This window comes from Argentina silus (assembly GCF_951799395.1).
Source record: "Argentina silus genome assembly, chromosome: 19".
In the NCBI taxonomy this organism is placed as follows: Eukaryota; Metazoa; Chordata; class Actinopteri; order Argentiniformes; family Argentinidae; genus Argentina; species Argentina silus.
Genome location: NC_139673.1, coordinates 16,826,022 through 16,970,200, shown reverse-complemented (window position 1 = coordinate 16,970,200; position 144,179 = coordinate 16,826,022). Strand labels below are relative to the sequence as shown.

The following is a 144,179-nucleotide window of genomic DNA, read 5'->3' as shown; positions in this document are numbered from 1 at the left end:
CACAATCTCCTTCGTTTTGCTGACATTCAGCAGGAGGTTGTTGTCTCTGCACCACGTGGTCAGAAGGTTGACCTCCTTTCTATAGTGGGTCTCGTCGTTCTTGGAGATGAGACCCACCAGAGTTGTGTCGTCCGCAAACTTCACCATGTGATTGGTGCTGTGGGTTGATGTGCAGTCGTGAGTCAGCAGGGTGAAGAGCAGGGGACTGAGCACACAGCCTTGGGGGGCCCCTGTGCTGAGTGTGATGCTGCTCGAGGTGTTGTTGCCGACTCGTACTGCCTGTGGTCTCTCGCTGAGGAAGTCCAGCAGCCAGTTGCAGAGGGAGGTGTTGAGCCCCAGCTGGTCCAGTTTGCAGATCAGTTGTTGCGGGATTATGGTGTTAAATGCTGAGCTAAAGTCTATGAAAAGCATTCTCACATATGAGTCTGCTTTTTCCAGGTGGGTGAGGGCTGGGTGGAGAGCAGAGCAGATTGCGTCCTCTGTGGAACGTTTTGCTCGGTATGCAAACTGAAAGGGGTCCAGGGTGGGGGGGAGGATGGACTTAATGTGAGACATGACTAGCCGTTCAAAGCACTTCATGATGATGGGGGTCAGTGCTACCGGGCGATAGTCATTGAAGCAGGATGGAGCGGATTTCTTTGGCACAGGTATGATGATGGAGGTCTTGAAATGTGATGGGACAGCAGCTTGACGCAAAGAAGTGTTAAAGATGTCCGTGAAGACATCCTTAAGCTCCTCTGCGCAGTCCCTCAGCACACGGCCTGGGATGTTGTCTGGGCCTGTTGCTTTGCGGGGGTTGATGGTAGAGAGTGTCCTCTTCACACTGGCAGCAGACAGGCACAGGACCTGATCGTGGGGGGGGGGTGGAGTTTTCTGTGGGCTTGTAGTGTTTGTTGCTTCAAACCGTGCAAAGAAGCTGTTGAGGTTGTTGAGCAGAGAGATGTTGTTGTCGCAGGTCTGTGGCGCGGGCTTGTAGTCCGTTATGGTCTGAATGCCCTGCCACAGGCTCCGCGTGTCTCTGCTGTCCTTGAAGTGGCAGGTAATCTTATTTGTGTAGTCCAGTTTTGCTTTCTTGATGCCACGGGACAGGCTGGCTCTCGCTGTTCTTAGGCCATTTTCATCCCCGGCTCTGAAGGCTTTGTCTCTGGCCCTCAGCAGCCGATGGACAGCCCCTGTCAGCCATGGCTTCTGGTTAGCCCGAGTGATGATGGTCTTTTTGTGGGTCACATCATCAGAGCACTTACGGATGTAGGAGAGGACAGTGTCTGTAAGCTCCTCATTGTCCGTATGGTTGTTCTGTGTGGCTGCTTGCTTGAACATGTCCCAGTCTGTTGTTGCAAGACAGTCCTTGAGAGCAGACCTGGACCCCTCCGGCCACACAGTTATCTCTTTCCGGACCGGTTTTCCGACTTTCACTCTGGGCCTATATGCTGGCATTAGCATGACAGTGATGTGATCAGAGAGTCCGATGTGGGGGAGGGGGGAGGCCTTGTATGCTCCTTTGTGGGAAGTGTAGACCAAGTCCAAGGTGTTTTCCCCTCTTGTTGGGAAATTGACATGCTGATGGAGTTTTGGTAGGACAGTCTTAAGGTCAGCATGATTAAAATCTCCAGCGAGGATGGTAAATCCATCTGGGTGTGCTGTCTGTTGTTCACTGATGGCCTGGTACAGTTCACAAAGTGCCGCATTCCTGTCACTGTTGCTGGAGGTTGGAGGGATGTACACTGCGGCTAGCAAGACCGCAGTAAACTCCCTCGGCAGATAGAAAGGACGGCACTTTATGATCATAAACTCCGCCAGTGGTGAACAGTGTCTGCATACTACCACAGCGTCCCGGCACCACGCATCACGAATGTAAACACAAACTCCGCCGCCACGCTGTTTACCTCCGTTGACGAGGGCTCTGTCCGCTCGATAGCATGTCAGCTGCTCAAGTTGTACAGCGGAGTCGGGGATGTTGTCGTTAAGCCATGTTTCAGTGAAAACAAGTACACAGCAGTTACTCACTGTCCGATTAGCTGACCTCAGCAGTCGTATATGATCCATTTTGTTGTCCAAGGATCGTACGTTAGCCAGGATGATGGATGGTATGGCTGGGCGAGTTGGACTAGCCGCTAGCCTAGCCCGGATACCTCCGCGCTTGCCCCTCTTCTGCTTCCTCGCACACCGCTTCCGACCTCTCCTTTCCGGGGGAGTGGTGGCAGTCGAGTCGAGTCGGGTCGGGTCGAGTAGTCGCGGGCCGGCGAAGTAATCCGAGCTCTTCGAGTGTCTCTGTTGTGGTGTCCAAAACGTTGTAAATCTTGCTCTCGCAGATGTCTAGCAGAGCCTGTCGACTGTACTTGTATTTCGACGCAGACAGACGAGACGAACACGACAAAGGTGTCCGGTTACCTTGGAGAACTCCTTCAGCGGCCCAAAGACTGACATTTTCAGCAGTTGCAACACATAGGTGCAATGTGGTGGAAGGCAAAGAAGTATAAGCCCTTCCCTTTTAGCCGCCACAATCACCTCCAGGAGACTTTTCTGTGTGTCAAAGACCAGAAGGAGAGGGCTCTCCGTGACCACATGTTTCAAAATGCTGGAACCACTTCCTGAACATCTCCTTGTCGATGTACCCTGATGGTGACTTTCCATACAGGGCACTGGGGGGACCTCCCTGTGTGTAGGGGTCGCTGGCGAATTCTTTTGCAAATATTATAAATGGCGGAATGTCATCCCCAGCTGTGTTTAAGCAGGCCATGACAGAGATGTGGTCTCTGGTCCCCGGTGACTGGTGATAGGGATGTCTACAGCCCTCAGGGACCAGTACTCTGTGCCTGCTCCTGTCCAACTGAAACCCTGACTCATCGCAGTTATAGACTTGTCTGTGTTTCTCCCTCAAACCGCTCTCCTCCAAGGTCTTCTCCAAGAGCTGGAAGTAGGTGTCCACCATCGGCTGCGTGGTGTACTCTGCTCTCCACCTGATTAAGATATGCTGAGCCTGTCTTCATGCCCGCCTCATGCTGAGCCTGTCTTCATGCCTCTCCCTGAACATTTCCCACCACTTCTTCCTGAGTGGTGGGATTCTCTCCCCTGGGTGCCTCTTCTGGTGTATGGCTGTACAGCAGCCGGGCCTTGGTCAAGGAGAACCCATGGTGCGTGCAAATACTGCAACAGAGCTTCCTCATCCTCTGGTGCAAGTAATTTAGCAGGGCCACTGCAGCAACCATGAGTCACCCGGCCACTGATCCTGTCCAACAGGGTCTGCCGCGACACTCCATGGACCTATGCAGAAAACAGGAAATTAATAGTGTGCATATATATATATATATATATATATATATATATATATAAATTCTCTCTCTCTCTCTCTCTCTCTCTATATATATATATATATATATATATATATATATATATTATATATATATGAAATGTAATTTGTGGTATGTTAGTGTGATGACAATTTATCATTATGATAATTGGTTTCACAAACTGAAAGCAATACCCACCTTTCTATGATGAAATGTGATTTTTATCTGTAACAGAGGTTGACTAAATAGTAACTAAAAAAAGTTTTCGCAAATGTCACATTTTAAGATTCGCAGCAAGTCCCGCATTACTTTAAAACATGATATATTTTAAAACTCACAACTTAGCTAAATGTTAATGAATTGTTATGAGAGTTGGTAATCAGATACCTTGGGGTTATGCAGGAGAGAATTTACCATTATTTTTCTGGTCTTTTTCAAATGAATGTAAACAGTGAATGAAAACAGCTGATCGTGGGCATAACTGATAATAGGGGGTTAGCTAACTGCAGGTGCAGTTAGAGAGGAATAGAAAAAAAGCCATGCAACACTGCTTACCTGCACACTCTGAAGGTCTTGACCGAAACATCAGTGATTAAATGCAATGATTTTTTTAGTTTTTCTTTACAGTATGGATAGTGCCAACAGAGAGAATCCATGTGAGACTGACCAAACAAAAATTGGCCTGGTGGAATAGAGGAGTGGGCAGAGTATGATCATCCAGTCATGAGGTTAGGGGCAAGTGAGTATAAGTAGACTAATTAGACTAATACTATAATTAAACAGGCAATCCGGAATACAAACAACAACACAGTGGTCTTCCCACCACTTTTTTGGTAAAAAGCTGAGGGATGGGGTTCGAGAAAGGTAACCACTCTCAATTATATGGTAAATTTAAAGACAATTGCAGGGTTAGCAATCCCACACCCAGTGAAGAGATCAAAGGACAACAGATAGTCTTAAAATATTTGAAGAGTGCAATAAAAGAGGGGTCCTCGCACCTAGAGGGTGTGAATACAATGAATACAATAAGTACAATGGATTAGCAGCCAGGGATAGATGAATAATTAACACAGTTGTAAACAGCCAGGACAGATGGCTTGTGTAAACAGCCTGGGCCAATTGATCTTTCAACAGACTGACCGATGCCAGGTCAGGTGGGAGTAGCTCCCTGGATGACGAAATGTAGTTCTTGAATGTTATTGGTGTATGTAGACAGGAACGGGTGTTCAACTTTGCAAATCTGAACCGGCTTCTTTCTCTGTGAATAAAGTCTCTGAATGAATCAACAGCTCTGGTTAACGGTATTTTATTTCAAAATACTATTATTTAAATTCTACGACAATTACATAGACATATATGACAGCTATGGATGCAAGGACTGACCATCCATGAGATCAAAATGATAGTTTTAACCATGTTTTGAAGCTATACAGTTTTACAATTGCATTGTTTACATACAATGGAGTAAAACTAATTTATATTTTGGGTTCTGATGGGGTAAAATAGTTGAACTAAGGGTTAAGGTTAGGGTTAGGGTCATGAGTGATTTATACATTTCATCCCAGATTGCCCCTTTAAAAGTACACTATGGAAGGTTAATTGTTAAACGATTAACCTCAGACTTTGAGCCTTGGCTTTACGGTTATCATACTCCTATGATATAATACAAATAAATATATTGCCTCATTAAACCAGACAATCCTTCGTTTTAGGCTAAAAACTTTAGAAAGAAAGGCTGATGCTCATGGACATTGCAAGGTGTGGCCCTTTCGGTAAATATTTAGCTTGAAAACATTTTTAACCTTGGGGAGAAACATCCACCGTAAATTCAGGGTGATTCTACTAACAGAGTTAATTTGTGACCTGTAATATTTACATGGCAAACTTAACCTTGGGGGCAAAATACAAGTGAATGACGAAATACAGTATATAGCTTGAAAACGTTGTTATTCTTGTGGCGAAACAGTCCTCTTAGAATAGTAATAGACATGTTTACCATTAATTATTTATCAGTCCGGCCTGTCTCCAAAATGGACAAGAGTGTCTCCAGTTATGTTTACATTCTGCAGTTTATGACACTTGAATGATTTGATGACGAATTTGATACTACTACAGGGCGCTTGACCAAGATGGCGGCGCGCATGCATCGCGACGCTCAGTGTCTCTCCAGAGTTTGCGAACTAGTAGTTATTTGCTTGTTTATCTTAAGTATTCTCGCTAAAAACAGTTTAGCGTACATATCGTACAGCCGACAAGAACTACTGGACATCGGTTCCGGCACTCCAGTCATCTTTATCGACGATATACCCGAGATTAGCAAAACAGCGGGTCCAGCTAACTCCGCTACACCGACCGGAAGAGGCCCCAGACCGGCTCGGAAACGAAAACACAGGCGAGGGAGCCGAGGTGGGCTGAGAGCTAGGCTAAAGCTAACTCCACACCGACTCTCACTACCTAGCCTTTTCCTTGCAAATGTTCGTTCCCTGGCAAACAAGATGGATGAACTGCGGCTGCGGATCACCACCCACAAATGGATTATGGACTGTAACATCATGGTTTTCACTGAAACCTGGCTCAACAGCGAGGTTCCCGACAACGCTATCGAGCTAGCAGGGTGCTGCGTTCTCCGAGCAGACAGAACAGCAGGCGACTCCGGTAAGACCAGAGGTGGAGGTTTGTGCATTTATGTGAACAAGACGTGGTGCACGGACACTACCATCACCGAGAGTCACTGCTCAGCTAACCTGGAGTTTCTCATGGTTAAGTGTAGACCTTTCTATCTGCCCAGAGAGTTCACGTCTACTGTTATCACGGCAGCCTATATCCCCCCGGATGCTAATGCTAAGATTGCTATGAAAGTGAAATGCTATGAAAGTGAAATGAAACTGTATGCTGCCATTAGCAAACAACAGACTCTGCATCCCGAGGCAGCCTTCATTGTCGCGGGTGACTTCAATCACTCCAACTTAAAGACTGTACTGCCCAAATTCCACCGAAATGTCTCTTGCCCCACCAGAGGAGACAGGACATTGGACCAAGTATACACCAGCATGGCTGATGCGTACAAAGCCGTTCCCCTCCCCCACCTAGGTCAATCAGACCACCTCTCATTGTTCCTACTGCCCAAGTACTCAGCACTCATCAAACGAGTGAAACCTACAGTGAGGACAGTCAAGGTCTGGCCAGAGGGAGCTGACTCAGCGCTCCAGCAGCGTTTTGGAAACACTGACTGGGGTGTGTTTGCCACTCAGGCCACCCATGACTCCCACACGGACATTAATTAATATGCCTCATCTGTTTTGGACTACATCAATTCCAACATCAGCAGTGTCACCACACTCAAGCGGATCACCACTTTCCCTAATCAGAAGCCATGGATGAACAGTGAGGTCCGACTCCTGCTGAAGGCACGCGACATTGCCTTCAGATCAGGGGATGCTCGGGCCTATAGCTCATCCAGGGCTAAGCTGCAGAGGGGCATCAAAAAGGCCAAGCACAACCACAAGCTGAGGATAGAGGATCACTTCAGAAACAACTCTGACCCCCGACGCATGTGGCAGGGCATCCAGGCCATCACTGACTACAAACCATCTAACACCTCACCCCTCTCCGTTGACGCCTCCCTCCCTGATGAGCTGAACCACTTCTACGGCCGCTTTGACAGGGACAACAAGGAGGTGGCCATCAAGGCTGTGCTCCCTGCGGATCACCAGCCCCTCACTCTATCCCCCACCGACGTGTGTGCGGCACTGAGCAGGACTAACGCACGCAAGGCTGCTGGTCCTGATGGGATCCCCGGACGCGTCCTCAGGGCCTGCGCTGTGCAGCTGACTAAGGTTTGGACTGACATATTCAACCTGTCCCTAGCCCAAGCAGCTGTCCCCGCGTGCTTCAAGACCACCTCCATCGTGCCGGTGCCAAAACACTCCACTGCAACGAGCTTAAATGACTTCCGACCAGTGGCACTCACGCCCATCATCATGAAGTGCTTCGAGAGGCTGGTCTTAGCTCAACTCAAGACCTGCCTACCACCCACACTGGACCCCTTTCAATTCGCCTACCGGCAGAACAGGAGTACAGAGGATGCCATTTCAACGGCACTTCACTCCGCCCTGTCCCACCTCAACAAGACAAACTCTTATGTGAGAATGCTGTTTATTGACTTCAGCTCAGCATTCAACACCATCATCCCCTCCAAACTGATCTCCAAACTCAGGCAACTGGGCATCAACCCCTCCCTCTGCAACTGGATTCTAGACTTCCTGACCAACAGGCCGCAGTCTGTTAGGCTTCACAACCACACCTCCTCAACCCTCACCCTGAACACCGGCGTTCCACAAGGCTGTGTGCTGAGCCCCCTCCTTTACTCCCTCTTCACCTACGACTGCACACCTGTACATGGCTCAAACACCATTGTTAAGTTTGCAGACGACACAACGGTGATCGGTCTCATCAGCAACAACGATGAGTCGGCCTACAGGGAGGAGGTCCAGCACCTAACAGTGTGGTGCAACAACAATAACCTGGCTCTCAACACCAAGAAGACCAAAGAACTCATTGTGGACTTCAGGAAGTGAAGTCCACAATGAAGCTGGCGCACACACCCCCATCCTCATCAACGGGACTGAGGTGGAGCGAGTCACCAGCTTCAAGTTTCTGGGTGTCCACATCTCTGAGGACCTCTCCTGGACCCTCAACACCTCCACCCTGATAAAGAAGGCTCACCAGCGTCTCTTCTTCCTGAGGAGACTAAAGAAGGTCCATCTATCTCCTCAGATCCTGGTGAACTTCTACCGCTGCACCATCGAGAGTATCCTTACCAACTGTGTCACAGTATGGTATGGCAACTGCTCGGCATCGGACCGGAAAGCACTGCAGAGGGTGGTGAAAACTGCCCAACGCATCACCGGTTCCTCACTCCCCTCCATCGAGGCTGTCCAGGGCAAACGATGCTTGCGTAAGGCACGCAGCATCGTCAAGGACATTTCTCACCCCAACCATAGACTTTTCACCCCACTCCCCTCCGGGAGACGCTACAGGTCTCTCCGCACCCGAACCAGTAGGTTCAGAGGCAGCTTCTTCCCTGCGGCTGTCACCCTGCTGAACTTGAACACTACACCTACCTGACAACCTACTACCCCCGCAACCCCCACCCCCCCCCCCCCCCCCCACCCGGACAATTGCACTATTGCACTATCACTCCCCTCCCCTGCTCTTACTCAATACCACTGCTCTTCTGTACATACCTGTTCATACTGTTCATACTGTTCATAATGCACATAATGCACATATCCTATATTTTCTTAATACTACTGCACATACTGTACATACTTGTTTATACTGTTTATACGGCATTCCATATGTATATTTATTCTGCATCTACCTCATGTGTTAGTTACTGTTAATACATATATACTGCTAGACTGCATTACCCATACAGCTCATATGCTGCTACACTGCTCATACTGCAACTATTTATTCTGCTATAATGCTACTGCTACTCACATACTGCTATACTGCACTGCTATATTATACTGCTTATATTATACTATATTATACTGCACTACTACTGATCATATATTGCACTACCTGTAAATACTGTTCATTGCACTTTCTGCTATTTTGCACTTCTGGTTAGACGCTAACTGCATTTCGTTGTCTCTGTACTTGTACTCTGCACAATGACAATAAAGTTGAATCTAATCTAATCTAATCTAATCTGAATCTAATCTACTCCAGGAAGCAAATTTAGACTTTCTGTTAGGCGATCTATGAGGCTACCAGGTTGCCAGTTAGGGGGATGAGTTTGTTATTGTGTAATGACCTGGCTGGGATGCATGTTTGTGTGACTCCGAGGGTGAGAATCTGAGGCCGTGGAGAAGGAATATCTCTAGCCGATGTGGTTGCTCCCTCTCAGATGCCAGTCAAAGAGAGTCAGGAGAGGGTCAAGGAGATGGCAGTGGGGTCATACATACAGGAGGAGGTCAATTATGTGGTTAGCCCTCCAGGCCAAAGGCATGACCCTTTTGGCTGAAGAGCATTCTCAGTTGCAAAATCTTCCATAACATACTATCATGTGTTGAAACTTTCATACTCTTATGAAAGTTTATAATAAAATAAAAAGAAAGTTTATAAGTTTAAAATATAAAGTTTCAACACTTTAAAGTATTTGTACGTATGCGTTTGCTCAAAACCATTTTCTCAGTGCATGTTAATCATTTATCAGGGGGGAGTTTACATTCCATAATCTTTCACTGTCAGAATGTTGAAAGGCTCAGTGGCAAGTTCTCTCAGTGTGTCAGCCCCTGGATAGTCTTTTCGTGGGTGAGTTAACTCATTAATATGTCAAATTTCCTTCTTTGTGCCAATGAAGAGTATGTATTTAGATTCAAAGCCCTAACAGTTGCGTGGAGACTATTTGTTTTCAATTTAATCCCCTACTCTAAGGAGGTGTTTGACCAGTAAAATGTCTGAAGTGTTGAATTGTCTGTTGGACATGTGGTTTGTTGTGGGAACTGTAATAATCTGGATATGCCAGTGCATGAATATAGTTTTGGTTATTTAGTCTCTGAATAGTCTAGACTTGTTAATTGGGTTGATTATTAAGTGTTGTGTATTAAATTAAATATTTGAATTTAATTTTTTTCATACTTTTGTTTTGTTTGTATTTAAAGTTATCAGTATAATATTCTCTTCTCTATGCTCAGAAGTTGGATGTACTTTTTGAGTCATGAGTAAAGTTACTAGTGTAGTAAGTGTCTTACAAGGTGTGATTTTATTTTATTTATTGATTTGCGCACACACAATTACAAATGAACGACAAAATGAAAAGCCTCCTCTATAAAGTAGTAAAAAAAAGAAAAAAAAAATTTGAGGTGTGCACAAAGTACAGGCAAATGATAATTTTTAGATGTGATTTTATTTTTGGCCTTTTAATAATGAATACACTATGAATGGGATTTTCTTCGGTGAGACAATCACATACAAATCTGCATTTATAGACTCACTTTGCTGTACGTCTTGTGTTGATTTAATTTCCAGCCTTTTAGCCTGTGGCTTACCGCACAGCAGGGTTGCCAGGTCTGGCTAAAAGTTATTCCCCATTAAAAACCTCTAATGTTGCGAAATCGCTCCATACATATTTTTATAGTGTGTGTGAGTGTAATTGTGTTGTGTAATCATGGGCAGTACACAGCATTCCAGGACCATATACTATTATTTCTAAATCATAAAGCGCTTCTATTGTATGTTACGTAATGCTAATTGGTCACATGTATGCTATCTAAGGCTGGAACACCAGCAGTCAAACGCTGTTCAATGAAACCAGCACTGTAGGAAACCCACAGTGCAAAGAAATCCTGTCCATCCAAAACCACATGTTCATTTGGTCTTGGCAGTTTGCAGAGTGGAAAATGTTTCTTTCCATAGTGCAGGTTTGAATGAGTTTGCGGTTCCCAGTGCACATTTGATAGAAGTTTAATTCGATCATGGACCAGAGTAAGCAGTTGTCACATGCGTGATCATTTCAAATGACAACACACTCAATCTTTCATTCTAGCTGCATGTGCACGTATAATTATTCCCACTGAATAAGGGCTAACATTTCCAAACCATAACACACTCTTATTCTATGTTATTGGTCGTAGGGATATAAACATTTACACTGTTCAGTTTTCTTGGAGCATGACATTGAGAGAGGAATTGGCCATGCAGGCCACCAAAGCAAGTTGACTAATAGCTTGGTTAGTCACATAGTTGCCCCTGGCTACACTAACTGTCCCCTAAGCTAATAGATCTCATGCCTAATCTTCATTCATTTCTTTGTCAGGTTAGAACAATAAGGTAAAACATTATAGTAAAACATAGAAATAATACAAACAGTCATTCACCACACTCTATCCTGTCCATGGTGTAACAGATGGCTTAAGGTGGACCCAAGTGTAGAGAGACAGGACTCAAGAGTTACCAAACTCAAATGTAGCTTTACTTTAAACCGTCACAGGACGGACGGACGGACGGACACGTACAGGTACAGGTACAGGTACAGGTACAGGTACAGGTACAGGTACAGGTACAGGTACAGGTACAGGTACATCCATGGAACATTAGTTCACGACTGATCGACAGGTGAAGCAAAAAACCAGGCTTATAAGCTTGCAGAATAACAAGACACAGGTGAGGACAATTAACTAAAAGAGAAGAATAAGGAAAACAATGAGTAGGGGAAGCAGCAGGATGAGGAGGACTCCTCACACATGGACAATTACCTACATACCATCACATTACAATCACAATTTATGTGTTACACAATGATCTCAAACCATTGATTTTCTCATGGAATCCCTATAAAATGTGGCCTCTTCTTGTTGTTCCAATAACAATGTTTAATGGGTTGCAGTGTTCCGTTGTTGCATGGTAGATCAGAATTAATGGGCTTGCTTCAGCAAGTCAAACTATTGTTATTGCTCATACTTATTCTTATTATTATTAGTGGGCTTGCTTCATGGTTGGGCCTCTCCCTGGTAGAGAGCAAGCTGCCTTCGTCTTCAGTTGTGCAGAGCTGGTTACTGCTCTGTTGTTAAAATTGAGCAAAAACTCTTCATGCCTTTCTCCTGTCATCAGGAGGGTGGGTGTGTTTGAAATGTGTGCTGGTCCCAATGTAAGGCCTGTGCTGGCCATTTGGCACCTTCTGATGCCATTGTTTAGGGTCTATTGAGGGGTATGCTGACTGCCAAACATAGGACCTCAAAGACATATTCATCAGAGCTGTGGTTGTGTGCCAGGGTTTACAACACACACACACATCCTATAGATACCCCTAACACTTTCTATGAGACACACACATATAATGCATTATCATTTATTATAAAATAAATATATTTTAAAAGTACAGAGAGCATTAGTTTACCATTTTGTCATTGTACTGTGGTCGTCAGGTGATCAAATGACTCTAGTTACTATTACATATTATCAATAGCCATGCCACAATTTCCTAGACATTGCACTGTAGAATGCATTTGTGTATCTATCCCAAAAGTCAGAATTGTGTTTGCACAATAAATTAAATTAATTTATTGTAAATTAAATAATACATTAAAACCACACATATGGCAGACACATTAACAGTTCATATACTGACAATAGTGTTGCTTCACCATTAAAAGCTTCGATTCTATTTTCCATAGAACCAAAGTTCAACAGTCAGTGCAAGCTCTGCTTTTTGTGCCTTGTATTATACTACAGTTTGTGTTTCAATGACGAGGGGACTTATAGAAGTTAAACGTATTGGTCCTATAATAATATTACTACTCTTCTACTTAGAGTTTGCTGAGATTGTAAACTATCCTAGGTCTACAGCTGTCGCTCCTGTCTCTGGATGTGCTTGCCCAATGTAGTTTATCTTCAGAACAAATGGCAAAACAATTCTTCTTTAGGAGTTTAGGTGCACAATGTTTCTAGTATGCTTTTCAGATTTTGACCATGCATGCGTACCTGCATACTGCTTATGTGAACCCCTCTTAATTTGTAATATTTATACTATATTGTATTGATATTGCAGACCTAAATCATATTTTTTCACATTATAAAAAGTATCACATTAGCTTCAGTGATGACTTCTTTGCACTGGTGTTTTGTCTTGGAATATACTAGTATATATATAGTAGTTTGTATAGTGCTATTTTTTTACAATCTTGTACCTTTAACATTTTTATGATAAGATAATATCATTGTGTGCTGTCCTGTAACATGGATATGTCATTAACACGAGTCGTCAGAGGTCCACGGGGTAGTATGTCAGAGTTTAAAAGCTTCACGCGACGACTATTTACCATGTTTTATTTCAGGTAATTAACCTTGGCAAAACATCCACCAGGAGGCATCGTTGAGGAGGAATTTGAATGGATATGCTTACAGTGTGTTTTCGAGGCCTTTCTGTGTTTACAAACATTGCCGCCTGATGAATTATGTGAAGAGTAGCTTTTGAGTTATTGTTTCAATTTGGAAAAGGGCATATTATTGTCTGGTCGGAGAAATTATGTCCTTGGATAAACCTTAATTTTGAATAAATCAATCAACTCTTCATCAAATGTGAAGACATGAAATATATGTGGCAGTGTGTCTGCGAAATTGCATATTAATTAACTCATAGCGATATAATGTTTCTCAGTTGATTCCGCGCATTTCTATAGGCTATATGGACACAGCACGCTCACAAAGCAAAGAGCGCAGTTTGTGACATTAATTTTCCACTCTGGCACTGCAAGTTCACGTTGAACATATTTCACATGATTGAAATGAGAGCTTTTATGAATCAATCAAAAATGTTTACATGCCATTTACAATGATGAGAATAAATCTGAGAAGTCAAGGGATAATGTCGAACAGGCAGGTGAGGGACATTAAGCTGTCATGTTGACATGCTTTTATTCATATTATTCTGTAGGCTATAGCCTTATATATAAAACTCACAACTGTTAATCTGTTAACAAATTACATTCACTGTTTTACTGCCCATATCCAACAAGTCATTTGTAGTTGCCTACTGTCTGTATTTGGCTGTTCTTTTTCGACCCTGTCCATCATATCATGTATCATAATTGGCTACAAACTATGTGTGCTTCCTTGAGCTCCGTTTACAACAAGCTCAAATCGTTTCCCAAACAAAACAAATGTGTGACAATTTACCTAGCCACTAGACAGTCTTTGAGAGACACAATTTGAATGCTGAGTACAGTAATGTTCTTCATTTAACAAATTCTGTTAGTTCATAGAAGATTGACATGCAAACATTGATTTTACTGTAGGCAAAATTATGCATATTTTAGAAAACAGGTAATCAATTCCATTTTACATCACGGAAATAATAAAATGGTTGTGTTCATTTATGGATTTCAAATTATTTTTAGGTTACCCAGCTTGGAAGCATGGGTTTTAGGAGTAGTCTAACCAGTGTGATATCAAAGCGCAAGTTGCTATCGGTATATTAAGGAGTGAGCTAAGACAGAAAGACTTGTGTTCTCTATGACAACTGCATCGTAATATGGCAACAAACGTGGGCTAACATTAGACAGATCACAGAAGCATGACAAACATCTCTGCTGCCATAAGTGGGGCAATCAGGATGATGGGGGTTCTGTAATTTATACTGACAGAACAAACTGTCTTTTAAAATTTCGGTGATGGGCAGTGGATTACAAAATAGGGGGGGAAGGTGGAGTGGGGGAAGGTGAGCGAATTTGTCTGTTGGAAAATTCATACAGTCGCCATACGTTCGCAACAAAGTAATGTCTGCTAGTTGAGAGAGCCATCCGCTTGGCCAGCTCGCAAGTTTCTTTCCATGTAATGTTAGGTAGGCCTACTGCAATCCCTTACTGTTAGCTGGTTTAGGCAGCTAGCGGTGGTGCATCTCTCTGCTGTTTGACAGACGACTAGTCAAAAAGTATAAAAAATTAACTTGAACTGTCAATAGTGGATTTGTCAGTTATCAATGGCTGGTACATTTTTATTTAATATCCGCCAAATATTAAATCATGATGCCAGTTATGATAAATGTTTGAAATGTAGTATCTTTGAGTATTATGAAAAGCGCTATACAAAATAATTGCATTATTATTATTATTATTGTTATTGTTATTATTACATTGAGTGGACGAGAGAAGGCTGCCCTTGCTGAAAATTCACATAGTATTATGATGTTTTTAATGATAACAACTGTTTCAACAACAATTTTTCTATCCAGTCTCAATCCCACTGAAACCCAAAATCTTTACTCCTGTCTGGCATGAAAATCCCTAACTTCATTATTAACCCATTTGTGCCGGATGCTGCGCTACGCAGCATTGCATCTACCGCCAGATGCTGCGTTGCGCACATTTGAATTTACCGCCAGTTTCTGCGTAGCGCAGCATTTTTGATTTGTCGTAATTTTCATGAGTGCAGCATATAATGCACTGTCATTGGTTCAAATACACGCTCACGTGGTTTTAAAAAATCAACAAGACCCACCTCATGTGTATTTGAACCAATGACAGTGCATTATATGCTGCACTCATGAAAATTACGACAAATCAAAAATGGCGGTAGATTCAAATGCGGTAGATGTCGCGCGGCATTCGGCACAAATGGGTTAAAGTCGACTCAGGCTTATTCATGTCAGATTGCGCTAAAACTTGTCTGTGCTGAAAGAGAATGTGTGACAATGTTATGAGAGTGGATAGGAGTTTGTCCCATTGCTTGGTCCTCATTAAAATAACCTGATATTTTAACCATTTCGACTCTGTAATTCATGAGCTGCTAAAAAACATCCTTCAAAGCTCTTGTCACCACCTTGTGGTGGCTTTCGGCAGCACTTCAAACCTTGTGTCTCCTCCAGCAGCGGCATTGAGGTAGACCACCGCTGGGATAGTGGCGTGAACCGATTAACCACTGGCCCACTGTATAATGAAATAAGTCATTGTGAAACCCATGTCCCACTCCTTCCCTGACTTACCCTGTTTTTAACATAATACCGTTGTTACAATTTCAAAATGGTCCTTACAATGGCCAAAATGGCCCACCCAAAATGTGGTCCTCTGTGGCTCAGTTGGTAGAGCATGGTGCTAACAATGCTTAGGTTGTGGGTTTGTTTCCTGCTGGGACCATATATACTGAAATGTATGCACTCACTGCAATGTAAGTCGCTTTTGGATAAAAGCGTCAGCTAAATGGCACTGTTATGAACAGTGCCATTTAGTTTGGAACACTTTTGCATATAACTCAATTGCTTGTTATAACCAAGCAGAAAACATCAATATTTGTTTTGAATGTGGTTTGCATGGTGGAGTATAAGAGCTGCTGGATTTGTCTGTGGACAGACACATTTACGTAAAGGCGCATAGCCAATGAAAGAAGAAGCGATTTTGTGTCCACTTTAATTTTTTTCACTTTTTTTTACACTAGCAAATTGTACAAACCTTCTTGCACATGTCATTATTGCTTCAGATTTGTGTTCTGCTTTACTTGTTATCAAGTATTGGTGCTTCACATTTTACTGTGTTATTTGTACTGTACAGTTACACCAATTATATCTGTCGATAAGTTATATTCAATATGTAAGCTTTTATTTGCTCTTTAAAATACAAAATGTGGTATTCCAATGATTCTTAAGTGCTGACTAAACTACTGACTACTTTTGATCTGTCCCATGACCACCAGGAACAAGACAGATGAGTGCAGATGAGGTCGAGCTATCACCTCAACTCCAAACTAACCCTGAAATGCTTAGGCTCAATGGGATTCCTCTCAAGTAGACCTAATGTTAAAATAAAGCAAGGTTGATACTGAATTAAACAGGCTGAGCCATGGGCTACGAATATAGTAATGTCCCTCACACAAACAGTGCTCTCATCATGACTACCATATTACCCAAAACTGTGGGCAGATTTCAAATAATGCTATTAAAAAAGCAACGTTAAATCACTACATCCACACAAATCAAAGAATCAGTCATGTAAATCATCAAAGCTTTATAGGGCACGTAATGTGGGTTAACTGGACGCCAGACTCTGTAGGACAGATGACCAATAGCTCCTTCGGTTTACAAAAATAATATACATTGATTGATGCTTGAATACTATCCCTGGGCTCCTAATGAATCAAATAAACACAACAACATGGCCTTCAAGAGGCAACAACCCCTCGATAGCAAGAGACGGGATGGGACAGGAGAGAAAATCTTATTTTGGAAACAAAACTTTTCTGTAAGCACATTTTCCCCATGGCACTGAGTACTAGGCGTGATTCGAACAGTATAGGCAGACAGACAAACTATGCGCCTCTCATTCTCCCGTTTATCATGACTTCAAACTGGCTCCCAACCTACCCAAATATGTGGGCTTCATTTAAATAAGTATATACAATGCCCTCCATAAGTATTGGAAGGAGGAAGCATTTTGTCTTCTTTTAGCTCTATATTCCAGTTTTTATACAACAGTTTGGATTTTAAATCAAACAATTACTACTACTACGGTCAAAGTAGAGATTCTCAGCTTTAATTCAATTTAAACATAGTCCCCCTATTTCAGGGCTTCAAAAGTATTGGAAAAATCATATAATGTCCAATAAATATTCAATTGGATTTAAATCTGAAGATTTACTTGGCCAGTCAAGAACTTTCCGCTTTTTGGCCCTGAAGACCTCCCTATTTGCTATGGCAGTATGTTTGGGGTCATTGTCTTACTGTATGATGAAGTGCCATCCAATGAATTTTAGAGCCATTTGTTTGTACTCGAGCAGACAATATGTTTCTTTACACTTCAGAATACATTCTGCTGCTGTTGTAACACCATCAATTAAGACAAGTTAGCCAGTTCTTGTGGCAGCTATACATGCCCAAACCATAGCACCATGGCTCACAGATTAGGTGGTATGCTGAAAATCTTGCAATTGCTGAGCTCACCAGTGCTTTCATTCTTTGTTAATGAAGTTACAAACTGTTGATTATGGTAAGTCTAAGGTTTTGGCTATGTTTACAGATTTTTTCATTGACGTCTCTTTGGTCCTCATGTTGACAGACAGCAATAGCAGACTTCAAAGACAAATGCAAGCCGAGAATCAAGACTAGACATTGACAGCTCTCTTATGCCTGCACAAATTATGTGACGGAACACACCTGACTAACCAGAAACACCTGTCAAGCCAATTAATACTTTTGGTGCCCTGAAATAGGGGGACTATGCATAAAAGGGTTGTCATTTCTAAATGGTCAAACCAATCTTAAAAAATTAAACATTGAATTAATGTTTCAAATCCAAACTGTTGGAGTATAGAATACTAAAAGAAGACAAATGCTTCCTCTCTCCAATACTTATGGAGGGCACTGTATATATAAGTGTAGCGCCTCTTTGCTGGTCTGAGCAATTAATAGGGGTGGCTAACCTGAATTCTTTAAATAAAATGTTATCTCTAACTATTATTGTATTTTTACTTTGTCTGTTCACATTAACACAGTCCCACCAATTACATGTCTTTTGTTATTTTATTCAAATCAGTCTTCTTTCACTGATATTAAATCCCCAAAATAGATTGCATGAAATGAAATACAGTAACACTTAACGTGCACACACAAATATCCAAATGTAAATGGTAAACACTGTAAACCTCAATGAAAATAAATAAAACCTATTCTAAAGCCGGCAATGATAACTACGACAACAATACCAAAGTCCAGTGCGTTGCAGGCCTGGCGCGTGTAGCTTGCGTGCGTTGTAGCTCACCTAAAATGGCGGCTCCTTCACTCTCACGAGCTAGACGACAAAAACCAAACTCCCAGTTCCTTAAGCCGGCAGCCTCGCGAAGCTCCTCTCTCGGCAACCGGGGTAGTTTTCTCAAACGGCAGGAATCTTTGGTGCTACTGTCTCTCCCGGTGGCTATCGACGTTTTGAACTCCCGTGTTGGTCGAACACACAGCCCATAAGCCTCCGAAGAAAAACTAGCTCTCTCACTGTAGGCTAGGCTAAGCCAGGTGGTTGACCGTCGGAACGGTTACTCCTCTGCAGAGAAATTGTTCCAAAACAGGTCATACGCCGAACGTAATAACTTATAAGATGCACGGGTTGTGCACTCGCATTATTACCTTGTTCTAAACACAGAAATAAGTGGGCTACCTATTTCCACAATATTAACCTTACTCAGCACAGCAGCATATTCCATGCGTTCTCTTCGTTCGCCATCCCGAATCTAACTTCTCCTTCTCATCCACCTGACACCTGACCTTCATCTCACTTTTTCATTGGCTCATGAAAATAAACAAAATGCACAAACTTTACATTTGAATCTTTTCTCACAGAAATCAAAAATAAATTCCTTTACAATATTGCCAGCATTGTGAACACAGTATTTAAGAAAACAAAATACATTTTACATCAGGTAAATAATTCAATACATGAACTTAACCCATGAAACTCTATTCAATATCAAACATAGTAATAGTTTTACCCTTTTTAAGTCCTATGTATTCTATTAATGAACTTATTCTATTTATACTATTTATTAGTTCCTATTTATTAATCAAAGAACTTATATAGTTAGTTAGTTAGGCCTAATTTTCCATAGGGCTACAAATTGGAGACACGTGCTTACAGGGGCGTCGAACCGGCGGCTCCCCTTGATGGAGCAAAGTTGTTACATTGACAAAGACAAGCTCCGCGCTCATGGGCAATTTATAGGGGGCAACTGTGCTGCGAGTATCTAAGCAGTCGTATTGACTGGATGAAATGCAATGTTTCAAACAGATCTGATGAATTCACCTGCTTTGAAAAAGTGTGCGTCAGGGAGTGCTTTTGACACGAAGCAAAAATCTACAGTCAAGCGTCCTTCAGCAGACAGCCTTGTGTTCTTTAGTCATGAGACTTGTCAAAACGGCAGAAAAAAATGGTCACAAACGAAATATTGTTTCTACACTTAAAATGAACAAAGAAAAAATGAGCTAGCCTGATATAACTCATGTTCATGACGATGCAAATGTAAAGAGATTTCGAACTGTTCTGTTGCACACGTTGTGACTCATTTTATTTTTCTACAAGAATCATTTACCATGACGGGAATCGAACCCGGGCCGCCCTGCGTTAAAAGGCAGATTCCTATCCGCTAGACCAAGACGTGATATGTGCACCCTAAGATATCTAAGTGTCACTTCGATGAGGTCTGTAGCCGAGGCCATAGAGCATACCAAACAAATAATCAGGTGTTTAAATATCCTTGTCGTTTTGAAAAATGACCATTGTCACCTGCACAGGAATGCCATGCGGCCACCATTGAAGAAATGTGCTTCTCAAATCTGTCATTATAGTAAATTTAAAGACAAATACTAGCCTTAGTAATCCCACACCTAGGGGAAAAGGTCACAAGGACACCAGATGGTCCTGGAACATCTCAGAGGGGTGAGATCACTTAGGTGGGGGCTGACTAGGGGGTATGGATGCTTTGAAGTAGAGTGGTATACAGCTGTGTAAACATCATCAGATGATCTGGGGACAGGATGGATGGGTGATAAACACAGTTGTAAACAGCCAAGACAAAAGGGCTTTAGAAAACAGCCTAGGTCAATTGATCTCTACAGTAGACTGATCGGCGCCAAGCCAAAGGGGGCGTAGCTCCGGCATGACGAAATGTAGTTCTTGAATATTATTGGTGTATGTAAACAGGAAGTAGACGTTTGTTGAATGAAGGTTGTTGACCTATGTGAAGTCTATAAAAAGACAGGTAACGGAAGTGAAAAGTGTTTTCAACTTTGCAAACCTGACCCGGCTTTGTTCTCTGTGAATAAAGTCTCTGAATGAATCAACAGCTCTGGTTAACGGTATGTTATTTCAAAATACCATGATTTAAATTCCACTACATATTTGGCGTCACGAACAGGATGGATAAATAAGGCTCACATCGTGAACTATCGTTGAGAAGGGGACCGGACAATTTATACAAATTTAATGAGCTCAAAAACAAAGTAAGCAGAATTCGTGCTTTTAGTATAGAAAATTTGTATAGATCGCCCTGGACCTTTGGCCTCCGCGGTGGAACACGTACATGAGTCTTACCCATAAAGACATAGACACATACACATAATTATACCAATATAGACACATACTCATTCATACATTGTCATACATACAACCACATTCTCAAACACATATACATACATGCAAGTACATAAGTTGTTGGTTATATCTATATTTGATTCCCATGGTGTAAGACACCAATTGTGATTAGGATATCTCAAGTTGAGTCCAAAGTGGTTAACATATTTCTTTAATTATACAGTAGAATCCTAGATAACCAATAATACAATATTGTTCTCTTTTGACAAATTACAGAAAAGAGTGAAAAGTAAGACATTTTACAATAACCCTAAAAGATAATTACTGCAAAAGGAAAAATGGAGAAAGGGATTACCCTGGTAACTCCAGTAGAAATATTAGAGAATAAAAACCCTCTTTTAAATAACCAAATAAAAGAGATGTCAGAAAAATGGGAAAAACTAACCAGTAAGAATTATACTAAGTGGCCAAAAGAAGGGACATTTGATGTTGCAGTGGGTAAGGAAATGGGAACACTATTAAGAAACCCCAAAACTCGAGTAAAGTCAAGAAAGAGAGAGATATGTTAAAATTGTTCCAGAAATGAGAGGTGGACAACCCTGAGAGAAGAATATCCACAAAGGATGGATATTAAGACCCTGAAGGGAGACCCACTGGGAGAGACTGAGGATCCTGCCACATACCTGCACCAGCAACCAAAGAAGTGGAAACTAGAGACTGAAGTAGACCCAGAGGGAGACCCACTGATGACAACTCTGTTCAGAACCGCAGTGGTAGATGCCATGTCCCCTCCGGTGAAAAGCAGGTTAGAGGATGTGGTGGGACTCACGTCCAAAACACACAAGGATGAGTCAAGGCTAAAGGAGCAAGAAAAGGGGGACCAGAGAAGGTTAACACAGCTCCAGCTGGGGGAACTCACAAAACGAAAACAAGGCGTAATGGGCGCCGAAACCAAGAAACCAGTTCCATACAGAGCCATACCAGAACCACTTCCAGTGCTGAGACCTCAGGGACAAGAGCAACCCACCGTACTTGTAGTTCAGGTGCATACGCAGCAGCCCCAGCAGTTTAAGCCAGGGAAGGGCAGAAAGAGACCCCAAGGACGGTTCCAAAGAACAAACCCAAAAGGTCCATCTGACATGTGCTGAACATTTCCAAAGGGATTGTACTAATCCGAAATCGAGGGAGAATAGTAAACAGGGCTATAGTCAGCAACAGCAGAGGCCTCCGCAAGGACCGGCCAATCCATATAGGGGACTAAATTATGGTTACTAGCTTCCAGTATTAACCACAGAAGCTGATCAAGAACCAATGCTGTAGGTTCAAATAGAAGATAGGAGATAGAGCCACAACCCTGCCCATACTGATCTCTGACCGGACTCCGGTGAATCTCTTGGGGAGGGATGCAATATGCATGCTGGGGATGAAAATATGGTGTTCCCCAGAAGGTGTATATGTAGATAATATGGTAATAAAGATACAAGAAATACCAATAACTGCAAGCGCAAATGTTTACTGGTTAAGGGAAATAAATTATGAAATAGAGCAAAATTGGTTAAGATGGAGAAAATTTATTGAAGCCCAATTGCCAGATGCAAGGAGACCACGATTTGACTTAAATTGCAACTCCTGCCAAGAACAAATCTGGCAGGAGCAAACCAAAAATCTGGTTGTCCCATTAATGTCACAATATATTATAGGGGAAAACAGGGAGCAGCTATACAAATAGATGAATTAGAATTCGTACAAAAGTGGTATAATAGACCTAATGCTGCTCATCATGGGTCATAAATGGTAAATAAAGGGTATAGAGCAAGAGTCTTGGGACCAATGATGAGAACCACATTAAAAAGTATTTGGAAAGAAACAAGTAACCCATTGGTAAAACATTTTGCGGATAAGGAATTCATAAAAATAATATATACCACAGGAAGTAGCCATATTGGTTGAACAACAGGTTCAGATGAAAGAAAAGTCAGATAATCAATTAAATAGAACCAATAACGCAACTAGAGGATATGATACGCATGCATCGGATTGCAGGGCCATTTGAGCAATCCATGTGGCTCTGAAGGGGGGCGAAGGTGGACTCTACAGGATTGTGGAGATCATATGAGGGTACTATAGTAGCGCCTACTGGGCTACTGGGGATTTTTGATCACTGGTGCGCATGGTTTTGACCATTGCGCAAGGGGGGAAGTTGTGAGAAAGATAAAAATCCAAGGGTATTGGGCACCCTATGTACAGGCAATGGTAGAAAATGCATTTAAACTTATAGGTTAATTTATTAAAAACATTTAAATTACAAATTTGGTAATGGAATATGGAGACATGATAAAAAAGGTAATTGGGAAGAGATACATGCTTGTTGATATAGATAGATTCAGAAAATGGGTAGAAGCAGGGAACAGGGGTTACATTTCTAACAAGAGAAGAAATACCCAGATTTGGAATAACTAATGAGATTAGCTCAGATAATGGTGCAGTATTTATTCAGAAAACTGTGAAACAAGTCATACAGCAGTTAAGAATAATGCAAAGATTGGGTTGTGTCTACCATTCACAATCACAAGGAATGGTAGAATGAATAAATGGTACCCTCAAAACAAAGCTGAATAAGATATGTGCCAGCGCAAAGCTTAATTGTGTAAATGCCTTGCCACTTGTATTAATGAACTATCGCATGCAGACTAACAGAAACACGAATTTAACACCGCATGAAATGCTTACGGGTCGACCCATGCCATTGCTAACAATAAGAGGACCTTACAAAGGACCACCGCTTGAACAACGCCAGATAGAATTGATACAATATATGAATTGATTAACTGAGATACACAAAGTTATATGTTCACAGGAAAAAGACAAGCAGCTGGAGCCGGAGACACCCCTGCCCAATCCGAGAACTCCAGGAGACCAGGTGTACATCAAAGTCTTCAGAAGGAAGTGGAACGAGCCAAGGAGAGAGGGACTGTACGAGGTAGTGAGAGCCACCCCCACTGCAATACAAGATCGAGGGAGCCTAACCTGGTACCACTAGAACCACAGCACCAGGGTCCCGAGGCAAGAACTCAGGCAAACCAGAGAAGAAGACGAAGGAATGGGTGAGATCGTACAGGAGCACAGAAGGAATGAGGGCACAGACTTTGGGAAATTAGACTGGTTTGACAACATCCTAGGATCATGGGGAGGAATGTTGGCGAAAATGGGAATAATGGTTGTGATAGTGATTGTAGTGTTAGGACTGTTATTTTGTTGTATAATGCCTGTTTTGAGATCCTTTTTTATACAGAGCACAATTAAGCAGATGAGTGTAACCAGAGGGATAGCTCCAATGGCACTCAACAGAATGGGAGGCCAACTAGACCTATATCCTGTTCTCGACTGGGGAGGCAGCAGTGAGTCTTCTGCCCCCTCATCCGATGATGACGAGATCGTCTACACTCCCAGCCAGGACTAGCAAGCGCTAACAGCTACACCTACATGGGAGAAGCATTGCTACAATCCTCAAGAAAGACGAAACCCTGGCCATACAAGGACTATATTCCCTTTGGGAATATTGACAATTTGAATGGACATTGACGTGTTTTAAAGTGTTATGTGTGACAATTATTGTGTGTAGTACTGATCTTACGCAGGCGCCGGCGTGAGCAGGCTGTCCATCCAGTAGCTCTCGTTGTTTTGTCTTTGTTAAGTCTTTTAACTACTTTTCCGTTTGCAATTTTTATATTTTATTTACATGCAACGCGTGGACATGTTGTATCCTATGGATACGGATACTTTTCCGCAAGAAAGCAGCAGCACAACGCGGACTTACTCGAGGAATCTGCTACTCGAGCTCAGATCAAAGGGAACTACCGACAGTACTTACGTTAACAGCATTCCGAAGGAGATTCGACGGCCTTATCGAGGCTGCAGAGCTGGGGCTAAAGTTAAGGAGAGGGCCCTAGCGAAGCGGTGGAAGTATAAACCGTCGATCCCTTCGTGTGTGATGGGTAACGTTAATTCACTTTCCAATAAAACGGACGAGCTGGCAGCTTTGGTGAGGAACGTTAAACTGTACAGGGAATGCAGCGTGATGATTCTCACGGAGACATGGCTGAACAACAACACACCAGATGCTAACATTGAGCTCCCTGGTTTCTCGCATGTGAGAGCGGACAGAGACCCGAGTTTAAGTGGCAAAAACAAAGGTGGCGGGCTCGTACTCTACATCAATAACAGATGGTGTAACCCTGGACATATTACGGTGAAGGACATTATCTGCTGCCATGATGTTGAAGTACTAGCGGTGAGTTTACGTCCCTATTATCTGCCCCGAGAATTTACGAACGCCATCGTCATCGCTGTGTACATACAACCCCGAGCTATGGCTGAGACCGCGTGTGACGTCATCCACTCTACCATCCCGAAACTCCAAGCTCAGTACCCCGATGCTTACATCGCCATATCAGGGGACTTTAATCATGTCACATTGGATTCAACACTGCCCGCCTTTCACCAGTATGTCAACTGCCCCACACGACAGAGCAGAACAATTGACCTTCTGTATGCAAACATTAAGGATGCCTACACCGCCACATCACTACCACCACTGGGGAAATCAGATCACAATCTGGTCTCCCTACAACCACTGTACACTCCATGTGTTCGGAGAGAACCAATCAGAACACGCACCTTCAAGAAGAAGTCCCCCGAGACGGATGAGGCCATGAGGGACTGCTTGGACATAACAGACTGGAATATTTTCCAACAATCATATGGTGATGACATTGATGGGCTCGCACACTGCTACTCCGACTACCTGAACTTCTGTGAAGACATTGTTGTTCCCACAAAAACTGTGCGCTGCTTTCCAAACAACAAGCCTTGGATTACCAGCGATGTCAAGGCCCTCCTCAATAAGAAAAAGAGGGCGTTCAAAGAGGGGGACCTAGCAAAGCTGAAGCACGCACAAGGGGAACTCAAAGTCAAGCTGAAAGAGGCAAGGGAGTTATACAGAAGGAAGGTAGAGAGGAAGTTGCAGCAGAACAACGTGCGAGAGGTGTGGGATGGGATGAAGATGATGACGGGCATGAGGAAGAGCAGTAGCTGTGTTGAGGGAGGTCGAGACCGGGCCAATGAACTGAACCAGTTCTACAACAGGTTCAACCACCCAGCTGCAGTGGCCTACCCCACCCCCTCTCCAGGAGCTGTCTCTGTCGGCGTGCAGGGCCATTCTACACCTCTCCCCCATCTCACACAGCCCCCCATCTCCCAACACCCCCCATCATCAAAGGCGTCACCGACCTCAATCACCAGCCATCAGCCACTGTCTACTGGAGCGCCCAGGGACAAAGAGCCACCCCACCACCCACCCCCCCCTCCCTCCCAGCCCCTCCCCCCTACAATCACGGCAGACCAGGTGAGATCGGGACTAAAGCGACTTAACCCCAGGAAGGCAGCGGGTCCAGACAAAGTGTGTCCCAGACTGCTCAAGACCTGCGCTGCCGAACTGGGAGAGCCGCTGAGGTACTTATTTGACCTGAGTCTACGTCTTGGTAGGGCCCCAACACTGTGGAAGACATCATGTCTTATCCCTGTCCCAAAAAAGCCACACGCAAAAGAACTCAATGACTTCAGGCCTGTCGCACTCACCTCACACATTATGAAAACAATGGAGAGACTGCTTCTACATACACTCAGACCCCAGGTTAGCCATGCACTGGACCCACTACAGTTTGCATACCAGGAGAAGGTTGGAGTAGACGATGCCATCACATATCTACTGCACAGGACGCATTCTCACCTGGACAAAGGGAAAAGCGCTGTGAGAATCATGTTCTTTGATTTTTCCAGTGCTTTCAACACCATCCAACCCCTCAGATTGGGAGACAAGCTCCTGCAGATGGGTGTGGACGCCTACCTGGTATCCTGGATCACTGACTACCTGACAGGGCGGCCACAGTTTGTCAGACTGAAGGACTGCCTCTCGGACACTGTGGTATGCAACACCGGAGCACCACAGGGAACTGTGCTCTCTCCTGTCCTGTTCACCCTGTACACGTCTGACTTCTGCTACAACAAAGAGTCATGCCACATGCAGAAGTTTTCGGACGATACGGCAATTGTGGGGTGTATCAGAGATGGGCAGGAGGGGGAGTACAGGATCCTGGTGGAGGACTTTGTGCAATGGTGCAAACTCAACCACCTACAACTCAACACTACAAAGACCAAGGAGATGGTGGTGGATTTCCGTAGGTCTAAGCCCGCTCTGCTACCAGTCTCCATTGAGGGAGTCAATGTGGAGATGGTCAGCACATATAAGTATCTGGGGGTCCACCTGGACAATAAACTGGACTGGTCAGCCAACACTGATGTGATTTACAAGAAGGGACAGAGCCGGCTGTACTTCCTGAGGAGGCTGCGGTCCTTCAATGTCTGCAGCAAACTCCTAGGGATGTTTTACCAGTCTGTGGTTGCCAGCGTTCTCTTCTATGCAGTGGTGTGCTGGGGAGGAAGCACTAAGAAGAGGGATGCCGGGCGACTGGACAGGCTGGTAAGGAAAGCTGGCTCTGTTGTGGGAGCTGAACTGGAGAGCATCACTTCAGTAATGGAAAAAAGAACTCTGAGCAAACTGCTCACCATCATGGACAATGAAGGTCACCCACTGTACCACACCATCATCCAGCAGAAGAGCTTGATCAGCTGGAGGCTACGAGCACTGACAAGCAAAACTGACAGACTGACTAAATCATTTGTCCCCAGAGCCATACAACTCTACAATAGGTCAATCAAGGGCAAAGAGATGGACTTCTCTGCATAACCTCCACCCTCTGTATCATATCACTATCATGTATCATGTCACTGTTTCACCTCATTATTATCTACAATGTTTACTAGCTATGCTAGGTCTCATACACAGCCCCTACCTCCCTCCACCAGCCTGGACTAAATGCACTTTAAAATAGTCCATATTTATGTAGCCCGTATTTAGTTTTTAGTATTTAATGCTATAATTGCACTGTCTGCCTTACCTTTTTGCACCTCACCTAACTGCAAAGACATTTACAACTGCACCTCGCCTGTATAAAATGCTGCTAATGTTGTATGTTGTATGTGTATGTTATGTGTGATACCCCTATGTCTGTATGCTACTTGGAACCTGAATTTCCCCCTGGGATAAATAAAGTTTCTATCTATCTATCATCTATCTATCTAGAATGACCATGTTGAATGTATGCATAGAGACACAATGGGATGGCTATGTATCAGAGACAGGGGATGGTCCCCTGTGTTGGACATAAAGTCCCATTATAGGTTGATGTGTTGTGTGTTGTTTTATTTTTATTAACAATTTGTGTAATCATTTAAATGTAGTTTAGTTGTTGCTCATGGGGACGGGTGCTCGTTTGCAGACCTGTAAAGTGGTTGCTCAATGATTGGATATGGTGAGAACCGTGGGGGAATTTTCCCTAATGAAAGAATGGGTTTTTCGCCCCCACCTGTAAAGGAGGCGTGTCCCCAGGAGCTAATAGAATGTCATGCTGTTGATGTCATACAGGTTATGTTTACTTCTGTGAGTCGCCTATGTATGTTGTCTTGAAATCACTTATATGTTTTATTGCTGTGTCATTGATGTGGGACTATTAAGTCCCAAAGGGGGGAATATATAGTAAATTTAAAGACAAATACTAGCCTTAGTAATCCCACACCTAGGGGAAAAGGTCACAAGGACACCAGATGGTCCTGGAACATCTCAGAGGGGTGAGATCACTTAGGTGGGGGCTGACTAGGGGGTATGGATGCTTTGAAGTAGAGTGGTATACAGCTGTGTAAACATGATCAGGTGATCTGGGGACAGGATGGATGGGTGATAAACACAGTTGTAAACAGCCAAGACAAAAGGGCTTTAGAAAACAGCCTAGATCAATTGATCTCTACAGTAGACTGATCGGCGCCAAGCCAAAGGGGGCGTAGCCCCGGGATGACGAAATGTAGTTCTTGAATATTATTGGTGTATGTAAACAGGAAGTAGACGTTTGTTGAATGAAGGGTGTTGACCAATGTGAAGTCTATAAAAAGACAGGTAACGGAAGTGAAAAGTGTGTTCAACTTTGCAAACCTGACCCGGCTTTGTTCTCTGTGAATAAAGTCTCTGAATGAATCAACAGCTCTGGTTAACGGTATGTTATTTCAAAATACCATGATTTAAATTCCACTACATCATTAACGACTGTTTTCCACACGCTTTTTTCATTGCATTGCCAGATAATCAATTGGTCATTGATGCGTCACGAATAACGACAATGCGTCGAAAATTAAAGAAATGTAAACATGAATTATGTCATTACTGTCTAAGCATCACAAAGCTGTATGCGTAAAGGCGTCAGGAAGACATTCTCGAGACTGCACCTGTAGTGTGTTCACTGTATGTCCACAGGAGTGTAAAGAGGATCAGGCTGCCCTGATGATGGAGGCAGCAGGACCGGCAGCTTTCGCAGCCTACACCCCACTCCCACAGAGGACATCAAGACGGGCCAGGCACACGAGAGAGAGGGCCAGAATGGCTAAAGAAAGAAAGGAAGAGAAGGAGGGTTGGAGGAGGGAGATGGAGGAGAGAGCGGAAGAGGTGGAGGGAGCCCAAAACCTTCTGCATAAGGTGAAGGAGCACACCGATGCAGAGAAGGAGAGGCTGAAGGAGGAGAGAGAGAGGGTGGACAAGGACAGAGAAATGGTGGACAAGGACAGAGAAATGGTGGAGAGGAAGAGGAAGATAGTCAACCATCTTAAAGATAATATGGAGAGGAAGAGGAAAGTGTTGGATAGAGACACTGAGAAAGTGAATGAATGCAATGCAATACTCAGTCGCATTCAAAAGACGCAGGAAAATAACAAAAAGGATTTGGAGGAGAGGATTGTCCAGTTGGAAATAAAGGCGAAAGAGGTGGAGGAGGTGGAGAAAGTGACAAAGGAGATGGAGGAGACTTTCCAGAGGGAGATGGAAAAAACAAGAAATGAGATGAAGAGGAGAGAGAAGGAGGTGGAGGAGAGAGAGAGGGTGGTGCAGGAGAGAGAGAAGGAGGTAAAGAAGAGCGAAGAGAGATTAAAGATGAGTGAGAAGGAGACCGAAACAATGGAGGTGATGAAGAGAAGGGTAGAAGAGGTTGACAGAGAGATGGAGAGAATCCTAGAGGAGAAAGAAATGGAGGTGAAACAAGTGAAAGAGAGGATGGAGGTGATGAAATGGGCAGAGGAGGAGAGAGAAAAAGACAGGAATGAGAAGAAGAAAGAAAAGGATATTGAATGGATGAGAAAGGAGTTGGAGGTGATGAAGAGAGTAGAGGAGGTGGAGAGAGAGAAGGAGAAAATCCTGGAGGAGAAAGAATGCGACGTTAAACGTGTGAGAGAAGAGATGGATGTGATGATAAAGAATATGGTGGAAAGGAGGGAGAGTGAAGTGGAAGAGGAGATGAGGATGAAGACAGAGATGGAGAGAGAGAGGGAGAAGATTGAAAAGGAGAAAGAAAAGATTATTGAATGGATGAGAAAGGAGATGGAGGCGGGTATGAAGAGAGAAGAAGAGATGGAGAGAGAGATGGAAAGAATCCTGGAGGAGAAAGAAAGGGAGGTGAAACAAGTGAAAGAGAGGATGGAGGTGATGAAATGGGCAGAGGAGGAGAGAGAGAGAGACAGGAGTGAGAAGGAGAAAGAAAAGGATTTTGAATGGATGAGAAAGGAGTTGGAGGCGATGAAGAGAGTAGAGGAGGCCGAGAAAGAGATGGAGAGAATCCTGGAGGAGAAAGAAATGGAGGTGAAACAAGTGAAAGAGAGGATGGAGGTGATGAAATGGGCAGAGGAGGAGAGACAGAGAAACAGGAATGAACAGGAGAAAGAAAAGGATATTGAATGGGTGAAAAAGGAGTTGGAGGCAATGAAGAGAGTAGAAGTGGTCGAGAAAGAGATGGAGAAAATCCTGAAGGAGAAAGAAGATGACGTTAAACGCATGAGAGAAGAGATGGATGGGATGATAAATAATATGGTGGAAAGGAGGGAGAGGGAAGTGAAAGAGTTGATGACAAAGATTACAGAAGATGTCGTGAAGAGGATGAAGACAGAAATGGAGAGAGAGAAGGAGAAGACTGAAAAGAAAAGAGTAATGGCGGCGAACCTGGAGTTTGCCAGAGAGAGCATGGAGAGGGCTTTCCATAAAGGGAAACAAAATACAGGTATGCCCTCCATTATCTGCTTACAGTGCATTCTAAGCATGATCCTTTTGGCTTCTCAAATCACCTCAAAATAATTTAGATTTTATCTATACAAATGATAAGACAATTTTTCTCTTTCAGATATTTCAACACAGAGACAATTCTGGAAATCCACAACTATCTCGAACTTACTACCACAATAACTACCCTGCATACTACCACTATAACTACACTTGCCGTTTCAATTCTCTTTCATTAAAGTCATATTCAAAGGCAAACTGTGTGTCATGTTTGAAATGCTGTATTTTACAAGTTGCATAGCTGTAAACTATGTTGAGTGATGATGAGTTTAGGAAGAAAAGGTATGTAAAAAATGAATACTCCTGCACACACGATTGTTACCTCTGCTTATTTATTGTGTCGACGTTTCGGTTTATGACCTTTATCAAAACATTTTTATCTGTGAGGTCTGTATTCCTAACACCACAAAAAGACAAAGTGGTGGTGTTTGTGTTTTTTACATTTACAAGTTGAGGAAGAAAAAACATGGCACATGTATGCACATGGGTTAGATTAGAAACAATCTGGGTAAACCTTAATTTGAAGAGGTATGCATGAGGTCTGTTATGTTTTTCTCTATATGCCATAATATTGATTACAATGATCAACATATTTGTACCCTGAAAAGAACCCAAACTGAACAAGTTCCCCATTATAAGTACCTGGGCATTTACATAGATGATACACTTTTAAAATACATGTTGAAAAAGTGATCAACAGTTTATGAGTTAGACTTGTACTTGTTTTGTAAATAAATGTCTTGCTTCACCTTTGATAATAGGAGGAAGATTGTCTTGGCAACGCTCCTCCCTGTCCGTGATTATGGTGACACAATTTAAAATCACACGACAGCCTCAATTCTTAAACCACTAGACCCGATTTATCACTCTGCTCTGCAGTTCATTTGTAGGCATGTTTTCTGTACCCACCATTGTCTTTTGTATCAGTCTGTGGGTTGGGATTCTTTGACGTTGAGAAGGGCTTATCATTGGATTTCATCTGTATATGAAGCAGTTCTTTTAAAACTCCCATTTTACCTCACATCATTGCTTTTATGGCGACTTAGTGGCGATCAAACTTGCAGCTTGTTACTATTTAATGTGCTACAAGTGATTACAGAATTGAGAAGAACTTTTTAGCTGCTGTGCTCCTCAGATATGGAATGATCTTCAGGCTAGACTGAGGTTGGAGCACTTGGTCCCTTACACTTGTACCATCATCTGCTTTTTAGTGGACAATATATGCAATAAATACCTTTTTTACATAAACATCTTGAATCAGAATGGGTCAGCCCTAGCCTCTTACACAAACAGGGTCACAGTCAATGGGTACAAAACTGGAGCAAACGTGTGTATACCAAGATACTGTACCTCGACTCCTTTCCATTCCAAAAGAAATGTGTCCCTTTCCCTTCACTCAAATGTTGTGGATGACATGTACATAAAGCTACACACTGGTGCAGGTGTGATGTTATGAGAGCTTTAGCATTTAGCATTTCCTGTGTCCAGGCGTTCTATTCACTTCTAATAGGACAAATGAAGGTACACTTGCCTCATAAGGCTCATTCTTGTTTCATTTGTCCTATTAGCTCCTACTGACCTCACTTTACACAGACACAGAGGAGGAGAGACTCAGACTCATTAGAAGTTTATTACTGGATCAGTTTACAAAACAAAACAAAACTGCATGGAGCGTACAGTACAGCAGCGCTTGGAGTACCAGACATGAACACACACCTCACATGCACACACACATCGGAGCTGTCACAGTGGTATACCTTGGATCACACACAGACACACACACACACACACACACACACACACACACACACACACACACACACACACACACACACACACTCACTCTCTCTCAGGGCTGCATGCGGATAGCTCCATCCAGTTTGATGGCCTCTCCATTGATCATGGGGTTCTCAGCCAGTGATGTCACCAGGTGGGCAAACTCTGCAGGGTCTCCCAGGCGCGAGGGGAAGAGCACTTGGCGGGCCAGGAATGAACGCACCTTCTCAGGTTAACCCGCCAGGAGAGGAGTGGAGAACAGAACCTAAGGAGAGGGAGAGAGAGGTTGTCTGATATGGAGAGGAAGGGGGGGGGGGAGGAGTGTGTGAAAGAGTGCGTATGTATGTGTGTGTGTTTACTGACTGGGTGCGATGGTGACCACACAGATGTCCATGGGTGCCAGGTCTCGGGCGATGGGTAGAGTCATCCCAACAATACCCCCCTTAGAGGCTGAATACGCAGCCTGACCCACCTACAGAGAGAGAGAGTGAGAGTGAAGGAAGGGGCTGTTGAGACAGTGTTGTGTGTGTGTGTGTGTGTGTGTGTGTGTGTGTGTGTGTGTGTGTGTGTGTGTGTGTGTGTGTGTGTGTGTGTGTGTGCGTGCGTGCATGGATCAATGGAGGTCTTGGCGATCTGTTGGTTCTTGTGTGTGATTGGCTGACGGTACTGCAGCATGTTGACCTCTTCCTCACTGCAGGGTCTACTACAGTTGGAGCAGTCAGAGAGCACAGCCTGGGCCCCTGCAACCAAACATACACCCTGAAATATGGTTTGGACAAAGGATCCCAATGTCAAGATAATATTGCTGTAGGGAAGCTACTCTATGACACAATACCATGTGGAAATGTCAATGATTTTCTAAAGATGAGTGGATAGTGGATAGTGGATAGTGGATAGTGGATAGTGCCTGGTGGGGTCGCAGACTTCAGGCAGATTGTTGACCTAATACGAAACATTAGTACTTTATTTGGACATTATATGATACTTTTGAAGCCCTGAAATAGTGGGAGTATGTTTACAAATGTTTTTTTAAAAACCCATTGAATTAAAGTTGAGAATCTCTACTTTGACCCCATAATATTTGTTTGATTTCAAATCCAAGTGTAGAGCTAAAAGAACAGAAAATGCTTCCTCTTTCCAATACTTATGAAGAGCACTGTATTCATGTTAATCAGTTGCTTCATTACTGTAATATGTGATGTGTTTTGAACTAGTATTTTGAAATACTGTTTTTAGGAGCCAATGATATAAAACAAGTGCATACATGTAAAGAACATAACACATTTTTAGAGGAGTTCAAATATGTAAAATTCAGTATTACTCGAAAGAAAATATTTGCCCAAAAATATTTGCCCCATAGTCCTTCTTGAATCAATGGGTCTGCAAACTATTAAAACCCGATAGGGATCAAACAGGCAGCAACTATTAGCAGGATGTTAAGATAAAGGCCGACAATAACATCACTGAGTGTTGCCCTCTGCGCAGGGATCCTTTCAATCATTCACTAGCCATGGCTTCAACTTCACCTCTCACATACTCTTTCGCCTGTGTTTCATGATCTGAAACACAGGTGTCATGATGGGATAAAATAATCACTTCAGCAGACGTGTCCGGGGTTACTCAGAAGAAGCGATTGAAACTGTAAAGATGGGTTACCTTCCGTACTTCTCCACCGAGACATGGACTCTCCTTGCCTTACTCATCACTCTGATCGTAGTGTAAGAAGTTTTAATAAAAAATATTATTTGTTAGTTAGTTAGTTGTAATAATACATACAAATGATAGTATTGATAATTACAGTTATCTAACAGTTTCAATGATACCTATGACCTGATCGTTTTGCTTTTGTTTCAAGTCAGATTGTTGATTTATATTTGTTCTGACCAGGTATGGATACTGGCCATATGGAATATTAAAAAAACTAGGCATTCCTTGTCTCAAACCCATCCCTTTCCTCGGGACGATGATGGGATATAAGAAGGTTTGTAGAGATTAAGCCCATAAACAACAACATTGTAGACTCATCCATGATGTGTGTTGTTGTGGTGAAAGCCATGGGAGCTGAATATGAATTGTTTTACCCAGAAAAATGGGCAATAAAGCTTTTGAACGAAAACGAAAAGAGAGGAGTGGGAGCCGGTCTGTAGTGGAAAAGGGCCATCATAAACTAAGCCACAGTTCAGGTTTATGACAAGCATTTATGAACTGGCTATTTCTTTGTTTTGTTTTTTGTTCCCAGGGTGGTTTCACCAATATTGACACAGAGAGCTTCCAGAAATATGGGAAACTGTGGGGCTGAGTCTGCTAAACTGATCCTGGTTATTGTTAACTATGATGGATATATGTATCTCTCAGTGTCTACAGTATACACTCTTAAACCAGGCGGACACCGTGCGATTTTCACAAACACAGACGATCCAACCGACGAAATGGTCTCGTACACCAAGACAAATGATCTGTCTTGATGCAATGTACACTGCCCAAGCAACAATTTCATGCTTCCACATTAATAATTTGAATCTGTTATTGAGCGATTTAAGTTTTAAGCTTTTAAGTATTCTGTAGTATGGTCCCTGTGGGGGGACATGCAGCGTTCGGCCTGTAGAGGGAGCTACAGGACCGTGGCCAGGGTGACGTCGGCGAGGCTCCGTTGCACACCTGTTGCAAATGAAGCCTCGTTGACTAGATGGTTTAAGATGTGTGTGCCTCGGCGTTCGAGGGAGAAGGAGGGCGACTGGAAAGTCGCCGAGTGGCGTGTTACGAACATTGAAATTATTACGAACATTGGAATTATTACTAACATTTTATGAAAATAAACGGGATACTCCCAGAAAACAGTACCTCGACTCCGCCTCTGTGTCACAGACTTGTTACAGTGGCGCCCAACGTGGGGCACAGCGAAGGCGGAGAAAAAAAGTGAATGGAGGCGTTATGCGCGGCTATCGAAAGGATGGCCCTTATACTGGAGCAGCAGGCCCACCTCCAGCAGGAGCACCAGACCGCGGTGAGGGAGATGGTGACGGCAAGGGCTGAGGACCGTACCCTCCTCCTGGAGCTCGTCAGGGCCCTGATGATGGAGGAGGGGAGCCGGCCCTTTGCCTACGCCCAGCAGCTGCGGGACAGCGCGCGGCGGTGGCTGGACCCAGGGAACAGCTCGTCGGAGGAGGTCGGGGACCGGGTGGTGTTGGAGCAATTCCCCACGTGGCTCCCGGCCCGGACCGCCGCCTGGGTCCAGTACCACCGGCCCCAGGATCTCGCTTCCGCCGTTACCTTGGTGGAGGACCATCTCTCCTTCCCGCCGCAGGAGCCCCGATGACCAACGCCCGGTCCGGCGCCCGGAAGGAGCCATGGTGACGGAGGAGGAGAGACCGGCGCCCGCCCCGAGGACGAGATGGCAGGGGCAGGCATGTCGAGAACCAGCCCTGGCCCCACAGGAAGCACCCCGAGCGACAGGGGGGGTGTGTTGGCGATGCGGACGGCCGGGCCATGTACAGGCGGAGTGCCCAGTGAGGGAGGTGGGGCAGGTCGTCCGCATCGGCGACATACCGGGCCCTCCCCCCGGACCAGGAGCGGCGTATCGTGTTCCGGTAAGGATACAACATGATATGCACCAGGCCTTCTTGGATTCGGGCTGCATGCAGTCCATGATCCAGGAGCGCCTGGTTCGACCGGGGGCATTGTTAAAGGCATTGAGGGTGTTGGTGAAGTGTGTGCATGGGGACATTCACGAATATCCCGTGGTCACGATCAAGATTCATTTTGAAGGGAAAAAGCATAGTGTACAGGCGGCGGTTAGCCCGCGCCTCACGCATCCCCTTATTCTGGGTGTAGATTGGGAGGGGTTTCCTCAAGCGGTAAGCAGGGCTACCGGGGTGCGTGCACGACAGAGAGGGAGGTGTGAGGCGGGTAATGTGTTCTGTGCTGAGGCGGCGCCTCGCGACACTGCCGAGGAGCCGGAGCCGGCGGGGGGGTCTCAACCCGAGATTCCCCCGCCGAACTATCCGTTGCTAGGTGACTTCCCCCTCGAGCAGTCTCGTGACGAGACCCTACGATCGGCCTATGACCAAGTGATAGCGATTGATGGTACTTTGGTACGGCCAGACGCAGTACGCGCCCACCCCTATTTCGCGATTATCAGCGACAGGTTGTACCGAGTAAGTCGTGACTCACATAGCCAGGAGGAAGTAACCCAGTTGTTGGTTCCCCGTAGCCGCCGGGAAATGGTCTTCCAGGCGGCTCATTTCAACCCCATGGCGGGCCATTTAGGTTATGATAAGACACTAAACCGTATAATGGCTCGATTTTATTGGCCGGGAATTCGGGCAGAGGTGCGTAGGTGGTGCGCGAATGTCAGTTGGTAAATCCCATTCCACGGGCCCCCTTGCGGCCCTTACCATTGGTCGAGAACCCATTCGACCGCATTGCGATGGATATTATCGGGCCATTTGATCGGTGTACACAGGGATATCGATTTGTGTTGGTCTTGATAGATTACGCAACCCAATACCCCGAGGCAATACCGCTGCGCAATATCTCTGCCAGGAGTGTAGCGCAGGCATTGTTTCAAGTAATCTCCCACGTGGGAATCCCGAAAGAGATTCTCACCGATCAGGGCACTAATTTTATGTCACGCACCCTCAAGGAACTGTATGGCTTGTTGAACATCAAGGCGATTCGAACCAGTGTTTACCACCCGGCCACTGATGGCCTTTGTGAGCGGTTCAATCGGACCTTGAAGTCAATGATCCGGAAGTTCGTACACGAAGATAGTCGGAATTGGCATAAATGGCTAGATCCCCTGTTGTTTGCGGTACGGGAAGTCCCCCAAGCTTCCACCGGGTTTTCCCCGTTTGAATTACTCTACGGGCGTAAGCCTCGGGGTGTCCTAGACCTTCTTAAAGAAAATTGGGAGGAAGGGTCTAGCGACAGTAAAAATGAGATTCAATACGTCCTGGACTTGCGCACAAAGCTCCACGCCCTAGGGGTTATCTCACGCGAGCATTTGCTGCAAGCCCAGGAGCGTCAAAAGTGACTGTACGACAGGGGAACTAACCTGCGAGAATTTACACCGGGAGATAAGGTGCTCGTACTGTTACCCACCTCCAGCACGAAATTACTAGCGAAGTGGCAAGGGCCGTTTGTGGTCACACGTCGCATGGGGGACGTGGATTACGAGGTAGTACGCTCGGACCGGGGGGATAGCTTGCAGGTGTATCACGTAAATCTCCTAAAAAAATGGAACGACGTGGTCACTGTTGCTCTGGCTACAATAATTCCAGAGAGAGATGAGTTCGGTCCAGAAGTCCCAAAATCAAAAGTTCGCACTCCGGTCGGTATTGATAACCATCTCTCTGCTAGCCAGGCCACGGACGTTGCAGATTTGCAAGCTAAGTTCGCGGACGTGTTCTCTCCCTTGCCCGGTCGGACTACGCTTATCGACCACCACATAGAAACGCAGCCGGGTTTAACGGTGCGCACGCGTCCCTATAGGTTGCCGGTACACAAACGAGACATTGTGTGCAGGGAATTGGAAGCCATGCTGGAGCTGGGTGTGGTCGAGGAGTCCCGCAGTGACTGGTGTAGCCCCATCGTGCTTGTCAACAAGCCGGATGGGGCTATACGGTTCTGTGTGGATTATAGACGGGTTAATGCGGTCTCCAAGTTCGATGCCTACCCGATGCCCCGGGTTGACGAGCTCTTGGACCGGCTTGGCACGGCCAAGTATTTCACGACGTTGGATTTCACGAAGGGATACTGGCAGATTCCACTCTCGCCGGTATCCCGGGAGAAAACTGCATTCTCCACTCCGCTCGGGCTATTCCAGTTCACGGTGCTCCCTTTCGGGTTGTTCGGAGCCCCAGCCACTTTTCAGCGCCTCATGGACCCTGAGGTCCCTGAGGCAGGTGGGGCTGACGGCCAACCCGAAGAAGTGCGTGATCGGGCGGAGGGAGATCCGGTATCTGGGGTACCACTTGGGTCGGGGGGAGGTGCGGCCACAGATTGAAAAGACTGCGGCCATCGCAGCCACTCCGCGGCCCAAGACAAAGAAGGAGGTGAGGGCCTTCCTGGGGCTGGCTGGTTATTACCGGCAGTTCGTGCCGGGGTTTTCAGAGCTGGCCAGTCCCTTGACGGACCTCACCCGGAAGGGTGCCCCGGATCCGGTCCAATGGTCGGGCCAGTGCCAGGGGTCGTTCGAGGCCCTTAAGGGAGCTCTTTGTGGAGAAACGGTCCTGTATGCGCCTGATTTTAACCTCCCTTTCTCCCTACAGACAAACGCGTCGGATAGAGGCCTGGGAGCAGTGCTGACCCAGCGGGTGGAGGGGGTTGACCGGCCGGTGCTGTACCTGAGCCGCAAACTATCGGAGAGGGAGGGCCGGTACAGCACGGTGGAGAAGGAGTGCCTGGCCATCAAGTGGGCGGTCGGCGCCCTCCGCTACTATCTGCTGGGTCGCGCTTTCACCCTCTACTCCGACCATGCTCCCCTCCAGTGGCTCCACCGGTGGTATCTCGCGTTGCATCCCTTCAACTTTTCGGTTGTGCACAGACCGGGGGCGCAGATGGTCGTGGCAGAGTTCCTCTCCCGTGCAGGGGGGGGGGGGAGTAGGTTGTCAGCCGCCGTGTCCCCGGCCTGTGTCGGGTGGTGGGGGTATGTGGGGGGACATGCAGCGTTCGGCCTGTAGAGGGAGCTACAGGACCGTGGCCAGGGTGACGTCGGCGAGGCTCCGTTGCACACCTGTTGCAAATGAAGCCTCGTTGACTAGATGGTTTAAGATGTGTGTGCCTCGGTGTTCGAGGGAGAAGGAGAGCGACTGGAAAGTCGCCGAGTGGCGTTGTGTTACGAACATTGAAATTATTACGAACATTGGAATTATTACTAACATTTTATGAAAATAAACGGGATACTCCCAGAAAACAGTACCTCGACTCCGCCTCTGTGTCACGGACTTGTTACAGTCCCAAACACAACTTGTGCGTTGCCAATGTTTGACAACATCCTGGATTCTCATTGGTTGAGGCTCCTATATTGCCTCTGAGCACGTCTCAAACTGCATGAATAAAGAGGAGCCACGACATGTCAGAATTCAAATCGGAAGTGATTGTGTCTTCCCTCCATGTCATTGAAAGGGCAAAAATGTAATTAAAAAAATAAAGAAAAAAAGGGTTCTAAAAGGATTCTTTGGTTGAATAACTCTTATGGGTTCCATTTGCAGTGCCCTGCTTAAGTAATGGGACAAGCATTTTTTCTTCTTTTGCATTATGCAAATGTCCAAATTAAGCACTCATGTTTAGTATTTGGTCCCCAAATACTAAACATGTATTTGTATGCAAAAGTGCAAAAGTCTGTGACCCATTGACCCGACCAGACGCTGGGTATCTTCTCTGGTAATGCTCTGCCAGACCTATATTGCAGCGATTGTTGTTTGTTTTTTTAGGATGTTTTGCCCTCCTCTTCAGCAAATTAAATGCATGTTCTATAGGATTCTATAGGATTCACTTTTTGGCCCTGAATAATTTCCTAGTTGCTATGGCAGTATGTTTTGGGTCATTGTCCTGCTGTATGGTGAAATGCCGTCCAATGAGTTTGGAGCAATTAACTTGTACTTGGACTGACGAGATGTTTCTGAACACTTCCGAATTCATCCTCATCAAAGGAGACGTGAGCCAGTTCCAGTGGAAGCCATACATGCCCAAGGCATAACACCCCCTCCCCCATATTTCACAGATGATGTGGTATGCTGTGAATATTGGGCAGTTCCTTTTTTTCTCCACACTTTCTCCGGTACATGTTTTTCCAGAACTCTGCAGGCTCTTTAAGGTACTTTTTAGCAAACCGTAACCTGGCCAGCCTGTTTTTGTGGCTGAGTAGTGGTTTGCACCTTGCAGTGTAGCCTCTGTAGTTCTGCTGGTGAAGTCTTCTGCGGATGGTAGTCTCTGACTCATTGACGCCTACCTCCTGGAGAGTGTTCCTAATCTATGGGGCAGTTTTTATTTTATTTTATTTTTTATTATGGTGAGCATTCTTTGGTTATCCACTGGAAGTCTTCCTTGCCATTTGCGATTTCTTAGCTCACCAGTGCTTTCTTTCCTTTTAATGAAGTTCCAAACTGTTGATGTTGGTAGGTTTAAGGTTTTAATGTTTCATTTTTTTCTGATATTTCAGCATCATAATGGCTTCCCTGACTTTCAATAACATCTCTTTGGTCCTCATGTTGACAAGACACCAATAGCAGACTGCACAAATTATGTGACGGAACACACCTGTCAAGCCAATTGTCCCATCACTTTTGTGTAGCCTAAAATAGCGGGATTATGCATAAAAGTTTTGTAATTTCTGAATGATAAACCAATATGTACACAAATAACATCAAATAAAAGATGAGAATCTCTACGTTCTCATTTCAACTCCAAAAAGAAGAAAAAATGCTTCACTGTCCCATTACTTTCGCACGGTACTGTATAACCTTCTGTGGAAAAGGGTTCTACATGGAACCCAAAAGGTTTCTTCAAAGGGAGAGTGGAAGAAGAACCCTTTTTGGTTCTAGGTAGCACTTTTTTTCTAAGAGTGCAGGATCTGTGATGGGTCTGTCTGTCTCTATCTACGGTATATTCGCTTGAATGCCACAGCCTATTTGAGTATTGATGCTGACCATGTGCATCCCTTCATGGCCACAATTGACCCATCTTCTAATGGTTACTTCCAGCATGATAATGCACCATGTCACAAAGCAAAAGTTGTCTTAAACTGGTTTCATGAACATGACAATGAGTTCAGTGTTCTTCAGTGGCCTTCCCAGGATCTGAATCCAATAGAACACCTTTGGGATGTGGTAGAACAGGAGATTCACATCTTGAAAGTGAACCTGAAAAATCTGCAGGAATTGAGTGATGCAATCACGTCATCATGGACCAGAATCTCAAAGGAATGTTTCCAACATCTTGTGGAATCAATGCCACGAAGAATTGAGGCTGTTTTGAGAGCAAATGGAGGCCCTACCCAGTATTAGTATAGTGTTCCTCATAAAGTGCTCTGTGAGTGTATATCTAACTATCTTTGTTTTTGCTGGTCTGTAGGATCTATGATGGCCGTCAGCCCATCCTGTGTATCATGGACACAGCCATGATCAAAACCATCCTCATCAAGGAATGCTACTCCCTTTTCACTAACAGGAGGGTAATATGCTACATTGAAGTGGTTGTATGGGGAAAAAAACATAAGGGCTCCTTAAATAGATAATATCATTGTTATGATAGCATTATTAATATTAGGTTAATCTTGCAGTATATAATAATAATTATTTTTCTAGAATATCTATCTCAACGGGCCTCTGTATGACGCCGTGTTTATCGCTGAGGATGATGCATGGAGACGGATCCGCAGTGTCCTGTCTCCCTCCTTCACCAGTGGGCGGATCAAAGAGGTACAGTCCCATCTCTCCTCTCCTTCTTTCATTCATTCCTTTATACAACACAAATAAATGAATGACTAACAACTCTGACGTGTGTATGTGTGTGTGTGTGTGTGTGTGTGTGTGTGTGTGTGTGTGTGTGAGAGTGTGTGTGTGATTTGTACTATGTGTATAGTGTGTATTCATTGTTGTTTGTTGTTGTGTGAAGCAGCAACTTTAATGAATTAATCCAAGACAAATTTTCATCCAGGACAATAAAGTATATTTGATCTTATCTTCGATAAATTCAGTGGTCAGATGACAGAGTATAGAATAATAGTTCATCTTTGGAGTCACTTATTCTTTGACTATATACATAATGTATCCTGTATGGATGTATATTCTCAGGCTATATAAACATTAAAATAATTCCTGTTTCAAACATGATGTTAATATATGTTTTGCACATATTAACACACTGCCAATGGTTTGCGCTCTACTCATTTGACAAACACATGGGCCCTGTCAAGAACCAACCTCTAGTTCCTAAATGCTGGACACTTGGAGATCTGAGTGGATTGGATACAGAAGTGTCTAGGGATAGAGCCTAGGAGTTGTTTCTGGACAGGGCTGTGCATTGAATAGGATTGGAGTCACGTATCATGGTATTTCCTGTTCCTGTTTGTAACCGTGGCATTTCCTGTCCGTCCAGCATTCTTCCCCTTCATGGGTCCTGTTATGGCAAACATGGAGGTATCCCTATTCCCTGCCTCGGTCACAGATTTCTTCTACGCTGTCTTTCAGAAGATCAAGTCCAATCGCGTGGCTAGCACCAGGAAGGTATGTAAATATAACTGATCAAATATACGATCTTCAGCCAGTATTGTGTAATACAATTGTAGAGATTTGGTAGTATCTGGTAGTTCTCATGTGATTTTGATCTGACGTAAGCCTGCTTCCAGAGTCGGGTAGATTTCCTGCAGCTGATGATAGACTCGCAGAAAGACAGCAACTCAAAGGGAGAGGAACAGAGTAAAGGTGCCTGCCTTAAACACACACACACACACACACACACGCACACACACACACACACACACACACACACACACACACACACACACACACACATCCACACACACACACACACACACACACACTGTATACTAGCATCTAACACACACACATACAGTACCTGCCTCAAACACCTATACCTACAAACACACCGTGGAAATACTCTACTTCGTCCCTTTCTCACACCTACCACCCCATTTCTCCCATCATCATAGGATTGAGTGACCATGAGATCTTGTCCCAGGCAATGATGTTCATCTTTGCTGGCTATGAGACCACCAGTAGCTCTCTGTCCTTCCTGGCCTACAATCTGGCAACCAACCCTCACATCATGACCAAGCTGCAGGAGGAGATACACACTGTGTTTCCCAACAAGGTAACCCCTCTGCAGACTCCTATATAGTACTATTCATGTGGAACAGGAAATATGATAGTGACAGTATTTTAGAGGGTACTGATGAGTGTGTAACCCCTGTGCACTGCAGACTCCTACAGTATCTATTACTATTGCTTTGGAACAGATGGTTAGATAGGTGACAGTATTTTACAGTGTGCTAATGTGTCTGTAGCATCCCTGTGCAGACTTCTGCCCAGTATTATTCATTTGAAACAGGAAGTAGATAGGTGTTGTTGGAATCTTCAGAATAGTTAAAAGGCTAGTACCTGAGGACCTGAGGGATCTACAGGGTATATACCTTAAAAGCATGTCTGACATGCAGTGGTGTGCATGACCATAGAGTGATTTCTAAACTAATACAATTATCTTAAAATAAATTATAAAACGAACAGGTAATCAGTGCAGAGACTTGTGTGATATGTGCTCTCCATCTGACTCGTGCTGCTGCATTCTGTATCATTTGCCAATAGCTTTCTTTGGTCGACCAGACAGGAGAGTGTTACAGTAATCAAGGCTGCTAGTAATACAAGCATGCATTCGTCTCTCAGTGTCAGCCTGCGAGAGGAAAGTTTGCACCTTTACAGCTGTGTTCTGTAAAGGTCCATGTAATATTCAAGCTTTCTAAAAGCTTACTAACGGTTGTAATGACTATCTTTAATCGGTAGCGATCAGGGAACAAGATCCCTTATAATAAATCCCTTATGAATAAATATTTCATTTACGAACGCTGTTTTGGTTCGGAAAACACGCTTTTTAAAATGCAGTGTCCTACCTGACATTCGGTTTGCATATAAACATGTTGTGAGTGCCAGGGGTGTTCTAGGGGAGTAGACTGACCTTTCTCTGGTGGCTCCCAATCGTGTGCGCATGTAGAAACACAACAGCTAATGTCCAACACTGCAAGTTCAACGGTGATCGGTCTCATCAGCAACAACGATGAGTCGGCCTACAGGGAGGAGGTCCAGCACCTAACAGTGTGGTGCAACGACAATAACCTGGCTCTCAACACCAAGAAGACCAAAGAACTCATTGTGGACTTCAGGAAGTCTAAAGCTGGCGCACACACACCCCCATCCTCATCAACGAGACTGAGGTGGAGCGAGTCACCAGCTTCAAGTTTCTGGGTGTCCACATCTCTGAGGACCTCTCCTGGACCCTCAACACCTCCACCCTGATAAAGAAGGCTCACCAGCGTCTCTTCTTCCTGAGGAGACTAAAGAAGGTCCATCTGTCTCCTCAGATCCTGGTGAATTTCTACCGCTGCACCATCGAGAGTATCCTTACCAACTGTGTCACAGTATGGTATGGCAACTGCTCGGCATCGGACCGGAAAGCACTGCAGAGGGTGGTGAAAACTGCCCAACGCATCACCGGTTCCTCACTCCCCTCCATCGAGGCTGTCCAGGGCAAACGATGCTTGCGTAAGGCACGCAGCATCGTCAAGGACATTTCTCACCCCAACCATAGACTTTTCACCCCACTCCCCTCCGGGAGGCGCTACAGGTCTCTCCGCACCCGAACCAGTAGGTTCAGAGGCAGCTTCTTCCCTGCGGCTGTCACCCTACTGAACTTGAACACTGCACCGACCTGACAACCTACTACCCCTGCAACCCCCCCCCCCCCGGACAATTGCACTATTGCACTATTACTCCACTCCCCTCCCCTGCTCTTACTCATACCACTGCTTCTGTACATACCTGTCCATACTGTTCATACTGCACATAATGCACATATCCTTATATTTTCTTTAATACTACTGCACATACTGTACATACCTGTTTATACTGTTTATACGGCATTCCATATTTATATTTATTCTGCTATCTACCTCATGCTACTGTTAATACATATATACTGCTAGACTGCACTACCCATACAGCTCATATGCTGCTACACTGTACATACTGTAACTATTTATTCTGCTATAATGCTACTGTTACTCATATACTGCTATACTGCACTGCTATATTATACTGCACTACTATTGATCATATATTGCACTACCTGTAAATACTGTTCATTGCACTTTCTGCTATTTTGCACTTCTGGTTAGACGCTAACTGCATTTCGTTGTCTCTGTACTTGTACTCTGCACAATGACAATAAAGTTGAATCTAATCTAATCTAATCTAATCATTTCGGGGGGATATATTATTATTAGGGAGGATGTTGTTGTTTGGACAACTTCAGACAGAATTTCTCCACGATGGCAGATTTCCGGCAAACTTACTTACTCTTCTTTAAGTGATACAAATATGTTTTAGTCACATTCTTGATATGGGTTTCAAAATTAAGATCTGAGTCAATGGTAACACCTTGTTTTTTTGCCTGGTGCTTAGTGTTACTGTAAGTAGTGTCTTTAAGTGTGCAGACAGTTTGATCAGGACAAGGACAAAGAGCATTTTGGCATCAGCATTAATTAATTAATTCTAAGGTCATTAAGAACCTAGTTAATAACTTAACAACATAGTGCTATCTCAGTGCTATGATTGGCACAAAAGCCAGATTGGAACATGTCAAAGGTACAGTTGGGAAGAAGGAGATTATTTAACAGTTTGAACACCTTTTTTTCAAGAATTATTATTTTTTTGCTTAAAAAGGGAAGGTTGGAGATTGGCCTAAAATCACTAAGGACTGAAGAGTCTAAGTTACTTTTCTTCAGGAGGGGTTTCACCATGGTAGTTTTAGGTGCAGATGAACAGACCCCCACTTTGCTGAGCATTTCTGTATGACCACTGCAAAAGAGTTCATAGTGCTTCCATGTGGTGGAAGGTGGGGTAACAAGTCATCAAACACATCTTCAGGTCTTGCCTGAGTGATCCTCCTCACCTAATATTGGTTCTCTTATCTCAGAAGTATGTTGCAAATTCCTCACATTTGTAGGTGGAGAGCAGATCACCAGGTGTCTTGTGGGCGGGATTTATAAGGCTGTCAATCGTTGAAAAGAGCACTGTTTGAGTTGTTATGATTCATTATCAATTTTGAGAAATGATCCCGTCTTGGCGTTTTTTTATTGCCTTATTAAAAGCAGAAAGATGCTCTCGAAGAATATCAAGGTGGACCTGCAGTTTTTGTCAGCTCAGACTTTCTGCAAATTCTTTTAAATTTGGCCACAGCCTTTTTCAGTTTGACTGGTGCTACAGAGTCGATAGTTGCCCTTAGTTTGGTGTTGAAGCTGGTTACTAAATCATTATCACAAGAGGAAGCTGTTGATGGTGTACTATTCATATTCATATTCATCATGAAATTCTCATCTGCTCAGCGACATGGCTAGATAAATAATAGAGCGATAATATATTTTTTCCCCACTTCTAATAGACTGACATGCATTCATGTTTAGCCAGGTTTCAGATAAAAACATTACAGTGCAGCTTTCGCTCTGAGATAAGATCAATAAAGGTTTTGCCAGATAGGGACCTAATATTCAAAAGCACCATGGTAATGTTCTCTGGGCTGTTCGGTGCTGCCCGGCCACAGTTAATGGAATGGATACCAAGTTATTCACATTTGAACCACCTGACAGTTTTCTTGTAGTCTGTCGACTGTGATAGGAAATAATAGACTATAGCACATTCAGTATTCCAAGCAGTCAATCCACTAAAAGCAGCCCAGTTTAGTGGCATTTTGACTTCTGATTGATCCTTGTGTACATCTATCATTTACATTGTTCAGTGGAATCTAAATGTATTTTCTTCTAACTATCAAGATAACATTATTTAGCGATTGTTTATTCATGTACAACAAAAAAGCAAGTCACTATTACACACGTACATTGAAAGTAATGGCGTTCTGTATGCGGGTGTCATGAAATTAGGCTATGCAGATTAGAATAAGTACAGTACTGTGTTCATTTTCCAAAAAAAGAACACAAAAAACTAACAGCTCTTCAGATTTGCAACGAAAAATAGTTAGTTCTGGGTTTCGGCTACGTGAACGACCAATCACTAGTGCTCATGTGAGTGTAATATCCCTGTGCAGGCTCCTATCCAGTACGAGGCTCTGATGCAGATGGACTATCTAGACAGCGTGATCAACGAGTCTCTCAGGTTGTACCCCATCGACTTGAAAGAGTCGCCAAGAAATCTGTTGAGATCAGCGGCATCACCATCCCCAAGGGTATGGTTGTCATGATACCCATCTGGACCTTGCACCGTGACCCCGATGTGTGGGAAGACCCAGAGGAGTTCAAACCAGAGAGGTAATGGGCCACATCTTAACCACAACCACAATATCAATCACAACAGCAACGATAAGAGCAGTGTTCCACAAACAACCATAAAACAAACCTAAATGCGACGACCAAACACAAACAGGTTTCTTCAACCATGTATAACCATCATATTACTGTGATTTAATTGATATGTTCTTTAACCCCTCCTCCTCTGAACTCTCCGAGTGTAGGTTCAGTAAGGAGAACAAGGAGAGCATCGACCCATACACCTACATGCTGTTCGGGTTGGGCCCACGGAACTGTATCCGTGCGATTCGCTCTGGTATTGATGAAACTGGCGATGGTGGAGATTCTACAGAGGTTCAACTTCACCGTCTGCAAAGAGACAGATGTGAGACAAAATAATGATACAATGATTGTAAATATAATTTTGTACCTATGACTTTGTTGCGTTTCTATATGTAGCAGAGGTGATTTTGGAATCACACTCGCGTGATGAGGTAGCCCTGCCTGAGACATGTAAACTGAAGTGTCGCCCTCAGACCTTGAGGATGTCCTCTTGGCTTAATAGTAGCGTTTGTGTCTTCCACATGGGAGACCCGGGTTTGAACCCCCATACTACAATTCTGTACTTGCGTACTGCATGAGTATGTACTCCCCATTTAATTTCCCAGATTGCATTTTTCAGTACTAGGCGCCAATTATCCTCAGTATAGGCTACCTACTAAATGATGGAAGTGTGAGATTTAAAAAAAAAGCTATTTGTATTTCTGCAAAACTCCCTCGAGACTTCATAGGGCCATTTTAATGTATGTCGACCCAAGAGAGGTTGTCCAGGAGTTTGAGTTTATTTGAATTTATAGTGCAATGCTACCCGAACGTAACAGTGACACTGTATTAGGTAACATTCATAGTGTAACGCTGACATCTGTTTTACTCGTTCCTTCATACTTTAACTGTGTGTCAACTCTCACCAGATCCCCATTGAGATGGACCTATAGAACACTCTGATGCCCATACGGCCCATCAAACTCAAGCTGCTGTCCCGCTGCCAGGAGTCCGACGACAACCAGCTCAAAGCAGACAGCCAGTGATGAGGACCTGCCCTGCTGCAGGTCTCTCAGTTATTATGTTACACATAGATCTAGGATCAGCCCCAACACTGGCTACTTTCAAAAATGGGCTTAAAAAAAAAAGGGCTTCGCTTTTGCCTTAAATTGAAACTAAATTGGCGCTAATAATTGCACTGTGACCCTAAAATGCACTGTGACTTTTATTCTTTTTTTATGTCTTTTATGCGTTTTTATTCTAAATTTTTTTTCATGCTCTTTCCTTTTTATCTATTTTACGTAAAGCACTTTGAATTGCCTCTGTGTATGAAATGTGCTATATAAATAAACTTGCCTTGCCTTGCCTCGCCTCGCCTCTGGGCTCTGCTGCTACTGTATGCTGCTCTCTTTGTATCTGTCTATTAGTGGAGGTCCAGGACTAGTTGTACAGAGACAGTTGTTGTCTGTCGTCTGCAGTGCAGGGTTTTTGCATGTGACTTGTGTATGTTTTGTACTTGTCTGGTAGTGGGTCTCTATCATCACGCTAAAAACGTGTGTATAATCACAAACTAAATCATAACATGAGAATGAACAACATGCCATCAAAACATGCCAATAAATAGGTGTTAGATTAGATTCAACTTTATTGTCATTGTGCAGAGTACAAGTACAAAGATAACGAAATGCAGTTAGCGTCTAACCAGAAGTGCAAAAAAGCAGAAAAGTGCAATGTGAACAATATATACAGGTAGAGCAGTATAAGCAATATATGAGCAGTATAAGTAGTGCAGTATAAGCAGTATATGAGCAGTATAAGTAGTGCAGTATAAGCAGTATATGAGCAGTATAAGCAATATATGAGCAGTATAAGTAGTGCAGTATAAGCAGTATATGAGCAGTATAAGCAGTATATGAGCAGTATAAGTAGTGCAGTATAAGCAATATATGTATTAACAGTAACATTATAAGCAGAATAAATATAGAATGCAGTATGAACAGTATAAGCAGTATATGAGCTGTATAAGTAGTGCAGTTACCAATGTATTGGGTCTATCTATGGGTATCGTAGTGCAGCAGTAGTCAAAATGTACCTGCATTTTATCGGTTGAAGTGCCATCTCATCTGTCATAAGATTTGACTTGTAAAACTGAAAAGTAGGATACAACTAATAGCCTAAATGTATAAACACAGACCACAACCAAAAAACAACATGGGAAAATCGTTTACGCATCCTCTGCAGCAGGAACAGTGCAGAGAAAAAGTATGTACAGTAAACCCCATAACTGAATACACTTCATACGCTTCAGCGCGACACAGAACGCCTATACTGCAACAAAGTAAAAAGATGAGACAGACACGTGTCTTCAATAACTTGCATGTTTAATCAAAATACAAGCATTCGGCACATCGTTAACTTGTAGGAAAGTTTAATCAGGTTTTATCAATTGTATTATTTTAAATGTGAAATAAATATCATCAGTGCAGAGGCTATAACACACTACAAAAGTCACATTAAATCACGGAAAGTAGGCTAGGCTAATTAACGGAACTATATGAATATACAGCCGGAGCCCAGTCCAGGGTTCTGAAAGCGACAAGTAACAAGTGTGCCCATCAACTGTCTAGATATTAGCCCTATACGTAACATTTAGTCCTCCACTTTATATCACAGGTAGTATAACGTTTAAAATGACTACAAAACAAAAGCAATATAGTCTACAGTGAACGGCGCATTGTCCATTTGTCATACATGTCCAAACAGACCCGCTCACTTGAATAGGAAAGTAGCGCGGCGGTTCGTTGCTTCAGCAAACCTCTCGATGACTTTACTGTTGAAATCCATCTGTCCCTGGATCAATGCATTTTCAATGGAAAGCATGTCAAGGCCGTTCAGTCGCTGGTGTCTGTTCTGTTCTGACAGATGTATAATGTCTTTGAATCCAGCCGATGCCCAAATAGTCTCCACCAAAAATCATACATGGGAAACAGAACAGCGCATGTTTCGAGGTGGTAGCGGTTAGCCATCTCTTTTTGTCAAACCATTCCTGTTGGCCCTAAACGTTTTATCTCCAACTTCTCTTCCAAAGGCAATGTACTGAACCGCATGGTCAACAAATAATCTACACGATTCATTGTGAAAACTTTAGCTAGCTAGCATTAGCGATAGACGTACAGTAGATGAACTGAATTGCTTTGTGATTATTTCCTGTCATGTCAGACCACGTTAACGACATTAGCGTTTAATAGTTTTTCGCCACCTGTTGCTAGGCAGAATTCATACCCAATATAATTTGCGTGAGGTTTTCCCTGCTTACGCCAATCACGCTCACGTTGTTCCCCTCGCAACGATGGGGCAGAGTGCTCCGCTGCCCCACAGCAGAAAGACGGGACAGAGAGCGCAGTCCGCACACACTAGTAATTACTAGTAATTAGTAATTACTCCAAAAACAGCACTATACGAATTATGAGTCAAGTTTATTATATTTATACACACCAATTTCACCATTTAATCTATTTTGTATTAAATATAAAAGACTTATTATTATTACTAATAAAAAATAGGACTAATAATTGTTTCGTATTTGTAATGTACTTTATGAGACTTTATGTTTGTAATGTACTTTATAAAGAAAAAAACCCTGTATATCCCCAAATTTGATTCTATGCAATATGTTTTTTCAAATGTTGTATTTGTCTTGTAGGCTACTTTTGTGTAAGCCGTATATTGTGGGTAAAATGCACTATAAATTCAAATGAACTTAAACTTAAATGTGTATTGCAGTGGAATCCTAACTCGAGATCCGCGTGTAAATCGAATCAATTTCCCATTGACATGAATGCAAGATTTACGCGCGCGGATTTGGAGTTAGGATTCCACCCAAAATGCGTTGCTATTGGTATCATTATGACGTTGATATGTACACAGAATTGAGAATGTTCTGCAATAATACACAAAGTTCTTGAACTTTTAGTTTAGTGGCATAACGAGCTAAGACGCAACCTGAACCTGTGCAATCAGTATTACCAGAGTGAGATATAAAGAGATTATAACCGGAAGATTCGGCGCTTATACACAGCCTACTGACTGAGGTAGGCTAATGTAGGCCAGAGATGTAGTATAGTTGACATATAGTATAGTTTTATAACACTTGTATTTGTAAATACTTGAGACGGCATAGGCCGACTACCTTTACAGCATTTGGACAAGGGACGCGTAAAAATGTCACTGAGAGATATCTGTCACTAGGAGATGATATTCCCATTAAGTCGAATTCAGCGTTGGATATTTCTATATGCCTAAAAACTCACATCTTTAGAAAGGCCTTCCTTTAGGTCCTGTCCTCTTGTTGTTGTTAGTGTTTTGTTTGTGTTTTTGTTTGTGTGTCTATTGCACTCAACTGCACAGGATTTGAAATTGTCGGCTACAAATGAAAAACACATTCCAAATAAAATATATTTTTTATTATTATTATGAGAGACCTAAATGCATGAATTGAATTAGGGCTATTTTAATTTTGCCGAGGTCTTCTGCTTATTAGCCTATATGCTCCTACCTGTACCAGGCCGATTCCAGTTAATAAAATGTGCCCATTATATGGCCACTGATATTTGACCTGTTGGCCACAATTGTAGGCTATATTTCAAGGCGTGTCAACAAACATAGCCAGCCAACCCATACTGGAAGCTTTTGCTGACTCTAACATAGGCCTCTGACAGGACCAAGTCACTTCGAACCATTGCATCGAACGCTGATAAGAGTTGTTAGGCAGTGAATTACCATGATAGTCATTCCAAACCCATTATGACGCCAGCCGAACGCACATTATACACGCAATAATGACAAAGGTGCTTCAACAAAGAACTGAGTAAAGGGTCTGAATACTTATGTAAAGGTGATATTTCAGTTTTTTATTTGGAATAAATTAGCAACAATTTCTAAAAACCTGTTTTCACTTTGTCATTATGGGGTATTGTGTGTAGATTGATGAGGAAAAAAAAATGTTGAATCCATTTTAGAATAAGGCTGTAACATCACAAAATGTGGAAAAAGTTAAAGGGTCTGAATACTTTCCGAGAGCACTGTATTTACATCTTGATTCACAGAATCACGCCTTGTACACACTTGCAAGTGATAGCAACGCCCATCACCTGTCCCAATAAAGAGATGCTCCAAGCGCACCATTTCATCCTTTCCACTCTTCACTCTCTGACTGTCTGAAGTGTACTGTAGTTGTGTTGTTGTAGCTGGCTACACCTCAGCCTATGATTCTCACGGGGCGTTAGATTGTCTCTGATAGAATCCTACGGTTCAGCTCGACATTCAGCTCGACGATTTTCACCTTCTGAGCACCTGTTAACTCTCTGAGCTAGCAGGCTAACCTGTGAGCTCTCAATTCTTTGTTATTGTTGAACCCTAGCTCAACAATAATTCCTCAGGTTATTATTATAACTTGCTAGGTCATATGTGTAGGCTACAGCTAGCACTTGGGACGGTCGGCTAACTAAGTTACTTGTTGTTTCCGGACAGCTGAGAACCTTGGCTAGCTTTGACAAGCTAATATTGAGAAATATTAGCACCCTGTTTGCAGGAGGGTTGGCCAGCTTGTGTTTGTAGCCCTGGGACTACTGAGCACTTTCTAGTTTGACATAATTCCTAGTTAGTTACCTCGTATAATGATCTAGAATATGCCAGTTCTCTCTAGTGTGAGACCAGTGCCATATCTAACTATGCGGGTACCAGTTCCCTGTGGTAGCACGTGGGTGTAGTAATGCTGAGGTGTGCTGATATTGTACCTGCTTGTTGCTTCGTGCGCTGTATCTAAACTAGTCAACTACACTATCTACAACTACACTGTCTATCACAACTAAGTCAACTAATAAACATGGGCTACGCATATCTTAAACATGCCTGTGTCTGTGTGTTTGTGTGTGTGTGTGTGTGTGTGTGTGTGTGTGTTTGCATACATGTGTTTTTTCGGGGATGCATAGAAAGTCTTCCAGCTGTTCCAATGAGAACATCCATCCATAGACCTATGCATTTAATTCTGGTTTGTTTATAACTAAGAGGAAGACACGGTTATCATCAAAAACCACTAGTTATCATCAAAAATGATGGTCACAGTTTGCTAAAAAAAAGTACCTAAAAAGCCTGCAGAGGTCTCGTAAAAATGAAAGTTTGGAGAAAAAAGGATCTGCCCAAGATTTACAGCATACCACCTCATCTGTGAAACATGGTGCAGGGGGTGTTAGGTTTGGGCATGTATAGTTGCCATTAGAACTTGTTAACTTGTCTTAATTGATGATTGTACCTGCTGACGGCAGCAGCAGAATGTATTCTGAAGTGCACAGAAACATCTTGTCTGCTTGAGTGCAAGCAAATGCGTCCAAATGCTGGATGGTGCCACACCATACAATAAAACAATGCCATAGCCAAAACACTGCCATAGCAACTAGTGGAAAGATCTTGATTGGCCAAGTCAATCTTCAGATTAAAATTCAATTGAACATGCATTACATTTCCCTAATGATAAGAATTTAGGCAAAAAGACCTCAAAACAAACAACAACTGAAGATGGCTGCAGTACAGGCCTAGCAGAGCATCACCAAAGAAGATGCCCAGCGTCTGGTAGTAGTGGGTTGCAGACTTCAGGCAGTTATTGTCCACTAAATACTAGTGGATTGTCCACTAAATACTAAACATGACTGCTTCATATGGACATTTGATAAGTCTGTCCCATTACTTTTGGGTACACTGAAATAGGGGGACTATGCATAAAAAGTGGGGTAATTTTTGAATGGTGAAACCAATGTGTACACAAATACCGTCAAATAAAAGCTGAGAATCTCTACTTGTAATAATTGTTTAATTTCAAATCTAAACGTTTGGAGTATAGAGCCAAAAGAACAAAAAAAAAATTGTTGTCCCATTACTTACACAGGCAGGGGTTTGGGAAAGTGAACAACATTTGATGGTGAATACATACTGTATGTCAAACCCCAGCCTGACCACTCCGTTCTTCCACCTCGGCTGGCCGCCTCTAAGAGGATGGAGTGGTTGCGCTAGTTGGTCACGGCTTTTCACTGTCTTGGCGCCCCGGTGGTGGAACGAGCTTCCCAGTGCGGTCAGGACTGCAGAGTCACTACCTATCTTCCGCCGTAGATAGAAGACCCATCTCTTCAGGCTACATCTTGACTGTCCCTCCTAAAGACCTCTTCACCTTCCACTACCCACCTGTACAGTACCTCTAATGTAAAGCATTTTTAAAAAGCATTGTGACTACCAATGGCCCATCTGCTAAATGTCAAAAATGTAAATGTAAATGTGGTGAAAATGGGTGAAGTGTCTAGCCCCAAATTTACAAAAAATGGTTAGGGCATAAACCCAATATTTTCATGTTTTATTCATTTTTCCAGAGAACAGATTGGTGTTGAATTGTGGGATATATGAAGGATTGCCCCTTTTAAAAGGCTACCCATTTTTAATTGGCAATTAGGGCACTTGAAATTAGCCAAATAAGCCACCTTTTTGGAGTGGTAGGGTCTCTCTCTGATAACCCCCCCCCCCCCCTAAAAAGTACCACATAGGTTCTTGACATCAAAGATGAGCATGGAAATTAACAGGCCATGTAGCAATTAAGCTTATTTTATTTTCTCGTGCATGAGGTTATTCGCAGGTTACCTAAATGTTAACCTCGTCCTCAGGCTATCGCTCACAGCGCATATAAGTCTGGAATAACGACGACTCAAACCTGGCCGTAGGGTGATTACTGATTAAAGTATTTGTTATTATTTGATTTCAGCTAATCACACGGCTGCAAGGTGTAGCTTCTTATCAGAAATGTGTGGAATGTGCTGTGGAAGATGATTGATCCAAGGTAAAGCCAATGGCTATGCCCCGTCCCTGTTTTTGACGCTCTTGCTCTTGGCTTAATGAAAGCCAATGAAGTTTAACGCATTGGTCCAACAGACCTTTCGGGCATTTGGGCGGAAGTGTCTGGGAACGAGACTACTTAAATCTTAACATAATATTAACATAATCTTCAGCAGTACATGCTAAGCACAGTGTATCTATGAGAAGATATTCAGCAGTTTGCTCGTACAAAAGTCCTACAATTCCGAAGCGAGTATAAACCAAGGCAATAATTAATATTAAATACATTTAAATACATTCATAAAGTTCTTCATAACCAACATCAGGGAGATGTGACCAGAGAGGTGGTTGAGTGGATCCTGGCTATAAGGGCACACTCTTGCCAACACACATTCTGGTGTGACATGTGCAATGTCTTATTGATCTATGTTGCTTTGGCTGTCTCCATGTGTGGATCATTGTAATCAGGGGTGGGGCTGGCCTTTTAAACACCTGTGCTTTGTTTCATTCAGGGAAAACAAAGAGATTTTTAACATTTCTTTTAAAGAGACAACACACATTTTCTGCCATGCCTCTGTCAATTGATTTGGCTTTAATCAATGGTTTCTTCTTGATGTTGTGTACATGTTTTCATGCCTATGTCACCTTTCAGAGGAAATCAAGGAACCTATCCAGATCTGATGTCGTATTAGATGAGTCAAACCCTGTCAGAACATAGTTTGCTTTTGCTAGATTCTTTTCTTTTCTTTTGTCTAGTATTGGTATACATGGTCGAAATGATGCACTCATGTTTAGTATTTGGTCGACAATACTTTGTATGCAATAACCGTCTGGGACCCATTGACCCCACCAGGTGCTGGGTATCTTCTCTGGTGATATTCTGCCAGGCCAGCCATCTTTTTGCCAGGTCTTTTTGCCCAAAATCTTACCATCAGAAAATGAAATGCATGTTCAATAGGATTTAAATCCAAACATTGACATGGCCAGTCAAGAACTTTCCACTTTTTCGCCCTGAAAATCTCCCTAGCTCCAATGGCAGTATGTTTTGGGTCATTGTCTTACTGTATGATGAAGCGCCATCCAATGAATTTGGAAGCATTGCTTTTACTCGACCAGACAAGATATTTCTGTACACTTCAGAATACATTCTGCTGCTGCTGTCAGCAGTAACATCATCAATTATGATAAGTTAGCAAGTTCTAGTGGCAGCTATACATGCCCAAACCATAGCATCCCCTCCACCATGTTTCACAGATGAGATGGTATGCTGTAAACCTTGGGCAGATCCTTTTTTCTCCAAACTTTCCTCTTGCAATCACTCTGATAATATTCATCTTATCTGTCCACAAGACTTTTTTCCACACCTCTGCAGGCTTTTTAGGTACTTCTTAGCAAACTGTAACCCGACTATCCTTTTTAAGAATAACTAGTGGTTTGCATCTTGCAGTGAAGCCTCAGCCATTTGCGATTGCTGAGCTCATCAGTGCTTGATTTTGGCAAGTCTAAGGTTTTGACTATGTTTCAGATTTTTCAGCTTTCACCATTTGTCAATTCCTTTGCTATTGTAATGTATCTAACACCTTGTCCTTTGTTGGGAATGATATTTAAGGAGAGGGACAGCGAGATATTCTTTGAGTTTTGGGTTAGGCCCATCACGGGCATCATTCTCCCGCGTTGTCCTTGACGCACATTAACGTATGGTTGAAACTTACAGACGTATGTTGTTTTAAATTGTGTTAAATTGGTTATTTTGTTGATACTCTATTCTCATTCTTCCTATGGGCATTAATGTGATGTTGTGCGCTCGATAAAGGTTCTGTTAATCAGGGCTGGCTCTAGCCATTTTGGTGCCCAAGCATTTTTCCTTCTTTTGCATTATCAAATGTCTAAATTAAGCACTCATGTTTAGTATTTGGTCCCCAATCCTTTGTATGCAAAAGTGCAAAAGTCTGTGACCCATTGACCCAACCAGACGCTGGGTATCTTCTCTGGTAATGCTCTGCCAGACCTATGTTGCAGTGACTGTTGTTGTTTTTTTAGGATGTTTTGCCCTAAGTCTCCTCTTAAACTATGGGAGCCTTTGCCTCCGAGAACTTTGCGCCCGAATGAAGGAAAGAAAGCAGCTATGGAGTCTAGAGAGGCGACCCATACACCCACGCTAGACGAAACGGCTAGCTGGCGAGGTGGAATACCTATAACTCCCCCACCCCAAATGTCTGACTCGATGGTGTTAATGGTAACTGAGGAGGAGAAGAGTGACAGTGGGTCTGAGGAGGAAATGTTGATGGGAAAGGGAATGAGAAAGAGGGCATTTGTAGGACAACCGAACAAAATGGCCAGCTGGCAGAAAATCAAAGAAAGGAGGAAAGGAAAAAAGAAAAGATGATGTTGAAAATGACATACACTTTAATTCACTTGTTTATGATGGTCACGATTGCCTCACTTAATGTCAATGGTTTGAATGACATGGGAAGTAGAGGAAGTCCTGGCAAGATTTACAACAGACATTTTGTTAATACAAGAAACAAAGTGGTCAACAGAAAAAATCACAGAAGTCAAAGGAAAATGGAGGGGTTTGTTGTTTGTAAATTGTGGATTGGGGAAATCATGTGGGGTTGCAATATTTGTAAAAGAAAATGTGGTGCAAAATATAACAGAGGTTTTGAATGATGGGAAAGGGAGAGTGCTAGGTGTAGAGTTTGATGTCAATAATGTAAAGTATAGATTGATAAATGTGTATGCACCAAATAGGGAGATTGAAAAGAGAGAGTTTTTTGTTTCACTGGGTGTGCACTGTAAGGGTAATTGTATTCTGGTGGGGGATTTCAATGTATGTTGCACCAAGTTAGATACATATAGGGTAGATAGTTTTAGGCAGGATTCAGGGAGGAGGGGCTTATTAGAAATGATTGAGGTTAGGAATTTGATAGATGTATGGAGAGAGGGAAATGCGAGTAAAAGGGAATTTTCAAGGAGGCAGATAGTTAATGGGGTTTTGAAACAGAGTAGGATAGATTTAGTTTTAGCTTTTCAAGAAATCACAAAAGAAATAACTAATATACAGTACACATTTACAGGATATAGCGATCATGCAGTAATCACATTTCAATTAGGAAACAGGCAGAAAGGGAAAGGGGGGGGAGTGTGGTGTTTGAATGCGAGTGTGTTAGCAGAAAAGGAGTATAGAGAGATGGTGATGAAGTGTGTTGTGGAGCAAAGTATGTGTGAAAAGTATGAGGAGGATGTGTGGGAATGGTGGGAATGTGTAAAAAAGCAAGTGAAAAGTTTAAGTATGAGGTATTGTAGGAAAAGGAATCAAGCAAGAAAGAGAAAAGAATGGGTATTGAGAGAAAGAATGGCTGAAGAACTAAGACAAATAGATAGGAATCCGAATAGAAACATAGTAGAATATATAGGTATCAAAGGAGAATTAGAAGCACATGAAAAAGAAAAATGTAAAGGAGCAATAGTTAGGAGTAGGGCACAATATGCGGTGGAAGGGGGAAAATGCACATCTTTTTTTTTGGGGTTAGAGAAACGGACACAGTGTAGGAGTTATATAGAAGAAATAGAGAATGAAAGAGGAGAGATAGTGAATGATTATGTAGGGATATTGGAAACAGTACAGGGGTTTTATAGTGATTTATTTAAGAAAGGTAGTGTAGATAAAGATAGTGTAGATGAGGTATTAGGGACAGTTGAGCATAGGTTATCAGATAGTGATAGGGGAGTGTGTGAGAGTGAGTTGTCAGAATTTGAAGTGAATGCGGCCATCAGAAGTCTATCTAACAACAAAAGCTCAGGCTCTGATGGCCTGCCAGGTGAGTTTTATAAATGTTTTAGCGAGTTATTTAGTCCAATTTTGTTAAAGGTATATAGGGAAATGGAAAGGATAGGGAAGGTTAGTGAAACAATGTCAACAGGTTTAATTACAATATTATATAAGAATAAGGGTAGCAAGTTGCAGTTAGGGAACTACAGAGGGATTAGCTTATTAAATACGGATTACAAAATATTAGCAAAAGTATTAGCAAATAGAATTAAGTCAGTAGTAGGGTCCATAGTCTCATCAACACAAGCATACAGTATTCCAGGGAGAGATATAGCAGATACGATAGGGTCAGTCAGGGATGTAGTGAGGCATATGAAGGAAGAGGGAGGTATAGTTTTGAGTGTAGACTTCAACAAGGCATTTGATAGAGTAGAACATGAGTTTATGTTTAGGACATTAGAGAGATTTGGGTTTGGAAATAGATTAGTGAATTGGATTAGATTATTGTATAGTAGCGCAAAGAGTAGGGTGAAGTGTAATGGGGTAGTGACAGATAGTTTTAGTTTAGAAAGATCAGTTAGGCAGGGGTGTCCATTATCATCTTTATTATACAGCATAACAGCAGAACCATTAGCCACCATGTTAAAAAAAGATCAACACATACAAAGCATCAATATTCCAGGGGGAGGGAGGAGTTTAATTCATCAATATGCAGACGATACAAACATAACAGTGAAAAATGTAGGCAGTTTAAATAGGGTTATGTATTTATTAGAGAAATATGGGAAAGCATCAGGGGCGAGAATGAACATAGAGAAGTCAGAAATTATGTGTGTAGGGAAGGTAGATATGAGGGAATTTAAGGTACCAATGAAAGTTGCGAAAGGGATGATAAAAGTGTTAGGAGTGAATGTAGGTGAGAATGAAAAGGAAGCAAGGGATGTTACATGGGCAGGGGTAGTGAATAAGGTAAAGCAGAATTTTATCACGGGTGAATCACGTGTTGAGTGCACTAGAGCTGCCGTTGCGGGTTGTAAATGAGTTAAATAGGGCCATTAATAGTTGTGGGATGGGAAGCAGGCAAAAATTAGGCACAAGGTATTAATGAATGGGTTTAAGGATGGAGGGTTAAAATTGATAGATGTAGAGGTGAAAAAAAGGGCTTTGAGGGTTAAAACGATTAAAAAATATTTATATAGTAGGGATGAGTATTGTTGGATGGGTTTTTTTGAGGATTACTTGCACAGGTGTGGTGGATGTGGTGTGAATGGTCTTTTTATGGTTTTTAACAAACCAAGGTGTGAGGGAATATCAGATTTTTATAAGGAGGTTTTTGAAGCGTGGGGGAAATATTTAAAACATGTGAAGTATGAGTGTGTGGACAAGGGTGAGGTGTTAAATCAACCAATCTTTCACAACACAAAAATAACTCATAACAATGCAATTCTGGTAAATAAACATTTTGAAAAAAGCAGGAATAAAACAGGTCAAACATTTAATATCCAAAAGCAATAACAATTTCAAATCAGAACAGGAAATCATACAGGGAATAAGAAGAGTAGATAAGGATGTAAGAAAGCAGGTTATTATAGGAATGTACAAGAGAATTAGGGACAGCATTAGTAATGGGTGGAAAATATTAATGTTAGGACAGGGAGAGGTAGGTGAATCAAACAGGATGGTAGAGTTGAGTGTAGAGAGGAAGGGTTTTAGGGTTAAATTTGAAAATGTCACAACTAAATGTATATACATGGATTTACTGGGTGATGGGATGGAGAGGCCAGCATCAGAAAAGGTGTGGGAAAAGGTTTTTGAGGGGTTGAATGTCAAAGAAGTATGGGGAAATTTGAATGTAAAATATAATAGTATTGAATGTGAGCACAATGCTTTTAAAATTAGGCACAATAGGGTTTTCACAAATGTTGTTTTGCACCAAATAGATAAGAATGTATGTAGGAAATGTGATGTCTGCAAAAGGGATGATGAAAATTTTGATCACTTATTTTTGGAATGCTCAATGTTGTCTGTACTGTTTGTGAATGTGAGAAATCTGTTGAATGTACACTGTGGGGTGAAAATTGAAAATGAAATGAAATGGAAGAAAATATTGTTATTTGGAATATGTGGAATAAAGAAAAATGTTAATATTAATTTGGTAAATATAATCATGAGCAATTTAAGATATGCAATTATATGTAGGAGGAATATAGCGCACTATGAAGGGAGAGTTATGAGGGTGTGGGGTCTGTTTGTATCACTTTTAAAAAAGAATATTAGATAATAAATACTTTGTAAAAAACAGCACGCTAATATCAGTAACCGGATCTGGGGATTTAGGTTTTAATGTGTAGCATTGGGCACTTTTTTTTGAGTTCTTTGATTTGATGGAGGCCCCCAGGCAGTTGTAGACACCGGGTGGGTACTCTGTCTTGTTTTTGGTAGGGGAATTTTGATTTCTTTGTTTTGACTGCGGGCTTGCGGGAAAAAAAACAGAAGCCTGTCGAGTTCCAAGGTCACCGTTTTATTATATTGGTTTCTTTGATTTGGATAGAAGATGGCGTTCAGGCATTTATAAGTCCTGGCAGGTCACTTCGCCACACAGGGTTTTGTTTTGGGGGTTGAGTACAATTTCACAAATGTTCTGTGTGTGTTATGTCCGTCACGTTTAATGTAGTGTGCTTATGTCATGTCCATGTTAGATGTATTGAACACCTGCTGTAAATAATGTAAAATATGCTTTGTAAAATGTATTTTTGATAATAAAAAGATAAAAAAAACAAAAAAAACACGCCCGATCTCGTCCGATCTCGGAAGCTAAGCAGGGTCGGGCTGGGTTAGTACTTGGATGGGAGACCGCCTGGGAATGGCTCATGACCCCCCCAAGTCCCTATTGCTCAACCTGGGATCGGATGAAAATTGATCAGAAAGAAGGATGCCCCCTGGTGTTCACTGGCCTGAAGTTTTATTTACAGAAATGTCATGTATAAGAATTGATTGAAATCCACTTGGCTGCTGAATGTTGTTTGCATTATTTGCATAGTTTGAGTTGATGTAGATGATTAGATTAGATTAGATTAGATTAGATTAGATTCAACTTTATTGTCATTGTGCAGAGTACAAGTACAGAGACAACGAAATGCAGTTAGCGTCTAACCAGAAGTGCAAAAAGCAGAAAGTGCAATGAACAGTATATACAAGTAGTGCAGTATGTGAGCAGTAAGTAGTGCAGTATAGTATAGTAGTGCAGTGTAAGCAGTAAATGAATAGCAGCAGCATTATAAGCAGAATAAATAGGTTACAGTATGAACAGTGTATCAGCATATGAGCTGTATAGGCAATGCAGTCTAGCAGTATATATGTATTAACAGTAACAATAGGGTAGATAGCAGAATAAATATGCTTCCTACAGACCCTGTGGATAGGATCCTCCTCTGACTCTGCAGACATGCCAAGACCCTCGTCTGCCATCTCCTCATCTTCACCTTGTTCCTGTTCAACCGACTCCGACTCCTCACGAGACTGCTCTTCCTCAACTGCAAATATGTAATTGTACTAATCACAAATGTGTCTGCGTAGTTACAACAACCACTTGTGGATTCATTCAATAATATGCACGGTTTCTTTGCTTCTTTGCTTTTTAAAACTTAACTTTATACCATGTTTGTCGTCATTGCTAGAATATGCATGAAAAACTATGGATAACTAAGGATAACCTTGTGTAAGTGTGTGATTAAGTACTGTACCTTTCTGGACATAGTAGTCCCTAGCAGTGAAGCTAGTGGACTGGCACATGGCATACTCCACGCCAAGGAGCTCCTCCTCGTCTGGGTGCTCGTACGCATCAGGGACGGGCATTGGAGCAGCAAAGTTGGGCTCCAGGACGTGATCCTTGCCGAAGATAACCTCGGCCTGCTGATTGATGCGCTGGATCTGTCGCACGTCCATGCACGACGTCTGCCGACCCTGACCACCAGCAACCCGGAGTGATGCCATGCGGTTGTTCCACTGCACAGCAAAGGCCATCAGGTATACCTGAAACACATGACCATTTTGACTGTTATTGTATATGCTTAGAAGCAATGACTAAAGCTGTGAAATAAAATGCATCATTGAAACTACGCTATATCGAAGTGTTTTTGTTTTTTTTAATTACTCACTTGGAATGGCATAATCCCACATCTCTGTGAAGGAATGGCATTGTACAGGTGTGCGTGCAACCCCTCCAAAGAGTTACTGCCTCGCCGGCACCTGTGCTTGTTCAGCCGAACACCATTCAGCACCACCACCTTCACAGAAACATACAGCTGTATGCCAGGGGGATCCTGTAAAGCACAACGAATTGCAAGTTCCTTATTTATTCTGGTGTCCTTTGAAATTTTGCCATACAAGTTTGAATGGTTTTATAATGACACACGATGACTGCAAAGACATTAACCCACCTGCATGCAACTGAGATGCTTGCTTGCAGTTGCCCAGTGAGCATCAACTGCCTCTGTCGACTTGAACAGGTGGATTCAGTCAATGTCAAGGCCTGCTGGTCCCCTGAACTCGGCAATGATGGACTCAATCACCAAAGCGGTCTCCTGTAACATATATATTCTCAGCTTTGAGTGTTGTCACAACTAGAATGAGTGTAACACAACTGATGGACGGAGTAGGTTTTACCAATAACAAAACTGGCTTTATTTTCCCATATGGTGCAATTATCAAACAAACAAATGGGCAAAACGTCTGCACCAAATCCAAATGACAAAGACAAAAGATAGCAACGGCAAAACAAAGGAAACAGCATGACACAGGTAGAGTCTGCACACCTGGAACACTCACAGAAACAACGAGGACAAACAGAGGGTTAAATATGGTGAAGGGAAAGGCACAGGCCAGCGGGCCGTCACAGTGTTAAATCAGTCGTTACTCCTAATGATCTTACATTTATTTTCAAAACTAGATCTGAGTGACACCTTAGTCCAGTACAGTTGAATCCATATTGACAAATAAGCAAGTGTTTGCTTCTTATTCATGAAATTCATACATGGATCAATATCACACATACCACAACCCCACGGGTAATGCGCCTGACATACAACCTGACCTGGTGAGGCTTGAGGAACGCCATCATCTCCTCGTCCGAATACCTGGCGTACAGCTCTTGGTTGCCACTCCTGACCGCCTGGACTAGGAGCATCATGTCCGCCTTGTTGTAGGCGAGCACCGCACCTGCCAAGGCACTCATGAACACCCCATACTTGACAGTAACAGCATCCCAGCGGTGCAGCCAGTGTCGGATGTCCAGTCTGACCACAGTACCCCTCTGCACCCAGTCACCAAACAGATTCTCCAGGAAGGATGAACCGCTGTCAATGAAATTATATCAACATTTTGTGTACATGTGTTACATGTTTTTATAACTGTGTTATCCATGTGTGTCTTGCAAAAAAATTATATGAAGTTAACTGATATGTACATCACTTGGATTATCAATTTCATCATAGGTTTCAATGGAATTGTTATTAAACTTACCGACAGCAGTTGTCTGCAAGACTTTTGGCGCAGGAGCATTGGCACGTCGAAACCGGGCAATGAGACCTCTCGCCATGCGCGCGTAGCACCCCTTCGCACTCAGCTGCCACCACCACTGTCGTCAAGAACTGGCCCCGCTCGTTCAGCACACTGGTGGTGGGGAGGGGGGCGGATGACACGGCTTGGGGGGGCGGATGAACCATGACAGAAAACTTTGTTGATAGCCCCCAACTCAAAATAATTGCAACGTATTATGGATTATTCCTTTAAGAAAGCGTTGTTCTAAGTGTGTGGTTACACTTTTTATGGGATGTTTGTTCGTTCTCAACTCCGTGTCACCAGACCCGTTAGCTGCTAGCGCTAGCCAGCTAGCCTACTGACAGGTTGTCAATACGTTGTCATTACACATTAACAAGCCAAATCCCGCATATTTCAACGATGGTTGGTCAGTTGCTGATTTCCAGACAATCTTTTATCTTTTGACAAAATCGGCACAGCTTTATACATGCCTAACAAATGTCTAACTAGCGAAGGATGAAGAGGATAAAACTTACCTGAGTAACAGTAACGTCGTACATGAGATTCACTGATAGTGGCCTCCGGAGCCGTATAAATTAGATGACGTTTGAAATTCCTCGCTCAATGATTGGTGAGTTGAGCGCTACAAAATATTAAAACATCTTTCAATTCAACAAAAAAAACCTGATCAGCTGGTTCATTTAGGAATAGAAAAGACAAAGTCATTGGTGGGTTAGCGCTCAACTTTGCTCAATGGCGCTCAACCATTGGTCGGTTGAGGATCCGGTGCCGTAAGCTTTTCCTCATTTCGACCAGTAGGGTGTACTATTGTATCACCACTGTAGTTATAACAGTGCTGTAGTGTGAACACAGCTCCAGTTTCATATTGCTGTTTTGAACAGTTTATCCAATTTGCTCCAAAACCACCTGCTAAGAATTGGTGACTCACTCAGCCTTCTCTTGATCTAGATTCTAGAGTCTATGGTCACGCACACCACTGCATGTCAGACATGCTTTTAAGGTATATACCCTGTAGATCCCTCAGGTCCTCAGGTACTGGCCTTTTAACTATTCTGAAGATTCCAACAACACCTATCTACTTCCTGTTTCAAATGAATAATACTGGGCAGAAGTCTGCACAGGGATGCTACAGACACATTAGCACACTGCAAAATACTGTCACCTATCTAACCATCTGTTCCAAAGCAATAGTAATAGATACTGTAGGAGTCTGCAGTGCACAGGGGTTACACACTCATCAGTACCCTCTAAAACACTGTCACTATCATATTTCCTGTTCCACATGAATAGTACTATATAGGAGTCTGCAGAGGGGTTACCTTGTTGGGAAACACAGTGTCTATCTCCTCCTGCAGCTTGGTCATGATGTGAGGGTTGGTTGCCAGATTGTAGGCCAGGAAGGACAGAGAGCTACTGGTGGTCTCATAGCCAGCAAAGATGAACATCATTGCCTGGGACAAGATCTCATGGTCACTCAATCCTATGATGATGGGAGAAATGGGGTGGTAGGTGTGAGAAAGGGACGAAGTAGAGTATTTCCACGGTGTGTTTGTAGGTATAGGTGTTTGAGGCAGGTACTGTATGTGTGTGTGTGTGTGTGTGTGTGTGTGTGTGTGTGTGTGTGTGTGTGTGTGTGTGTGTGTGTTTAAGGCAGGCACCTTTACTCTGCTCCTCTCCCTTTGAGTTGCTGTCTTTCTGCGAGTCTATCATCAGCTGCAGGAAATCTACCCGACTCTGGAAGCAGGCTTACGTCAGATCAAAATCACATGAGAACTACCAGATGCTACCAAATCTCTACAATTGTATTACACAATACTGGCTGAAGATCGTATATCCCTAGACACTTCTGTCTATCCCTAGACACTTCTGTATCCAATCCACTCAGATCTCCAAGTGTCCAGCATTTAGGAACTAGAGGTTGGTTCTTGACAGGGCCCATGTGTTTGTCAAATGAGTAGAGCGCAAACCATTGGCAGCTGTGTTTTATGTCAGTCTAATCAATGAAATAAATAGCTTCATTTATTAAGCACAAAATGACTGAAAGCTATATGGGGGCAGTTGTACCGACTGTGAGGAACAGTGGGCTGAAGATGTCAAACTTGAGCATTTTCTTGATGTTGGTCACAAAGGGGTCGGAGGGGTTGTGGAGGGAGTCGATGTTGACACTGAATGAAGTACTGACGACCACATCCATACTGTATGGTCCAAAGAACCTGGAACACAACCACACAATCTCTGACCACCAGAACCACAACCACAAAATTAAAGGGGGAGTTCACTGAAATTACAAATTCACATTATCGTCTCGGAGATAAATACTCACTCCTTTAGTTCAATGGGCTCATCGTTATCAGCCGTCTTCTTCAGATTGCTGACCAAGTTACCAGAGTGCTGCTTCATGATCCTGAGCATCTGAGTTGGGAAGGATACATGGAAAAATATCATGATTGATACGTGGATTAATATGTGCAAAACATATATTAATATCATGTTTGAAACAGGAATTATTTTAATGTTTATATAGCCTGAGAATATACATCCATACAGGATACATTATGTATATAGTCAAAGAATAAGTGACTCCAAAGATGAACTATTATTCTGTACTCTGTCATCTGACCACTGAACTTATCGAAGATAAGATCAAATATACTTTATTGTCCTGGATGAAAATTTGTTTTGGATTGATTCATTAAAGTTGCTGCTTCACACAACAACAAACAACAATGAATACACACTATACACATAGTACAAATCAAACACACACTCTCACACACACACACACACACACACACACACACACAGACACACACACATACACACGTCAGAGTTGTTAGTCATTCATTTATTTGTGTTGTATAAAGGAATGAATGAAAGAAGGAGAGGAGAGATGGGACTGTACCTCTTTGATCCGCCCACTGGTGAAGGAGGGAGACAGGACACTGCGGATCCGTCTCCATGCATCATCCTCAGCGATAAACACGGCGTCATACAGAGGCCCGTTGAGATAGATATTCTAGAAAAATTATTATTATTATATACTGCAAGATTAACCTAATATTAATAATGCTATCATAACAATGATATTATCTATTTAAGGAGCCCTTATGTTTTTTTCCCCATACAACCACTTCAATGTAGCGTATTACCCTCCTGTTAGTGAAAAGGGAGTAGCATTCCTTGATGAGGATGGTTTTGATCATGGCTGTGTCCATGATACACAGGATGGGCTGACGGCCATCATAGATCCTACAGACCAGCAAAAACAAAGAGAGTTAGATATACACTCACAGAGCACTTTATGAGGAACACTATACTAATACTGGGTAGAGCCTCCCTTTGCTCTCAAAACAGCCTCAATTCTTCGTGACATTGATTCCTTTGAGATTCTGGTCAATGATGACATGATTGCATCACGCAATTCCTGCACATTTTTCAGGTGCACTTTCAAGATGTGAATCTCCCGTTGTGCCACATCCCAAAGATGTTCTATTGAATTCAGATCCGGTGACAAGGAAGGCCACTGAAGAACACTGAACTCATTGTCATGTTCATGAAACCAGTTTAAGACGACTTTTGCTTTGTGACATGGTGCATTATCATGCTGGAAGTAGCCATTAGAAGGTGGGTAAATTGTGGCCATGAAGGGATGCACATGGTCAGCAACAATACTTAAATAGGCTGTGGCATTCAAGCAAATATACCGTAGATAGAGACAGACAGACCCATCACAGATCCTGCACTCTTTGAAAAAGTGCTACCTAGAACCAAAAAGGGTTCTTCTTCCACTGTCCCTTTGAAGAAACCTTTTGGGTTCCATGTAAAACCCTTTCCACAGAAGGTTATTAGATTAGATTAGATTAGATTCAACTTTATTGTCATTGTGCAGAGTACAAGTACAGAGACAACGAAATGCAGTTAGCGTCTAACCAGAAGTGCAAAATAGCAGAAAGTGCAATGAACAGTATTTACAGGTAGTGCAGTATATGATCAGTAGTAGTACAGTATGATATAGTATAATATAAGCAGTATAATATAGCAGTGCAGTATAGCAGTATGTGAGTAGCAGTAGCATTATAGCAGAATAAATAGTTACAGTATGAGCAGTGTAGCAGCATATGAGCTGTATGGGTAATGCAGTCTAGCAGTATATATGTATTAACAGTAACATGAGGTAGATTCAGAATAAATATAAATATGGAATGCCGTATAAACAAGTATGTACAGTATGTGCAGTAGTATTAAAGAAAATATAGGATATGTGCATTATGTGCATTATGAACAGTATGAACAGGTATGTACAGAAGAGCAGTGGTATTGAGTAAGAGCAGGGGAGGGGAGTAATAGTGCAATAGTGCAATTGTCCGGGTGGGGGGGGGGGGGGGGGGGGGGGTTGCGGGGGTAGTAGGTTGTCAGGTAGGTGTAGTGTTCAAGTTCAGCAGGGTGACAGCCGCAGGGAAGAAGCTGCCTCTGAACCTACTGGTTCGGGTGCGGAGAGACCTGTAGCGCCTCCCGGAGGGGAGTGGGGTGAAAAGTCTATGGTTGGGGTGAGAGATGTCCTTGACGATGCTGCGTGCCTTACGCAAGCATCGTTTGCCCTGGACAGCCTCGATGGAGGGGAGTGAGGAACCGGTGATGCTTTGGGCAGTCTTCACCACCCTCTGCAGTGCTTTCCGGTCCGATGCCGAGCAGTTGCCATACCATACTGTGACACAGTAGGTAAGGATGCTCTCGATGGTGCAGCGGTAGAAGTTCACCAGGATCTGAGGAGATAGATGGACCTTCTTTAGTCTCCTCAGGAAGAAGAGACGCTGGTGAGCCTTCTTTATCAGGGTGGAGGTGTTGAGGGTCCAGGAGAGGTCCTCAGAGATGTGGACACCCAGAAACTTGAAGCTGGTGACTCGCTCCACCTCAGTCCCGTTGATGAGGATGGGGGTGTGTGCGCCAGCTTTAGACTTTCTGAAGTCCACAATGAGTTCTTTGGTCTTCTTGGTGTTGAGAGCCAGGTTATTGTCGTTGCACCACACTGTTAGGTGCTGGACCTCCTCCCTGTAGGCCGACTCATCGTTGTTGCTGATGAGACCGATCACCGTTGTGTCGTCTGCAAACTTAACAATGGTGTTTGAGCCATGTACAGGTGTGCAGTCGTAGGTGAAGAGGGAGTAAAGGAGGGGGCTCAGCACACAGCCTTGTGGAACGCCGGTGTTCAGGGTGAGGGTTGAGGAGGTGTGGTTGTGAAGCCTAACAGACTGCGGCCTGTTGGTCAGGAAGTCTAGAATCCAGTTGCAGAGGGAGGGGTTGATGCCCAGTTGCCTGAGTTTGGAGATCAGTTTGGAGGGGATGATGGTGTTGAATGCTGAGCTGAAGTCAATAAACAGCATTCTCACATAAGAGTTAGTCTTGTCGAGGTGGGACAGGGCGGAGTGAAGTGCCGTTGAAATGGCATCCTCTGTACTCCTGTTCTGCCGGTAGGCGAATTGAAAGGGGTCCAGTGTGGGTGGTAGGCAGGTCTTGAGTTGAGCTAAGACCAGCCTCTCGAAGCACTTCATGATGATGGGCGTGAGTGCCACTGGTCGGAAGTCATTTAAGCTCGTTGCAGTGGAGTGTTTTGGCACCGGCACGATGGAGGTGGTTTTGAAGCATGCGGGGACAGCTGCTTGGGCTAGGGACAGGTTGAATATGTCAGTCCAAACCTTAGTCAGCTGCACAGCGCAGGCCCTGAGGACGCGTCCGGGGATCCCATCAGGACCAGCAGCCTTGCGTGCGTTAGTCCTGCTCAGTGCCGCACACACGTCGGTGGGGGATAGAGTGAGGGGCTGGTGATCCGCAGGGAGCACAGCCTTGATGGCCACCTCCTTGTTGTCCCTGTCAAAGCGGCCGTAGAAGTGGTTCAGCTCATCAGGGAGGGAGGCGTCAACGGAGAGGGGTGAGGTGTTAGATGGTTTGTAGTCAGTGATGGCCTGGATGCCCTGCCACATGCGTCGGGGGTCAGAGTTGTTTCTGAAGTGATCCTCTATCCTCAGCTTGTGGTTGTGCTTGGCCTTTTTGATGCCCCTCTGCAGATTAGCCCTGGATGAGCTATAGGCCCGAGCATCCCCTGATCTGAAGGCAATGTCGCGTGCCTTCAGCAGGAGTCGGACCTCACTGTTCATCCATGGCTTCTGATTAGGGAAAGTGGTGATCCGCTTGAGTGTGGTGACACTGCTGATGTTGGAATTGATGTAGTCCAAAACAGATGAGGCATATGAATTAATGTCCGTGTGGGAGTCATGGGTGGCCTGAGTGGCAAACACACCCCAGTCAGTGTTTCCAAAACGCTGCTGGAGCGCTGAGTCAGCTCCCTCTGGCCAGACCTTGACTGTCCTCACTGTAGGTTTCACTCGTTTGATGAGTGCTGAGTACTTGGGCAGTAGGAACAATGAGAGGTGGTCTGATTGACCTAGGTGGGGGAGGGGAACGGCTTTGTACGCATCAGCCATGCTGGTGTATACTTGGTCCAATGTCCTGTCTCCTCTGGTGGGGCAAGAGACATTTCGGTGGAATTTGGGCAGTACAGTCTTTAAGTTGGAGTGATTGAAGTCACCCGCGACAATGAAGGCTGCCTCGGGGTGCAGAGTCTGTTGTTTGCTAATGGCAGCATACAGTTCTTTCATAGCAATCTTAGCATTAGCATCCGGGGGGATATAGGCTGCCGTGATAACAGTAGACGTGAACTCTCTGGGCAGATAGAAAGGTCTACACTTAACCATGAGAAACTCCAGGTTAGCTGAGCAGTGACTCTCGGTGATGGTAGTGTCCGTGCACCACGTCTTGTTTACATAAATGCACAAACCTCCACCTCTGGTCTTACCGGAGTCGCCTGCTGTTCTGTCTGCGCGGAGAACGCAGCGCCCTGCTAGCTCGATAGCGTTGTCGGGAACCTCGCTGTTGAGCCAGGTTTCAGTGAAAACCATGATGTTACAGTCCATAATCCATTTGTGGGTGGTGATCCGCAGCCGCAGTTCATCCATCTTGTTTGCCAGGGAACGAACATTTGCAAGGAAAAGGCTAGGTAATGAGAGTCGGTGTGGGGTTAGCTTTAGCCTAGCTCTCAGCCCACCTCGGCTCCCTCGCCTGTGTTTTCGTTTCCGAGCCGGTCTGGGGCCTCTTCCGGTCGGTGTAGCGGAGTTAGCTGGACCCGCTGTTTTGCTAATCTCGGGTATATCGTCGATAAAGATGACTGGAGTGCCGGAACCGATGTCCAGAAGTTCTTGTCGGCTGTACGATATGTACGCTAAACTGTTTTTAGCGAGAATACTTAAGATAAACAAGCAAATAACTACTAGTTCGCAAACTCTGGAGAGACACTGAGCGTCGCGATGCATGCGCGCCGCCATCTTGGTCATAAGGTACTGCTGTTTCTTAGTGCAATGGTGGAGGGGATGCTATGGTTTGGGCATGTATAGCTGCCACTAGAACTTGCTAACTTATCATAATTGATGATGTTACTGCTGACAGCAGCAACAGAATGTATTCTGAAGTGTACAGAAATATCTTGTCTGGTCGAGTAAAAGCAATGCTTCCAAATTCATTGGATGGCGCTTCATCATACAGTAAGACAATGACCCAAAACATACTGCCATTGGAGCTAGGGAGATTTTCAGGGCGAAAAAGTGGAAAGTCCTTGACTGGCCATGTCAATGTTTGGATTTAAATCCTATTGAACATGCATTTCATTTTCTGATGGTAAGAGTTTGGGCAAAAAGACCTGGCAAAAAGATGGCTGGCCTGGCAGAATATCACCAGAGAAGATACCCAGCACCTGGTGGGGTCAATGGGTCCCAGACGGTTATTGCATACAAAGTATTTTCGACCAAATACTAAACATGAGTGCATCATTTCGACCATGTATACCAATACTAGACAAAAGAAAAGAAAAGAATCTAGCAAAAGCAAACTATGTTCTGACAGGGTTTGACTCATCTAATACGACATCAGATCTGGATAGGTTCCTTGATTTCCTCTGAAAGGTGACATAGGCATGAAAACATGTACACAACATCAAGAAGAAACCATTGATTAAAGCCAAATCAATTGACAGAGGCATGGCAGAAAATGTGTGTTGTCTCTTTAAAAGAAATGTTAAAAATCTCTTTGTTTTCCCTGAATGAAACAAAGCACAGGTGTTTAAAAGGCCAGCCCCACCCCTGATTACAATGATCCACACGTGGAGACAACCAAAGCAACATAGATCAATAAGACATCCCACATGTCACACCAGAATGTGTGTTGGCAAGAGTGTGCCCTTATAGCCAGGATCCACTCACCACCTCTCTGGTCACATCTCCCTGATGTTGGTTATGAAGAACTTTATCAAACGTTTGGATTTGAAATTAAACAATTACTACAAGGTTAAAGTAGAGATTCTCAGCTTTTATTTGATGGTATTTGTATACACATTGGTTTCACCATTTAGAAATAACCCCACTTTTTATGCATAATCCCCCTATTTCAGTGTACCCAAAAGTAATGGGACAGACTTATCAAATGTCCAAATGAAGCAGTCATGTTTAGTATTTAGTGGACAATCCACTAGTATTTAGTGGACAATAACTGCCTGAAGTCTGCAACCCACTAACCTCACCAGACGCTGGGCATCTTCTTTGGTGATGCTCTGCTAGGCCTGTACTGCAGCCATCTTTAGTTGTTGTTTGTTTTGAGGTCTTTTTGCCTAAATTCTTATCATTAGGGAAATGTAATGCATGTTCAATTGAATTTTAATCTGAAGATTGACTTGGCCAATCAAGATCTTTCCACTAGTTGCTATGGCAGTGTTTTGGGTCATTGTTTTATTGTATGGTGTGGCTCCATCCAATGCATTTGGAGGCATTTGCTTGCACTCAAGCAGACAAGATGTTTCTGTGCACTTCAGAATACATTCTGCTGCTGCCGTCAGCAGGTACAATCATCAATTAAGACAAGTTAGCAAGTTCTAATGGCAACTATACATGCCCACACCTAACACCCCCTGCACCATGTTTCACAGATGAGGTGGTATGCTGTGGATCTTGGGCAGATCCTTTTTTCTCCAAACTTTTGTCACTCTAGTCCATGATAATATTCATCTCATCTGTCCACAATATCTTTTACGAGACCTTTGCAGGCTTTTTAGGTACTCTTTTTTAGCAAACTGTGACCATCCTTTTTGATGATACCTAGTGGTTTTTGATGATAAATGTGTCTTCCTCTTAGTTATAAACAAACCAGAATTAAATGCATAGGTCTATGTATGTATGGATGGATGGATGTTGTCATTGGAACAGCTGGAAGACTTTCTCTGCATCCCCGAAAAAACACATGTACGCAAGCACGCACAAACACACACACACACACGCACGCACGCACGCACACACACACACACACACACGCACACACACACACAGGCATGTTTAAGATATGCGTAGCCCATGTTTATTAGTTGACTTAGTTGTGGGGTTAGTTTAGATACAGCGCACGATGCAACAAACAGGTACAATATCAGCACACCTCAGCATTGCTACACCCACGTGCTACAGGGAACTGGTACCCGCATAGTTAGATATGGTGCTGGTCCCACACCAGAGAGAACTGGTATGTTCCAGATCATTATACGAGGTAACTAGCTAGTAAATTATTAATTACTAGAAAGTGCTCAGTAGTCCTAGGGCTACAAACACAAGCTGACCAACCCTCCTGCAAACAGGGTGCTAATATTTCTCAATATTACCTTGTCAAAGCTAGCCAAGGTTCTCAGCTGTCCGGAAACAACAAGTAACTTAGTTAGCCGTCCGTCCCAAGTGCTAGCTGTAGCCTACACATGTGACCTTGCAAGTTCTAATAATAACCTGAGGAATTATCGTCGAGCTAGGGTTCAACAATAACAAAAAATTGAGAGCTCACAGGTTAGCCTGCTAGCTCAGAGAGTTAACAGGTGCTCAGAAGGTGAAAATCATCGTTGAGCTGAACCGTAGGATTCTATCAGAGACAATCTAACGCCCCGTGAGAATCATAGGCTGAGGTGTAGCCAGCTACAACAACACAACTACAGTACACTTTTCAACCTAACGCCCCATGAGAATCATAGGCTGAGGTGTACCCAGCTACAACAACACAACTACAGTACACTTCAGACAGTCAGAGAGTGAAGAGTGGAAAGGATGAAATGGTGCGCTTGTAGCATCCCTTTATTGGGACAGGTGATAGGCGTTGCTATCACTTGCAAGTGTGTACGAGGTGTGATTCTGTGAATCAAGATGTAAATACAGTGCTCTCTGAAAGTATTCAGACCCCTTCACTTTTTCCACATTTTGTGATGTTACAGCCTTTTTCCTCATCAATCTACACACAATACCCCATAATGACAAAGCAAAAACAGGTTTTTAGAAATTGTTGCTAATTTATTCAAAATAAAAAACTGAAATATCACCTTTACATACGTATTCAGACCCTTTACGTTTTTTGTTGAAGCACCTTTGTCATTATTGCGTATTGTGTGTAGATTAATGAGGAAATTTTTTTATTTCATCTATTTTTGAATAAGGCTGTAACATAACATAATACGGAAAAAGTGAAGGGGTCTGAATACTTTCAGAATGCACTGTATGTGCCTGTTATAGTCCCATTGTGTGATTGGTGTGTGTACTGTTTTCTGGCACAGGCCTTAACTGATCCAACAAGTTCACCAATCATCAATGGTGTGATATGAAGTTGATGGATTTTAATGTTACATGCTACACCAGTGCGTGTGTAAAGTGTTGACATTGCGCAGCTGCTGCAGCAGCAACGCAAAATGATTCTTGGAGTGCTTGGAAATGGTATCAATGCTTTTTGGACGCTTAAAAACATATTCAATTAGTTTCATAGTATGGTAAAGTAATAGAAACATAGATTACAGAAATACATACAATAGTGGTACCTGTATGAAAAACAAAGTGATTGTCCTCGTTTATATTTGGAGGTAGAGGACAAACCCCAACTCTAAGATATTCAGACTTGACAAGACTCTCAACATAAAACAATGTACAGAATCCATAAATTAGAAGTTCCTTGCAGAAACAGACTGGGAGGCTATTTCTTCTGCATCCACACGTGCAACTGGTCACGTTTCTGGTGTAAGAGTAAATACTGCCATCTAGGGTTTAGAGATGGTTAACAGGAAATGGATACATTATTTTACGGATGTACTTTAGGCCTACGTTTGAGTAATTTAGCAGAAGCTTTTATCCAGAGCGACTTAAAATAAATAGCTACATTCATCTTCAGCTACATACATCACGGTCATCACAAGTAAGACTTTCTATAATAATAAATGCCACAAGCAGTCACAGTGGTAGAGAAAGGAAGTCAATTTAATTTAATGTTCAACTTAATTTATTGAACTGAAGACAACTATATAAATTGATTTGCTATGTATCCCTAAATAGCGGCCAATTGTGTTGAGGTTTCCAGGCTAACGGTGTCGGCATGTGCAGTCCCCTGTCTTATCTCTGCACCCCCACACGCTCTCAGCCAGGGCCACATCAACAAGGCTTTTGACAGAAAGGCTCGTCCCCTGGTTTGCCTGATTGTGTACCAGCTGAGCCATCAGAGGAGTCTCTCTCAACGAGAACATGAGGGTTGGGGCATATCTGGAGCCATCGTTCATCTGAAATTAAAAAAGTAACATCAGAGGGGAGTGCAAGGTGAGACAAGAATTGGACAAATTCAACTGAGAGTTGAAGGTCATGGACTAAATGCAATAGTAAAACTAGCAACAATCACCTTCATCTACTTAGTCTATAGGTTCTCTACCATCTCTCTAATCATCACCATGCTCACCTTCTTCAATGTCTCCCTCTCCTGTTCTAGCTTCTCTTTTTCCAGACTCTGTTTCGCTCTTTCTTCAGCCACCATCACCAGGGCCTCTCTCCTCTTGATGGCCTCTATCTCTTTCTCCATCTGTTTCTTATTCTTTTTAAATGTCTCCTTCTCCTTCCACATCTTGAGCATTTCTCGCTCCATATCCTGCCCGTCTCTTTTGATTTTCATCCACTCCTTCTTTATCATTTGCAACTCTGCTCCGACCTTCTCTATCTTTCTAAGCATCTCTATTGAGGTCTCCTTTTCCTGCTCTAGCTTCTCCTTTTCCTGGCTCAGTTTAAGTCTTTCTTCGGCCTCCATCACCAGGGCCTCTCTCCTCTTGACTGCCTCCATTTCTTTTTCCATCTGTTTCTTGGCCTTGAGAAATGTCTCCTTCTCCTTCCACATCCCGAGCATTTCTTGCTCCACCTTCTGCCCGTCTCTTTTGATTTTCATCCACTCCTTCTTTATCATTTGCAACTCTGCTCCGACCTTCTCTGTCTTTCTAAGCATCTCCTTTGAGGCCTCCTTCTCCTGCTCTTCCTTCTCTTTTTCCTTGTTCAGTTTAAGTCTTTCTTCGGCCTCCATCACCAGGGCCTCTCTCTCCTCTTGACTGCCACCATATTTTTCTCCATCTCTTTCTCCATCTGTTTGTTGGCCTTGAGAAATGTCTCTTTCTCCTTCCACATCCTGAGCATTTCTTGCTCCACCTTCTGTCCGTCTCTTTGGATTTTCACGCTCTCCTTCCTCATCATATTTAACTCTGCCTCTGCCTTCTCAGCCTTTCTAAGTATCTCCTTTGAGGACTCCTTCTCTACTCAATCTCCATCATGAGGATCTTGATCCCACTGTCCATCTCCTCCCTCTCCCTATTGAACTCATTCCTGTCCTCCTGCAGTCTTTCTGCCTTTCTGGCCAGGATCTCCTCCTCCCTCTGCCTAACTTTTTGGTCCCTTCTCTTTTGTTTCTCATATTCCTCTATCTTTTTATCAAACTCTGCCTTCTCTGTCTTAATCCTCAATACTCATATATATTTTCACCTCCATTGTTTTTATGCACCTACAGTAGATAGAACACAAACAAAAATGATTGAAATAATCTCCACACACCCATACTATAATGCAACAGGAATGTCAGAAAGATTCCCCAAATGAGAATGGGATAACAATCTTTGAGCTTGCCCTTCTGAATCAGTCAACAAATACCAGTACACCGATTGGCAGCAAAGAAATGTTATTATCTATAATGTGCGTTCGGCTGGCGTCATAATGGGTTTGGAATGACTATCATGGTAATTCACTGCCTAACAACTCTTATCAGCGTTCGATGCAATGGTTCGAAGTGACTTGGTCCGGCCTATGTTAGAGTCAGCAAAAGCTTCCAGTGTGGGTTGGCTGGCTATGTTTGTTGACACGCCTTGAAATATAGCCTACAATTGTGGCCAACAGGTCAAATATCAGTGGCCATATAATGGGCACATTTTATTAACTGGAATCGGCCTGGTACAGGTAGGAGCCTATAGGCTAATAAGCAGAAGACCTCGGCAAAATTAAAATATCCCTAATTCAATTCATGCATTTGGGTCTCTCATAATAATAATAAAAAATATATTTTATTTGTAATGTGTTTTTCATTTGTAGCCAACAATTTCAAAGCCTGTGCAGTTGAGTGCAATAGACACACAAACAAAAACACAAACAAAACACTAACAACAACAAGAGGACAGGACCTAAAGGAAGGCCTTTCTAAAGATGTGAGTTTTTAGGCATATAAGAAATATCCAACGCTGAATTCGACTTAATGGGAATATCATCTCCTAGTGACAGATATCTCTCAGTGACATTTTTACGCGTCCCTTGTCCAAATGCTGCAAAGGTAGTCGGCCTATGCCGTCTCAAGTATTTACAAATACAAGTGTTATAAAACTATACTATATGTCAACTATACTACATCTCTGGCCTACATTAGCCTACCTCAGTCAGTAGGCTGTGTATAAGCGCCGAATCTTCCGGTTATAATCTCTTTATATCTCACTCTGGTAATACTGATTGCACAGGTTCAGGTTGCGTCTTAGCTCGTTATGCCACTAAACTAGAAGTTCAAGAACTTTGTGTATTATTGCAGAACATTCTCAATTCTGTGTACATATCAACGTCATAATGATACCAATAGCAACGCATTTTGGGTGGAATCCTAACTCCAAATCCGCGCGCGTAAATCTTGCATTCATGTCAATGGGAAATTGATTCGATTTACACGCGGATCTCGAGTTAGGATTCCACTGCAATACACATTTAAGTTTAAGTTCATTTGAATTTATAGTGCGTTTTACCCACAATATACGGCTTACACAAAAGTAGCCTACAAGACAAATACAACATTTGAAAAAACATATTGCATAGAATCAAATTTGGGGATATACAGGGTTTTTTTCTTTATAAAGTACATTACAAACATAAAGTCTCATAAAGTACATTACAAATACGAAACAATTATTAGTCATATTTTTTATTAGTAATAATAAGTATTTTATATTTAATACAAAATAGATTAAATGGTGAAATTGGTGTGTATAAATATAATAAACTTGACTCATAATTCGTATAGTGCTGTTTTTGGAGTAATTACTAATTACTAGTAATTACTAGTGTGTGCGGACTGCGCTCTCTGTCCCGTCTTTCTGCTGTGGGGCAGCGGAGCACTCTGCCCCATCGTTGCGAGGGGAACAACGTGAGCGTGATTGGCGTAAGCAGGGAAAACCTCACGCAAATTATATTGGGTATGAATTCTGCCTAGCAACAGGTGGCGAAAAACTATTAAACGCTAATGTCGTTAACGTGGTCTGACATGACAGGAAATAATCACAAAGCAATTCAGTTCATCTACTGTACGTCTATCGCTAATGCTAGCTAGCTAAAGTTTTCACAATGAATCGTGTAGATTATTTGTTGACCATGCGGTTTAGTACATTGCCTTTGGAAGAGAAGTTGGAGATAAAACGTTTAGGGCCAACAGGAATGGTTTGACAAAAAGAGATGGCTAACCGCTACCACCTCGAAACATGCGCTGTTCTGTTTCCCATGTATGATTTTTGGTGGAGACTATTTGGGCATCGGCTGGATTCAAAGACATTATACATCTGTCAGAACAGAACAGACACCAGCGACTGAACGGCCTTGACATGCTTTCCATTGAAAATGCATTGATCCAGGGACAGATGGATTTCAACAGTAAAGTCATCGAGAGGTTTGCTGAAGCAACGAACCGCCGCGCTACTTTCCTATTCAAGTGAGCAGGTCTGTTTGGACATGTATGACAAATGGACAATGCGCCGTTCACTGTAGACTATATTGCTTTTGTTTTGTAGTCATTTTAAACGTTATACTAGCTGTGATATAAAGTGGAGGACTAAATGTTACGTATAGGCCTAATATCTAGACCGTTGATGGGCACACTTGTTACTTGTCGCTTTCAGAACCCTGGACTGGGCTCCGGCTGTATATTCATATAGTTCCGTTAATTAGCCTAGCCTACTTTCCGTGATTTAATGTGACTTTTGTAGTGTGTTATAGCCTCTGCACTGATGATATTTATTTCACATTTAAAATAATACAATTGATAAAACCTGATTAAACTTTCCTACAAGTTAACGATGTGCCGAATGCTTGTATTTTGATTAAACATGCAAGTTATTGAAGACACGTGTCTGTCTCATCTTTTTACTTTGTTGCAGTATAGGCGTTCTGTGTCGCGCTGAAGCGTATGAAGTGTATTCAGTTATGGGGTTTACTGTACATACTTTTTCTCTGCACTGTTCCTGCTGCAGAGGATGCGTAAACGATTTTCCCATGTTGTTTTTTGGTTGTGGTCTGTGTTTATACATTTAGGCTATTAGTTGTATCCTACTTTTCAGTTTTACAAGTCAAATCTTATGACAGATGAGATGGCACTTCAACCGATAAAATGCAGGTACATTTTGACTACTGCTGCACTACGATACCCATAGATAGACCCAATACATTGGTAACTGCACTACTTATACAGCTCATATACTGCTTATACTGTTCATACTGCATTCTATATTTATTCTGCTTATAATGTTACTGTTAATACATATATTGCTTATACTGCACTACTTATACTGCTCATATACTGCTTATACTGCACTACTTATACTGCTCATATATTGCTTATACTGCTCTACCTGTATATATTGTTCACATTGCACTTTTCTGCTTTTTTGCACTTCTGGTTAGACGCTAACTGCATTTCGTTGTCTCTGTACTTGTACTCTGCACAATGACAATAAAGTTGAATCTAATCTAACACCTATTTATTGTCATGTTTTGATGGCATGTTGTTCATTCTCATGTTATGATTTAGTTTGTGATTATACACACGTTTTTAGCGTGATGATAGAGACCCACTACCAGACGAGTACAAAACATACACAAGTCACATGCAAATCCCTGCACTGCAGACGACAGACAACAACTGTCTCTGTACAACGAGTCCTGGACCTCCACTATTAGACAGATACAAAGAGAGCAGTATACAGTAGCAGCAGAGCCCAGAGGCGAGGCGAGGCAAGGCAAGGCAAGGCAAGTTTATTTATATAGCACATTTCATACACAGAGGCAATTCAAAGTGCTTTACGTAAAATAGATAAAAAGGAAACAGCATGAAAAAAAAATTAGAATAAAAACGCATAAAAGACATAAAAAAAGAATAAAGGTCACAGTGCATTTTAGGGTCACAGTGCAATTATTAGCGCCAATTTAGTTTCAATTTAAGGCAAAAGCGAAGCCCTTTTTTTTTTTAAGCCCATTTTTGAAAGTAGCCAGTGTTGGGGCTGATCCTAGATCTATGTGTAACATAATAACTGAGAGACCTGCAGCAGGGCAGGTCCTCCTCACTGGCTGTCTGCTTTGAGCTGGTTGTCGTTGGACTCCTGGCAGCGGAACAGCAGCTTGAGTTTGATGGGCCGTATGGGCATCAGAGTGTTCTGTAGGTCCATCTCAATGGGGATCCGGTGAGAGTTGACACACAGTTAAAGTATGAAGGAACGAGTAAAACAGATGTCAGCGTTACACTATGAATGTTACCTAATACCACTGTTACGTTCGGGTAGCATTGCACTATAAATTCAAATAAACTCAAACTCCTGGACAACCTCTCTTGGGTCGACATACATTAAAATGGCCCTATGAAGTCTCGAGGGAGTTTTGCAGAAATACAAATAGCTTTTTTTAAAATCTCACACTTCCATCATTTAGTAGGTAGCCTATACTGAGGATAATTGGCGCCTAGTACTGAAAAATGCAATCTGGGAAATTAAATGGGGAGTACATACTCATGCAGTACGCAAGTACAGAATTGTAGTATGGGGGTTCAAACCCGGGTCTCCCATGTGGAAGACACAAACGCTACTATTAAGCCAAGAGGACATCCTCAAGGTCTGAGGGCGACACTTCAGTTTACATGTCTCAGGCAGGGCTACCTCATCACGCGAGTGTGATTCCAAAATCACCTCTGCTACATATAGAAACGCAACAAAGTCATAGGTACAAAATTATATTTACAATCATTGTATCATTATTTTGTCTCACCTCTGTCTCTTTGCAGACGGTGAAGTTGAACCTCTGTAGAATCTCCACCATCGCCAGTTTCATCAATACCAGAGTGAATCGCATCCCGATACAGTTCCGTGGGCCCAACCCGAACGGCATGTAGGTGTATGGGTCGATGCTCTCCTTGTTCTCCTTACTGAACCTACACACGGAGAGTTCAGAGGAGGAGGGGTTAAAGAACATATAAATTAAATCACAGTAATATGATGGTTATACATGGTTGAAGAAACCTGTTTGTGTTTGGTCGTCGCATTTAGGTTTGTTTTATGGTTGTTTGTGGAACACTGCTCTTATCGTTGCTGTTGTGATTGATATTGTGGTTGTGGTTAAGATGTGGCCCATTACCTCTCTGGTTTGAACTCCTCTGGGTCTTCCCACACATCGGGGTCACGGTGCAAGGTCCAGATGGGTATCATGACGACCATACCCTTGGGGATGGTGATGCCGCTGATCTCAACAGATTTCTTGGCGACTCTTTCAAGTCGATGGGGTACAACCTGAGAGACTCGTTGATCACGCTGTCTAGATAGTCCATCTGCATCAGAGCCTCGTACTGGATAGGAGCCTGCACAGGGATATTACACTCACATGAGCACTAGTGATTGGTCGTTCACGTAGCCGTAGCCCAGAACTAACTCTTTTTCGTCGCAAATCTGAAGAGCTGTTAGTTTTTGGTGTTTTTTGGGGGGGAAATGAACACAGTACTATACTTATTCTAATCTGCATAGCCTAATTTCATGACACCCGCATACAGAACGCCATTACTTTCAATGTACGTGTGTAATAGTGTCTTGCTTTTTTGTTATACATGAATAAACAAAAAAATCGCTAAATAATGTTATCTTGATAGTTAGAAGAAAATACATTTAGATTCCACTGAACAATGTAAATGATAGATGTACACAAGGATCAATCAGAAGTCAAAATGCCACTAAACTGGGCTGCTTTTAGTGGATTGACTGCTTGGAATACTGAATGTGCTATAGTCTATTATTTCCTATCACAGTCGACAGACTACAAGAAAACTGTCAGGTGGTTCAAATGTGAATAACTTGGTATCCATTCCATTAACTGTGGCCGGGCAGCACCGAACAGCCCAGAGAACATTACCATGGTGCTTTTGAATATTAGGTCCCTATCTGGCAAAACCTTTATTGATCTTATCTCAGAGCGAAAGCTGCACTGTAATGTTTTTATCTGAAACCTGGCTAAACATGATGCATGTCAGTCTATTAGAAGTGGGGAAAAAATATATTTTCGCTCTATTATTTATCTAGCCATGTCGCTGAGCAGATGAGAATTTCATGATGAATATGAATATGAATAGTACACCATCAACAGCTTCCTCTTGTGATAATGATTTAGTAACCAGCTTCAACACCAAACTAAGGGCAACTATCGACTCTGTAGCACCAGTCAAACTGAAAAAGGCTGTGGCCAAATTTAAAAGAATTTGCAGAAAGTCTGAGCTGACAAAAACTGCAGGTCCACCTTGATATTCTTCGAGAGCATCTTTCTGCTTTTAATAAGGCAATAAAAAAACGCCAAGACGGGATCATTTCTCAAAATTGATAATGAATCATAACAACTCAAACAGTGCTCTTTTCAACGATTGACAGCCTTATAAATCCCGCCCACAAGACACCTGGTGATCTGCTCTCCACCTACAAATGTGAGGAATTTGCAACATACTTCTGAGATAAGAGAACCAATATTAGGTGAGGAGGATCACTCAGGCAAGACCTGAAGATGTGTTTGATGACTTGTTACCCCACCTTCCACCACATGGAAGCACTATGAACTCTTTTGCAGTGGTCATACAGAAATGCTCAGCAAAGTGGGGGTCTGTTCATCTGCACCGAAAACTACCATGGTGAAACCCCTCCTGAAGAAAAGTAACTTAGACTCTTCAGTCCTTAGCGATTTTAGGCCAATCTCCAACCTTCCCTTTTTAAGCAAAAAAATAATAATTCTTGAAAAAAAGGTGTTCAAACTGTTAAATAATCTCCTTCTTCCCAACTGTACCTTTGACATGTTCCAATCTGGCTTTTGTGCCGATCATAGAACTGAGATAGCACTATGTTGTTAAGTTATTAACTAGGTTCTTAATGACCTTAGAATTAATTAATTAATGCTGATGCCAAAATGCTCTTTGTCCTTGTCCTGGTCAAACTGTCTGCACACTTAAAGACACTACTTACAGTAACACTAAGCACCAGGCAAAAAAACAAGGTGTTACCATTGACTCAGATCTTAATTTTGAAACCCATATCAAGAATGTGACTAAAACATATTTGTATCACTTAAAGAAGAGTAAGTAAGTTTGCCGGAAATCTGCCATCGTGGAGAAATTCTGTCTGAAGTTGTCCAAACAACAACATCCTCCCTATTATTAATATATCCCCCCAAAATGAACTTGCAGTGTTGGACATTAGCTGTTGTGTTTCTGCATGCGCACACGATTGGGAGAGGCAGCCACCAGAGAAAGGTCAGTCTACTCCCCTAGAACACCCCTGGCACTCACAACATGTTTATATGCAAACCGAATGTCAGGTAGGACACTGCATTTTAAAAAGCGTGTTTTCCGAACCAAAACAGCGTTCGTAAATGAAATATTTATTCATAAGGGATTTATTATAAGGGATCTTGTTCCCTGATCGCTACCGATTAAAGATAGTCATTACAACCGTTAGGAAGCTTTTAGAAAGCTTGAATATTACATGGACCTTTACAGAACACAGCTGTAAAGGTGCAACCTTTCCTCTCCCAGGCTGACACTGAGAGACGAATGCATGCTTGTATTACTGGCAGCCTTGATTGCTGTAACACTCTCCTGTCTGGTCGACCAAAGAAAGCTCTTGGCAAATGATACAAAATGCAGCAGCACGAGTCAGATGGAGAGCACATATCACACAAGTCTCTGCACTGATTACCTGTTAGTTTTATAATTTATTTTAAGATAATTGTATTAGTTTAGAAATCACTCTATGGTCATGCACACCACTGCATTTCAGACATGCTTTTAAGGTATATACCCTGTAGATCCCTCAGGTCCTCAGGTACTGGCCTTTTAACTATTCTGAAGATTCCAACAGCACCTATCTACTTCCTGTTTCAAATGAATAATACTGGGCAGAAGTCTGCACAGGGATGCTACAGACACATTAGCACACTGCAAAATACTGTCACCTATCTAACCATCTGTTCCAAAGCAATAGTAATAGATACTGTAGGAGTCTGCAGTGCACAGGGGTTACACACTCATCAGTACCCTCTAAAACACTGTCACTATCATATTTCCTGTTCCACATGAATAGTACTATATAGGAGTCTGCAGAGGGGTTACCTTGTTGGGAAACACAGTGTCTATCTCCTCCTGCAACTTGGTCATGATGTGAGGGTTGGTTGCCAGATTGTAGGCCAGGAAGGACAGAGAGCTACTGGTGGTCTCATAGCCAGCAAAGATGAACATCATTGCCTGGGACAAGATCTCATGGTCACTCAATCCTATGATGATGGGAGAAATGGGGTGGTAGGTGTGAGAAAGGGACGAAGTAGAGTATTTCCACGGTGTGTTTGTAGGTATAGGTGTTTGAGGCAGGTACTGTATGTGTGTGTGTGTGTGCGTGTGTGTGTGTGTGTTTAAGGCAGGCACCTTTACTCTGCTCCTCTCCCTTTGAGTTGCTGTCTTTCTGCGAGTCTATCATCAGCTGCAGGAAATCTACCCGACTCTGGAAGCAGGCTTACGTCAGATCAAAATCACATGAGAACTACCAGATGCTACCAAATCTCTACAATTGTATTACACAATACTGGCTGAAGATCGTATATTTGATCAGTTATATTTACATACCTTCCTGGTGCTAGCCACGCGATTGGACTTGATCTTCTGAAAGACAGCGTAGAAGAAATCTGTGACCGAGGCAGGGAATAGGGATACCTCCATGTTTGCCATAACAGGACCCATGAAGGGGAAGAATGCTGGACGGACAGGAAATGCCACGGTTACAAACAGGAACAGGAAATACCATGATACGTGACTCCAATCCTATTCAATGCACAGCCCTGTCCAGAAACAACTCCTAGGCTCTATCCCTAGACACTTCTGTATCCAATCCACTCAGATCTCCAAGTGTCCAGCATTTAGGAACTAGAGGTTGGTTCTTGACAGGGCCCATGTGTTTGTCAAATGAGTAGAGCGCAAACCATTGGCAGCTGTGTTTTATGTCAGTCTAATCAATTAAATCAATAGCTTCATTTATTAAGCACAAAATGACTGAAAGCTATATGGGGGCAGTTGTACCGACTGTGAGGAACAGTGGGCTGAAGATGTCAAACTTGAGCATTTTCTTGATGTTGGTCACAAAGGGGTCGGAGGGGTTGTGGAGGGAGTCGATGTCGACACTGAATGAAGTACTGACGACCACATCCATACTGTATGGTCCAAAGAACCTGGAACACAACCACACAATCTCTGACCACCAGAACCACAACCACAAAATTAAAGGGGGAGTTCACTGAAATTACAAATTCACCTTATCGTCTCGGAGATAAATACTCACTCCTTTAGTTCAATGGGCTCATCGTTATCAGCCGTCTTCTTCAGATTGCTGACCAAGTTACCAGAGTGCTGCTTCATGATCCTGAGCATCTGAGTTGGGAAGGATACATGGAAAAATATCATGATTGATACGTGGAGTAATATGTGCAAAACATATATTAATATCATGTTTGAAACAGGAATTATTTTAATGTTTATATAGCCTGAGAATATACATCCATACAGGATACATTATGTATATAGTCAAAGAATAAGTGACTCCAAAGATGAACTATTATTCTGTACTCTGTCATCTGACCACTGAACTTATCGAAGATAAGATCAAATATACTTTATTGTCCTGGATGAAAATTTGTTTTGGATTGATTCATTAAAGTTGCTGCTTCACACAACAACAAACAACAATGAATACACACTATACACATAGTACAAATCAAACACACACTCTCACACACACACACACACACACACACACACACACACACATACACACGTCAGAGTTGTTAGTCATTCATTTATTTGTGTTGTATAAAGGAATGAATGAAAGAAGGAGAGGAGAGATGGGACTGTACCTCTTTGATCCGCCCACTGGTGAAGGAGGGAGACAGGACACTGCGGATCCGTCTCCATGCATCATCCTCAGCGATAAACACGGCGTCATACAGAGGCCCGTTGAGATAGATATTCTAGAAAAATAATAATTATTATATACTGCAAGATTAACCTAATATTAATAATGCTATCATAACAATGATATTATCTATTTAAGGAGCCCTTATGTTTTTTTCCCCATACAACCACTTCAATGTAGCGTATTACCCTCCTGTTAGTGAAAAGGGAGTAGCATTCCTTGATGAGGATGGTTTTGATCATGGCTGTGTCCATGATACACAGGATGGGCTGACGGCCATCATAGATCCTACAGACCAGCAAAAACAAAGAGAGTTAGATATACACTCACAGAGCACTTTATGAGGAACACTATACTAATACTGGGTAGAGCCTCCCTTTGCTCTCAAAACAGCCTCAATTCTTCGTGGCATTGATTCCACAAGATGTTGGAAACATTCCTTTGAGATTCTGGTCCATGATGACATGATTGCATCACTCAATTCCTGCAGATTTTTCAGGTTCACTTTCAAGATGTGAATCTCCCGTTCTACCACATCCCAAAGGTGTTCTATTGGATTCAGATCCTGGGAAGGCCACTGAAGAACACTGAACTCATTGTCATGTTCATGAAACCAGTTTAAGACAACTTTTGCTTTGTGACATGGTGCATTATCATGCTGGAAGTAGCCATTAGAAGATGGGTCAATTGTGGCCATGAAGGGATGCACATGGTCAGCAACAATACTCAAATAGGCTGTGGCATTCAAGCGAATATACCGTAGATAGAGACAGACAGACCCATCACAGATCCTGCACTCTTAGAAAAAAAGTGCTACCTAGAATCAAAAAGGGTTCTTCTTCCACTCTCCCTTTGAAGAAACCTTTTGGGTTCCATGTAGAACTCTTTTCCACAGAAGGTTATACAGTACCGTGCGAAAGTAATGGGTCACATAATTTGTCAAAACGGCAGAAAAAAATGGTCACAAACGAAATATTGATACGTCACGAATAACGACAATGCGTCGAAAATTAAAGAAATGTAAACATGAATTATGTTATTACTGTCTAAGCATCGCAAAGCTGTATGCGTAAAGGCGTCTGACGTCACAGTGGCTTGCCTGAAACAAAGGAATTAGAGAAACATGTGCTTACAGGGGCTTCGAACCGGCTTCTCCCGCTGATGGAGCAAAGTTGCTACAGTGACAAAGACAAGCTCCGCGCTCATGGGCAATTTATATGGGGCAACTGTGCTGCGAGTATCTAAGCAGTCGTCGTGCATGGATAAAATGCAATGTTTCAAACAGATCTGATGAATTCACCTACTTTGAAAAAGTGTGCGTTAGGGAGTTCTTTTGACACAAAGCGAAAATCGACAGTCAAGCGTCAATCAGCAGACAGCCGTGTGTTCTTTAGTCATGAGCCTGTTGTCAAAACGGCAGAAAAAAATGGTCACAAACGAAATATTGTTTCTACACTTAAAATGAACAAAGAAAAAATGAGCTAGCCTGATATAAGTCATGTTCATGACGATGCAAATGTAACGAGATTTCGAACTGTTCTGTTGCACACGTTGGGACTCATTTTATTTTTCTACAAAAATCATTTGCCATGACGGGAATCGAACCTGGGCCGCCCTGCGTTACAAGGCAGATTCCTATCCGCTAGACCATTTGGGAAGACCTGATATGTACACCCTAAGATATCTAAGTGTCATTTCGATGAGGTCTGTAGCAGAGGCCATAGAGCACAGCAAACAAATAATCATGTGTTTAAATATCCTTGTCGTTTTGAAAAATTACCATTGTCACCTGCACAGGAATGCCATGCGGCCAACATTGAAGAAATGTGCTTCTCAAATCTGTCATTAACACTGTTTTCCACACGCTTTTTTCATTGCATTGCCATATAATCAATTGGTCATTGATGCGTCACGAATTACGACAACGCGTCGAAAATTAAAGAAATGTAAACATGAATTATGTTATTACTGTCTAAGCATCGCAAAGCTGCATGCGTAAAGGCGTCTGACGTCACAGTGGCTTGCCTGAAACAAAGGAATTAGAGAAACATGTGCTTACAGGGGCGTCGAACCGGCTTCTCCCGCTGATGGAGCAAAGTTGCTACAGTGACAAAGACAAGCTCCGCGCTCATGGGCAATTTATATGGGGCAACTGTGCTGCGAGTATCTAAGTGTGACCAGCAGAACCGCTGCCATATGAGGTTTGTCCTCTTGTGAGTGCCGTAGCCCAAGTTCCCTCTGACACGCCCCTCAGGTAGCCGGTCAGCGGCTAATCATCTATTAGCGGCAAAGCCACTCTATAAAACAAGCTCACAAGTAGGCTATTGGACATTCCTGGGTTCTGTATACGTTGCAGCTCTTATCTGTTTTCACAGCGCTCGTCAGTAAAAAGGTATGTGCCACTGCCTCCTCTGTTACGCTGTACCACTGCATATGTTTAATGTTCTGTCTAAATGCTAAATTGTGGGCTACAGGCGTTCTACTGTCACCAGACGCTTCCGAGTAGTCGGCTACGTTAGCACTACTGAAGGTATTTACATTTACATTTGTATTACTGGTTGGTTAACATCAGGCTGCCTTGTTCAGAGGTTTCTGCGTACATTTAATAGCATGTCTTAACGTAGGTCTCGGGTGAAAAGACGCTCAGCGACCGTACTGTAGTGTTGCCTTGGAGACAGTCAACAAAGGTAACATTATCCATACAAATGTTGTCTGTTAACTATGGAATTGGTATTCTGTCTTAAGCTGAAGCACGGCCTTTTGGTTATTGAACAGCTCTTGTGAGCTTACCATGTCATTAGCCTGTTATTTAAGTGTATAGTAGGATAATGCCTAGTGCACCTTGTAATTAATATTGTTAATTATGTTCATGCTGTGTATTCATGTATGGCTTACTCTGTCTGTTTGTGTCCTCAGGTAGCAGTTGCCACTGCTGTTTTGCCTACCATAAGTTTACGATGTAATAGTAGCTTTTGCCCCTTTTGGTTTTGTTTCTTTCTCTGGTTGTTTAGTTTTGTATTATCTGAATCGGCCGTCTACTTAGTTGCCTCTTTTTGGCTCCCTCCCCCACGGCATTGAGGTACATGGGGTATTGGCTGTCCCGGTAGTCTGCTGCATTTAAGACAACATCTAATGTCCAGCTTTCCTTGTCCCTTCTCCCTTCCAGAGCTAGTGAAGCTGTTCATGGGACAGGTCGCCGGAGTCAAGTCTTCCCCCTGCACTGCGCACCGTGTTTTTGTAGTGGTAATCTGCACTTATTCACCATATCTGTGATCACCTACATTTTGCAGTGTCTTGTGCCTGTGTGTGTGTGTTTGTGTGGATAGGCACTGGAAACGAGAGCACGAGTGGTGTCGCCCACTTCTCATGGACAGGTAACCGCCCCTTCCCCAACAGCTCTACTATATCTTTGCTGTGTTGTAACAGTTACCTACCTGGTGGCAGCCATTACCCCCCTCTCTTTGCTAAGGCATAACTAAACGAATGACAGAGTGGCCTTTTACTGTTATTTATAAATAAATCTTGTTTATTTTTATAATTGAGATCACGTCTCTGTCCTTACTTTGTTTCGTATCTGTGTGGGAACCCGCTTGTCTCAAGCAAGGTGTGTAACAGCTTACCTCTGTAATATCCTGGTGGGAAAGGCCCCAGGTGGCGTTGTCGTGCACTCTAGAGCCAAGACCTTATAAACTACCAGTTGGTCACATAAGCAGTCGTCGTGCATGGATAAAATGCAATGTTTCAAACAGATCTGATGAATTCACCTACTTTGAAAAAGTGTGCGTTAGGGAGTTCTTTTGACACAAAGCGAAAATCTACAGTCAAGCGTCAATCAGCAGACAGCTGTGTGTTCTTTAGTCATGAGCCTGTTGTCAAAACTTTTGCGTGATGAAGAGAAACCAGAGTATATTGATTCCTCAGCCGCTGGAGTGGCACGGCACCGTCTGCCACGCCAGGCCGGAGGCCCGCGGGTTGCCAGGAACCAGAACAGGCGTATCCACCATAAGACAGGCTGACACGCACGCACGCAAAACATGCCTTAGGTCTGTCTGTCTTTTTATTTTTTTATTTTTTTACAAAAACGGAGGGAAAATTTAAACTGGCCTTAAAAAGGGCCTCGTGCCTCGCTCTCTTTTTTGGTCCGAAATGTGGTGGAATTTCCACAAGAGACAGGACGCAGCGGCAGGAAAAGTACTGGTTTTAGCACATGAGGTAGGAGTGCACCGTTCCCCGGATGTACTGCAATACCAGGCCGATGTGTGGAGTGGATGGAGCAAGCCCCTATTCCATCTCCCTGTTGCAAAAATCAATTTAATATATAGCCCCCGGGTAGGGGACATATCAGATATTAAACTGATAAGAACAGATTTTGTTTTTGTTTTGTAAAAGTTTTATTGGTACAAATACACAAGCCATCATTCATATAAAAAAACACAGTTATACTTTTCTACACATTTTCCATCATAAAACCACAAAAACCCAGTATATGTGTATTAAAACATAAAGTTTTAAAAGGGTACAGATAAAATGGTTACAGAGTTAAAATAGATGGGTTCAGTAAAAGGGTGTAAAAAATAGTTTTTGGGTATTAAAAGTGCATTGTGTGGCTTGTAAAATGAGAGTCTTTAGTAGGTGTCATAAAAAACGTGGCTGTTGTACAGAAACGGGGTGAGTCCTTATCAAGGTTGCCTCTCCCGGTCTCCTGAACAGCTCATCGAGCCTGCCGTGTCAGGCTCCCAGAGGAGAACCTCGACCTTGGCAGCAGTGGCACTTGCGCAGTCAGGGCCAGACCTCTCGCGTGGGCCGCCGCCCCCTCCTCCGAATGAGCGACGTGTGACGTAGTCCCCCAGGGACTCGACGGCCGCAGCTACCACTGCCTGGGGGTTGGTCTCCACGCGCTTCCCTACCAGCAGGCTGCGGGAGGTCCATAGTGCTTCCTTTAAGCATGTGAGGGTGAGCCAGAGTCTGGCAAAGTCGGCCGGTGGGATGCTCCTCCGGCTCACCCCGTAGAGCACCAGTTGGGCGTTCAGGACCTCTCCTGCTGGCAGGCACAGGCATAGTAGGGGGCCGGCGAGTGCCCACAGGTCTTCAGCGGCTCTGCACTCCCAGAGCAGGTGCCGCACCGACTCAGGGGCGCCACACCCCGGTCGGGGGCAGGTGGCGGATGCCACCATGCCCCGGGAGTGCATCACGGACCTGACCGGGAGGATCTCGTGGGCTACCATCCACGACAAGTGCCGATGTCTGTTCAGCAGAGCAGGGTGGGCCACATTGCGCCAAACGGTAGAGGGCTCGCCGAATGCCAGCCCGCGCACTGGGCTCACTGATTCCCGTTCCTGCACAAGAGAGAGGAGAGAGCGGTGGTTAGTTAAAATCTCAGCTTCCTCTTTCTCCACGTTATGTTTTTTTAAAGATTCTTTGATGAAATTATACGTTGTGGGAAGATTAAAAGACACAGGTGCTCTCAGATCAGTGGGTAAAATCTGCAGCCGTCTCAGGTAGGACCCCATCCAGAAGCGTGCCATCGCTGTTGTTTTATGTTCTCTGGATGGGGCCAAGGCGTATTTTATATGTAGTGCTGAGTAACGGCTGCCTAAAAACAGGTGGAGGTCCGGGAGCCCTTTTCCTCCATTCTTTGGGGCTCTTTTCACAGTTTCTCTCCTCAGTCTCTCCCACTTGGACCCCCACAGGAAATAAAACATGGCTCGATCAAGGGCTAAAAGAGTGGATCGTGGTGGGATAAAAACAGAACAGATTAATAAAAGCAGAGGTAAAATCACAGATTTAATGATTAAAACCTTGCCTTCAAGGGTCAGTCTTCTCAGTCCCCAGTAACCCAGTCGCTGTCTAACTTTCCCTAAAACGTCCTGCCAGTTCCCTTTCCCTCCCCCCTCCCTGTCAAACTTAACCCCGAGTATTTTGATGTCAGTCTGTGTCACTGTCAGGGGGAGTCCGGTTGTGTCAGTCACTGTCCACGGTCCGTAAAATTGGGCTTGGGTCTTGTCTCTGTTCAGTCTTGCTCCAGAGGCCCGTCCGTACCAGTCAGTCTTGTCCAGTGCTTTGGTCACGGATAAAATGTCAGTGGATAAAAGGTTGATATCGTCCATATATAAAACGCACTTGGCGGTCAGTCCCCCACTCCCCGGAATGTCCACCCCACAGATTCGTTGGTCCTTTCTCAAGATCTGCGCCAATGGCTCGATGCAGGCTGCGTAAAGGAGAGGGGATAACGGACACCCCTGACGGACACCGCAGTGTATTTCCACCGCTTTTGTTAGTTGCCCGTTAACAAGGATTCTGCTGTTAATGTCTGCGTACAGCAGTCCCACCCAGGCTAGAAACCTCCCTGGAAATCCCATTTTTTGCAATACCTGGAAGAGGTACTGGTGCGAGACTCGATCGAATGCTTTTTCAAAGTCTAAATTTAGGACTACCAGCCGAATGTTTCTGTCTCTCGCGTAACAGATGGTGTCTCGGATCAGTACGAGGCTGTCCGTGATCTTCCTCCCTGGAATGGCGCAGGCTTGATCCGGGTGAATCACCTCCCCTAAAACCAAAGACATGCGATTTGTTAAAAGTTTGCTAAAAAGTTTACAATCAAAATTTAAAAGGGTAATCGGTCTGTAGTTTTTCAAGTCAGTCTTGTCGTCCTTTTTGTGCAGAAGTGAAACTATCCCTATTCTAAAACTGTCGGGTAGTCTGTCTAGTCGTTCAAAGTCCGTAAAAACAGTCAGTAGGTCGTGTGCTAAAATGTCCCAGAAAGTCAGATAAAACTCCAGGGGAAGTCCGTCTTGGCCAGGGGACTTCCCCTTCTTAAAATTCTTAACACATTTATCTAACTCTAAAAGGGTAAAATCCTGGGCTAAAAACACACTGTCCTCTACTGTCCTATCTATGTACTCTAAAACTTCTCTTAAGGTGTCATTGCATTTGTTCTTTTCTTTATATAAATCCCCATAAAAACCCTCCACTACTTCCTTTATTCCTTCTGTTTCTCCAACCATATTTCCATCTACCTTCTTCAAACCCACTTTCGCCGCCCCCTTACTTAACTATTTTCTTAAAAAAGTACCTACTACATTTCTCCCCTTCTTCTATATCCCTTTCTTTACTTCTTACAATGACACCTTTGCTCTTTATTTCCGCTAAAACTGACATATCTTTCTTTACTCCCTTTATTTCATCGTTAAAATCAAGACCCTGTTGAGTTAAATTAAAATACCTTTGAAGTCTTTTTTGCAGTCCCAACATGCGTCTGTTCTCCCTATCTTTCCTATGCTTACCTATCTTCCTAAAAAAGTTCCTAGTCCGGTCCTTCACCATCTCCCACCAGTGTGCTCGTGTCTCAAAACAGTCTTGAAGGGTCTGCCATTCGCTGAACTACTCCCTCACAACCTCTTTGTCTTCTAGGAGGGAGCAGTTCAGTTTCCACAGACCTCTTCCTACAGTCACAACCGAAGATAGTGGCAGGGTGCATGTAAGCATAGCGTGGTCGGAAAAGAAAACAGGGGCTAATGTGGCATCGGTTGGCGGGCAGTCCCGGGTAAAAACGTAGTCGATGCGAGAGGCTTTGGTGCCATCACCACTGAACCAGGTGAAGCCCTCCTCTCTTGGATGCACGTTTTTAAAACAGTCGGTTAGCTTAAAATCCCTACATAAACTCTGCAATAAAACCGACGTCTTGTCTACCTTAAAACCTTCGCCTGCCCCTTTCCTCTCTTTCCTAGATAAAACACAGTTAAAATCTCCTCCTACTACTAGGGGAGCCCTACCTAGCATGTGGGACTGCAAGTCCTGTAAAAGGTCAAACCTGTCGTTTTTGTCATTAAAACCATACACGTTAAGTACATTAAAATCTTTTCCTCAAAATATCAAATGTGCTAAAAGTGCCCGACCGTCAGTCACCACCGTGCTGCCCTTCACCAGCACCTGAGGGTTTTTTATAAGAATGGCCACTCCATCGGAGCGGTTGTTGTTGGAACCGCTCCAAATGGAGGGTCCGTGGGTCCACTTCCTCTCCCAGTCCTGGTATGACTTTAAAAACGGTAAGGCGCATTCCTGCAATAAAAACACATCTGACGTGCATGTACTTAAAAATGTTAAAACGGTTTGGGCCCTCACAGCCGTCCTTACACTTCGAACATTTAGGGTGGAGACTGTGAAGGCCATTAAAAGAATGATAAAAACAACAGGGTAAAACATTAAAATACTTAAAAGCTACACATTACAATTCTTGTGATATCGGCTCTTCCTTCACTGCACTGGGCAGTGAAGGGTTTGGAGCCATATCTTTCCTATGAGCTTTCTCTCTAGGAGTTGATGTTAGCCTTAAGTTTAAAAAGGAAGTCTGATTTGGTGAACCTGAGGGGAAGACTCTGTCCGGCTCATCTAAGGATGTCTCAAATGGCCGGTCAGCTCTTCCCCTTTTCTCCAAGTTCTCATCAACCTCCGGAGAGAATTTTGCAATTCTCTTTCTTTGTGGCTGGGCGCAAGGGAGGGAGGGGCTCTCGGAGCTACTCTCGCTTACAGACCCTAAAATATCACTAACTTTTCTTTCTACCTTCTCACTTACCTCCTCACTCTCTATTTCCTTTTCACTTTCTTCCTTTTCCTCTTCCTTTTCATTTTCTCCCTCGACTCCACCCTCTACCTGATCTGGCCCCTCCCCTCCCGTCACGCCTCCCGCCTCTCCCCCAATGGCCTCTTTTGGCGGGAGATTCAAATTTTTCGGCTCCGCCTCCTCAATGAAGTTTCCAACTGCCGCCTCCTGTGCCTTCTTTTGCTTTTCGGCCATTTTGTTGTTTTTTAGTTTGTTGGCAAATGATTGTGGGCAATCTCTGAAGAGGTGGTCTGAGCCTCCACAGAGATTGCACTTTCTGCCATTGGTGCACTCGGCAAAAGCATGCCCAATTTCTCTGCACTTCCCACAAACAATTTCTTGGCAGGCCTCTGCCAGGTGCCCATGCTTACCACACTTGCGGCATAGCTTGGGCGGACCCTGGTAGTGGATGTAGCCCCTGTTTTCACCAAGAACTATCATGGATGGCAGTTGTCTCAGGCCCTGGAAGCCCTGGGGATCCTCCACTTGCTGGATGGGGACCCGCCAGGAGCAATTCCAGATACCGTCCTCGTCTGTCACCTTCATAGCCTGGCCCTTCACAGTGCAATATCTTCCCAGCCAGACATAAATGTCATCTACATTCACCATTTCATTGAACATTCTGACAATTACCATTTTTGTGGCATTGTCAGTCAGCTTCTCAACAGTGAACATAGAGAACTGGGTTCTATACAGGTCGAATGACTGCCAAAACTTTCTCAGTAGGGAAGCATTTCCAAAACTTACATCAAAACCTTTGTTGAAAGGGAGAGCCAAAATGCAATTCAATTCTGTTGGTGTAAACCCAAGGGTTTTCTGAATTAATTTTCTGGAGAAATCCAATCTTGAAATCTCCAGGGTTTTCCCTGCATTTTCTTTGAGGAGGAAGCGTACGCTGTGGTGCCTCCTAGTGCCGGCACGAGCAGCCGAAATTTTGGAGGTACCACAGATAAAAACAGTAAAAAGCTAAAAAATAACTAAAAACAAGAGCTAAAATAAATAAAGACAGATAAAACAGCACAAATGAGTAAAAACAAAAGGAATTACTTACTTTGCAGAAGCCGCCCTCTGGCCAATGGATTCCTTTTGTTTAGGATTCAGCAACTATGGAAAAAGCTGTAAATTCCAAAAGCTGGGGAAATAAAGAAATATGCTCCAAACAGTAGGGGAAAAAACGCCACGGAAAGGCAGAATTTCTCCTACAAACGGAGTCGATCACTGTCTTAGCCAAAAGGCCGAGAAGCGATAAGGCATGAATTGAACCCTGACGACCTCCGCTCCCAGCCAGGTAAATGTCTGAGCCCTGGGTTAACCTGTGACCACTTCCCCGCGAATCCCTTCTCTCCCCATCGCCTTCTCTTACTTTGAAACACAGATATGGGCTCGGCTGGACGCAGAGCCCCCCAAAAATAGCTTCAACTCGTAGGTGTTCCTCTCCACGGAAGTCTTTAGTAAAAGGCGAAAGGCTTTTGCGTGATGAAGAGAAACCAGAGTATATTGACTCCTCAGCCGCCGGCGTGGCACGGCACCGTCTGCCACGCCAGGCCGGAGGCCCGCGGGTTGCCAGGAACCAGAACAGGCGTAGCCACCATAAGACAGGCTGACACGCACGCACGCGAAACATGCCATAGGTCTGTCTGTCTGTCTGTCTGTCTGTCTGCCTGCCTGCCTGCCTGCCTGCATGTCTGTCTGTCTGTCTGTCTGCCTGCCTGCCTGTCTGCCTGCCTGCATGTCTGTCTGTCTGTCTGTCTGTCTGTCTGTCTGTCTGTCTGTCTGCCTGCCTGTCTGCCTGCCTGTCTGTCTGTCTGCCTGCCTGTCTGCCTGTCTGCCTGCCTGCCTGCCTGCATGTCTGTCTGTCTGTCTGCCTGCCTGCCTGTCTGCCTACCTGCCTGCCAGCCTACCTACCTGCCTGCCTGCCTGCATGTCTGTCTGTCTGTCTGTCTGTCTGCCTGCCTGCCTACCTGCCTGCCTGCATGTCTGTCTGCCTGCCTGTCTGCCTGTCTGCCTGTCTGCCTGCCTACCTGCCTGCCTGCCTGCCTGCATGCCTGTCTGTCTGTCTGTCTGTCTGTCTGTCTGTCTTTTTTTTTTTTTTTTTTTTTTTTGTATACGAAAACGGAGGGAAAATTTAAACTGGCCTTAAAAACGGTCTTGCTCTCTTTTTTGGTCCGAAATGTGGTGGAATTTCCACAAGAGACAGGACGCAGCGGCAGGAAAAGTACTGGTTTTAGCACATGAGGTAGGAGTGCACCGTTGCCCGGATGTACTGCAATACCAGGCCGATGCGTGGAGTGGATGGAGCAAGCCCCTATTCCATCTCCCTGTTGCAAAAATCTATTTAATATATAGCCCCCGGGTAGGGGACATATCAGATATTAAACTGATAAGAACAGATACTACACTTGATCTTAGCCAAAAGGCCGAGAAGCGATAAGGCATGAATTGAACCCTGACGACCTCCGCTCCCAGCCAGGTAAATGTCTGAGCCCTGGGTTAACCTGTGACCACTTCCCCGCGAATCCCTTCTCCCCCCATCGCCTTCTCTTACTTTGAAACACAGATATGGGCTCGGCTGGAGGCAAAGCCCCCCAAAAATAGCTTCAACTCGTAGGTGTTCCTCTCCACGGAAGTCTTTAGTAAAAGGCGAAAGGCTTTTGCGTGATGAAGAGAAACCAGAGTATATTGACTCCTCAGCCGCCGGCGTGGCACGGCACCGTCTGCCACGCCAGGCCGGAGGCCCGCGGGTTGCCAGGAACCAGAACAGGCGTATCCACCATAAGACAGGCTGACACGCACGCACGCGAAACATGCCATAGGTCTGTCTGTCTGTCTGTCTGTCTGTCTGTCTGCCTGCCTGCCTGTCTGCCTACCTGCCTGCCTGCCTGCCTGCATGTCTGTCTGTCTGCCTGCCTGCCTGTCTGCCTGCATGTCTGTCTGTCTGTCTGCCTGCCTGTCTGACTGTCTGTCTGCCTGTCTGCCTGTCTGTCTGCCTGTCTGCCTGCCTGCCTGCCTGCCTGCCTGCCTGCCTGCCTGCATGTCTGTCTGTCTGTCTGCCTGCCTGTCTGCCTGTCTGCCTACCTGCCTGCATGTCTGTCTGTCTGTCTGCCTGCCTGTCTGCCTGTCTGCCTGTCTGCCTGCCTGCCTACCTGCCTGCCTGCCTGCCTGCCTGCCTGCATGCCTGTCTGTCTGTCTGTCTGTCTTTTTTTTTTTTTTTTTTTTTTTTTTTTACGAAAACGGAGGGAAAATTTAAACTGGCCTTAAAAAGGGCCTCGTGTCTCGCTCTCTTTTTTGGTCCGAAATGTGGTGGGATTTCCACAAGAGACAGGACGCAGCGGCAGGAAAAGTACTGGTTTTAGCACATGAGGTAGGAGTGCACCGTTGCCCGGATGTACTGCAATACCAGGCCGATGCGTGGAGTGGATGGAGCAAGCCCCTATTCCATCTCCCTGTTGCAAAAATCAATTTAATATATAGCCCCCGGGTAGGGGACATATCAGATATTAAACTGATAAGAACAGATTTTAGTTTTTTTTTGTTTTGTAAAAGTTTTATTGATACAAATACACAAGCCATCATTCATATAAAAACACACAGTTATATTTTCCTACACTTTTTCCATCATAAAACCATAAAAACCCAGTATATGTGTATTAAAACATAAAGTTTTAAAAGGGTACAAATAAAATGGTTACAGAGTTAAAATAGATGGGTTCAGTAAAAGGGTGTAAGAAATAGTTTTTGGGTATTAAAAGTGCATTGTATGGCTTGTAAAATGAGAGTCTTTGTCATAAAAAACGTGGCTGTTGTACACAAACGGTGAGAGTCCTTATCAAGATTGCCTCTCCTGGTCTCCTGAACAGCTCATCGAGCCTGCCGTGTCAGGCTCCCAGAGGAGAACCTCGACCTTGGCAGCAGTGGCACTTGCGCAGTCAGGGCCAGACCTCTAGCGTGGGCCGCCGCCCCCTCCTCCGAATGAGCGACGTGTGACGTAGTCCCCCAGGGACTCGACGGCCGCAGCTACCACAGCCTGGGGGTTGGTCTCCACGCGCTTCCCTACCAGCAGGCTGCGGGAGGTCCATAGTGCTTCCTTTAAGCATGTGAGGGTGAGCCAGAGTCTGGCAAAGTCGGCCGGTGGGATGCTCCTCCGGCTCACCCCGTAGAGCACCAGTTGGGCGTTCAGGACCTCTCCTGCTGGCAGGCACGGGCATAGTAGGGGGCCGGCAAGTGCCCACAGGTCTTCAGCGGCTCTGCACTCCCAGAGCAGGTGCCGCACCGACTCAGGGGCGCCACACCCCGGTCGGGGGCAGGTGGAGGATGCCACCATGCCCCGGGAGTGCATCACGGCCCTGACCGGGAGGATCTCGTGGGCTACCATCCACGACAAGTCCCGATGTCTGTTCAGCAGAGCAGGGTGGGCCACATTGCGCCAAACGGTAGAGGGCTCGCCGAATGCCAGCCCGCTCACTGGGCTCACTGATTCCCGTTCCTGCACAAGAGAGAGGAGAGAGCGGTGGTTAGTTAAAATCTCAGCTTCCTCTTTCTCCACGTTTTGTTTTTTAAAAAATTCTTTGATAAAATTATATGTGGTAGGAAGATTAAAAGACACAGGTGCTCTCAAGTCGGTGGGTAAAATCTGCAGCCGTCTCAGGTAGGACCCCATCCAGAAGCGTGCCATCGCTGTTGTTTTATGTTCTCTGAATGGGGCCAAGGCGTATTTTATATGGAGTGCTGAGTAACGGCTGCCTAAAAACAGGTGGAGGTCCGGGAGTCCTTTCCCTCCATTCTCTGCGGCTCTTTTCACAATTTCTCTCCTTAGTCTCTCCCATTTGGACCCCCACAGGAAATAAAAGATGGCTCGATCAAGGGCTAAAAGAGTGGATCGTGGTGGGATAAAAACAGAATTAATAAACAGATTAATAAAAGCAGAGGTAAAATCACAGATTTAATGATTAAAACCTTGCCTTCAAGGGTCAGTCTTCTCAGTCCCCAGTAACCCAGTCGCTGTCTAACTTTCCCTAAAACGTCCTGCCAGTTCCCTTTCCCTCCCCCCTCCCTGTCAAACTTAACCCCGAGTATTTTGATGTCAGTCTGCGTCACTGTCAGGGGGAGTCCGGTCGTGTCAGTCACTGTCCACGGTCCGTAAAATTGGGCTTGGGTCTTGTCTCTGTTCAGTCTTGCTCCAGAGGCCCGTCCGTACCAGTCAGTCTTGTCCAGTGCTTTGGTCACGGATAAAATGTCAGTGGATAAAAGGTTGATATCGTCCATATATAAAACGCACTTGGCGGTCAGTCCCCCACTCCCCGGAATGTCCACCCCACAGATTCGTTTGTCCTTTCTCAAGATCTGCGCCAATGGCTCGATGCAGGCTACGTAAAGGAGAGGGGATAACGGACACCCCTGACGGACACCGCAGTGTATTGCCACCGCTTTTGTTAGTTGCCCGTTAACAAGGATTCTGCTGTTAATGTCTGTGTACAGCAGTCCCACCCAGGCTAGAAACCTCCCTGGAAATCCCATTTTTTTCAATACCTGGAAGAGGTACTGGTGCGAGACTCGATCGAATGCTTTTTCAAAGTCTAAATTTAGGACTACCAGCCGAATGTTTCTGTCTCTCGCATAACAGATGGTGTCTCGGAACAGTACGAGGCTGTCCGTGATCTTCCTCCCCGGAATGGCGCAGGCTTGATCCGGGTGAATCACCTCCCCTAAAACCAAAGACATGCGATTTGTTAAAAGTTTGCTAAAAAGTTTACAATCAAAATTTAAAAGGGTAATTGGTCTGTAGTTTTTCAAGTCAGTCTTGTCATTTTTTTTGTGCAAAAGTGAAACTATCCCTATTCTAAAACTGTCGGGTAGTCTGTCGAGTCGTTCAAAGTCCGTAAAAACAATCAGTAGGTCGTGTGCTAAAATGTCCCAGAAAGTCAGATAAAACTCCAGGGGAAGTCCGTCTTGGCCAGGGGACTTCCCCTTCTTAAAATTCTTAACACATTTATCTAACTCTAAAAGGGTAAAATCCTGGGCTAAAAACACACTGTCCTCTACTGCCCTATCTATGTACTCTAAAACTTCTCTTAAGGTGTCATTGCATATGTTCTTTTCTGTATATAAATCCCCATAAAAACCCTCCACTACTTCCTTCATTCCCTCTGTTTCTCCAACCATATTACCATCTACCTTCTTCAAACCCACTTTCGCCGCCCCCTTACTAACTATTTTCTTAAAAAAGTACCTGCTACATTTCTCCCCTTCTTCTATATCCCTTTCTTTACTTCTTACAATGACACCTTTGCTCTTTATTTCCGCTAAAACTGACATATCTTTCTTTACTCCCTTTATTTCATCGTTAAAATCAAGACCCTGTTGAGTTAAATTAAAATACCTTTGAAGTCTTTTTTGCAGTCCCAACATGCGTCTGTTCTCCCTATCTTTCCTATGCTTACCTATCTTCCTAAAAAAGTTCCTAGTCCGGTCCTTCACCATCTCCCACCAGTGTGCTCGTGTCTCAAAACAGTCTTGAAGGGTCTGCCATTCGCTGAACTACTCCCTCACAACCTCTTTGTCTTCTAGGAGGGAGCAGTTCAGTTTCCACAGACCTCTTCCTACAGTCACACCCGAAGATAGTGGCAGGGTGCATGTAAGCATAGCGTGGTCGGAAAAGAAAACAGGGGCTAATGTGGCATCGGTTGGCGGGCAGTCCCGGGTAGTCGATGCGAGAGGCTTTGGTGCCGTCACCACTGAACCAGGTGAAGCCCTCCTCTCTTGGATGCACGTTTTTGAAACAGTCGGTTAGCTTAAAATCCCTACATAAACTCTGCAATAAAACCGACGTCTTGTCTACCTTAAAACCTTCGCCTGCCCCTTTCCTATCTTTCCTAGATAAAACACAGTTAAAATCTCCTCCTACTACTAGGGGAGCCCTACCTAGCATGTGGGACTGCAAGTCCTGTAAAAGGTCAAACCTGTCGTTTTTGTCATTAAAACCATACACGTTAAGTACATTAAAATCTTTTCCTAAAAATGTCAAATGTGCTAAAAGTGCCCGACCGTCAGTCACCACCGTGCTGCCCTTCACCAGCACCTGAGGGTTTTTTATAAGTATGGCCACTCCATCGGAGCGGTTCTTGTTGGAACCGCTCCAGATGGAGGGTCCGTGGGTCCCCTGTACTGTGGGCCTGTCATGATTAGGGTAAGAAAGACACAAACACCCAGGTCCATTCAGCACTGTTACAATGTTCACTGTCTGTTTCTTACATTACTGTAATGTATTTCAATGAAAATTGCCTTTTGCAGAATTACACTGGTCCAGTGGTCGAAGCGAGGAGCACGTTCCACTTCACCACCTCTGACTCCTACCTGCATGGACCAACCCAGGTATGTCTGCCTTGGTTGCACATGTTTCCGAGGTTGTACTGTCTTCCTAATCAGTAATATTGAATGTTTTCGATTACTGTGGTGACTGATGTCTTATAGTTTCTTTCCAAAGCACGTGGATGTGAAGATGCACCATGTTTGCATGGTCCGTGGCCCTGTGACTCAGCTGTTGTGGGCCATTTCTAGAGAGACAGCCAGGCTGGGTCCAGAGGTAGGGAAAGACACTTTACTAACCTACTATAGATACTCTACTGTCATATCTCCTGTCATGGGACTGTTACCTTAACAAATGATCTTCCCTGCTTTCTGTTTTGAAGGGGATCCCCTACTCTGCAACAAAAGTGCAGTCTCTCACTGTGAACCAGGTACGATTTGAACACATTTCTCTTTAACTGAAACAGCATTGGATTATTATCATTTGTTTGTTTTACTTTTTGATGGTTCAGATGTTGATGGACATGTAGCTTGTAATAAGTAAGTTGCACATTCCGTAGTTGTCTTTGTATGTGTCAGTTGCTTTATTGAAGCGTTTTTATTTTTGTCTCTCTCGTTCAGCGCGCGGTTGGCAAGGTCACCCAGATTGTGTCCTACCTTTGTCACGAGACGTCTGTGTCTGTGACATTCATCACCTACCAGGTAGAAAAAGTGTTTCCTGACATTTGTTTTACAGACCGTGTTGCTAATGTCTCATCTGCTAAAGAGATGTGTGTATGTGTGTGTGTTGTGAGTAGCAGACAGACGTCTCTGCGGTGAATACCATCCTGCGTATGGGACCGGATGGGCAGCTGTCCTCCACTGCGTGGTCGGAGGCCGGCTCTTTCTCCACACCCGCTCAGCAGCAGTACAGAGCCTGAGCCACAGGGCCAGAACTGCTATGAGGTCAAACTTAACACACACACAAACCTTTTCTTTTTTAAAACATTAGATGTCATATTGCATGTCTTAGCACTGGTTACTGCTCCATATGCTTGACGTTGGATGTTGGTTGTTGTTGTTGCAGGGCTGGGAGGAGGACCTGCTTCCTGAGGAAAGAGAGGTTCCTCTGCTACAGTGAGTTCCTCGATGAGTATCTATTTCCTGTTTACCTGTTTACCCATTTCAGTGTGGGGTGTTTTCATACTCTGTAAGCCTTTACCATATTATTACTTAGTAACTCCACTGGTTTACATGCGCCATTCTCTCCCACAGCCTCTACCTGACCACCAAGAGGACTGAGGACATTGCCCTGAGAGTCACCACCCTACGCCAGGCCTTCACAGTGAGTCAACCACCCTTTCTCTGTGCTCTCTCTCTTCTGTCTTCTGACAGATGGTGTCTCACTATTTTTTTCCCCCTTTACCAGACCCTGCTCAGTTCCTCCCAGAGCAAGAACCAGCTGTACGTGGCTGGGAAGGTCCTGCTGGGAGCACTGGTTCAGGCCAACCACAAGGTAAGTAAGACATTGGCTTCCTCCAACAACAAGTGAATTATCAAGAGAAAATGTATCAACCGTTTACTGACATTGTCTCTCTTGTTCTGTATAGGATGAGGCACAGTTCATCTGTGCCTATGACGACCTTGTTGGGTACCTGAGTGATCCCTCCAAACAGGTTGACATTGAGATGGAGCTGGCAGAACATCAGGTTAGTTCATTCACTTCAATAGTCTCACATTGATTACCCGTGCCTGTATCAGGTCCTTCTTTTTAATATCATTGCTATTTTGTTGTAAATGTTTTTGTCTTTTGTTAGATTAGCCATGTCAACCGCATAGACATCCTTTATGAGCTGGTTCTATTTGGGGTGATGGTGGGGAGGCCCCTGATGGTGGTGAGTACAGTTCTTATTCTGAACATTGTTACAGGGTGACTTTGTTGACAAGTCCATTTGACTCTCTGCTCTCTCCTCCTATGTTTGCTGTTAGCAACCTGGTGGGTTTGTGGAGCGTCTGTACTCTCTCCTGCACTCCTGCCTGCCTGCCAGCAACATGGAACCAGAGGCTGAGAAATGCCTGCTGCACCTGAAGGTACAAGTTCTGATGTTGTTACTGTTCCTTCTCTTTAGTATTTAGCATCCAATCTGTTGTTCAGTTTAAATGAGTACTGTGAACTAATGTCGTAGAATTTAAGTAATAATACTTCAAAAATAATAAATTACCGTTAACCGGAGCTGTTGATTCATTCAAAGACTTTATTCATGCAGAATATGTAGCCGTTCAGGTTTGCAAAATTGACCCTGTTTTAACCTCAGTCACCTGTCTTTATAGATTTCACACAGGTGAATGCCTTCTATTCAATGTATTTCTGTTTCCTGTCTACATACACCAATAACATTCAAGAATTACACACAACACATGCGACTCCCACCTGCCTGTTATTTTATCTGATTGGAAGTAATTTTATTATTACCACTAATGCTGCACTTCCCCATCCCCTCTCTCTCTATTTCTCATTTTTTCTCTCTTTCTTTTTTAGGAATTCCAGAGTCAGACTCCATCGGTAACCGCAAAGGATGAGAAGTACTTCAGTGAAATCCAATAAGTATTCTAGTACTTCAGTGAAATCCAATAAGTATTCTAGTTAAAGTTTAAGCAATAACCTCACATGCCTTCTTGTTATGTCGCCCCCCCTCTCTCCCTTTCTCTCTCTCTGATATGCAGGGCCACAGGAGTCTCATTGTCTTTACTTTGATCCTACAGACACTAATTATATATATTTACAAATAAATGAGTGAAAGAGTAGCTCTAATTTATTTAATGTCTCTGTGTTTTCTTTTCTATTGGTGACACTTAACACTAAGGTTTCCTTTTATAATGGGTTTATAATTCAGTTTGCACATTATAAGCATGTGTTGCATTTATAGAATTAGTAACTGTGCAGCCACATATTTTCAAACTATTTGAATTGTCACTATCTATAAATGAATCATTAAAGAGAAGCTGTGGGATATGGCAACAACTATTTTTGTATTATTTAACCTCTTGTTTTGTGTCTGAATTATCAAAGCATAGTTTGTACAAATATAATCAATTGAATCACTGTTTTATCTCATTCAGCCACAGACTCCCTAGTTTATCATCGCCAACTTTAGAAGCAGCATTACTGTCAAGTGTCACTTTCATTTTGTTTTGTATGCCCGTGGCATTGGTCTACGTGGAATCCACACACATACGCACCACAGAGGGCATGTAACATGCTCATTAGTGCTACGTTCAGAACTGTAGGCTGAGATTATAGAAAATATCTTGTAGCATCACTTTAATAGTCAAGAAACTACTCAGAAATCCTTAAATATTTAATCATATTCACAATTAAACTTGAAAAACAAGTTCCAGAAGAAACATCATTCCTCTTTAACAGAGCAATATCCAAGACTGCATAAAGTGGGAGAAAAACATCTTTCTTTAAGATCAGATTTTAGTAAATAGATATTATTGCACAAAATTGGGCTATAAGAATCTCAAAGACAGAATCAAACGTTTCACTCTCTATAGTAGTGATTTTGGTGTCGAGTGTCAGAGGAACATAATTCATCCCCACAATAAGTAAACACAACTAAACTAATTCATATGTAATATCCTCCAACTTTACATCAAGAATAAAGATACATTGTGTACTGTGTATCCTATACCAGTGTAGTAATACTACTACTAGAATATATAGATATGCAATGGAATTTGGCCTTGGAGGGCTACAGGTCCTAGACCCCCGTTTCCCTAACATCTGATTTCATGTCTCTGCATTGTGTACTGGTTATGGCCTGGTATCACTAGGTGAAAGGTCAAGAGGCACATAGAATATTGTACAATTCCAACAGTCCCCTCTTTGATTATTTTAAACAAGGTATAATAATCAAGAATTACCAAAATGAATAATAAAAACATGAACAAATATAAAAGTAACAACAGGAAATATAAAAACAGCAAGAATAAGAAGTGATTACATTCTCATTCTTTCATTTACTTGACACTCCCCTTTTGTCTCTAGGACAACATCCTCATACAGAATCACTGTTAGATTCTGGACTTAATACCATTAAACCCAGGGAGGAGTAGCGGCTACTTCAGCTAGTTATGACAGTTGATTATTCTTCAGTGGGAAACAAGGTATAATAATTTTTTTTTTTTTAAATACAGAAATGAATAATAGAAAATATAAAAACAGCAAGCAATGTCATATCAAAATTAATCACTGATACTTCTAAGAAATACCAGGGTTCTCAAACTTAAGGCATACCAAGCATGCATCATGTCAGTTTTGATGACTCACAGTTTACTGTGCCGAATCATTGAGGCAGACATTTTGAGCACCACACATTTTACACAACATGAATATGACATAGATTACAGACCAACCGAAATGAGTGTGAACAGTTTCAGTAGGCCCCGTAGCAAAGGAGAGACCCAAGAACAGGGGTCCCACTCAGAGGTCGGTGGAATATGCAGAGCAGACACAACATCTTTTATTTGTTATATTTGCACTGCCAAGCCTTGAGAATGGTCAGCAATATAGTAAAAACAAGTAGAAGGGCTGCACACAATCCTCCTTGTTGAGCATAAAGCATATCAAGGCCCATACAATTTTGAAGTACCAATTTCCTCATCTTACTAGTGAGTGAGATCTGCTTGTCCTATTTCACACATACAATACTGGCAACGGTACCTATGTTGAGTTGACACCATGAGCATGCATGATGTACAGGATTGAGTGAGCGCTGCAAAACATATTTGTCTACTGATGCTGTATCTTGAACCGTCATCTGCATTTAACTCACTCACTGCCAAAGAATTCTGGTACACTCACCACCTGGAGTGCCAAGTGTTTTATGTGGTATTCATCTAGCAATAATACTTGGATTGGCTACAAAATGAAGTCACCCTTGGTACTCTAGAATGTTGACAATTTGGGTCTCTGGGACTTTATTCCTGGTCCTGGACTTTATTCCTGGTGGCTCAGTTGGTACAGCATGGCGCTAACAACGTTTAGGTTGTGGGTTAGATTCCTGCTGGGACCATATACAGTATACTGAAAAATGTATGCACTCACTGCAAGGTAAGTCGCTTTGGATAAAAGCGTCAGCTAAATGGCATATATTATATTATTATATATTAGTCTAATTTCCCAACATTTCTAGTGATAACGCAGTACCATTAGCCAATTTATCCTTCTCCTCTGCCAAAGTCCTGATATCAGTCAGGGCATAGTAAACACCTACAGGAGCTACAACAGAGAGAAGAAAATGTTGAATACCTGTAGTGTGAGACAGTTTGGATATTACATCAGTCTTAAGTGAACGTCTAGTGTACTGTCCTCCTTAAGGTGTATCTAACCAAAATTAGACAGCCACAAACACAAAGTAAATTAGACAGCCAGAAAATTAGACAGACACGCAAACACAAAATAAATATAACATTGGCGAGAGGAGTGCTAAAAACAATGCATTAAATGCAGAGCAGAATAATCAGTGTTAATGACAATTGTCGTTGCTAGGATTGTGTCTTTCTTGTGCCTTTTCCAAAGCAACGTGTGTAAGACTAGAGTGTTAGGTTAGAACAGAGCCAAATAAGGTGTCTTTTTAAGCCATTACAACAACAATGATCAAATGACCACACAAACCTGACATCACTGTCCTGCCCTCCTATAGGGCAGAATATCTAGCATGTGTGTGTGAGTGTTGCACATAGTCAGAAGGTAGTCCTAGATGATGTACGGCCATAACTGATTCTAGAGAGGAGTGGACCACAATCCCAGGAAGAACGAAACCGAGATAACAATTCCCAAACCAGTCACTAGGTAACATAGAGTAGGCCATTAGAACACAAACCCAATAAGTGTTGTTCAATATGCTTAAGCTGGGTAGTTGAGACCTAGTGACTTTGGAGTCTGCTATTGATGTCTGTCAACATGAGACCCAAAGAGGTGTCAATGAAAGTCAAGGAAGCCATGACTGAAAAATCTGAAAACCTAGCCAAACCTCAGTCTTCCCAAAATCAACAGTTTAGAACATAATTAAAAAGCAAAAAAAAGTACCTCTGAGTTTAGCAATCACAAACAGTCTGGTAGGGCAAGGAAGACTTCTACAGTGGATGACCGAAGAATGCTCACCATAATTAAGAATGTTCGATACTCAGCCTGCATAGTGCCAAACATAGACATGCTTTCTTGGTAGTTTCAATATGTTATATATATATTACTCTCAAGTATTGATACTGTATATCAATACTCTAGTATCTACTGAATAAATACTAACTATGTATAACTTTGGTTTGTGGTCTCACTGAGGTCCAGCTCCCCACCCAGGGCACTGCAAAGGGACACAGCATGCCTCACCGCCCCCCTCTCACCTCCCACAGGGACCAGGTACAGGAGCTGCAGGAGGAGGGCTGTGCTGGAGCTGAGGGGAGACAGAGGAGGGAGCATACATTGTACAATAAGAAATCCTCCTCCCTCCTCCTCATCAGAGATCAGTGTGTCTGTCCTTACCCCAGACAGACTGTGTCTAAGTGGAATAGCTGGTCTAGTTCGGCCTCCTCCACCTCACAGTCTTGTAGGATGAGCTCTGTGCTGTGTCCCTCTGCTCCTGTTCTGACAGGTCCACAGAGGAGGAGCAGGAGAAATCCAGCCTGTGCTGCAGAGCCCTGAGCTGCTCTGCTGCTGCCCTCTGCTGGATATGTGAGGCAGTGCAGCAGTGGAGGAAGCAGCCTCCTGTCAACACTGCAGCAGGGGATACAGAGAGACAGCAGAGTCATTCACAGAGCAGGAGGAGTAAAATACGACAGAACAACCCATTCATAACGATAAATCATCATTCACTATGCACTGGTTGTAAGTAAGGGGTTGGGCATAAAGTTAGGGTACGGTTTATTACTCAGAGATCAGATTCAGATTCTGAAAACGGTATTGGTCCCCTCTTGGACCATTTGTTTTGCAGCTGACGTCAAACATTACAAAACACAACATAAAAAACACACAATCAAATATGCAGGTACACAATCATAATAATTGTTATAAAGTGCAGCGTAAGTGATAAAACGGCAATGTTGAGTCAGGTGGGGGCAAAAATGCAAGTATATTGTAAGCGATATATTGTCAGCTTTACACTGTTGAGGTTTTTTGTTGTTAATGTGTAGTCAGAGAGTGAGAAATAGGACAATATCATAGGAATTAAAACATAGTTAGAGTTAGGATTAGTAGTTTGTATGGGTTAGGTAGTAGTTTATACACAGAGTCAGAGAGGGCTGTACTTCTGACAACACACAGCCAGATAGTGCTGACTGACCTGAGTTGGGAGACTTTGTCCAGGAGAGGCAGGGTGCTCTCCATCTCCCCAGGTGGTATGGAGGTCCACAGCAGGTTGAGTTGGACTCTCTTTGCTGGAGGGTGAAGCGCAGAGCAGCACAGTCCACTCTGTCCAGCTCTCTGGTGTTCAGGTTGATCACATAATCTGATGACCTCAACAAACTGGACACACAGCAACTGGCATGACTCGTATATCTCTCTGATGGCTGACATCATGAAGCCGGGACTGTGTCTGAGGACAGACATATTATGACTGTATTATCATGGTTTTACAGTATAGACTACATCTATATGATTGTATTATCATGTGTTTTAGACAACAATAAACAACATTTAAATTGATAGACTGTTGAAATAAATAGCAAATTAAACTTCTCCAAACTCTTGATAACAACTCTACCCAGAAAGGGTAGAATATCTGTTATGTTGTTGAAGCCTGATCTTCCTGAGGTCTACAGTGATGCTCTGGGTTGAACACTGCAGCAGACAGAGAAGCACTTCCCTTTGCAGGAGTCCTTGTCCTGAGCTTCATACACAACCACAGCCAGCTGCTGCAGAGCCTCTGAACGCAGTCTGAGGGATAGGAACATACATGAATGACCACACACATAAATAATCTAATTGACTATTTAAAAAGTATATCAACAATGTAAACCACCTCATTTGTGTCAAAGGGGGCTGGTGACACAGTGACAGCAGTGTGATGAGAGAGTGACCAGGGATGCAGAACTCAGTCAGGTCCAGACACTACTCATAACCCTGGACAGAGCTGCTTCTGACAACCGTGTTCTCTTTAGGACCAGGGAGAGCTCTGTGACAGTCAGTGAAGTACAGCATCTCCCTGTCCCGACCAGTCTGGCCAGTTTCACTGCCATACCCTAATTCAGTCTGGAATTGATATATAAGAAAATAATTTAAAACCCCAAAAAAGGACGAAAAATAACAAATAACCTGGACGCCATGAATTGAATAGGTTGGAAAACCCTAATAACAGATCTAACATAAAAGGTGGGTAAACCCTATTTACCAAAATAAAAAGGTGGATAAACTGAGTTTACTTGGATTCACAGGACTAACATCACTGACACCATTGTTAAAGATGAACATTAAATGACATGCACATTGTGTTGTTTAAGTAAAGTTTCGTAAACCAAGACAGATGAGATACACACAAATCATGTTAGGCAGAGACATTTGAGTGGAAGCAATGACGGCACAGAGAGCGGAGAACAATGGTTAGCCCAAAGGCGTATTTAATCATAATAATAATAATAAAGGGATATGGGAAGGGGGAGAGTACAACACAGAAGGGCTACCGGCAGCGGTACACACATTCCATGCTACTACATTGAACATTGTTTACTTCTTCCTTCTGTTTTGGGGCACGCTATTGGCTGCCTTTTGCATGACATAAGGTACCAGATTTTTGGTTGGACCATCGACAAAGTACGAAGATGAAAATGCCTGAGCAGACAGATAATTAAAAGATATATTATTAGGAATATGTGCACAAACTAGCGATGCCAACCAATTTTGTAGGCCAAATTTTGTAGACTCAAACACAAAAAAGCAGCTCCTCTCTCACCAGGGATTGATGAACTTCAAAATGTTGAGGTCCGGCCCATGCTCTACATGGGGAGGTGTGCCCCTTTCTGTCCAAAGAGGTATTTATTTGCCTTTTTTTCAATTAGGTAATTTCTGGACATTATTTCTGACTATTTAGTGGACCCCTTTTTGGCTCAAGAGTGGCAAACTCTTCCATTATATAACTTTAAGTTAAGGCTTAACGTAATAGCACTATGTATGAATTCAAATGATATGGGAACACATCCCTGTGGTGTTATCTCTGTATTCAGGGGTATCTCACCAGTTTTGTTGAGGATGGTAGCAGCAGGATAGGCCAGGCAATAAAAGCATCACATGTCTTGTCCTATCTGCAGCTTCATTCTGGGGAGCATATTGATGGAGGCACCTTGATAGAAATCACTGATGTTTGGCAAAATGGTACAAATTAGGAAAAATCTGTCATACACTTATGGTGAAGAGTACCTTTGAATACAATTTGAACCGTGGAACATTAAACAATAGCAAGAGCAAAAATGTGGCTCCAATCAATTAATTCTGCCAGAGCAATATGTGTTTTCTTGTTGATATTCTTATGCACTTATTCATGTAACCATACTCCATAATCATATTGTGGAGTATGTTGTCGTGTTGCATTTGCTCTCATGAAAAATGTTATGCTACTGCATAAACACAGCAATACTGGCCCATTACGGTTCCCATGCTGCTTATGCTTGCCCGCTCAATCTGCGCAGGGTCCACTTTTAGGTCAGTGGGATCTAGAGTGTAAGACCTTACTACTTGGAGAGACCAGTCTGTCCTCCAAACCCCTCCAAAGTATCTTCCCAACACTGCTCTCCAACTCTGTGGTTAAGTAGATTTGATTTGATTTGATTTGATACAGTATTTTGCAGCCAGCAACATCATGCAAGGCTGAAGCCACATTTATTTGGAATGGCCAGACCTATATAAATATTCATCCAATAAGACGAGTTATGGCTTATAGTGTTTGTAGAGTACACACATATATGACACAAGAGTGCCAGGTATGTGTGTCCTTTAAATGGTTGGCAGAAATGTGACAAAAAGTACCCAAAAGTCATTTTATAATTCTGAAACTTTCCCTTCAATCTGTAGAAAGATCTGTATATTGACCAGTGAAAATTAAATAATACAATCACATACAGTTTTAAAAGGAACCTGTTACCCCATTTAGATCAATGAAAACAAAACCCTTAGATGCTTTTTTTGTTTTCAGTTTCTCCACCTGACTCTCACTGTCTGTCACTCTCAGCTCATCCACCTGGATCTCTGGTACAGTTTGGCACAGTCTGGCCATCAAAGCTGAAACAACATCAAATTAAATGTTAGTCTGTGTACTGAGAGAAAATGATTGAATTAGTTGAGGTGGGGTAGAGCAGAGCTACAACACATCACTGTATGTATATCTTCACCGAGGAGAGAAGGGGTGGAGATGCAGTTAAGTACGAGCACAGAGTCAAGGAGCTCACTTAGCAGGTAATGTTCTGGTCCAGTCAGGCAGCTGAATGCAATTGAAGTATGGGAATTGATTTTCTTTAATCTTCTTCCACAGACTGAGGAGGATAAAAAGAATGTTCCCAGACTTCAGGACCTGGTAGATAAGCTGCAGCTTAAAGTGAAGCCTTACAAGAGACAGGCTGAGGAAGCGGTGAGTCACATACTGACAGTCAAATATTCTTGAAGCAAATAAGACACATGATTTTGTTCATAGTCAACATACATTATGACATTTGGTATACATATAGTTGAATTAATTACAACTAACTCATGTATATCACAAGTAACCGTTTCACACAGTGCTTCCTTTGGTTATATAACTATCATTATCAAAGTCATATAATGTTCCCCTTTAATTTGGTTAATTTGCATTCACAACATTTCAAACATTGTAGGCTGAATGTTGTCTCTCTCTCTCATTCTCTACCTCTCTTTCCCAGGAGGAACAAGCCAACTCCCACATGTCTAAGTTGCGTAAGGCAGTGTTTTTCAACCTTTTTTGAGCCACGGCACATTTTTTACATTGAAAGAATCTTGCGGCACACCAGCAACCAAAAATGTTACAAAATGACACTCTGTAGCCTGATACAATAATATCCGTAGACTCATCAAGTTGCAACGCAAATTTCCTACTGATGCGTATCTTTCCCAAAACATGACTTTCGATGTCTGTAGACATGTCATCAATACGCCTGGCAATTGTGTTATCTGAGAGCGGGACTTTAGCTATGTCTTTAACCGCGTCAGGGCCGAGCATCCCGTTGACAATGGCTTTGCAGGCAGGTAGTTTTAATGTCTCTGCCACAGAGTGGGACTTTTTTGAGTGGGACTTTTTTGAGTTCAGCAACTAGGTAACTAGCTTTGAGGGCTTTCTCATTCACCTTTGTGGTTTTTCCTCATAAAAGTTGCCTGTTTCTCTGTGTTTTCCATCGGTTTGTTTTGAAGCGACGGGTGTTTCGTTTGGAGATGGCGTTTAAGCTTGCTTGGCAACATGGCGCTGTTGGACAGCTTCTCGCCACACACCAAGCATAATGGAGTCGGTGTCGTCTCATCCCCGGTGAAAGTAAATCCGAACGAAAGATAGCTTTCGCTGTATTGCCTCAAGCTCACCTTCTTTGCTTTCTTTTTACCACCACTCATACTAGGGCCTGGTACTTCACCTGGGTCAGAATCTTGTCCAGGGCCCAGTTCGGAGTTTGCATTTTTCCTTTTTAAAAACTTCTCCATCACTGTCACCACGACCTGTCGCATGCGTCACTAATTCTCTTGTCTCTAAGAAGAAGGAACGAGGCAATTAGCTACCTGCTGCCACCCGGACGAATATTACATTACTCTGCCAGTCACTATATTACAGCACAGACACTCGACAATGGCATATTATTTGCAGATAAAAATTAATAAATGTTAATAAAAAAAAGTGAAATTGGATAATTTCTCACGGCACACCCAACGATCTCTCACGGCACACTAGTGTGCCGCGGCACAGCGGTTGGGAAACGCTGGCGTAAGGTTCCGAATGAGACGGAGGAGACTGAGGAGCATGCTGATATCACGTGCTGAGTCCCAGGTCAACAAGCTCAGGGCTAAGAGCCATGATTCTGGAAAGGAACAAAGCTGCTGTCAACCCTATACCTGACTCATGTCCAAATATTATCTCATCAACAACACCATTTCAGATTCAGTGTACACAGAGGTTAATATTGACTTCACAACTGTCTTGGAAGTCTCCGAGAAACTTATCCTTCGGGGGAGTAAAAACCTTCAGTTTGGCATTGGAAAATGTATTAGGGTGCTCATGTTAATGACAGATTAATACAAACCAAGCTGACACTCAAACTGGAACTCAAAGCTGAGTGCAGAGCCAAATAATTGCTTGCCCTAAACAGTCTATTGTGTTCTTTGAAGTGATCATATGCAAGAAGTTCATTCCTGTCTATCCTTTATTTTTTTCTCTCTTTTCACAGGCCAAAGAAGCTGAATAAACAAGATCACACACTCTGTGGTGCACAGACTGTGAAAACATAAAATATGATTTTCATGATGAAATTTTGAGCATTGATTAAAAATATGACATGGTGTGACTTGGTGGATTTATTACACAGGCTTTCTCACACCACAGAAAACGTCTATGGATGTACATACTCTAACCAATATACTGATTAATCCCACTGACTAGTTGCACATATTCAATAACAAGTCCATGTTGTAGATGTACAGTGGGGGAAATAATTATTTGATCCCCTGATGATTTTGTTAGTTTGCCCGATTACAAAGAAATGAGCGGTCTATAATTTTTATGGTACTTTTATTTTAACAAATTGAGACAGAATATCAACAAAGAAGTCCAGAAAAAACACATTATATAAAGTTATAAATTCATTTGCATTTGATCGAAGGAAATAAGTATTTGATCCCCTACAAACCAGCAAGAATTCTGGCTCATACAGACTGGTTATATGCCCATGAGGCACACAGATTAGTCCTGTCACTTTAAGAAAGTACTCCTAATCTCTGCTTGTTATGGGTATAAAAGACACCTGTCAATAGAATCAATCTCTTCCATTCCAACCTCTCCACCACCATGGGCAAGACCGAAGAACATTCAAAGTAGTGATGGGCAAATGAAGCTTTTGTGAAGCACTGAACCACTTGAGCCAATTGTTTCGAAAATGGGTTCATTACTCGAAGCTTCAGTTACAGTGACCTCTCCTGGCGAAGTGCAAGGCTGCAGTCAAATTAGGCAGGCTAGTTGGTGGACAGGAGGCTTTTAATTACACGCACGCACGCACGCACGCACAAACACACACACACACACACACACACACACACACCTCAATGAGCAGTGTTGGAGAAACTACTTTACTTTTGTAGAAAAGATCTTTTGTTCTGAAGCATCTTTGCTTTGATCACCCTTGGATTTAAAGTATTGTAACGACCCTGTGAAAGGCCCGTTAGCAATTCCGCCAAGGGAGTTATCGCTCTTGGTGTTGTGGCTAGCGCGGCCGGTTTGTAAGCGAAAGATTGCGAGTTCGATACCCGCTTAAGGCAAGCTGCTCTACCCCGCCGTTCGCTACAGTATCTTTGCTTTGATGAAATTCTTTGATGCACACACACACTAAGACTGAATATCATGTTCTATTTACAAATAAAAATTGATGAATGTGTGTATTGTGTTATTGAGGAGAGAGTGCTGGGGAAAATATGGCATAGGTTGGGTGTGTTTGTGTAACTATGGCAGGGGGTGATTATGTGGGATGGGGAACACTCAAAGATTACAAGAAGAACACTCAGAGAATACAAACGCAATACCAACAACTCAACAGCAACAACGCACCTACTACGACAATCCACAAATTGTGCATTGTTTAGAGCGGTTATAAAGTGTTGAGGCACTCAAATTCAAAACTGTTGCAACCTGTCACCTGTCAGAATCGAGACGAGGCAGTGCCAGTGAATCACCTGATTGGACCGCGAACCAGTCAGGTGATTCATTCAGGCAACGAAGCAGTTGCTGCTTCGGACGTCATATGTCACGTGATTTTTTTCGCACCAAAGCAAGCTTTGAAGCAGTGCTTCGATAAAATTGTTGGTCAGTGTTTGAAGCACGTATCGAAGCTTCAGTGTCAAACTGCCATCACTAATTCAAAGGACATCAGGGTAAGAGTTGTCGACCTGCACAAGGCTGGAATGGGCTATGTTGGAGCCATTTTGATATTTATGTTTGCATATGAATTTGAGTGATTTAAGATTGATGAAATGCTATTGAAATAATTATTATATTTAAGTTGATGAAATATGGTTTAATAGTATGGTGAATTATGGTTTACAATGACCTATTTCTTTGTGTGAACTGTGATTGACTGCCGTGTTCTGTCTGACCAATTAAGTGTGACGTCTGACGTTCTGATTGACAGATGTCTAATATAGGGATGGGTCACCTATGACCAGGTAGAGCGGAAGTGGCAAACAATTTTTCAACCGCGTGAATGCGATAGAGACATCTTTGTTTGTAATTTGAGTTTGAAGGAACAAATAAATGAATCTATACTTTAAGACGCGCGTTGTCCGGATTTATCCGCTCTCAGAAGCGGCCGCTGAAAAGCTGCCACTACATTAAGTTGAAAAATTGCGCTCCGAAAAGTCGGACAAAGAAACTTGTTGATGGCATCTTCGATCTGGGCTTGGAAATACATTGGACTACGTTCAGCATCTGCTTGCTTTCTCCGTGAGTAACCTGGCGATTTCCATTGTCTGCAGACCCAGGTACGATCAGACATTAGGAGAGACTTTGAAATGTTTGATGGGACAATACAAATTGCGCGATCACTGAAAAATCTTACTGAAGCGGATCATTGAGATCCCGACGTGTTAATTCAACGTGGACACTCTTTTAAGAAGATTGCTTGTGACAAACTAAAGACTTCAGTAACTAAGCATAACCTGCAATAAAATCTGCAAAATAATTATGACCCTGCAAATGAATAAATTATGCGCGCAACACTGAACGAATATACAGACGGCAAGAATGAAAGAACGGAGATTAAATGAAGACGCTGTTTATTTGTACGTTGATGCGACATATGTATAGGAAGGAATCATTATTTATAAGACCAAACAAAATAACCGAGATCATGTCTGAGGAACAAACGAAGCAACCCGAAAACCCTCGAAAGGAGGCCAAAAGCCCAGACACGGATGAGCCCGATCAAAGCAAACTTGGTATTAAAGAGCTCAGCGCAACGCGTCGCGGCCAACTTGGGCATTGCACTCGAAAAATGAACGAAATTAATGATGACATGATAAGATTTGGTAGAGGCGATGCTGATGCTGTGAAAGCACAATTGGAAGAGTTTCAGAAAATATTGAAGACATTCAAGAAATCTCATGAATCTGTTCAAATGCTGCTATCTGATGACGTGAAAGAAAATGAAAATGTTGACTGGTATGAACCGAAGATTGCAAAATTTAATGACTTTATTTGTCAAACTGAGATATGGTTAAAACGTCAGCAAGACCCACAATCACTTGTTGATGTGCATGATAGTGTGTCAATTGTATCTAAGAGTAGTTCAAAGGCATCATCAGCCCATTCAGCGCGAATTAAAATTGCTGTGGATAAAGCTGGTTTACTGGCCAGAGCTAAATCCTTGAGAGAGAAACACGAAATGGAAATGGAAAAGGTTAAATTACAAGCTAAAATGGAAGCATTACAACTAAGAGAAGATCTTGCTGTCACAAATGCCAAACTACAGGCCCTAGAAGAAATTGATCCAACTGAATTAACAGCAAGAACAGCTTTCAGACTTGAGGATGGCATGAATACTTACCTGGAGAGATATATGGAGAAGTCACACAGAACGGAGGAACCACTTTCCAAATCAGAGGAAAGCAGCAGAGTTACAATGATATCTCTGCCGGATTTTGTGGATTTGGGAGCAATACCTAAAACACCACTACAGGAGGCTATGCGTGTAGGCCTACATCAGAAATCAACGGCGGCACCGCAAACAACCACTGCTGCAACGACTAGGCCCAACTTATCAAGCCGAGGCACTAGAACTACTTTGAATCAACCAAGAAGAGCACAATCTACTCCGGAAAGAGAACCATTAGAACCCCTAGATAACTCAGACTTGACAAATCTGCTTGTATCTGTTGTAGCTCAAACATCACTTCCAAAGAAGGAAGTTCCCGTGTTCAATGGTGACCCTCTGGACTTTCAGTTGTTCATGCAAGCAATCAAACACAACATAGAGGATAAGACTGACAGTAATGAAGACCGACTGTACTTTCTGGAACAATATACAGTTGGACAGCCAAAATAACTTGTCAGAAGCTGTTTTCACATGGACGCTGCGAGTGGGTATGCTGAAGCAAAGCGCCTGCTCAAGCGACACTTTGGCAATGACTTTAAAATCACAACTGCCTATATGGAGAAGGCCTTAAACTGGAGTATGATCAGACCAGATGACGGAAAGGCATTTCACAGTTATGCGTTATATTTAAGAAGTTGCTGTAATGCTGCCCAAAACTTTCAATACATGTCGGAACTCGACTTGCCATCCAATATGAAACAAATTGTCTCCAAACTTCCATATAAACTCAGAGGGAGATGGAGAACAGTGGTATGTGACATTATGGAACAGACACAACAGAGGCCTAAATTCAATGATCTTGTCAGATTTGTTGAGAAACAGTCCAAAATAATGCAGGATCCGGTCTTTGGCGACATTCAAGACGTTCGTAAAGAAGCGAAGGTGAGAGCACCTACAGTGAACTTGCCCTATGGGAAATCTGCCAGCAAGCAGAGCTTCGTCACTGCAGTAACTCCAGTCACCACTAATGCTGCTGCTAATGCCAATGTCAAAGAAGATAGACATCAATCTACAAAGGTCACTCCTTCAAATGAAAATGATGCTTTTTCTAAACCCTGTGTCTACTGTAAAAGAGAGCATGCCATGGAAAGATGTGAAACAATGTCAAAACTCCCACACAAGGAGAAAGTGGAATTTCTTAAGAAACATGGATTTTGTTTTGCCTGTCTGATGAAGGGACATCTCAGCAAGACATGTAAGAAACGCCTGACATGCCGCTCATGTGATAAGAAACACCCTACGCTCTTACACATTGAAAACTGGCCACCAGATGGCGCCATAGAAACTAAAGCACCTGCAGTAGCCACAAACAATACCAGCTGTGGTACAGCCGTTCAGGCCAACTCTGTCACAGTCAGCCTGCCACCAACCGACCACAAACTGGCAATTGTATCTGTGAGAGTGAAGGCGACCAAGAGTAGTCATTCAATAGAAACATATGCATTCCTGGATCCCGGGAGTTCTGCTACCTTCTGTACAGAAAAACTAATGGAAGAACTGTCTGTCAGAGGGAGGAAAACAGAAATTCTGCTTCAAACCATGAGTTATGAAAAATCTGTGAAAACCTTCAAAATATATGGACTGGAAGTATGCAGCCTTGATGGCAAAGAATTCATAGAACTTCCAGAGGTCTTTACACAACGAGCTATTCCCGTAAGCGATCAAAACATCCCGAGAGAAGAAGATCTTAAACAATGGCCTTACCTTAATGAGGTCAAGTTGAACTCTATTAAAGCTGATGTGAATCTGTTGATCGGGGTGAACATCCCCAAAGCTATGGAACCACTCAAGGTCATCAACAGCCAAGGCAATGGCCCTTATGCCGTTCTGACACATCTGGGATGGATAGTGAACGGCCCACTGGGAATCAGCTCACATGTTGACAAACATGGACGACCACAGATAACAACGAATAGAATATCAGTGGCTCGCTTGGGCGATCTTCTGATCCAGCAATACAACCAAGACTTTCCAGAATTGACCTATGAAGAGAAAACCGAACATTCTTTTGAGGATAAAAGGTTTTTGCAAATCATGAAAGAATCCTTAAGAAAAAGGGTTAGACGGTTAGAGGGTAAAGACGGTCATTATGAAATCCGACTTCCTTTCCGTAAGGATGATCTTCGTATGCCAAGTAATAGGCAAATGGCTGAACAAAGAGCATATAGCCTTCAGAAAAAACTTGAGAAGGATGAGTCTTTTAAGAATGATTGTGTGTTTTATGAACGATGTCTTAGTGAAAGGACATGCAGAGATGGTACCTGAAGAACAGGTCCACCGGACTGATGGAAGACTCTGGTACATTCCCCACCACAGAGTGTACCACAAGCGTAAAAAGACAATCCGGGTGGTCTTCGACTGTACTTCGGCCTACCGAGGTACCTCTTTGAACACTGAGTTATTACAAGGCCCAGACCTTACGAACACCTTGCTAGGGGTACTTCTGAAGTTCAGACAGGAACCAGTAGCTGTGATGGGGGACATCGAAGGAATGTTCCACCAAGTGAAGATTCCTGAAACGGACGTGGACTTTCTGAGGTTCTTGTGGTGGCCAGGTGGTGACACTACTCAAGCACTGAGAGAATTTCGAATGACTGTGCATCTATTCGGTGCAGTTTCATCTCCCAGCTGTGCAAATTTTGCCCTCAAGCAGACGGCCGAGGATAATGAAGGAAAAGCTGATAGCTCAGCACTGAACACTATTCGTCACAATTTCTATGTGGATGATTGTGTTAAATCAGTTCCAGATGAAAACCAAGCCATTAGTCTAGTTCAGAACTTGAAGAAAATATGTGCAACTGGAGGATTTAAACTTATCAAATGGACCAGCAACAGTCGTTCTGTCCTTGCGTCTTTACCTGCAGAGGAAAGGGCAAAGGAAGTAAAGAACATTGATCTTGACCAAGACAAGCTTCCTGTAGAGAGAGCACTTGGCATGCGTTGGCATGTTGAGTCCGATACATTCTTCTTTGACACCACTCTGAAACTACAACCAGTTAGTCGAAGGGGAATCTTGTCTGTGCTCAATTCTGTCTATGATCCTATGGGATTCTTATCACCAGTTATGCTCACAGGAAAACTGATACAGCAGGAGCTGTGTAAGATCAACTGCGGATGGGACGATGAAATCCCAACTGCCCTTGCGTCAAAATGGAGCGAGTGGCAGAAAGATCTTCACAGGATCTCTGACTTCAAGATTAAAAGATGCTACAAACCCGTGGATTTTGATGTCACTGACACCCAATTACACCACTTCTGCGATGCCAGTGAGAGTGGCTATGGGACAGTCAGTTATATGAGATTTACCAGCAGAAGCAGACCTCCTCACATTGTGTTTGTGATGGGGAAAGCGAGGGTTGCACCCCTGAAAGTGGTCACGATTCCCAGAATGGAGCTCACCTCAGCAGTTTTGGCCGCCCGTATCGACAATATGCTCAAGAAAGAACTGGAGCTTCAGATCTCAGACTCCTTCTTCTGGACTGATAGTACTTCTGTCCTGAAGTACATTCTGAATGACACTCAGAGATTCAAGACTTTTGTGGCTAACCGAGTATCTGTGATTCGTGACCTGACACAGAAATCTCAGTGGCGTCACATTAGGACTGATCTCAACCCAGCAGACAATGCGTCTAGGGGAATGCGAGCCGAGGCTTTTCTGAAAGAAGGATGTTGGCTTAACGGTCCAGACTTTCTGGCCAAATGCGAAGCTGACTGGCCGAAACTTTCCACAGAACCACTCGTGCTTTCTGACAGTGACTCAGAGGTAAAGAAAACTGTTGTGGCCTTCGCTATAGCAGCACATGAAGACCCTCTGACTCGCTTTATTGAACACTTCTCATCATGGGACAAACTCATCAGATCTACGGCATGGCTTTTGAAGTTCAAACGGACTCTGAGACACTTTATCCAATTGAAAAAGGCAGGTAACTCACACAGTGCATCAGTTAAAAAAGAATATGCGAAGAACAAGCAGCTATCCGACCAGCAGCTATCCATGCAGGATTTTACAGATGCTGAGGAATCACTTGTTGCTTATGTGCAACAGAAAGCCTTCAGGGATGAAGTGAATGCCTTACGAGCAGGCCAAGCTGTAAGAAGGAGTAGCAGACTCTACAAGTTGGATCCCATTCTTAATGATGGAATACTGAGAGTGGGAGGTAGATTGAGTAAGTTGGCTATGCCGGAGGACTTTAAACACCCGGCCATTCTGTCTAATGTAGACCACTTCTCGACACTTCTTCTGAACCACACCCACCATCTGGTAGGTCATTGTGGAAAAAATCAAATGCTTTCTAAGCTCAGGACAAAATATTGGATTCTCAAAGCGAATCAGGCTGCAAGGAAAATAACCCGCGACTGCACACTCTGCAGACGATGGCATGGCACTGCTATGAAACAGAAAATGGCTGATTTACCGCTCACACGCATAACACCAGATCTTCCCCCATTCACTCACACTGGCTTGGACTATTTTGGACCCATAGAAGTCAAGAGTGGCCGTAGCAGGGTGAAGAGATACGGAGCCTTGTTTACATGTCTTGCCAGTAGAGCTGTACACTTGGAGATGGCTTACTCCATGGATACAGATTCATGTATCTCAGCCTTACGAAGATTCATCTGCAGACGTGGTCAAATCAAAGAAATTGTTTCAGACAACGGAACAAATTTTGTGGGCGCAGAGCGAGAATTAAAAGAAGCACTTGCTCACCTAAACATGAATAAAATACAGGATTCAATGAATGCAAAAGGCATCAAATGGAGTTTCAACCCGCCTTATGGTTCTCACCACGGAGGCGCGTGGGAACGTCTCATTCGAATCATAAAGAAAATCCTTTACTCCATCACAAAGGAACAGACCTTAGATGACGAATGTCTTCAAACTGCCTTGTGCAAAGTGGAGGCAGTTCTCAATGCCCATCCCATTACAGTAACATCTGGAGACCCTAAAGATCCTGAACCCCTAACTCCAAATCACCTTCTGCTCTTGAAAGGAAAACCCATTCTTCCACCTGGGCTCTTTTCCAAGCAGGATGGCTACTCTAGAAGAAGGTGGAAACAGGTCCAGTACCGATCAGACCTCTTCTGGAAGAGATGGACACAGGAGTATCTTCCCTTAATGCAGGAGAGACAAAGATGGAATGAGGTCAAAAGAAATCTGAAACCTGGAGACATAGTACTGATCATAGATGAGACCTCTCCACGAAACTCCTGGCCTATGGGACGTATTATGGAAACCTTTCCAGATGCAAAAAGGCTTTGTACGTCGTGTCAAAGTGAAAACTCAGACAGGCATCTTAGAAAGACCAATTACCAAGCTGTGTCTTCTCAAAGACATGTCCTGACTGACCATCTTACAGACCCGACTGACTGACTCACATACTGACAAACACCACACTACACTGCTCACAACATAACATTTATTTTCGATAAGATCTTGAAACCTACTGAAATCCTTCTCTATGCACAAGAGTATATTTCACATTTTGAATGAGTAAAGAATACATATGAATCTGTGGGATACTTACCTGTTGATTTTTATGATGTGAAATGAAATGTGTAAATAATATGATTTTGAAAAGGACTATTGAAAAGGACTATTGAAAGGACTATTGAATTAATGCCGAGAACATTTTTTGAGAAAAGACTTTGAAATCCCCTTGACTTTTTATAAGGGCTTATATTTTTGAAAGGAAAAAGAAAATTCTTTGATGGACTTTTCATGAACTATTGAAACTAATGTGGAAAAAAAGAAAAAACATAAAATGTGAATAATGTGACAATGGACTTTTGAACTGTGTGGCTCCTGTGAATATTTTATGTTATGAATTGCCTTATTATGGCCAATTAGGGGCCGGAGTGTTGGAGCCATTTTGATATTTATGTTTGCATATGAATTTGAGTGATTTAAGATTGATGAAATGCTATTGAAATAATTATTATATTTAAGTTGATGAAATATGGTTTAATAGTATGGTGAATTATGGTTTACAATGACCTAATTCTTTGTGTGAACTGTGATTGACTGCCGTGTTCTGTCTGACCAATTAAGTGTGACGTCTGACGTTCTGATTGACAGATGTCTAATATAGGGATGGGTCACCTATGACCAGGTAGAGCGGAAGTGGCAAACAATTTTTCAACCGCGTGAATGCGATAGAGACATCTTTGTTTGTAATTTGAGTTTGAAGGAACAAATAAATGAATCTATACTTTAAGACGCGCGTTGTCCGGATTTATCCGCTCTCAGAAGCGGCCGCTGAAAAGCTGCCACTACAGGCTACAAGACCATCAGCAAGAAGCTTGGTGAGAAGGAGACAACTGTTGGTGCAATTATTAGAAATTGGAAGAAATACAAAATAATCATCAATCGCCCTCGGCCTGGAGCTCCATGCAAGATCTTGCCTCGTGGGGTAAGGATGATTAGATTCAACTTTATTGTCATTGTGCAGAGTACAAGTACAGAGACAACGAAATGCAGTTAGCGTCTAACCAGAAGTGCAAAATAGCAGAAAGTGCAATGAACAGTATTTACAGGTAGTGCAATATATGAGCAGTAAGTAGTGCAGTATAATATAAGTAGTGCAGTGTAAGCAGTATATGAATAGCATTAGCATTATAGCAGAGTAAATAAGTTACAGTATGAACAGTGTAGCAGCATATGAACTGTATAGGTAATGCAGTCTAGCAGTATATATATGTATTAACAGTAACATGAGGTAGATAGCAGAATAAATATAAATATGGAATGCCATATGAACAGTATAAACAGGTATGTACAGTATGTGCAGAGTATTAACAGTAGTATTAAGAAAATATAAGGATATGTGCATTATGTGCATTATGAACAGTATGAACAGTATGGACAGATATGTACAGAAGAGCAGTGGTATTGAGTAAGAGCAGGGGAGGGGAGTGCAATTGTCCGGGTGGGGGGGTTGCAGGGGTAGTAGGTTGTCAGGTAGGTGCAGTGTTCGAGTTCAGTAGGGTGACAGCCGCAGGGAAGAAGCTGCCTCTGAACCTGCTGGTTCGGGTGCGGAGAGACCTGTAGCGCCTCCCGGAGGGGAGTGGGGTGAAAAGTCTGTGGTTGGGGTGAGAAATGTCCTTGACGATGCTGCGTGCCTTACGCAAGCATCGTTTGCCCTGGACAGCTTCGATGGAGGGGAGTGAGGAACCGGTGATGCGTTGGGCAGTTTTCACCACCCTCTGCAGTGCTTTCCGGTCAGATGCCGAGCAGTTACCATACCATACTGTGACACAGTTGGTAAGGATACTCTCGATGGTGCAGCGGTAGAAGTTCACCAGGATCTGAGGAGACAGATGTACCTTCTTTAGTCTCCTCAGGAAGAAGAGACGCTGGTGAGCCTTCTTTATCAGGGTGGAGGTGTTGAGGGTCCAGGAGAGGTCCTCAGAGATGTGGACACCCAGAAACTTGAAGCTGGTGACTCGCTCCACCTCAGTCCCGTTGATGAGGATGGGGGTGTGTGCGCCAGCTTTAGACTTCCTGAAGTCCACAATGAGCTCTTTGGTCTTCCTGGTGTTGAGAGCCAGGTTATTTTCGTTGCACCACACTGTTAGGTGCTGGACCTCCTCCCTGTAGGCCGACTCATCATTGTTGCTGATGAGACCAATCACCGTTGTGTCGTCTGCAAATTTAACAATGGTGTTTGAGCCATGTACAGGTGTGCAGTCGTAGGTGAAGAGGGAGTAAAGGAGGGGGCTCAGCACACAGCCTTGTGGAACGCCGGTGTTCAGGGTGAGGGTTGAGGAGGTGTGGTTGTGAAGCCTAACAGACTGCGGCCTGTTGGTTAGGAAGTCTAGAATCCAGTTGCAGAGGGAGGGGTTGATGCCCAGTTGCCTGAGTTTGGAGATCAGTTTGGAGGGGATGATGGTGTTGAATGCTGAGCTGAAGTCAATAAACAGCATTCTCACATAAGAGTTAGTCTTGTCGAGGTGGGACAGGGCGGAGTGAAGTGCCGTTGAAATGGCATCCTCTGTACTCCTGTTCTGCCGGTAGGCGAATTGAAAGGGGTCCAGTGTGGGTGGTAGGCAGGTCTTGAGTTGAGCTAAGACCAGCCTCTCAAAGCACTTCATGATGATGGGCGTGAGTGCCACTGGTCGGAAGTCATTTAAGCTCGTTGCAGTGGAGTGTTTTGGCACCGGCACGATGGAGGTGGTCTTGAAGCACGCGGGGACAGCTGCTTGGGCTAGGGACAGGTTGAATATGTCAGTCCAAACCTTAGTCAGCTGCACAGCGCAGGCCCTGAGGACGCGTCCGGGGATCCCATCAGGACCAGCAGCCTTGCGTGCGTTAGTCCTGCTCAGTGCCGCACACACGTCGGTGGGGATCATGAGAAGGGTGAGGGATCAGCCCAGAACTACACGGGAGGAGCTTGGTAATGATCTCAAGGCAGCTGGTACCACAGTCACCAATAAAACCATTGGTAACACACTACACCGTAACGGATTGAAATCCTGCAGTGCCCGCAAGGTCCCCCTGCTCAAGAAGGCACATGTACAGGCCCATCTGAAGTTTGCCAATGAACACCTAAATGATTCAGAGAAGGCTTGGGAGAAGGTGATGTGGTTAGATGAGACCAAAATTGAACTCTTTGGCATAAATTCGACTCTTCGTGTTTGGAGGGAGAGAAATGCTGAATGCTACAATCCCAAGAACACCATCCCCACCGTCAAACACAGAGGTGGAAACATTATGCTTTGGGGTTGTTTCTCTGCTAAGGGTACAGGACGACTTAACTGCATTGAGGGGCCAATGGACGGGGCCATGTACCGTAAGATCTTGGACAAGAACCTCCTTCCCTCAGCCAGAGCACTGAGGATGGGTCGTGGATGGGTCTTCCAGCATGACAATGACCCAAAACATACGGCCAAGGCAACAAAGGAGTGGCTCAAGAAGAAGCACACTAAGGTCATGGAGTGGCCTAGCTAGTCTCCAGACCTTAATCCTATAGAAAATTTGTGGAGGGAGCTAAAGCTTCGAGTTGCCAAGCAAAAGCCTTGAAACCTTCAGGATTTGGAGAGGATCTGTAAAGAGGAGTGGACCAAAATCCCTCCTGAGATTTGTGCAAACCTGGTGACCAACTACAAGAAACGTCTGACTTCTGTGCTTGCCAACAAGGGTTTCTCCACCAAGTACTAAGTCATGTTTTGCTTGGGGATCAAATACTTATTTCCTTCGATCAAATGCAAATTAATTTATAACTTTATATAATATGTTTTTCTGGACTTTTTTTGTTGATATTCTGTGTCTATTTGTTAAAATAAAAGTACCATAAAAATTATAGACCGCTCATTTCTTTGTAATCGGGCAAACTAACAAAATCAGCAGGGGATCAAACAATTATTTCCCCCACTGTATATATATATTTAGATATTTTAGATTCTTCAAAGTAGCCACCTTTTGCTTTGATGACAGCTTTGTACGCTCGTGGCAAGGTGTGTCCAAACTTTTGACTGGTACTGTGTATATATATATATATGTATATATACAGTTTGGACACAAGTTTGGACACACCTTGCCAAGAGTGTACAAAGCTGTCATCAAAGCAAAAGGTGGGTATTTTGAAGAATCTAAAATATAAAACATATTCTGGTTTGTTTAACACTTTTTTGTTTACTACATAATTCCATATGTGTTCCTTCATAGTTTTGATGTCTTCAATATTAATCTACAATGTATAAAATAATACAAATAAAGAAAAACCATTGAATGAGAAGGTGTGTCCAAACTTTTGACTGGTATATATATATATATATATCTTTAATCGATTAGGGTGAAGGATTAGATTGAGGATTTAACCCGTTAGAGGGAGGGCTGGACTGGGACTCCTGTATAGGGTCTAATACCGGGAGACACAAAGCATATATGTTGGTGGTGCTAACCATTAAATGCTATTGCTAAATTGAAAATACTGACTCACCAAGGGAAATATTTCCAAGGTTACAGCAGCTTGGAACAGGAACTGTCGAAGGGTGATTCGGAGATTGTGGGTTCGTGAAAGGCTCGTATGTCTTTGAAAACTGAACAACTCCATAGATAACTTTGTTAGCTATGAGGCTATCTGCTAGCGGAGCTGTGCTACTGCACAGTCTAGTTCACTCAACGCTTGTCAAAGTAACACTAGTCTTTTATATTCTCAATAATGGAAATAAGTAGTTCTAAGCAGATCTTGCAAAAGAAAATTACTTTTAAAATGTCTTCACACACGTGGCAGGAATCTTCAGAGCATAGTACATACAGGTCTGATCAGTATGGGCGCTAACACGGAAAAGACAGAGCGATATGATTTTTCCATGATCCAAAGAGTCGTAGGGCGGATCTACACTTCTGATTGGTTAACTCACAACGAGACGAGGGTTCTCATTGGTTGATTGAATAGTTTCTTAATTATGCAAAAACAAATGAAATACTGCAAAATAATAATGATGTCATCCACAAATCACCTTTCCAGTTCTTACATGAAATACCATTTCCAGTTTTTAACCATGAATATATCCCATATCATCTTATCCTTAATAGATTTTAGCTTCTCTCAATCATCGTATATTCTTCTTCCTTTTAGTGTCTAATATTTAGTATGAATTCACTTATTTTAAGGATCATTCTATTTATTTAACTAATTGTATAATACTTGAAGTGCATTGTTAATAGGCTCTGTTTGTCTAGGTTATACAGTGTTTTACATTAGGGAGCATGTATTGGTTCTTGTTTTAAGGCATTGGCAAGCTGTTGGAAGTGTTTGTTTGACATGAGAGACACTTCCAAGTTTTCTTGCCTTCTTGGGTCATTTCGAGGCTGAAATGAACAAAGGCCCAAAAATGAATGAATCAGTTGCCAAACCATATGTGAGGCCTAAAACATAATGAAAACAGTGTTTTACATTAGGGGGCATGTGTTGGTTCTTGTTTTAAGGCATTGGCAAGCTATTGGGCAGCGCTGCTGTTGAGTTGCCCAAAAGGAGCTATTGGAGCACATATTAGAACACCATGATGAGTATGATGAGGATTCTGTGCGCTTTGCTGACGGATACAATGCACATCTGGATGATTTTGAGTTTTGTTTTTTGCTTTCCACTTTTCATGTGATTTTTTAGTATTCGGATGTGATTTTTGGAATACTGCAGAAGAAAACACTCAATGTACAATTTTGTCTGGGAAGAATGGACGAGTTTTGTGACACCATTGAGAGGGAGAGAGGGTGATTTGGTGAAATGTATATATCTACTGTGCTTGAAACAGGTGCGCCAAGCACACAGAGAGGCGAAGCGCAGGGGGACATTCGCAGAATGTACCAGAAACTCCACAGCGACATTTTGGACAACATCCTTGCCCAGATATGGAACCGGTTTAAAGACCACAAGAAAGTCAAGTTTCTCTCCCTCCTCAATCCTCAGCAGTTTCAGACATACCGGGAAAAAATCCCGGATGCGGCCTTCTCCAGCTTAACGCAGAGCCACGGAACTCTCTTCGACCTGCCCCGGCTTAAAACAGAATTGACTGAAACTTATGCCATGACTGATTTTGAAGGAAAAAGCCCTGCTGACATCCTCGCTTTACTTCAGCAGAAAGATCTATGCGGGAGCATCTGTCAACTTTATGCATTTGCATGTTTGGCGGTGACCATCCCAGTATCTACTGCCTCTGTCGAGCGGACATTTTCAGCCCTAAAACGCATAAAATCCAATTTCAGAAATAAGACTGGGCAGGCTCGACTGTCAGCACTGGCCTCCATGGCAATCGAGAAGGACCTTTTATTGGAACTGAAATGCACCAATGTACGGTGTAGTGCTATGCCGTTGTCTTGTTATAAGCCAAGTAGCCAAGAAAATTAGACAGTCCTGTCACGCTCAGCATTCCATGTTCAGAATGTATGCAAACTCTGGTAACCCCTTATCAAGATGGCGCCTCCTACGGCTGCCACGGTGTGTTGGTGCGCACTTCTTTGTTTGTTTTTTGTCTTTAATTCCATTAATTGTGATTCCACTAAGACCATTTTCACGAGGGACGAGATACTTAACATCAGGGACTCAACACCATCTGATTTATGTCCCAACTTTCTCGCCTCATCTGTGGATTTACTGGACATTCTAGTCAAAGGTGCTCTGGCCCTTGGTCAAGCAGTGAGCCGTAGATGGAGTGGCAAGTGTGCTGGGGTTCTGGTGCGCTTCAGGGAGAGAGGCTTACGCTCGCCTCTACCGGGAATACTCCTCTCAAATGTCCACGAACAAAATGGACGAATTGCGTCTTCTTATCAGGACAAATAGAGACTTTTCTCTCTCTTCTGTTTTGTGTTTCACAGTGTAATTTAGAATTAATTAAAATGATTCTAATTTATAGTGTGCATATGCCCCATAACCATTTCACAGCCTCTAGCCTCATTACCACTTAGCCTCACACAGCCTACAAGATGTATTGTTCTGCTGCTCTTTTTTGTAAATTTGTAAATTTGTTATTGCTATTTTGTTAATATTTTGCTATTTTGTAAATTTCTTATATTTGCTATTTGTTTCTTATGTCCATGCACCAATCTCACCAAGTCAATTTCTTGTATGTGCAAATATACTTAAATAAAAGAATTCTGATTCTGATTCTTACCATTAACTTAAAAGTCTCTCTCTCTCTTTGTCTCACTGACCTGTTGGTCATACTGTCTTCCTCCCTTTTACTCCTTTTTCCCCTTGTTTTACCTGCAAAATGACCGTGTGGGGCCTTTTGGCCTTCATCCTCTACCAGTGATGACCTGCTGACAATGCTTAGCATTCCAGCATGGGTCAAATAACTATCAGCAATACAGCTATGAGTAGTGACATTTCACAGCAGCCTGGCCTGCTTTACCAGTTTGACGTGTTGAATACAGGCAGAACAGAATAAGAACTACCACCACCACACTAAACTATGGCTTGAGTGCAAAACATGTCAATATACTAACTGACTATATGATGTAGGGCGCTATTTATACCATCTATTGGTACAACATACTTTCATCATGGGTAGGTCCTACCTGTCATTTAGGTCACTCCACAAGACTCACCAAGATATACCTATGATAGTAAATATATTTGATTTACACAACAAATCTTTCTGAATAATAGTTATGTTTTGATCGCTGTGCAAAGATTTCTGGGAAAACTGCAAAGCCTATCATCCAATGATCCGATCATTTCTTTCATCATGTGATCTATGAAAATATCAAGGTAAGGGCATTAACTTTTACTCCAGTCTAGAAAGCTAGCTATGTACATTCAAGTCTGAATGTTGCTAACTAAATTCCTTCACGTTTGTCTTTTCTTCTTTGTCAAAATATACACTCAACGAGCACTTGATTAAGAACAACTTCTCATGGTGGAGGTGGTGTAATGGTGTGGGTGTTACGGTCCCTCTCCCTGACCGGCCCTCTGGCACCACCTTGAGGCCCAGGCGATCATCGCTGGAGCATCACCCTCCCAGTCGACAGCGCACCTGTTCCCTGTCTCCACTCAGCACACCTGCAAACCATCAACAATCACCGCCCTATAAGAACCCTGCCTGAACTCCACTCCAGTGCCAGAACGTACTGTGTCCCACGGTAACTCTTCGAGTATCACAAACGCCTCCAGCCTTTACATATATTCAAGTGTTTGTTTTGTGTTTCACCGCGTTCTCCTGTGATCCCCTAGAACCCTCATCTTCCTCGGATTCCCCCTCGTCTACCTTCCATGGACCTAGCCCATTCCTGTGTTGACTACCCGCATGCCTACCTGACCCCTGCTCGTCTGACTACCCGCCTGCCTGCTGAACCCTGGATCGACCCTTGACTACCCTCTATTGGATTATCCCTCTCTATCCTACCCCTCTCCCCCTTTTATTATTAAATACGCCTACGGGCTAAACCCCACCACCTTCTCTGTGTGCCGTCATTTGGTTCCTCAGACGTTCCTGTGTAACAGTGGGGAATGTTTTCTTGGCACACTTTGGGCCTGTTAATACCAATCAATCATCACTTGAATGCCACAGCCCATTTGACTATTGTTGCTCACCATGTGCACCCCTTCATGGCCATAATTTTCCCATTTTCTAATGGCTACTTTCAGCATGATAATGCACTGTCACAAAAGTCGTCTCAAACTGGTTTCATGAACATGACAATGAGTTCCGTGTTCTTCAGTGGCCTTGCTAGCTACCGGATCTGAATCCAATAGAACACCTTTGGGATGTGGTAGAATGGAGATTCACAGCTTGAAAGTGCACCTGAAAAATCTGCAGGAGTTGCGTGATGCAATCACGTCATCATGGACAAGAATCTCAAAGGAATGTTTCCAACATCTTGTGGAATCAATGCCACGAAGAATTTAGACTTTTTTTGAGAGGAAAGGGAGACCCAGTATTAATATAGTTCCTAATAAAGTGCTCAGTGAGTGTATATGCGGTTGTTGAGGTGGCAGCTAATGGGGATCGATTTTAAAGATGGAGAGAAAGAAAGGAAGACACGAGTGCTGGATCAGATAGACTTTGAGTTGGAGACCTGTCCTGCTCAACACCTGCCTCTCTGTGGTTCAGACGAATGACAACGACTACATAGTAGTAAATGATGCATCTATATATAGAAGATTATTTTCAAATACATCAAACTAATTTTTCACATCGAGAGAGAGACTGTCGATGGAGACCCCTTCAACTTTTATGGTACATTTCTGTAGCAAATGAAGAGAGAACATTCCACAAAGGACAGGACAAAGAAGCCAAAAGTGAGTTATGAAAACCAATTATAAATGTTCCATCAGAAAACAAGTTGATGTCGAAAGGGAGTAAAACCAAAAGATAACCACATGTTGATTCATGAATGGAATGATGTGAAGAGGTTCTCAGAAGTTGCATGAAAGGATGAGAGCCTAAAGGAAGCAGATAACCAGAGCATGAAAAACAGGAAATAGTAAATCAGGAGTACAGGGGGTGATGTAATATTAATCAATTATAAACATTCCATATAATGTTCTTTAGAAATGCGAGGGGAAACCAGGCCGTGACGAGGTATAGGAACTGGGTGAATGATATTGGTGGCAAAACAGCCAGGAAGTGTAAATGATTTGCATGTGGGGGATGAAACCTAAATTTGAACTGTACAAAGATGGTGGATTGGGAGGAAAACGGGATCTACTTCGCGAACTAGGTCGGCTTTTGTTACTCGTGAATACAAGAATAAACCATCAGCTCTAATCTTTGGCATTTTATTTCAAAGTATTGTAAATTGAAATTCCACCACATATTGTTGGCATCACGAACAGGATTGGAAAGAGGCCCGCCGAGGACGGACTAGACGAACTGCACAAATAGTGGCCACAAAATAAGGTAAGCAGTATTCCTGATTCCTATTTTAGAAAATGTGTGTAGTTCCCTCTGGGTCTCCGGACTCGACGGTAGGACACTAGCACGAGTCTTACGAATTAAAGGAACCAAATTTAGGATTTGAACTAGAACTGTTAAGGATTTCAGAAAATGTGCATTCACTAACTGTAAATAAGTTAAAGCCCTAAAAGTAGGGTCACATGTGCAAGACCTGTGGGTACCGTCATATTTGTGATCAAGTGATCAATATGAGGCTGAACGAACAGGCAAAAGTGAATAATCGATCTGTTGTGATCAACAAGTAGCTGATTATATAGACCTGATTATATAGAAGTTCAGCGAATAAACTTTGTATTTGTGTTGAGGAAGTTTAATAAAATATAGTGTTGAATTGCTGGGCAGAAGTGTGTAATATTACATATAATATATATTGTGTTGTTTATGTTAGTACTGTGACGTATGCAGAAGTGAATGAGCAGATGACAGTAGTGTTTACTATCGCTGTGTTGTTCTGCTGTGTTGTGTCGTTATGCTGTGTTGTGCTGTAAAAATGTGTAAAATTGCTATGTTGTGTTGTAAAAGTGAAATATAGTTGTGTATATAGACAGAAATCCTGTATAAAACTGCTTGTCTGGCATTGAGAAAGATAATCAGAACGTAGTGTAGCCGGGTAGCTTTAGGACCCAGGAGCTTTTAGGCAGCCCACTGTGAACGTGCCACTTACATTATCAGGCCCGGCGATAATTCAAGGTAGCGTTTGCTAACGGGTTTGTACTATGCTAGCAGTGCAGGAGGCGATCGTTGCTGCTGAGCGTTCCATCCAATGTTTCAGGCGTTATCCCAGTGCTACTCAGCGACCTAAGCAACAGTGTGCTCAACTTCATGTTGACGGGCAAGCGTCTGTCCAGGGTTAGCAGTGCTGGAGGCAGGTGCCTGCTGAGCATTTAAGCGACAGTATTAACTGACTGCTGAACCTGATGGTGACGGCGAGTGTTGAGAAATTAGACCTCTATGCACGTTTTAAAATTGGAATGGTGTTATGATGAATTTTAGCTGGGGTGCAAATTACGTAAGACTCTGTTGTAATGATAACCAGATGTGGAACATAGCCACATACCTCCAGACTTGCTGGCGTCCTGCCACGTATGATGGGGGGTGGGGGGGGAGGCTTCAACAAAGTTGTTTATCTACTAGTATAAATATGAGAGTAACCTCAACTTCGTTGCTTTCTTGTGGGAAATATACATTGACCATGTATCTTCCATTGTGAGCCCAGATCGTTCTGAATTAAACTATCCTGATTCAACTTTTATTCGGCATATCTACTTTGTTACATCTCTGGTGACTACATTCTTCAACATCCAAAAATCTTCATTACAGGTGTGAATAGCTTAAAAGCTGTAGGAGTAGCATACCGAAAAATCTGATGAATTTGAATAATAAAGAACAGAGTCAGGACACAAATGTAAAATAATGAGGTATTTAATGAGGGACAAGCAGGGAACAGGACCAGCAGGGGGGGAATGGCAAATGGGGTAGGGCAGGCAGATTTGCAGACACACAGGGCTGGTAGGCACGTAGGGCAGGTTGGGCAGACAGGGCACGTAGACTAGGGAGGCAGGGCAAGCAGACAGGTGAATAACCAGGTATATAGAGTTTCTGGAGCATAAAGAAAAGATCATCAAAGCAGAGTACAAACATGAAGACTAAGTATCTATGAAACTAAGAGGCCGAGAACGAGACTAACATGTAAGAACATTAAACAACAATCTGGCAATGAGTGGATGAGAAGCCGGGGTTTAAATACAGCCAGGCGATGAGTTGATGAACAGCAGGTACGTAGATCAGGCAGGTGGAGATGATGATGTGAACAGAGAACCGAAGCCTGGCCACGCCCACACAAAACACAAACAGACAGACAGGAGAGGGGGAAGCTCTGGCATCAACTAGGGGGAAGTGGAGGGCATGACACAGTCTTATTTTGGTAGTGGAAAAGGTTTTAAGACGTTTCAATACATAAAAAGATTTGCTGGATCGTTGAAAGAAAGTGAGTCTTATTATGGTAGCAGATAAAGTTAGAGATAGTTTGGTTGGATGTATAGAATGTTAGACAGACAGATAGATAGATAAAATGAGCCAGGGACGGTTCATGGAGTGGGTAGAGGGTTGGTTGAGTGGCAGAGAGTTACAAAAAGCTGCATAGTTTAAAGTTTAACAGGAGTGACGGGCCATGTATTTTACACCTAGGCCTTTAGTGCTATCCTCCCGCAATTAAACCGCCTTCGAATAACCTCACCATGACACTAGGGCTATAGGCTATTGTCATTTGACACCCCATATTCACAGTGACAGTAACTCAACACCTATGAGTTACAATACACTAATTGCAGAGACATGAATGCATGGTGACTGAAATACGAAGCCCTCTTAAGACCCCTCGTGGCGCCGGGCCCGGCTAGTAAAGATACATAAAAACCTATCAAACTTACCAAAGCTGCTCATCATTTGAAGACAAAGTCCATCCTCCTTTCTTTCTTTATAAAGAGTTCAATGACACGGTTGTACAGTACATCGGTGCGTTTCACTTCCAATAAACGGTCCTTCTCTATTGCCATGGAGGCCAGTGCTGACAGTCAAGCCTGCCCAGTCTTATTTCTTGATTAGGTTTTAATGTGTTTTAGGGCTGAAAATGTCCACTCAAGAGAGGCAGTAGATACTGGGATGGTCACCGCCAAACATGCCAATGCGTAAAGTTGACACATGCTCCCGCATAGGTCTTTCTGCTGAAGTAAAGTGAGGAGGTCAGCAGGGCTTTTTACTTGAAAATCAGTCATGCCCCCCCCCCCCCGCGCTTGGCCTCTCCGTGTGCTTGGCGCGCTCTTTCCCTCTCAATGGTGTCACAAAACTCATCCATTCTTGCCATATAGAATTGTACATCCAGTGTTTTGTTCTGCAGTATTCAAAAAAGCACCTCCGAATACTCAAATTACGAAACAAAACTCAAAATCATCCACACAATCCTTGTGGTACTCATCATGGTGTTCCAGTATGTGCTCAAATAGCTCCTTTAGGGCAATTCTTTTCTCAAAAACTGTGCTGACCAATCTAGAACTATATTACCACCTTGTTAGTGCCACACAAGGAAGACGCCGCTGGCAGATATCGTCAAGCAGCTGCGTGCGCTTAGGGGATCTGGAAAAAAACGCAGCTAGGCCATTGAGATTGCCAAAAAAGATCCTACATTCTCGAAGCTTCGATGCTCCTTGAGTCAGTACTAAATTAAGTCGATGTGCATAGCAATGTATAAATAAAGCCATAGGAGCCCTCACATTAACATTAGCCTGCACCCCATTTAGTCCAGATGCCATGACGGCAGCGCCATCATAGCACTGTGCCACTAAATGAGAGCTAAATGAGAGTTTTTGTTTATCTAGAAAAATGACACAATCAGTATTTTCAGTATTTCCCTATTTTTCTTGACATTTTCATTGTGGAGCTCCGTTCCCCTTCGCATTTGTTCATTGAGTTGTGGTCTACTTGGGTGTCTACGAACGTTTTCAATAGCACCGTTGCTTGCAAGTGTCCTGCCGTGTTTTGGTGTCTTGTTGCTGCCTTGGTTAGGTAACTCAGGTTTTCAAACCCAGCGTGGCCCCAAACACCATATTGGTCGGTTACAGATAACAGGCATTCCCAGCAATACAATTTGCAAAGTTCCTTTGTTGGTCGGCGTTGGTCGACCCTTCCTCACAATTGAAAGGTCCTTCTCGAAAAAGGCTTTGCCAGTAAATCCGCCACCAAATCAATGTCTTCTCCTCCGTCAGCCATTGTGCCTTAAAAAACAACAGGGCTAAGTAAAAATCTAAACAAAAAATCTAAAGCACTACATCTAAAAATCTAAAGGTCATGAAAGAAAGTTTAAATGAATCTTAGATTATGCTATGTTATGTTCTAGCTATTTTTACTTCAGTTAGCTAGATTTTCTGATTATCTGGGAGGCTGAGGTAGGTTTATTCAGTTATGTAAACTGAAACATGTTGTGAAAGCCGTAGAAGCTGGTAGAAGATTCCTTTTGAAACTGAAAACAAATGGGCAGATCTGTAATTTGTTGATGTCATAGATGCTAAGAATCTGAAGACTGTAAAACAGGGTGTGATCTAGAGAGGGTCAGAAAAGGTTGTCATCCTAACAAACGCTTCTGCAAAATGAAAAGATGATTTAGATTGCCCTTGTGTGTGCAGCCCCAAACAATGTTACAATATGAAATAAATTGATATACAGTATCATAGTATAGTACTGTCTCCCAGGTAAAAAAAAAAAAAGAAAAAAAAGTACAAAGCCCCAGTTTCTAGCCGACCTCCAAGGGATAAAAAAAACTCACCTACCTAACAGGATGCTAAAAGTGATATTTTAGGCTAGATTCACTCCGCTGTTAACTGTCTCCGTCCTACAGTCTCCCCTGCATCCTCTTTCCACACTATGCAAACATAAATAACCCACTAAAGACTTGCATAACATAAAAAGCCTCTATAGTTAACGACAGCTCTAATCTTAACGAGTGCAAGTTGTTGTGGTCGCGGATATGTTATTTATTGGTAAGTATACTTTTACCCAAAGGAGATAAGACATTCTACCAGATGGTAGATATCTCTGGGGCTAGAATAACCATTCAGATCCTATAATGCGCTATAAGTATAATATATTATGTAGCAAAGAGGGTATAAATTCTTAGGTGACTAAATAAAAATTAAATTGAGAAAAACTGTTGCTCTAATTGTAGGTTAGATCTTTATTTAGGCTTCAAGCGTTACAGCATAGCAAAAAATGTCAAATGGATTACAGACAGAATATAAATGTTAAAAATGTAAAAAGTAGAAAAGAATAAAATCCTTCCACTTCCCCTACTCTGACAGATCTTACTTGAATATGAATTTGGAGAGGACCCAGTGGCGAACCGAACCAGCTCCTCCATCAGCCACGGCAGTGTTAAGGGGTTGGCAAACGTGCCCTCAGCCGAGAGACATGGCTCTCGCTTCCCCTTCCAAGTGAAGCAAGGATTTCTTCCCCGAGCATAAAAATGAAAAAAAAAGTGTAAAAAAGGTCTTGTCACAACCACAGCCTCAAACAACTAAGGGCAATGCCTAGTGCTGAGAGAGGAACAGTGGCTGAGATTTCAGAGTATGGTCGGGGGTGCTCCTTCCTTAACAGCAACCAAGCTGCGAGACCTTGCGTCAGGAATTGATCAGAGTGAGCTCCGGCACTGGACAACCTCGCGGGCTGGACTCTAAGAGTTCCAGTACTAACCCGGTCTCAGTTATCAACAGGCTCCCTCCTGGTGCTGGTCTTCAGGTTGTAATGCTCCTCAGCGGGGACTGACCGATGTAGCGCTCCGGAGAGCTCTTTATATACTCCACTCCGTTCCAGGGTGGTTTCCAGTTTAGCACTGGAATTCAAGGTACCTTTCATGCGGGACTTTCCATTAAACTGGTCCGAGTTCGACTGAGGACACCGTGCTCTGAGTAAGTTCACGAGAGGACTCTCTGCAGAACTCTCTGCAGGCCCCACAGGAAACCGGTTGCTAAGCTACGTGGCTCAACTAAGTAGCTAAAGCTAAGTCCCTTTTAAGGAAGTGCTCTGTCCCTCAACTCTGTGTTAAAACAACAGAATAAAACAGTAAAATAATCAAACAAGTCAATAAATCTAAAACAGTAAATCAATCTATACTTCATAATGTTACTCTTACTCATTCTTATCATTTCAATACTTGATTATAGATACAGTAGTACTCCATCTTTTTGTGGATGTGCTTCGCCTACTTCACTCCGTAGGCCTTACATAACATTTTCCTGTTATGCAGTAATAAAACTCTGTATCATCAAAAAATAAACTTCAGTATTATAGTATCATACATCAGTAATCATCCCTGAGTAAGATTACACAATCAATCATTGGTATTCTTGTGTACTTAGTACTTTCATTGATTACTTGTCGTCATTAGAATGAGGCCTATGCAGATATGCTGACGTGGGGTCATACACTCACACACTGGTTCCTTTGAAATGGTTATGCGGTTACATATATTTGAATCAACAATCATTCAGGGATCTAGGGGTGTCGAGTTGATGATCAGCTCCATCACCTCCTCTTCCAGTATTGGCATCTCCAGCTGTGGTAGGGTCATCTCATCGATGAGGTCAAGGATGTCGACCCCGTCTGGCATCTCCACAGCCATTGGTAGACTGCTGAGTAACATTGCTCCCGTCTCTGGTGTAAGGGTTGGCATTCTAACATCCTGTTGCATAGGTGCAGGGTATAGGTAGAAGAGAGAATTTGACCGAGGAACATCCACAGCCGCGGTGTGCCTCATCAGGTTCGGTAGGATTAGGTCAGCTGTAGCCACAGCTCGGGATGTTGGCTCTGGTATGGTGTTCAGGTCGGGGAAAGGCCGTATCAGCGACAGTACACATTTACAATAATTGTCCTAGGTAGGTAGCTGATAAAAATGTATTGGTGTCATAAGCAAATAGGATAAAGAATACAGCTTTGGATATAGATCATTCATATAAATCCCCCAAAGTAATGGACCAAGGATAGATCCTTGCTATACCCCACAAGTTAAAGGTTCATATTTGGATTCTGTCCCATTCCAAGAGACAAACTGTTTACGGTCAGACAGATAGCTAAGAGGGAAATCTCACTCCTGTCGACCAGGAGAGTGTCATATTTTGGCCCCCTGCACAGAGTCTCCCTCTACTTGTCTCCCTGTGTTGTTGTTGTACCTGTGAAACGCTACACTAAGATGTCACTCATATGCAAAGCATATATTGACCTGTATTTTGGACTGAACTTACCACTGAATCGCAGTCAACCTGTTGACCGCAAAGAGCTGCACACCGGTTGATTCTGGCCCCAGGTATGCTCTGGCCGGGTGGTTATTCAGGAGCTGGCTGAAGATGGCGGCTACCAAGCGGCTGGTGCTAGGCCATTTGCCTGGTCCCTCACCTTGTCCATGCAAGCAGCTACAGAGACAATACAGTTAGGTTTGCTATGAATGTGTAAAGAACAGTGTTTTTTTACTCTCAGAACAGTCAAGTATACGTGCCACTTCAGGTGTGTGTTGTGCGTACTGGTGTAGACGGAGGGTCTGGTGTCCTTCACCAAACTGCAGCCCAGGAGCTGTTGACTCAGACTGTTAATGGTGGCCTGCATGTCTATCATAGGAGTGCAGGGTCTGCCTCGGTCCCTCTGCCGCTGCCTCTGCTCTGTCTTCGTTCCACCTGACCACACCTTCCAGGAGGTAAGCCTGAAAGTGCTCCACCCTGGCACTTGTTCCTCAAAAAAAACAACCAAAAAAGGTGCTGGGTCTCCTGGGCCCCCCTGGTGGTCCTGCGACAGTCTTATCCATTGAGGTGATGACGTCAAGCCTGCAACAAGAGTTCCTTGAACGGGACGAGATCTGCTCGACAGCGTTTTTTTGTTCCATTCGGGAAAAGCGTGCAAATCAGATATTCCAGGGGGTGAAGGACTGCAGGGGGGCCTGAGTGAGGGAGTCGACTCAGATGGTGGGTAGGTCAATGGCTGTAAGCCTACAAGAAGGGGGACAACGCCGACCGTAACAACTGGTGGCCTCTGACCATGCTGTGCATAGATTATCAGCTGTTGGCCAAGGTCATGGCTGACCGTCTGTGCACAGCCACTTCCCTACGTCGTCCACAAGGACCAGTCATGTGGGGTTGAGGGTTGGTCCATAAGGTGGAACCGACAGCTTGTCAGGGACTCCATCGCCTGGAACGACTGACACAACCAGACTCCCCCTGACAGTGACGCAGACTGACCTTCAAATACTCAGTTAAGTTTGACAGGGAGGGGGGAGGGAAAGGGAAGTGGCAGGAAGTACTAGGGAAAATTAGACAGAGGCTGGGTTACTGGGGACTGAGACAACTGAGGGTCGAAGGAAAGGCCTCAAAAATGTCGGCTGCCTGTGCCGGCACTAGGAGGCACCACAGCGTGTGCTTCCTACTGAAAGACAATGGTGGAAAACCCCTGGAGATTTCCAGATTGGATTTCTCCAGGAAATTAATTAAAAAAAACCTTGGATTATCCCCCCCCCGTTATCCCCTCTCCTTTACGCAGCCTGCATCGAGCCATTGGCGCAGATCTTGAGAAAGGACCAACGAATCTGTGGGGTGGACATTCCGGGGAGTGGGGGACTAACCGCCAAGTGCGTTTTATACATGGACGACATCAACCTTTTATGCACCGACCTTTTATCCGTGACCAAAGCACTGGACAAGACTGACTGGTACGGACGGGCCTCTGGAGCAAGACTGAACAGAGACAAGACCCAAGCCCAATTTTACGGACCGTGGACAGTGACTGACACAACCGGACTCCCCCTGACAGTGACACAGACTGACATCCGGATACTAGGGGTTAAGTTTGACAGGGAGGGGGGAGGGAAAGGGAACTGGCAGGACGTTTTAGGGAAAGTTAGACAGCGACTGGGTTACTGGGGACTGAGACGACTGACCCTTGAAGGCAAGGTTTTAATCATTAAATCTGTGATTTTACCTCTGCTTTTACTAATCTGTTCTGTTTTTATCCCACCTCGAACCACTCTTTTAGCCCTTGATCGAGCCATCTTTTAATTCCTGTGGGGGTCCAAGTGGGAGAGACTAAGGAGAGAAATTGGAAAAAGAACACCTGAGAATGGAGGAAAAGGACTCCCGGACCTCCACCTGTTTTTAGGCAGCTGTTACTCAGCACTACATATAAAATACGCCTTGGCCCCATCCAGAGAACATAAAACAACAGTGATGGCACGCTTCTGGATGGGGTCCTACCTGAGACGGCTGCAGATTTTACCCACCGATCTGAGAGCACCTGTGTCTTTTAATCTTCCCACAACGTATAATTTTATCAAAGAATTTTTAAAAAAACATAACGTGGAGAAAGAGGAAGCTGAGATTTTAACTAACCACCGCACTCTCCTCTCTCTTGTGCAGGAACTGGAATCAGTGAGCCCAGTGCGCGGGCTGGCATTCGGCGAGCCCTCTACTGTTTGGCGCAATGTGGCCCACCCTGCTCTGCTGAACAGACATCGGGACTTGTCGTGGATGGTAGCCCACGAGATCCTCCCGGTCAGGGCCGTGATGCACTCCCGGGGCATGGTGGCATCCTCCACCTGCCCCCGACCGGGGTGTGGCGCCCCTGAGTCGGTGCGGCACCTGCTCTGGGAGTGCAGAGCCGCTGAAGACCTGTGG

At 43.4% G+C, this 144,179-nt stretch overlaps 2 pseudogenes across 2 annotated transcripts; one reads left to right on the top strand and one right to left on the bottom strand.

Moving 5' to 3' along the window:
• The first annotated feature begins 43,037 nt into the window (after nt 1-43,037).
• Nucleotides 43,038-62,031, top strand: LOC310819876 (cytochrome P450 3A27-like; annotated as a pseudogene). Its single transcript has 6 exons — nt 43,038-43,132; nt 43,255-43,330; nt 43,579-43,739; nt 47,739-47,958; nt 48,162-48,322; nt 61,996-62,031. The product of its transcript is annotated as a cytochrome P450 3A27-like (transcript).
• A 5,843-nt stretch (nt 62,032-67,874) lies between these two features.
• Nucleotides 67,875-111,978, bottom strand: LOC310819875 (cytochrome P450 3A30-like; annotated as a pseudogene). The gene is made up of 13 exons: nt 111,887-111,978; nt 111,560-111,676; nt 111,084-111,335; nt 88,049-88,148; nt 87,802-87,915; nt 87,231-87,319; nt 86,985-87,120; nt 86,522-86,581; nt 86,330-86,399; nt 86,015-86,175; nt 83,014-83,233; nt 82,648-82,810; nt 67,875-67,886 (listed from the first exon to the last, which is right to left on the bottom strand). The product of its transcript is annotated as a cytochrome P450 3A30-like (transcript).
• Nucleotides 111,979-144,179: the final 32,201 nt, after the last annotated feature.